Source organism: Solea senegalensis, linkage group LG9, assembly GCF_019176455.1.
Source record: "Solea senegalensis isolate Sse05_10M linkage group LG9, IFAPA_SoseM_1, whole genome shotgun sequence".
Taxonomy (NCBI): domain Eukaryota; kingdom Metazoa; phylum Chordata; class Actinopteri; order Pleuronectiformes; family Soleidae; genus Solea; species Solea senegalensis.
In genome coordinates this window covers 18,169,457-18,313,635 of record NC_058029.1, presented here as the reverse complement: position 1 = coordinate 18,313,635, position 144,179 = coordinate 18,169,457, and the positions used below count along the sequence as shown (strand labels likewise).

General features: G+C 40.6%; 1 protein-coding gene across 5 annotated transcripts; it reads left to right on the top strand.

Annotated features, from left to right (window-relative positions):
• The first annotated feature begins 34,657 nt into the window (after window positions 1–34,657).
• Window positions 34,658–127,388, top strand: epha8 (eph receptor A8). Of its 5 annotated transcripts, none has more exons than XM_044034343.1 (20): window positions 34,658–34,816; window positions 56,582–56,646; window positions 77,723–77,776; window positions 78,375–78,518; window positions 80,163–80,312; window positions 82,991–83,306; window positions 103,639–103,794; window positions 104,011–104,436; window positions 107,508–107,632; window positions 111,430–111,592; window positions 114,128–114,224; window positions 116,892–116,959; window positions 117,251–117,376; window positions 117,958–118,143; window positions 119,659–119,720; window positions 120,250–120,459; window positions 123,790–123,939; window positions 124,032–124,222; window positions 125,098–125,256; window positions 126,419–127,388. In XM_044034343.1, the coding sequence occupies exons 1-20, from the start codon at window positions 34,729–34,731 to the stop codon at window positions 126,531–126,533; spliced, it is 3,051 nt and encodes a 1,016-aa protein (XP_043890278.1). In that variant the 5' UTR covers window positions 34,658–34,728; the 3' UTR covers window positions 126,534–127,388. The 5 variants fall into 5 exon arrangements, with proteins under 5 accessions (XP_043890278.1, XP_043890275.1, XP_043890274.1 ...); XM_044034340.1 differs by having other exon boundaries at window positions 120,250–120,477; XM_044034339.1 differs by having other exon boundaries at window positions 114,128–114,260.
• The last annotated feature ends 16,791 nt before the right edge of the window (window positions 127,389–144,179 follow it).

Here is a 144,179-nt window from a genome sequence, read left to right as displayed (position 1 = left end):
GCAGTATAAATAAAGTCGTCTGTACTGTCTTTCGTGTGTCTGTGTACATCTGCACCTGGTATAGCTGGTATGAACAGTTAGCAATGTGTAATAAAGCAGAGGTGCACTAAATAATCTTTAAATACCTCTCCTAGCAGTAGTTTTATTTCACATTTGCTTCATTAGACAGAGAGAGCCAGGAAAGATGGGGATGACGTGTGTAAAAGGTCATGGACCAGATTTAAATCCACAATGGTCCAGGACGGCCAGGTCGAGGTTAAAGCAAGATAGTGTTACGAACTCTCACAAGCTTGGAGCCAAATGCACGTGGCCAGACACAGAAGGTTTTAAAAGGGCTTTATTGACACTCCTTCAACCAGCAAACAAAAGGTGAGCAGGAAAGAGCTCAGGAAAAAGCTAAACGCTACGCTAACTTGACTTGAAAAGGCTGAGAAAACAAAACAAGAACACAAGCTAAGCTAACACAACAAAAGAGCTCTGACTTGGTTCAAACTGGCACAAGCGTTGACAACACGCATAAGACGCACTGGCAACAGAGAGTGGGAGAAGGGAGTATATGTAGGGAGTGAGGGTAAGGAGCACCAGGTGAACACAATCAGGGAATCAGGCGAGACACAGAACAAGACAGACAAGGTGCTCACAGGAAGTAGAGAAACCCCTTACCAAAATAAAACAGGAAGTGACACTGAACTTAAACTAACTAACACAAAATAAAGCAGGAAGTGACACTGAACTTAAACTAACTAACACAAAATAAAGCAGGAAGTGACACTGAACTAAAACTAACTAACACAACTGACGGTGCATGACAGATAGAATGAAGCCAGGTCACCGAGCACCACCTATGCCTCCTGTGATCAGCTGCTGGTCGGCAGATAGTTCCTCTTTACACTGCTGGGTAACCTAAGCTGCTGGACTTGCAGCTTTTGAAAGTTATATTTAAGCATTGATCATTTCAGAAAATCTGGTTAATGATGCTTTTTCTCAACCCTCTTGTGCAGGACAGTGGAGTACAAACACTGTAATAAAGACAGCTCAATAACAGCTACTCTATATTCAGAGGTGATTCAATGTGCATTTAATGAGATTATAGGTTTACCATTTAATGTAATGTACAGTGTACTTACTGTAGACATTCATTCAATCCCAGCGAACATAGGGCAAAAGGCGGGGTATACCCTGGACAGATCGCCAGTCCATCACAGTGCCACAACCATTCACTCTCACACTCACGCCTACGGTCAGTTTATAGTGTCCAATTTACCTAATCCCCAAATCGGCATGTATTGGACTGTGGGAGGAAACTGGAGAACCTGGAGAAAACCCACACACACTGCAAAGGAAAGAGTCTTAACCACTACACAAACTGTGAGGTGCTCTATACACCTCACAGTCTTCTCTCTTGTTTTTCTCCTTTAACAATTAACATCACAATTCACTGGTACCACAATTTAAGTCAATAAATAAAAATATTCACTCAGATGGATTATTTGGCCAAGTTCAACATCTGGTCCATCTTAATTCTTATTCTACCGTAAATTAACAGGGAACCAATTTAGAAAGACTGGGTTAACACAATCCAAGTCCACAAAGAGGATCTATAAAAGGTGTATTTCAAATATTTGCAGAATTATAGAAGACAAAAATGAACCACATGCAGCAGAATATTCACCTAAATGAATTGTCACTCAGTGGTGCATATTACAAAAATGAAAGATGTGACATAAACTTACTTATTTAATATTGTTTCAATAAAGTTTTAAAAGTGGGATTTGAAGGAACTTAAAAAATAGAAATAGAAAATGTCCAAATATATCTTAATTAGGGTTTTTTTGTTTGTTTTTTTGATCCTGGTACACAGCTTTAAAAATAATTTTTTTATTGTTGAGCCTATGCTTTTACCTGTCTTATGTTATTAGTAATTTATTTTTTGGAATAAATTAATGTTTGTCTTTTTCCCTACCTATATCAAAATAGTGTTTGTAGTTGCACACATCTGTTCCACATCTTAAAAACAAAAGCCATTAGCCCAGTGGTTTACTTGTTTACAGCAAATGGAACGTCTGCTCTTTAATTTGTTATTTCTTTCCCAGTAAACAACTTTTTACTTTACGCTTTACTAAATGCTAATTTTGTGATTTCACTACCCAGTAAGATATATATATATAAAAAAAAAAAACTACACCAAAAACTGACACTGGTTTGGAATAACACAACTGTAATTAAGGCAAATGATAGTGTTATTTTTGTATCAATAATACTCAGGCACAGGTGACTGTGAGGTGTAAATTCAGCATAAGGCTCCATAAGTGCTTGGGCCGGTCCTGCTCGCTACAAACCTTCATGTCCAAAGATAAGCAGCCTAAAGAGGGCATCTCATAAACCCCCCCCCTGTTTAATATTAGTAATATCAGTAAAGATTCTGTATAGTAAACAACAAACAATACTACTTTGTTTCTCTGCTCCCTGCTGTTCTTACAAATGTGTGTTTGTGCCTCTCTGTGAGAAAGAGCAACGCGGGGTAAAGAATGGAGGCTGACGGAAAGAAAGCATGTAAGTCAGTGATAAAGAGTGTGTGTTTAAGGTTGTAGTGATTGCTGGCTGAGGAGATAAGTGGACGGAGTTTGCAGCCCAACAACAGCAGCCATGAGAAGAGGAGCGAGGAGAGCTAGGCTCTCGGGTAGAGACGCGTGCTGCACTTAAGAGCCAATTACCCACCATGTACACATCTTCCACTCCTCCCCCCCTTTTTCTCCACTATCTCTCCCGCTCTGCTATCCAACATGGCACTCATCTTAGTTTAATGGCCCATGGGGACTCTGACACACACACACACACACACAGACGCACAGACACAGGCATGTTTGCGTGTGCACAGTGTAACCGCGTATACAGAGAGCCGCCTCATGAAAGTTGTGTGTTTGCACTCCTTTAATCTCTCCTTTAACTATGTCTGTTCTTTTAGGCCAACTATCTCTGGCTACCTGCACACACAGCTGCACACTTGCACATAGACACATGCTCATCTTATTTTAATGCGTCTGAAGGGTAAGCACTCAGCAGCACAGCAGGGGGGCTTCCTGGCAAGTCACGGAAGCACAGACAACATACACTGCTGCTCACGCTACCACAATACACACATGGAAGCACACACAGAGAGGGAGAGAGAGAGAGAGAGAGAGGGGGAATGCAGTATATGCATACATATAAGCACATATAGAATGGCACAGAAATAACTCGAAATCCCAGTGAGGAACAGCATACGTGCAGACTGGCGTGTAATACAGAGGCTGTGCTCCATCACAGCATCACAGGAGAAAGTAAAAATCATCCAAATTCCGTGACTGGGAGGCTGAAAACACTCTTACCAGTCCACCAGCGCTAGACAGGAAACTGTGCCAGAGGCTGCCCTGATCCGACAAGGTATTTTGGTCTTTTCATTAAACTCACTGAATCACGAAACGCTTATACTTTCAGTCTGCATGGAAATTTCCACAACAATAAAATCTGACAAGAAAAAACAATGGCTACGGTCTGGATGTTTCGGTAAGCATTTCCCCAAAGTGTACGATGGTGACATTAAAACAATTATCAAAGCAAATCACAAGGGCCTCAATTAATTTAGCACATTTCTGGACTTTCAGTTGGAATCCCTGCATGTCACTTTGACATTTTTACACTCTGTCTGCCCGGTGTGACTTCATTAACAGCCAACCTTTGATAAATCCGCCTGCTGGAGTGTGCTTTCCCCGCTGGCATTTAGGCTTTTTTGATTTGATCGATAATTGCAAGTCCTCGAGAACACAAGGGGGGGTGGAAAAAACAGTTTGGTCTGTGTTGAAAGTGTAACATTCAGGCTAAAGAAGAATAGTAATTGTTTAACTGCCAAAAATGCTCAGCGGGGCGGTTTACCCCGTCAAGAATAGCATGGAAAAAAAAGGAAAAGAAGAGGAAAAGAACACACTGGAATGTGTCTTTCATTAGGGGCAACATCCACGGCAAAGATCTATAGATTTAAATAAGAATCAAATAATTTATTTCAAATATGAAATCAATGAAAGCTGAAACAAAGGCCACCATGTTATTATTTACTCGCCAAACTGCTGCTCACTGGAGACGTCAGTGCATTTGCACAAACTGCTGAAGGTCCGCTTTTGAAGGTGCAGTGACATGAAAACAAATTTCACAGGTTCTAATCCTGCGTTCTGGTATCAAAATCCTTCTCTTTAGTCGTCCTGTGAAACCAAAATATGTTTGATCTCACTTTGTAAGCCACTGGTGGCGGTGGCTGGCGGCAGGGCCTCAAATGAAGTCAAAGGTGTGTTGGCAAATACTGTGTTTATATCCACAGCAGGTTTCGAGACGGCTTGGATTAGAGGCATGAAGGGATGATAAGAGTGCTGACTGAGTGGTCTGGAGGTATTGCATGCACTGTTTGTGCATCTGAAAGTAAGGCATGCAAAGAATGTAAAATACTTTAATTTTGGGATGTAGTGGCAACAGTTTGATGGAGCAGCGTGGACACAGGAAGTGAACAGAAAGTCATTAAGAGCTGCAGGATAACATACTTTACTAAAGTTTTAATTTTATTGTGATTTTACACAAAATGTGAGTGGGCATTAATGCTTAGAAAACGTGCAAAAATGTGCACTATAGAGTGTCTTGTATCCTTTTTTTTAGCACATCCTAGGCAGTCTAGAATCTAAAATAATAATTACTATATAAAACTATATAAACACACCTGAGCAAAAAGTACTCGTAATGTTTAAAATCCGATTGAATTTTGTCTCAGTCTATTTTGTGACTTCTGCACAAACATTGAATTGAATTATAACCTTAACTCAACAACACATAAAGCCCGACCTACAAACACACACACCCAGGATGTCCATATAAGGAGTTGTGTAATATTCCCTCAGCACAGATCCGTGAGCACTCAGGGCTAAGAAAGAAGTCAGGAACAAGCTGGTAAGCATTGGTTAATGAGTAAATCCAGAATCATTTCAGAACTACTGGTTGTTTTGCATGAAAAAAAAACTAACTTCTTAATTATCTACTTACTATCTATTATTATAACTTAATTATCTACCACTGTGTCCTCCACATGAGCAGAGGGTCGCTGGTGCCAGTCCCAGCTGACATAGAGCAACAGGCGAGTCCTTCACAGGGCAAACAGACAGAGACACGCTGAGTGTCCAGTTAACCTCTGCATGTTTTTGCACACGGGGAGAACATGTAAACTCCACACAGAAAGGCCCTCGTTCGGACCCGGTCGCACACGTGGGTCCCTTTGCTGCAAGGCAACACTGCCGTGTGTGTGACCCCCTCTTCCCAAAAACAACACAAAGTAATTTGTTCTTTCTGTCTTTCAGTTCAAGCTGTGGCGACAGAGGTCAGTGCCACTAAGTTTAAAAAGTTCAACAAAAACTGAGCTTATGCAGCTCCCGTGGTTTGCCCAGATGGCCCCACCTGTCACTTCACAACCGACCATCAAAATAACTGAGGAGCAAGTGCAATAACGTCGCTTTGCTGTACATCAGCTCCATATTCATCCCCATACACTCCAGAATCTGCAGAGAATCTGAAGGTGCTCCGTCTTATATTTCGCTGTCATTTTAATATCCTTCAAGTTTTTTTAAGTGGAACAATGGTCGGTCTGATACCGGAACCAAGCCCTGATTGCGAAATGCTCTCAAACTCATCACTAAATGTTCTTTTTTCTAAAGCTGCTCTATGTTATCACGTGAGTTCATCATCTGCCTAAAACCTATAGAAGAAATAACCGTTTAATAACTTGTTAATGTTGTTGCCTCTTAGTTATATTTCCTTCAGTATTAAGCCATCCAGTTAATTGGTTTCTACATCAGTGGTTACAGGGGAATGAGGAACTGCTAGCAGCTACTGTCTCAGTGCGAAATTACAATTCATACAACTGTGCTGATTGTTTCAATGGCAGCAACGTATAGTATAGTATAGAATAGTATAGTATAGTTTGTGTTTACGTCAAACAGAGCATTTGAGAAAAACAAAAGGCAAAAATGTCATCCATCCCTAAAGGCAAAAAGGAGTCAAATCAAGTTTAGTTTTTTAAATTTATATTTTAATTAAACGTAACACTATATATATATATACATATGAATATATATATATATATATATATATATATATATATATACATATTTTTAATCTAAAATGCTGATGCTAAGGAATTTAATGAATGTCATAAGCCTATTGAAACAAAGTGATCAGGCACTTCAATTCGCACTTGGGCTAATTTGTGTTGGCTATTTTATTTTTTTAAATAAGCATCAAGGAAGAATTTTTTAGCAAGTAACAAAACTTGTGTTTTTTTTGTTTACACTAAAAGTAAAACCACTGTGCGTTGTAATAAACTGGAATTATCCTTTACATATAAACCACTTTATTATTCTCATGTTACTTGTCCTTGAAAAGAAAACACACAAAAAAAATAAAACACAAAAAACTCAAGCATGTCATGTGTCGTCGATCCAAGAGTTTCACAATTTTCCATAACGCAGTTACAATTGGAGTTGAGACTTCCTGCAGTGTTTGATGCACAGTCTCAGTGCAGGGGTTTGGATAGATTTCTCACACTGGCCAAAGGCAAGTGGGGAAGCAAGACGGCACCGTTTCAAATTGCGTTTCTAGGACAAAAACCTGTTTTTGTTCAGCCTATGGATGTGGACAGAGTCACAGCGCGGCCAGTGGGCCGAAAGTGTCATGGTCTGTAATCCCGATTTTACACTATAAACAAAACTGGCCACATTCCGTGGAAATGTGTGCCCGGCACTGGGATATCAAGCTTATCAGCTGTGGCCAAATCAAATAAGCAAATGAAATAGAAACGTCTGTCTGTCTGTCCGGCAGACAGTCTGGTTGTTTGAATCCAAGAGAAAGACGCCGTTCAAGTCCAGCAGACAGCAAGGATGCATATATGGCCCCATGTCATGCTATGTATTATGCAAAATACTGCAGTCTCCCGGAAAAAAAGAAAAAAGAAGAAGGTTGCGTGAGGTTTGTAGAGCAGAACTGAACGGAGCAGAGCAGAGCAAAGCAGGACACTGAGTCGTGCTGTTGGTGGCGGTGTGTGGCTTTGAGCTACAATAACAGATGTTTTACCAAGAACACCCAGGGTGCCTGATGGGATGCTTTAAAGGTCACTGTTATTCTGTAATAAGAGGCAGTTCCCCAGAGCTCGGCCATATTGTGCCTGTCAGCAAATACCAGACCTGGGGACGTTTAGCTGCCGCTACTTTTCACTGAACTAAAGCGAGGTAGTACATGCACATAATATATAAAACAGCTTCAAACAGCAACTGTAATTAAGCCGAACCACCATGTGGAAGGAAAATAAAACTTCTCTTTGCAAGTTCAAAGTCAGGAGTTTGTGTGACACAAGTGAGCAGAATGGACGCAAGGTAGGTGAGATTTACACTAATAACTGACGTACACACACACACACACACACAGGTGTCCAATTTAAAATGCAGTATAAATAAAATGACTGAATAAATGACTTAAACTGGTTTTATTGTTATGACATATGACAAACCTTCTTTTATTTATGTATTTCTTAAATAAGATGTGATCACATCCAGGTCTCTGCTACTTGAGGCCACGTGTTTTGGATTTTCTAGTCAGCCATTTTTATTTTTAAATTTTTTTTTCACATTCACATGAAAGAAGACTTTGTCCATGTCATAGTAAAAGTAGGACATTTACACATCAGTCAGATCTTTGACACTATTAGACTGCAGGGTTTTTTTTTCCATCTTAACTGGAAGACTCATTTTCTAACAGAAGATACAAAATTTAAAATAAGAAGATACAAAATTTACCCATTTTTGAAATGAACAAATTTGTTTTTCTATTTTTATATTTAAGCAGTTCCAAATACCATATAGATGAAAGTGTCAAAACAGTTGAAAGAATGAACGTGCCATCAGGGGTTTCGTCAAATACTCTACTCTCTACTGCTACAGAACAAAAATGGTTCAATGTAAAAGTATAACGTATACAAGTTGGCCACATTTGTTTCGAACGCCTGGAAAGAAATACCCGTCAAGTGCGTTTATTTGTTTAGTGTTGTCTACAGTATTTCTGATAAATGCACGTTCTTTTGTTATTTGTATTTTTTGTGATATGATGAAAATGCCTTTATATTTCATATCAAAGTACTTGAATGTGCTGTATTTTATTTGAACTGTAAAACTGCAATACTGTCAAATACTTTCTTGGACATTATAAGCAGACTTGTTGAGATCAGACAGGAAGTTGATTCAATGCAAGATGAGTCACTTAATGTCGCTGTAGTTTATTTTAATAACACAATTTATATATCGCTTTTTGTTTTTGTTCTTATTAGAAGCGCGGTTATTTAACCTGTGAATGTTATCTCCTAACTCACTTTCTGTTTGATGGCTGTTTTTTTACTTCAAAGTCATTCACTACCGTGCTGCAACAGCAACACAGGAGCTTGACAACCTCATACCCCACCACTTATTTATGCTACTTTGCTTTGTAAGAAATGTCACAATATTTACAGGAGACTATGTGCACACAGTTTTAGTATTTTGAAAATGCAAAAATACTGTATTTTATTTGGATACATTGTGTGGCTTTTTATTTTAAAACACATTTTGATGTATTTTTGCCCATGCAGGGCTGTCTGTTATTTGTTTTCTACTCTGACTTGGTGCGTGTATGTTTAAATAATGCTGTCTCGTAAACCCCTGGGTCTGGACATATTCCTTATGCATGACACAAAATCAAATCAAAATCAATAAAAAAGAGATTGTGATGTAACAAATACACAAGGTTTACCCTCAGCACACGTGACATTAACAACAACAACAAGCAGCATATCATCATACGTTTTAAAATGATTTAAGTCGTCATGTTCACTTCTTTGTTTCACTTCATCATTTTTTATTTTCACTATCGACGCAAAGCGCTTACTTTTTGTTTTGTTTTACTTACTTTACTTTTTTCCCGTTTACGCTGGGCAACCCACAAAAGAACAGTCTGTCTTATTTTTTATTTCATGCATAATTTATTGTTCTAATCTTAGCCTCAAAAGTCCATAGTCAGCCCTGGTACATGTTGTGTGCATTTTGCAGAGAAAACACATTCGAGCACACGGTTAAGATTAGAATTCTTTTACTTCAGTTCGATGTGTCCTTTCTTTGGACACAATGGTCCCATTTAGACTCAAACAGATCATTATGCAAGGCATGAGTGGCAGTTAGTGCGGTCCAATAGGTGCACGGTTACAGGTGTGGGTTGTCACTCAAGGTCCAACCCCCAAAACCTTTTCAATATGGTTGATTTTTTTTATTAAAAATGAAGATGGCTTTGTTTAAAATATGATATGTGGGTGATGTCGCAGTGGGTTGATACTTACAAACAAACTTTCCCTGGTGCAGAAGGTGTTTACAGCAAGGTTTGCTCTCACAACACAAAGAAAGTGATTTTGAAAGTTAATTAGGATCATCCGGAGCTGTGTTATATCAGAGTGCAGTGAACATAAGCTCTATTAAAACCTCATCTCGTTTTGACATTACAGCTTCAAATAAAACACCAGGAAAGTGTAAAATAAGGGGAATTTAAAGCACATTCAGGTCAAAAATGTCTTTAGCTGGATGGTTCTCCTGGACTTCTGTTCTATTTCTGTGAAACAAAGCATACAGAGGTCAATATGACTTTGTAACTTGTGTGCAGAGCCTTTTTTTTGGCTTATTAGAGAATAACTTGCTACGGCCTCATCTTAGCAGGTAATTACTTTTTTAAGTTATCTCTCTGTTATCCAGATTTATTCAAAGATGCTGAGATTATATTTGGCGATAATCACCGTCACGGCACAAAAAGAAGCAGCATCGCTGCATCAATCCGACCAGTTGCAGCGCAGGATCAGAGCAGACAGGAAATCGCTCTGTTTTCACAGCGTGCAACTTCTTCATGTCGATTGATGCACTGGAACCGAAACATACACGTTTGACAAATTCTCTTTGTTTTAGGAGACATCTGTGTGGTGCAGAAACACAATAAACACACACACACACACACACACTCATCACCCAAGGCACTTCTATGAGACTCAAAGAGAGATAATGCAGCTTTGGACTCAGATTCACCTCTAATAGTTTCCCGCCATGAAATGTCTGCTTTGGCAAAAAGGCAAGCTCCAAAAAAAGGAGACACAGAAACACATACACTAGCACATGCAGACACTCACACCCTCCCACATACACGGGCCTGCCAAATTCGGATTTGGCCGTGGATCTGTCTCTCTCTCTACGTCGCGCTCCGTATCAGCGTAAGGACAGCCTGGTGCTGGTGATTGCAGCCCGTTGGGCTCGGCGCCACAAAGGGGCAGATGTTAAACTCCGGTCCTCTTCGCTCTTGCATAAGTCCCGTTTTATTGGGCCAATTCCCCGCAGTGTAATGAGGACAACAAAATCTGTGCCTTGTTTGCATACTTATGTAAGATGAACTAATGAGCTGGGCTCAATCCCTGAACTAGGATGACAAACGTGTTAGGGCATGTGTATTTCAGTGGGGTCCAAATTTTTTAGTCCACTTTTCTTTTTTTTTTTGGACCCCTCTTGTTTGTGTACACGTATTTTCTCCAATAGTGCTGGAATTAGTAATGAGGTTGTCATGTTTTTTTGTCCTTTGTCAGCCCGTGTAGTCAGGACTCAGCTTCGCTTTTTGATCAAAAGCCGTGGAAATGATTCGTGGCGCAGTCAAAACATTCTCCCTTTAATCCGCTGAATACTTGCATTAGTGAGCAAAGACAGCAAGACAGCGTAGCATAAGCCACAGTGAATGCTTTCCAGGGTGACAGTATGGGGTAACCGGAGAGGGTGAGGGACGGGTCGAGGAGCCGATGAAGGAGGAGGACCGGGCATGAGGGGGAGGCTCAAGAGAAAGGCAGGGTTAAGCTGGGTGAGGCTAGGACGGAGAAACCGCATGTCAGAGAGAGGAGAGGAGAACAGTGAGGGGAGGACGAAAGGCAGCGATGGAGAGGGTGGATCAATGGGGGAGAGCAGAGAGTCGGGGCTCCTCCGTGGGGGTTTCAGTCCACCTGGTGGTTTCTTTTCTGCCTTTGTCTAAAGCTTTACGTCTGGGACCTCACTTCATTCCTTCATGACATCTTTGCCTGGAGTTGTCCATGCATCAGTGCCTTGCTCTCCCTCCAATGTCTGCTGTCTTTGTAGAGTCATGGTGAGGACTGTAGGTGCAGGTGTGTAACGTGTCTGTCTGTAACGTGTCTGTCTGTGTGTGCGTGAGATGTGTGTCGGTGTTGTATCCAAGCTGGGCTTCTAGATAAACCTCTGAGATCGACAGCGCTGAAGGCCGCCAGCTTAGATTAGGGAGCACGCATCCTCTGAGCAAACCCTGCAGAAACAACAGAAACAAGACACACACAAACCTGCCACTTTAATCCGCCACTCCCCTATCTTACCTCATATATAGCACAATCTAGATTAAGCTTCTCATTTTATTTCTGGAACCACCACATCCTATTACGCAGAACAGAGGGCTGAGGAAACTGGTGTCAGCGGAAGGATCAGATAACAAAGAGCTCCGCAAGGTTTTGTCTTTGGACCGATGCTATTTGTTTGTGTGTAGTTTTCCTTTCACGCAACAGTACGATGATGATATACTGTACGGGGCAGGTTTTCAGTTCTGCCTCAGGTGATTTGATCACAAGTGGGAAAAATTGGGCCCTGTGATCAAACAGAAAACACATAAGTAGTTGTAGCAGCAGCACCAGAGAGGTCAGTGCGATGAATAATTTAAGTATGTTGGCCCCGATAGATGTTATTATAAGTGACATGAAAATGCTTTGATCGGAAAAAGGTTCCCTGGCTCATCTTAAACTGTGGTTCCTCAGGTCGAGTTGGAAAAGACGTGATTGAAAGGAGCCTGACCAGTCGAGATGCTTTAGAACAGGGGTGTCAAACATACGGCCCGGGGGCCAGAACCGGCCCGCCAAAGGGTCCCTCCAGATACCCATGACTAAATGTGCCATTATAGATCCAGTGTGCTGTGTAAATAGTAAATTTAGGCATGATATTGTTGAAATTGCACTTATATTTCTCAAGAAATCTCATGTTTTGTAAAATTATCCTTCAGTAAATGTAAAACAAAGGAGAAAAAACAAAGGGGTTCTTGTTGTTCATAGTTTATTATGCTATTATTTTACAATTTTTACTGGTCCGGCCCCCTTGAGATCAAATTGTGCTGTATGTGGCCCCTGAACAAAAATGAGTTTGACACCCCTGCTTTAGAATATAGTTTGTGTTATGACCAGTGCTCACCAGCACATGCACTGAAAATACAACCACACGACTGGTCAATTATCAGATTCCCTTCGTCTGTATGCTGTAACAGAGTATTTATACGTGGCTGTATTTCTAATTTTACCCATTCACTGCATTATGAGTCTGTCACATGTATGCCTGCACTCTCTCGCACACATCCCCAATTTCACATTTGCAACAGAAGCTTATACCGATACACGCTCGGGCTATTTTGGTTTGCTCCAAATATGATGTCTGACATTCTCAGTCCCTCCTCCCACCCTCTATACTGTCTGTCTGCAGTTTTTCCATTTCGAAAAAAAAAAAAAAAGGAGCAGAGAAGCCCAAGATTACAGTCAGAGGAGGCCTGCTTTATCTCCCTGTTTTTTTAAAAAAAAGAATAGCAGGAGAGGGGGGCGGGGCGGGGGGGAGGCAGCTAATAATTGCAGCTGACTTGTTTTAATTGTGCCCAGAGTCCCCAGTGTTTGCAGGGGCCAACAGAGGCACTGAGGCGCTGTTGTGTTCATCAGCATGCTCTTTTCTGCTCCGCACAATAACACACACAAACACTGAGCCACAGTGACTCGCACGCTCGCTGCGTTTCTGACGGCAGCCAAGCCATCGACGATCACAACAACGGCCGCCATTATGTGCAGCCTCACCACTGCCGCCCCTGCCCCCCCGTGTGGCTCATTCACATAACGTGGGCATGCGTGTGTGTGTGTGTGTGTTCTTCGAATCTTCAGAACACACTGTCCAAAGGCACCGCTGCCAAGTGAAAGTCAGTGGCCAGCAGTTAAACACTGGCCAACCAGTGACAGCAAACCATTCAACAAAGAACTAGAGAGAGAGAAAAAAAAATCTTTAATTGAGCTCATTTGCATAATGAAGGAGAACCTGTCCGGCGCTGAATGTTAAATCTGAGCTTGTTTTTAACCGGTCGCTCCAAGTTTTTTGGACCAAGCTTGTGGCATTCAAAGGGAAACTAAGGCACCGCTACCTTTAATCAGCTCAAAAGTCAAAGACAAACTTTCCTCTTGTCTGTCTTGATGTAAATTATCTTTTGTTTGATGTACTCGCAAGAGAGTGTAAGAGGATGCAAAGAGGAAAAAGACAGAGGGTGTATATGTGTGTGTGTGTAACACGTGTGAGGGAGAGATTCATTACTTGGATAATGAGTCCATCTGGGACAGTATGAGACAGTTCACTTCCCCTGTGGTCGTCTCCAGCTCTCAGGGAGAGGACACTTTTTCCCGCTTGAAGCCAGAGGATGGTGAGCGGCACTACGGCCTCGTTAGCACGCCTGGTGGTGCTGCTGCTGCTGCTGCTGCTGCTGTTGATGCTGCTGCTGCTGCTGCTGATGCTGCTGTTGCAGAATGAGTTTACCTTTAAGAGCTTGGTGGTGTGTGTCTCTTCAGAAGTTTGTCTTCACCTTACGGGGGCTGTGTTGCTTTTGTCCTCCGGTTAAAATGCGCTGTGTTATTTCTGAGGGTGTTGTTGTCAGCAAGTGACAAAGCCTGCATTCCCTTAAAAACACTGCATTTCTAAAACCACCTTAGGACTCGACTGTGATTGTTTTGTGAGAACATGTAAACAAGTCACACCAGTAAGTTATTTTATATCAGTAGGTTTTGGTTTTAGGATCCCTTTTGTTTTTTACGTTGAGCTTTTAGTAGTTTTTCTTATTTACCCAACAGTGCATTGTACGTATAATTCAATTTCTCAGTCACTTGTGCTATAAAGTTATGTCTTTGCTCTTGAACCGAGACTTAGATGGGAGGTTGATATCATGTTTATGCCTGTCAGTTTAGATCCACTTCATGTTAGTTTCGGCACAGAAGCTGGAGGCGGGCCCAGCTCAACCACGACCCACCAAATGCTCCAACAGCTGCCTCACCAAGCCGTCCTGCTACATCCCAAAATTTTTAAATATGGAAAATAACTGAGAGGGATTTTATTTAATTTTATTTTACAATATTTACTTTTACATATTTTTTTTAAAGCAGCCAATTGCAATTTGTTTTCTGCTCCCTCAGCAATGCATAACAGCACTGTACTCATGCAGCTATTAACCTCAGCTAACATGACATGAGGTCTATTACTGGCTGCCGGCAAACCTTTAGCACATTTACAACACTGGTTAATGACCAGGTACAGGTAATAATCTAGACTAATAATCTAGAATAATCTAAAATGTTTTACCATATTTAAAAATAAATAAATAAATCAATTATTCGAATACACATCCAAGAATACTATTACTATATACTATATACTATTTTCATGTACAGTAAATGCAGTATACACAGCTCTTCCTACTTTTAAAACAACCTTAAATGAAATTTATTGTGACATGGCTTAAGTGGATTAAGCTGCTACCCTTTTAAACTTTGAACCTTTTAATGTTTTACATTTTTTATAGATTTGAATCCTCTGGTATTTATTTTATCGGTACATTTTTCTACTTAATCCTGATTTTTTTCTAAAACCTTTTTTTTATATTATTAATTTACCTCCTTTTTCTTTTTACTACTGCCTCTTTATGAGTCAAATCTTTTCATTTCTTTTTACTCCGTTTAATTTAATTTTATTTGATTTATCTAACTTATACTATGTAATGTAATTGTGTAATAATGTAAATCAAGAATGTGGTGTTTACTTCTTACAAATGTGTCCCTGTGTTGTTGTTTTTAAATGTTCCTGTGAATCACTGTTTTTGTGTATGCATTTTTGTGCTCTAGAAATAAAACTACTTTGCCATGCCCTTTAAAATGCTCACAAACCAGTACAGTGGTGAGAGACAATGCAAGCACTGGTACACAAATGGCAAAGTGCAGTTAGGCAGCTTCGCCACATCACATCATAATAACCGAATGATAAATGAAATAAATGCACAAATAAACTTAATAAATACAATAAGGTGCCTATAAAACTCTTTTTCATATACAGTATACACACTGGCTTTGTATACTGTAGCTTTGTGCGTGGCCATTACACGATACAGCTTATTTACATATTATGTTTATAAACATATGAAATCCTCATGGCAATTATATTTTAAGCATCTGTAAAAATCTGAAAGAGGATAAATAATTCACAATTATATTTCACGCTTTGTCCGATTGAGGATAGCATTTTCTCATGAAGTCGCCTTAATATTAGATTATAGTGTGAATATGAAACACACGAGAAGGATAAACGGTGAGTTAAAAAATAGTTCAAGCATCCTTCAATTATTCACTAACATATTAACTTTCAAATGAAGTTAAACACGAGCTACTTTAGGTTCAGGCAGCTCTTCTTGTTCTCCTTGCTTTGAAAAACTTTTCTCAGCCCCATGTGAGGAGCTGCACTGCTGTGCATCTAAATCACCGGAATGAACATTAAAGTTTTCTTCTTATTCTTTTTTTTTTTCATGGCAATGAGCATCAATTTTGCACCCGTGGCTGATGTGATTGACCCCAGCTGAGTTTGGCGCTCGCTTCCTGATGCGAGAATCGCAAACGTTAATCAATAGACTTTCTTCTCCTCCTCCCTCTCACTCCTCCGCTTGTTTCACCTTAAAAGCCAGCAAAGAAAAGAGCAGCCCAGGATGCAGGCATGAAAACAACTGAATGGCAAAAAGTCAAGAGCCTTTTAGACTCTGAAGCAACCTTGGTGGATGTGCCATGTTGTGTATTGGCTCCACCTTTGTCTTTTTTTCCAGCCGTGGCACCAGGTCGTCCTCCTTTCCCTCCTCTGCTTCTTTCCTCTCCTGGGCCAAAAACATCATGGTTTTTTTTTTTGTTTTGCTGCTACGAGTGTGCAAGGTCGGAGATAAGTGGAGGTATTAACTGGTGGAATGACACAGAAAGGGACCAACAGAGATGCACATGCACAACATGCCCGCATGTGCACACGGCTCCATTCAGAGCTGCAGCTACAGTACTGCACATAGGAAGCAAGTGGGGGACTCTTCCCTTGTCATTAATCACAGTGACAGGCCTTTTGTTGTCACTTAGCAGCTGTGTGCTGGGGAACATTACTCTACTGTTCTGGATTACACACACACACACGCACACACACACGTGGGACCATAATATAGAAGCAGATTTTGGCCTTGACTGAACCTACAAAGATAATTGTTATTTTTCCTGCAAATATGTGTCAGCTCTGCTGTCAGACTATCAAAGCAGCTTTATATGTAAAACAAAAAAAAATCAAAAAAAAAATCAGGTGGTTAGAGATGTAAATTAGAAGATACTGTATGTGATATGTACAGTATATAAGAAGACTGAAAGCCTGTGAAACAAAAAGAAGCAGCCCAGAGATGCCTTTCAGGCTGAAAATGTAATCATAGTGACATATAAAACAAAAATGTGGTCCAGACACTGCAACCAAAAGAGCATGGAAACAGTTCTTGCTATTTAGTTTGTAGTGCCCGGATAAACTTCTCCCATTTTCCCAAGAAAAAACAACATACAGAATATCCTTATTGCACTTTGGATCTCACCTAAGCAACCGGTAAAGACACATGAGCTGCTGATCTACTGCTGCCTTGTTGATTAGTTACGTGTGTCAGTAGTAAAAAAAGTACATACATTAAAACAAAAACATCTCAGTTATCCCTTTTGTGCTGGTAGGGGCGCATCTGATACGGACGAACTACTACTACAGATACTTGTACTTGAGCCTTTTCACCATTTACATAAATAAAAACATCACACATAGACGGACTCTAACTTGCTGTAAATATTGCTGTTCAGTAAAGGTTTTGCCTTCAGACATTTTCAAGGGATATGTCGTACGATATAATCCTCTTGATATCTTGGAACGTTGGTTCCCTCTGAGGGACAAACTGTAAGTTGATAAACTGGTTGCATTTTTCTAGTTCAGTACCCGAGACACAAAGATAATGTCAGTCCTGACTGACAGTCCACACATGGCTTCAGTTCAGACTGCAGCGCGACAGAATATGGGATGTAGTTAAGTGGCAGGATGACGACTTTTTACGAGCTCTCTTCAAAAATGTACTCTTAAGAAAAGGAAATGTCTGGACATTTTTTTTTGGATGCTTTGTGAGATTGTACCATGTCGGCAATCAGACACGTTTCAACAGCAGGACTATGTACATGAATATCACAGACATTTTCCATACATTTTACATGGGGTGTGGCAGGAAATGAAGTCCCGGAAAATGTCCAAAGTGGTAACCAGCCTTGACGTCACCCGTAAGCCTTGAGATTCGAGATTTAATCTCCGCCATGATGACCTTTTTGCAAACAGAAATTCGTACTGCTGTCCCCTCACACTGTATTTATCACATTTTATTGTCTATTCTCCTCTCAATGGGAATATAATTTATAAACTTGACATTGAAAAGGAGCTAAAACTAGTGAGTGAGACCACTCATAAAACGGTATGCTTATTAGCAAATTCAAAAAGCTCCAACTATTATTTTTGTTGTTTTTTTTTAAACGAAACAGAGCCAATCTTATGATTTTGTCGGCTCACCTCTTACAGTTATGATTCATAGAAAAACAAACTATAATGGATAACACAGTCTGGTGCGATGAGATTACGCAGTTCACACCAGCATGTGTAATATGAATGTGGGCGCCTTTCTAGCCTCATTACCATTGTGGACAAGCGTTCAACAAAAACAGCTGGTGAAAAAAGTGTGGATAATGGCCGTGTGACAAGGGCACTTATGAGTGTGCATTATCGTGGCTTGACCTTTGAAGCATTAGACAATGTGCAATTTGAAATTTCTCACCTGGCACACCAAACCATTGCTCAGAGCTCCACACACACACACACACACACACACACACACACGGAGGGTTGATTGTCGATGCAGCCTCATGCTCTGTGTAAGTGGCTGTTTGTTGCGCTGCCTGTTGAAGCCTAATGAAAGTAAAGCATGTTTTAACAAGACAATTGACCATGCCGCGGCTAATTCCGATATGGCTGACACACAAACACACCCCCGTCCTGTGTCTGCAAGACAGCAGAGGGCAACACATGTACGTCCCCACGTGAGCCGATAATAACACGGCCGTATGAAGTCAAATTCTCTGAAACGGAGAAGACAACTTCAAGGCTGCAAGAACCTGGAACACTGAGCCCTTTGGTTCAGTTAAGTTATTTAAACGTTTATTACATGATATAACAAAGATTACATAGATTTATATTCTCCCATACTTCCATGTTTATGTGGGATGATGGCTGGCAACAACTGGGAGGATGGTTTTGTGTACATTTGAATTTTATATTTTGATATTTTCATCTGTTTGTGTATTAACTGTCATTCTTGTTGTCCACTAATTGTTCTAGTCATGTCTAATTGAATACAGTTATGAAAAAAATAAAGGTTGCCTTTTATCCTGACACCCGTCTCCACTGCAGCAAGGACACAGAGTACAAATGTACAGCAGCATGGTCTGTCTCATTTAACTAAAGGAGTGACATTTAACACTGACAAGTAAATTAGCTTCAGCTGAATCTGATGATAACTTGCCATGCAGTTGGACGTCAGTTGGGCACACACACACACACACACACACACTTGGATATGCATGCCTTTTCTCTCACACATAAATGGATTTACAGTGTCTGCTGTTCTTTGTCCCTCTGCTTTTGCAGCACTCTTGGCAAACAAATGAATAGACGACATTCAGGAAAGATAAGCTCATCAACTGTATGGTGGCTGTGTGTGTGTGTGTGTGTGTGTGCGTGTGTGTGTGACCCTGGCAATGCTTCTGGGTCAACTAGTTCAGCACTGAACTTTATTTGACCTTACCTCCCATGATGCAACCCTCCTAGTAACCTTCCACAGTTTCCCAGAGTTCCTACCGTCCTTTTCATGCAACGGCACAAAGACATATTCCAACTCACTCACACACACACACACACACATTGAGTCTGCTGAGTTGCTGACACTTACTTACACACACCTCCGTCCTCGCTCTGCCAGAACTCTTTGCTGTCTTTCTTAAAGTGACAAAGATCTTGTGCTGTTTGGTGGAGGTCCTTGTTTACCTCCCAAGTTGTTGTCTTCCTCCCCTCCACTCCTAATGACTTACTTTATAAGTGTTTTACAAGTGTTACATAGATGAATATGTATTTTAAAACACAATTAGCTGGTGTATGCTGTGTTTTTCTTCCTCCTGTGAGTCCGGTTCGACGTTACACATGCGCCGTAAACAACGCAAGTGCAACACACAAGAGAGGAAAGCACCATGCAGAACACTGACAATGTCCCTGTGGTTGATCTATTGTCTCCTCAGAACCTCTGTCAAGCGCCTCGAACGGTGCACATTACAAGGTCATGTCAAAAAATGTGCCGAGTGGTGCAAACTCTGCAGCTAGACTGCCTAAATAAAGTAGTAGTAGCAGTAGACGGCACAATTAGCACATCCCTGGGTGTCAGTGGCTGCCACCAAACTGTGGAACAGCAGAACTTTTCCATGTCAGCGATGCCCAGAACCTTGGTCAGCTGCTAAAGACGATCTCTTCTCACCTGCTTTCAGTTCTGGTTGAGGAAGAAACTGTGTTTGTTAGTGTATGTGTACTGTATGTAGTCATTTTAATTTATATTTATTTATGATTTGTTTTAGGGACTGCTGTTTACATTTGCATGTGTACTGTTCGTACATCACGTTGGTCAAATGAACTTGTTCGAAATGTGCTATAGAAATAACCTTCAACTTAACTCTAGAGTTGCAACACTGCTGATAAGAGACAGCATTTATTGACCTGGATGTGAATGTGGATTGCATCATTCCCATTCATGTTGACTCTTTTTTTTTGGCCAGAAGAAAATGGACGAAGGAAATACATGTCGTGTTTGAGAGATGCGAACCCTGCAGAAAGCTGACCGTCAATACCTGAAGATGTTTTTCTGTCCTCCTTTACTCATGCACATGTGTCTGTACAGTAATAAGTCTCTTACACACACACACACACACACACCACAGAGCTACAACTTATCAGCAGCAAAATGTGTCCCATATCGATTGTTCCCCCTTAAATGAAACGAGGTGCTGGGAGGATCTTAAAAAACAGTGCAAAATGAAATGAATTGCTCGTAAAAAAAATAAACCTCTAGGGTGCGGCTAGCTTCCTCTAATTACCCAAACATAGCACATCTGTACTCACCTATATGAACTGGAGGTAGTTCTTGAAGACAGGTAGGTATAGAACTCCTTCAGAAGTGTAAATGAGGAGAGAGATGCATGTGGAGGAGGTGCTCGCAGTCAATTCCGATGCTTTTAACTTGAACGGCGTAATCTAAGCTTTACTTGCACAGTAAATTTGGCAGTATTGTAGAGTTAAACACATTCTTTTCGTGTTCCTTTCACACTGAAACATTTACCGTGGACCATTATGTTCCCCGAGTGTGATGAACATTCACATGGTAACATCGCACATGCTTTAATTAACTCCCAAATAAACAGAATGTAGTATGTCGTTTTTTTCCTCATTGCTGAGATATACTGTATTTCCTGAGAACATTCAACCAGAGTTCTGAACCCAGAGTACAATGCCAGGCAGGAGTGTTCAGTGCAGTTGCTGTGGCAGACCCCACACAAGTACAACGTGTGACCAATTAATCCTCCATCGCAACCTCAATGCTCCTTGTCACTGGAGGGATAAATGTCATGCCGTCTTTTTTTGCCCCCTCTGTGATCTGATGACGGTGGTGCAGGGAAAGTGTTCCGAGGTAACGGCGGGTATTTATCAAGCTGCTAGGAGTGAAAAGCACTTGCACAAGAGAAAGATAAAAGCGACTGTTGCGGCGACGCGCAAACGAAAACTATCCTTTAACTTGATTATTTACATGCTTGAACATTAGCAAAGACGTGACAAAGCTTTTTCAAAGTTTCAGTCTTACGTCATTTTGTTAGACAGATTTGTAGTGCTTCTCATTATCTTATCATCATTATTATTATTATTATTATTATTATTATTAATAATAATAATAATAATAATATTTTATTTAATATTAAGCTTATAGCATTTGAAGAAATTGAGAGAAATTCAGTGATTTTAAAGATAAATAATTTTATGATCCTTCGTTTTAAACAATTACTCATTGTAATCTCTGGCCCGTAAATGCACACTTTGGGCCTCTGACTGTTTCTCTCTGGTGTCGCATCAGGGTGACTGACTCTTGCAGTAATTGTTCTTGTATAAGTCTCTGTTTCTTTCAGCACAAGGACAACCTCTAAATCCTTCTCAGCGCTAGCGCTGCTGCCTGGATTACTGGATGCATTTCCATTTAAATATACATAATTTTATGCAGTGTAACCAAAACCTGCCGGCAAAGTGTATTCATTCTCTGCATGGTATGACCCTATATCTCTGTATATATACACTTTGGGTCAATTTTATTTTGTATCGAGTTAACATGTCACAACGTAATTTATGAATAATATGGGCTCAAAGCAGACTCAGAGAGAGGTAATGAAAGCACTACAGCAAAACCTTTGAATGTCATTGCAGAGACAAGGATATAGACTTGAAGGGAATTCACACATTCATTTCTTTTAGCATGGGCCAGTTTTAGAAAACAGATGGGACTTTATAGCCCCTCCTGACCCTGTGTCCAAGAGTCTTAGACGAGACTGAGTCAGATAAGTGAACTCAAAATGAGGCTTTATTGCTCTCTCAAAAACATGAACAAAAAACAGAAAAGAACAACCTATAACCAGAAAACAAAAAGTAGATCAACATGGATGGTAACTCTAAACGTGGAAACATAAACTAGATCAACTTGAGCAATGTAACGAGACAAAAAAACCACACTGACAAAGGACAAAGGGAAGTGAGTGACTTAAGAAAGGGAAAGGGAAAGGGGACCAGGTGCTGACAATCAGGGAGTGATACCAGGTGCAAACACTCAAGGTAATCAGACAAGACAAGGACAAGTTAGACGAAGTGCAGACCAACAGGAAATCCTAAAACCTCACCAAAATAAAAGAGGAAATGACAAAAAATGACTCCCAAAACAAAACATAACAAATTTGCCATTTTTATCACATTTTTCTAATATTCGATATCGTATGGTTCAAATGAATTTGTAATAGAAGTAGTAACAGTGTAATAGAAATAAAAGAATATTTAGTTATCTACTTTATACCATAATGTTTTAAAACTTGTATTGTTTTTTTCTATCAATTTTAAGATGCAAGTGAGCCATGTGTAACACTTGATCTACATAACTTGTGCACATACAGGAGAACAGAGAGAGAAAAGAAGAGAAAGAGAGTCTGACAGTGTCTCGGCGGAGCAGTCCAGTCCACTCTGAGGACGCTCCGGGTTTCCACACAAGACAAGCTTTCTTGAAGAGATAGACACAAGACAAGTGATCACTTTTGGCTGTTTGTCTTTTGGGACGTCACTCTTGTGGAGAAATATATCATGTTCACGAAAAAACATAACACAGGAGGGGAGGCGGGGGAAGAGAACAATAGAAACTATAGGTCTTCATGTTCTATGTTTAAGGTAAATTCTTGTTTTCAGGGAGACTGGTCATTAGGAAAGAGGGTGTGTGTGTTATGAGAGGACACTCGAGGCTCAGAGGCAGCCTGCTAATTAGCGCTAAACGACAACAACACTGACCCAGCAAAGCTCACGGCTCTCTCTCTCTCTATTTCTCTATCTCGCTCTCTCTCACACACAACCTCATTATCGATGTTGCTCTTGGTTAAGACCCTCTCACGGTCCCTGCTGCTCTTTGCTTGGAAAAAAACCCAGGTTCATTGTAACCTGTTCAACATTAAATTTCCTTTTATTTCAAGGGCTTGAATAATTATAGTCGGTTTATGCATTGACACCGTGCACTTATGGTCTAAAGTGTTCCCAAAATCCCGTACGTGAAACACGTATAATGTGTTTTAAGAAATTTAACACCAGTAGCTGTAGGACCAGGCCTTTATTTAGAACCTTTAAACATCAACAAATGTCTGTGAGATTCAAATCATCAAAATAGTTCACACGATGCTGATTAAGTCTATCAGCTCCAAACAACTCTCTCGCAGTGTTTCTCAGTATAGTGGGTGTTTACATCTCATGTCACCCAGCAACAACTGTGCACAGATAGTGATTCATCTTGTGTCACAAGACACAAAGCGACAACCCACAAACATTTTCAGAGGGAATTCCACTGCTCAAAACAAACAAACAAAAATAAAACTAGTCAGGATAAATGTTTCTGGCCCCGTTCACAGATGAAGGAGCATAGAAATAATGTGACATCTTTTCTGTTCATTAAGCCCAAACACAGGCAGAATAGTAATCAAAATCACCAAAGGTTACACAGCGCAGCTTTACTTTAAAGGTATCGGGACACAGGTTTTTGGAAGTGTGGTTGTATGAGAGTTGGGCAAACTCGACATTAACATGATTTCATTGGTTGTATTATAAATATTTTTAGAATACAATTTGATTGGTTGACACTTGAACTGCCTCTTGTAAAGGAACACATCTAAACTAGTGTAGTGAAGTGAATAAGCCATGTTTTAGTGGACACTTCCACAGTTTATGTATAAGCATAAAATAATGAAATGGTAATATTGTGATGTCATACAGTCTGGATGGTAGCTATGTGGCCAAGTGGAAAGGGAACTTGGATTGTAACCAGGAGGTTGCCAGTTCAAGTCCCCACCAGGTCAAAAGGGCTGGGGTACCTGAGCAAGTTACCCAACCTCCATTGCTCTCCGGGCGCTACTCAGTGTGGCAGCCCTCTGCTCCTAATTCTAGGATGGGTCAAAATGCAGAGAATAATTTCCCCAAGGGGATTAATAAAGTATCAAAAATAAGAAAATGACCCCTATGGTAAAGCAGGAAATGCCTTAAATACAACATAATACAATGCATTATTATTCACTTATTGTGCTGAGATCATAGCGAACATACTGTAGGTGTCTGTGATCATTTAAACTGCAGCAGCAGCAGCAGCAAAAGCTTGAGCTCATGCTTGTGTGTTTAGCAGGAGACAAGGACGGAGCGGGGAAAAACACCATTGAAGCAGCAGTCAGTGACATATGCGCGTAATTTAGACTGAATAATCAACGCTCATTACTCAGAGACTGTACTAATCAGGCTGTACACTTTCAGAGCAGAATACATCACGTTGTGTAAATGTACTTAAGCTGTGGGTAAAAATATGATTAGACAAGCAACTCTGACAGTTTACAGTTGGATTCTGTTCGGTCCTAGTAGCTTCAGAACAGGGTTTTCTCAATCCCAGTCCTGGGACCCGCTGCCCTGCATGTATTTGATGTTTCCCGGCTCCAACACACCTGATTGAAATGGTCACTGCAGAAGCCTGAAAACGACCCCTTTATTTCAACCAGGTGTGTTGGAAACGTATAAAACATGCAGGGCAGTGCGTCCCCAGGACCAGGTTTGAGAAACCCTGCTGTAAAGGAAACACTGGGCAGCTGCAGAGGAGTTTGAGCTGAAATTAAGGCTCACTTAATACAGCTGACCTGAATGCTCCAACACATGTGGCGGGGTAACACGGTCAGGTTGAAGTAGTCGCCCATAAAAAAGATTTGGAATCACCTTCAAAGACATGAAGACCTCACAATGACGGTCAGCATGAACATCCAGCTTGTAAAAGACCTGTTGGACGCTGAAACACCTGTTGCAACCACACAGCTAACTGTATCAAGTGAGGTCCATTAGCACAGACGACTGTTGTTTTTTTTAACCAACAGGAACCATAAAATGAGGATTTTCAGAGGGTTCCAGAAGGTACCTAGAACCTTTGGTCTCCACAAAGGTAGCACAACGATCATCTTCTGTTCCTTCTACTACTGTTTCTAAGAGTAAATTATAACTATGAGGATGATGTCATGTATTAAATGTATTATGTTGGAGAGAAAATTGCCCTTCATAACACTATTAGACATTTGGAGATTTCAGAGGTCTCCGTGCCAGGAGGTGACTCTATGCAAGCGACCTGCCTCCAACATTGGCCAGTATTTTCAGGGTTCCGGCTAGGCCTGTCCGCCTCGTGCAGCACCCTGGATGGTACTTTGGCCTGCAAGACCTTCTGCAACCGATGGCATAGCCCCACTACGTTAAAGTGCAGGTAGGACTTTGGAAGAGTCAGAATACTATAGCTGTCCATAATTCAGAGTTTTAAAAAGATTTAAAACTTCATATCTGACAGTAAACGTTTGCTTGCAATCACTTATTGGAGGATACTTTCTCTTTTATGTTCAAAGTAAATATTGAAGGTTTTTCTGGGTGCTGGGTGTGCACCCTGCTGTTTGCACGTCATTTGGTAGCTGCATCATTTTCGTGTCTCTTCTCTTCCAATCTTCCAACACCAGCGGATGCCGGCGCCAATTCTATATTCTGGACTGGCCGTAAAGCATTGAGCCAGGCTTCTGACGACACTGCCGAGAGCTGACAGCGTCGGACACACTGGGGCGTGCAGTGTCCCGGTCTTTATGTTAAAGCAATGTGTCAATTGCATTTTGATATGCTGTGTAGCCTACACTACACTTGGCTTATTACTAGGTATTGGCTGACTGCATCTCCTGTCCCTTTGTCAAATTATGCCATATGGTACACTGCTGGTGTGCTCTGCTTTGTAGGCTTTAGGTTTTCCACAGGGACGTCACCCATGTCATCTACTGTCACAAGATTCTGCCACCTTGAGCAATCACTGTAAAATCAGTAAAGTGCAGTGTTGTAGTTGTGACAAAAGAAAGTGCTGCATATATAAGATGGAGCTAATTTTGAACCCCTCAGTCCTGATGGACAGTTGTGGTTTGAGTAGTAGACAAAATATAGGATAGCCTTCAATGACAAGAGGCAATATTTTTGTCCAATTTGTTTCCAGTGCTTGGCAGTTATTTTTTTATTCTTGTTCCATAAAATTGTACACCATCAAATGATTAGTGTAAAACTACTCACCATCCATAATCTGCAATTTGAGGTCACTGTGCACAGAGTACCATCAGTTGCTGCATTTGTGACACTTTTTTCCCCCTCTCTGTTATGACTCAACCTCCATCAAAAAGCCCATGTCTGCACGGCTTCTTCTTAAGTACGGCACCTCTGACCTGAAGCTGTGTACACTTGCGTTCCCAGATAAGAGATCACTGACCTATATGTTGGAGGGGGGGAGCAAAGAAATGTGGTATGACAGCCAAAAAGATGAGGAGATTGGAAGAGATCTAAAAAAGATACTCGGTGTTATTCTGTTGCTAGAGAGGTGGACAAGAATGAGTTATCATGTTAAAGATGTCACATGCACTTATAGGTTTGCTTATGCACCCTTATGAGCAAATAAATAACACAGGCAGCCTACTTTCTATCATAAACACCAGTATTCACGTTACATCTTTGGGCACAGAAAGCATTTCTTTCTTTTTCACATAAAAACTGGTCCACTGCCTAATTAATTCCAATTACTTGACTACTTTACTATTCTTTTGATCATTGATAATTCACCATCAGTCCAACTCAACACTTCCCGTCCATGTTTCAGATGGAAAGCATAAAAGGGAAGGCTTTATGCCCTTTGAGCTGCAGTTTGGTTTTCAGCAGTGATCCATACGTCTGTGCACAAAATGTTGAGATTCATTGATAATCATTTTACAGGTCCATGGGAAAAATAGCAAAGTAGAAGTAGCAAGTGTGAATCTATCTTGGATAGAACCCTTTTGAAGACTCGGGGTAGATCTTCTTTAATGCAATTTCTGGCACTTTATGCTGTTAAGTCTCACATAAAACATATAATTGAGGCCATACTATCCTATATATATACAGCACCCCTGCGACCCTCATGTGGAGGATGAAGTGGTAGAAAATGGACGGATGGGTGTATATAGTTATAAGAGTTTTACCACATTTTGTTTACTACATTTTTAATTGGGAATTAAATAAACCATTGCAGGCAAGCAGACCACATTCTTTCTAGTGATTGAAGAGTTATGTTTAATTCAGTGTAATAAACCTGCAACAAATGTAAAATCAACTAGAAGGAGGTGATTAAAAACAGTATTTCTATTAAATTAGTTAAACTCGGTGTGGTAAGACAATAATGAAATGAATGTCATCCGGAATTGCTCAAGAACATGGAGGACATCCCTCTCTCTGTGTGAGCACTAGAAACTCCTGTATCAACCTATTGTTAAGTGTGTTAAGTGAAATTTGTCTGGCAATACTTTTATGATGACGCACAATCCTGATGTTAATTGGTGATGATAAGAGTCAAAATGATCACTTTCAGTGTCATTTTACGGCCGGGTTGGTTTAATAGTTGAAGTAATTTTACGTGAAATTAATTCACTTGCTTTGAAGTGACTCAATTACGCTGAGGTGAAATGAGCAGAGCTGAACTGATCAAAGAATTGACGTGAGACTGGTGACAGAGAGGGAGGGAGGGAGAGAGAGAGTATATGTCTGAGTGGCTCTGTCACTACAGTGCTATATTTAGCTAACACACACAACAGCCCCACAACAGTAGACACGCACTGACCCCCACCATCTGCTCTCTCTCTCTCTCGCTCTCGCACACACACACAGACACACACGCGCTCACATTTCCCCCCGTGCACAGACACACAATGTGAACTGCAGACATGGTGCACTTATTCTATCACAAGATGGTCATACCCAGACACACGAGACTTCCCACTTTGTTGCTGTGGCAAAATAACACAGAATTGTCAATACACTTTCTCATAATACCACATGCATACAGTATAAAAGCAAGTGAATATGAATGAATATACAACAACGAGGCCTCTGATGCTGTGTGTGTTGTGTGTGTGTAATAACACATAACCCTTCTAAAACACATTTCTCTCCCTCACACAGCTTCACTTATGGCAAAGGGACAAAATGACCCCGACTACGTTTGCTATTGCTTCTCTTTGCGTTCGCATTCATAGCCCATTCATATTCTGGGCCACACGCATCATTCCTATAACACCAGTGCCTCTGAGCGCTATTATCCACACACTCTCCCGGACTTTTTATTATGAATGTGGACATTTCAGCCTCTAGTAGCCAGGACTTTGCACTGCATGCTGCCTAAACTGAGATGCTATGCTCTGATGTTCCCTCTGCTTGGAAACATCAATTACCAAAGTTGCAAGCGGTGGCTGAGACAGCAGCCGGTGTCACTGGGTATACACATCTATTTTCTGATTCAATTCAATACAATAAGGGAGATCATGTTTGGCTGTAAAAATGAAGAGCAAACATTTTGTATCTGGTGAGTAGCTGCCGGCGCTACATTTTAATGGAAAATCATTCCTAGACAGATGGGTGTTTTTCTTTTCTAATATTCTGCTAGTATTTGAAAGATATAGATTTAATTTCTCTGTGTCATTTTGTTAGCCAGCTCCCTACAAAGCATTCCTTTTCTCCTATACAAATCCCTCTGGTCATGCATCTACAGTACATCCGATATTGTCAGAAATCTGTGAAATTCATTTTCCTCTTCTGCTTTTTTGTTGTTGTTCTCCTCGAGTAAGTTGCACGTAAGGGTTCAGAGAGTGTTCTATCCTCTGGTCTCGAAAGATCAGAGCATCAAAGGGTGAAGATGACAATGCAGACGTCCTCACAGAGACGTGCAGCCTATTGGACAGGCAGACTGACAGTGCAGCCTAGTGGTAAAGCAACAGAGTCTCACACATGAGCACGTACACTGACACACGTCACAGATAAGGGACAAAACAGACGCACAGAATAATAACCATGAATACGACATGTATCCCTTTGCGTCTGTGTTTATATACGTGTGCTTTGCTTTGCCTCGTCCTTTATCAGGACATTGCACATAGGCACAAGGCTCCCCCATACATGCTGTGGATGGAGCATTATAAACTCACACAGTCAGCCCTGTGTCTCTGGGCCTGAGGAAGGGGGGAGTAGAGGAAGGAGTTTGGCAGGCACAGCACTGCCTGAATTTGGCCTGGACACACTAACCCTCCATCTCCTTCACTTAGCCGACAGCTGCATGTACTGTTTCTTCACACTCAATTTTCATCGACAATATTTTGTAGGACGAGTTGACCCCTTTGATTCCAGTTGTGCGTGTGTGTGGGAGACAGATCAAGTGGTCCCGGGGGTGATGCCTCCTCCTCCTCGTCCTCCTCCGCAGCAGCAGCCCTGTTGTAGTGGCAGTCGAGTGGTGACAGTGCTGTGTTTTCACGTCCCTGGGTCTCACTGGATGTACAGTTCAGTTTGGAAGATGTCGGCAGACGTCTGAGCTCAGCTGGGACACACTCATCCTGTACACGTTTGACCGCTGTTACCATTTAATCTTACAGCAGGGGAGTAGTGAAATTTATACAGCAAAGAGTGCAGTAGTAGTAGCATGCAAAATCGTTGTTATTAATGTTGTTATTAACAATAGGTTCCGTAGTTGTAACTTCTGTAGTGCACAGTTTAAGGGACTAGGTATGTTTACAATAAGATATCACACAATATAATTAACATTTTAAGTTTCACAGTTAGCAGGGTGTAGTCAAGGTCACATTTCACGTGTCTGATTTGATTTTTATTCTAATTTGAATACATTTTCAAGGATTCAATACAGTATATATGGACTTTCATTTCAATGCACTTCATTGCACTGAAGGATCTGCCGTCCCTGTATATACAAAACTGTAGAGTTCAAACTTTAGTTTTACTGCAGCACCTTCAGTATTAATCATTATGTAAAATGTACAGCTGCCTGACTAATAAATTCATCTCAGCAGTCAATCACACCTCATCTCACACCGTCTTTATCTCATTTGGCAACTCAATAAATCAAATCTCATTAAATAACGGACAAAAGAGAAAATGATTTTGAAGTGTCCTACTTTAGTCTGTAATACATTAATAGTAAACACAAATAGATCTCGTACGTGTTGCCATAGTGACCACTTTAACTGCGTCTTGCTTTTGAACTTAAAAGTTAATTTGTTCATTTTGGAAACAGCGCCAGGGAAAACAGAGTGAGTGGCTCTGCAGACGCTGTGTAGTCAACTGTACATTATTAGTTGTACATCGGCTTAACATCAGTGAACATGAATCTCATCTCATGAATACAAATGTGACTAAACAGAGTGTTGAAGAGGTGACACATGACTAAAAACCTCATTTCCTATCAGCTTTGTACACGAATGTGTGTGTGTGTGTGTGTGTTTGTCTAATGATTTTACTTCAGCACAGCTCAGGTCAATGCAGTGGTGTGTGAAAGTTGTGTGTGTCTTGTGTTGCAGTGTGACCAGACCGAAAAACCAACTGATTAGGACAGATACTGTGATTTGGCATGTTTGTAGAGTACCCAACCATTGCATGAATCAATACATAATCATACTTCTGGAATAACAGACACGCAGTGATGTACATTCAATTGGACAGCCCATTCAAAACCCTATCCCTAACCTTAACCATAACCAGTTAATGACTAACCCTAACCTTACTTCAATTCATATCTCAATCCTATCTTTAACCGGATAATTGGGAATGAGGTTCTGTACCATTAGGACCAGGCTTTGGTCCCCATGAGGACTACTGGTCCTGTAAAGGTCAGTGCTTATGAGGTCCTAAATGGCAATCTTGTTTATGAAAGTGGACGTAGTCCTCCGCTTGCAAAACAAACAGCTGTTATGAAGCCTCGGGGTTTGCGATTTGACGGTCAAGCTGCTGTTAACGGCTGTGTGTCAGGTTGTATGTGCAGTGTTTGTGTCTGAGCAGACAGTGAGCTGGATGGATGGAGTGTGTCTCTGATAATGCTCTCCATAGAAGAAAGTTCAGTCCCCATAATCCGCTCTGCAGTCTTTATGACTTAGACAGCGATGCCTGTAGTGAGGATGCTCTCTACTAGTCCTCTGTAGGCCTGGGTGAGAGGGTGACACCTCAGCCAGGTGAAGTGCAGCTACTGCTGGCCCTTTTTCACTGTAGCAGCAGTGTTCACAGTCTAGGACTTGTGGCTGTAAGCTCTCTATACCTCAGTCCCTTTGATGATGAGAGGCTGCAGAGGAGGTTAACTTCCTGAAATCCATTATTATTTCCTTTGTCTTGTCTATGTTGAGGATGAGGTCGTTCTCCTGGCTCTAGTAACCCGACTCATCCCTGCCCTTAATGATTTCCAGGATGACGGCGTTGTCCTGGTTGGAGACATACATGTCTATAGTCATACGTGTACATGGGAGGGTTTGGGCCTGAGACAGCAACCCTGTGGTGAATATAAGCACAACAGAGAACTGCAATCCCACCCTCACCACATGTGGTCTTTCAGTCAAGAAGTCCAGTATCCAATTGGAGGTGGGGGTCAGGACAACAAGGACAACAAGGTCTCAATCAGCTTTCCTGCCTGGATGATGTTGAAGTCCACTGATCAGTCAGGGCAGTGGGAAAACTGTAGAGGGTCTGGGTTAAGGACAAGTTCAAGATGTCCACATACAGACCAGCTAGTTCAGCACAGGCCTTCAAAACTCTTCAAAAATCTTCTGCCCCCCCACATGCTTGTGTACCTTTAGGACCTGTGTGAGTGTGTTACCTGGAATGTCGTGTCTCCAGGGTTACAGGGGGATTTTGAGGGAGTGTCATTGCTGAATCTGTCAAACCTGGCAGAGAATGAGCTGAGATAGTCTGGAAGGGTGGCATCCCGGGTTTCCATGCTGGTTTTGTTTCCCCTGTATTTTCTGACTGACTGGATATGCTGCCACATACTACATGTGTTTTTATTTGAATGGATGCTCTCAAGTTCTTGGGAGTGTGCCCTCTTTGTAGCTCGTACAGGGACTTCTTGTACTCCGCTCTATCTCCTCACTTGAAAGCTTCACACCTCTTTATGCATAATGAAAACGTTGGGATGTTTTCATGATCATTGATCATGTTGGGTATTTCTTTCAGTGCAGCCTAAGCACACTCTCAATAATGCCTTAGAGTTCTCTGGGTAAATAAAGCAGCCTACAGTTTGTTAAGGTTAAATATTCGACATTTAGAGATACAGTCAGTGCACCAAGACTGCTGGACAAAGATGGCCGTTCCTTCCCAGGGGTCTTGCCACATTCCTCATTGTTTCCGTCAGCGCTAACAAACATTTTGCCTTCCAGTGGTATGGAGCAGTCCTGCATGTCCCACTAACCCTAACCCTAACCATGGGGCCCGGCCGTCAATGCATAGTAGCTCCAGGTAAGTATGACTGGACTCTAGCTGATGTCACCCGATCATAAATGGAGTTCATGAGACTCACTGTTGCCAGCTGTGAAACCTATTGCATGATACTTGCTGTGGATCACACTTGCGTCCACTCATATGTGTCGTATTTTGAACATTCAAAAGACAGAAGAAGAAGAAGAGAGGAGAAAAAGGTTATTGATGTAGGCTAATTTCCCCATAGCTCTGCATAAAACTTGAACTATTTTTGCAACCAGCAGAATCGCCCCTTGGCGGCTAAGCACTTCTTTCATCCTTCTTCATATCCTTCTCTTTTGAAACTTTTAAAATAATTTTTAACAGTAACATGTGCACACACAGTTGTCTCTTTATAGAGGTGAGGACACTTATACAGACGATGCATTCCTTAGCCCCTTATCCTTTGTTCACACCAGATGTGATTTGTTGCGTCGCTACGCGTCAATCACGTCTATCTATTGTGGAATCATTTTGTACACTTTATGACGCAGTGAGAGCACTGGCCGCAAGTTGCCGTATTTTAAACAGAAGTAACAGGCATTTCTTTTTACCGTCTGTACATTCATACGGAGCACACCCGCACTGGTGTGGCGCAAACACACAAGACGACGGTTTCTTCTGTGCAGACTTTTCCACAAGAGATAAAGTGTCAGCTCTGAGTGTCCACACACAAAAACAATATGTTTCCCCGAGTGGAGTCTTCCACTGGCAAGTATGCAAATGTCATTCGGAGAATCTCAACAGTGATTGGCCGCGATGGCTGTGATTTTGATGCTTGTCTATTACGTCGTTTGGGCCGATTGACATGAAAATCGCGTGTGCATTGACTTGGTATGTACACTTGTGACGTGTCCAGTGTGAACACACGTTATCCGAACCCTCACAACTAACTGTCCTAACTCAAACCTAACCTTAAAGGCGACATAGACCGGAAGCTCCACTTAACGCTGCGTTTGTGTGTGTGTATCTGCGTCATTACCTCGTTTATGAAACCCTAAAGCTTCAGAACAAACAGTTCAGCCACTGCTGAGAAAATAAGGTTTTATTGTTTTCCTGGGCTCTGCGAAACGGATCGGCACTTCCGTAGGTTGATGTTGTCACCAGTATACCACACCACTCCTCTCACTGTAGCGCCTCCTGGTGCGGGCACTAGACCGGACACATCTGGTTATGTACATTCAACCGCAGAAGAAGAAGAACTACTCTCGTTGTAGCTGCTGCGATGCAGAGCATCCACCGTGCCAGAGGGGGAGCTGTGTATCTGAGAGCTGGCCTATCTATTACGTCACTTCCAGGTACCTGGCCAATCACAGGACAGTGGGAAAGCGCTCGTTGGCTGGCCAATCACAAAACAGTCCACGTTCTGGGGGTGTGATTTTGGTCGGAAACAGGGCGGCTGACAAGAGCGTCAGTGAGGAGATATTTTGATCGGCTCGTTTGCAGCGATTAGGAAGTTTTTAACCATGAAAACGAGTTAATATATGTAAGTAGACCTCCATAACTAACATATATGTGCGATACAACCATTCGATGTCACCTTTAAAAGTCTTAACCCTCAAAAAACCCTTTGGAAATGAGGAACTTAAAATTAAAATGGACAAAATTTCCCGACGACCAAACACAATTTGTACATGTGTGCATATAATAGTTTTTTTTTACCAATGAATAACTTGATAAAGTGTCAATGCACTTGAGCCTTGCAGACATGCATGCATCCAATCAGTCATTTATTTGCCACTGTGTAGGTGAGTGTGTGCGCAAGAGGCGAGCCAATGAAAACAGAGCACATGACCGAAATGGTGGAGTGCAGTATCTGCTCCGGACCGACGGAGACGAACAGAAAGTGATGGAAGTTGGACCGGCAGGTGTGGCGAGAAGGTGTGGCTGTGGTGGAGCGTGTGGTGTGCAGTGCTGCGCTCCTATTGGCTGCTGGCGCTTTGACTGACGTGCTCGTCCCTCCCTCTTTCTCCTTATGCCCGCTGAAAGTGTGTGTATGAATGTGCGTGTTCGTGTGAGGGAACCGGCAGTCTGAAGTGAGCCACTGAGGCAGGCTCCAACACTCCAACCCAATGAGCTCACAGCCTTCACACACACACACACACACTCGCCTCAACCCTGGGAGACAAGAGAAAAGAGCAGGAGAGAGAAGAGACAGAGTGTGGCAGAGAGAGGGAGAGTGAGGGAGTAATAGTGGAGAGAGGGAGAGAGAGAGGCAGCGGGAGACTGGCGGGGTGTTAGAAAGAACACCATGGTTTCAGATCCGGGGCTGACCGTGATGCTGCTGTGGACTATATCTCTACAGGCTCTGGGCACGGCGGGAACCAACAGCAATGAAGGTAAGGGAGGAGAGAGAGAGAGAGAGAGAGAGAGAGAGTGAGAGCGCATTTAAATATACATAGTTAAATATCGCATCTAATCTGACAGCAGGGATTAACTTCATACATGTGGAGTTCCTGGAAAACACAGAGTGTGTGTCATATGAAATCAAAGTTTGTAGTGTGTGTCTCTGTGCTTGTGTGTGTTTGAACTTGACATTGTGTCCAGGTGTCTGTCAGGCAGTGAGAGTGAGAGTGTCTTTCTGTTTCCATCTCCCTGATCTGAGATGAACATCTTATTTGTGTGTGTATTTTTGAGCTTCTTAAACAATGTGTGTGTGTGTGTGTGTGTGCGCGCGCACAGGTGTCTATATATGTGCAGACACTTTGTTCCCATATGGTTACAGTTGGGAGTTTGTTTACTTCCCTCCTCCTGTCCTTCATCTTTCCACCACAAGATGGAAAACTGTTGTTGTCACTTGTTCGACTGATGCCACACACACACACACACACACACACACACACAATACAATGTCCCCTGGTACCTTTCAGTATATTGATGTGTGTGTGTGTGTGTGTGTGAGTAAGAGAGAGAGCAAGAGAGAGACGGGGTCCTTGACATAGGTCTAGTCTCAGGAGACGGAGTGACAGCGGAAATTCCAGCGTAAAGGGCCCTCTTCATCCCTGACAACAACATTCAGCTCAACCACTGCAGGGGGAAAAAAGGCAGCGGAGGAAGAGGAAGAGGGAAAAAATTGTGGAGAAAGAGGGAGAGAGAAAGAAAGAAAGAGAGAGAGAGAGAGAGATCAGTCCTGTGGTTCAGCTGGTATTACCTCAGCAGTGAAGAGATGAGGGCAAACATTTATCCTGTACTAAGCTGTGTCAAGTCGAGACAGGAGTGTTGGGCTGCCTCGGGTCAGAGCAGAGCGGGAAATATGGACAGACAGACAGACAGACAGACGGTCTGTCTACTTGAGCTGTACTCCTCGCTAAAGTTGTTGTCACTGAGTGTCCTCATCCGTCCCTGTCTTTTGTCTTCAGGATTTAAATTCATTTAGCTTCTCCTGGGATCGTTATGACCCTTCTGACGAACACCTGGAACAAAAAAAAGGCATCCCCACCACCTACCGCCTCCTCCCTGCTCACTAAATTTAAAAGGAATTGGTTTATAATTTGTAATCCCAGTCCTTGAATGAACTCACCTGGCAGTCTTAATCCAGGTGTAAAAGCAGATCGTTCATCATTGGTCTGCAGGTCTCACACACAAACTCCCCTCAAAACTACATCACAACGACAAAGTTGTATTTGCCATCCAAATATTATATTTGGATACTATTTTGGTCATTTAATGTGGAAAGATGACAGGAAAATGTATTAAATTAAAAGTAACTTAACTCCTGACAAACCTTTTGACTTCATTAAAATGGCTGACAATATAAAGGTGTATAGGTTATAATTGCAGCTGGAAAGGGATTTTAAAGATTTAATTTGTAAACTTCCAAAAAAAAAATGAAAGGGGTAGATTAATGAAAGTATAGAATCTCAAATAATCGCTAAGATTATAAAGTAATTTATTTCCAAGAAAACAAAAGAATAGTCTGTTGAGTCAGTTTGCAAGGTTGCATAAACTTTTACACACCACAGACGCTGCTGCTCACTATGTATTAAGACTGCGGTATAATGACACTCAAATTTCAGATGTCAGATAAAACTTCCATTTTATTATTATTATTATTGTTATTTGATTTTCCCTGCTGTAATCAAACCTGGGATTTAAGGTCCATCTCACAAACGTCTTATTTATTTGATCAACAGAACCCCATCTGTTCATTTTTCACCCAAGGTTGTTGCCAAAAATAAAATATATTTACAGACTAAAAATTCTCTTAAAACAAGTTGCAGACCTAAAACATTTATTCCGACCCCAAATAAAATATTTTTTACCCATGTTTAATTACAGTGTGGAGACGTTTGTGAGTAGAAATGTTTGCTCTCTATGTTTCTTCTTTCTGTTTCTCCTTATTATGTCACAAGCTGTGAAAAAGTCAGAATGCGACTTCAACGTTAACTTGTATTCACAGCAGTTCATCCCATAAAGACTCTCTGCCAGAGACCTGTGAATGTAAGATCATGAGCTTAACCCACACTCAAACTGTCCTTAAAAATATAAGTAAAACAACCAACGACCCTTTTATCCGAGTTTTGTGTGTAATTTAGTGTAAGAACACAGTTGATGTCTGAAAGATAACAGTTTGCGATCCACAATGATGGCTCAGAAAATTAAATTTCTCCTCCTTGCTTTGGTTTGGCAGTAGTCCGACTCGAAGGCAATTACAAATATTACATGCAAATAGACGAGATAACCTTTGGAGTGAACGAGGAGCAGCTAAATTAGATTCATGGAGGAACAGGTAACTCTTCGCACAACCTCAGGCAGGACTCACATGCGCACACTTACTATTTACATGGGACACGCGCCACTACTTAATTTTGTACATAGACTATACCGTAGTCGTAGTCAGCCATTTTGTTTTTGTGCATTGTTATTGTCTGCTGTCATGTTCATCTTAACATGGACACCATTATTTCTATCGGGGTGAATATACGGTGCATCCCAACACTCACTGACATCACTGAGATTATTTAATTCATAACTATCTGTGATTCGTAAATCCTTCTCCATAATTCAACTTCTCTTCAATCCTTGTGGTTTATTTATTTTTGTTGGAGCGCTGTGTGTGTGTGTGAGACGGAGAGATTGAGTGAGTGTGTGTGTGTGTGTGTGTGTATAAGTACGTGAAGGAGGAACAAAGAGGCAAAGGGAAAGCTCGTCTCATGATGTTGACTTCTATGAACATGTTTGTGTCTTTCTTCGTAAGGAAAGATGTGAAGCAGTGAATTTCGCTGCGAGAGACATGATAATTACTGTAGAATCAGATGAAAAAGAGAAGGAGCCGAAGTCAGTGACAGACCTGCGGGGAATGTGGAGGAGGAGGAGGAGGAAAGTAAAAGCCTCTTCAGCTCAGCTTACCCATATATTTCATATACGGGCTTGGATGTGAGCGCCCTGTATGGAAAGCTTTAAATTCTTTGGGTAAATTCGCAGACATCGTGGATTTGCTGCAGTGTTGGCTGTTCTGAGTTTTGCAGACCTTTATCTCATGATATGGAAATGATAAATAAAAAGGTGATATGTCCCATTGATCTGTGAAACCAGGTCAGGCGTGTCAGTTAATCACATTACAAATAAGACACGCAGGTTTCAAGCAAGGACAAAACTAAATTTACAAGGCTGATTTCACATAGATTTATAATTTTAAACATACTGTAGATTGACATTTATTGTAAGTTTTCATTCAACATTTCCATCGAAACGTGTGTCGAAAAATTCTGTGTCTCAAGACCAGAGCCAGTCATTTTGATTGGCTGTTTGCTCACTGAGGCCGAAGTAACAGCCAATCACCAAACAAACTTATGATTGAATCACATGAACCGCGACAATGTTAAAAGTTTGATCCCTGAGACATTACATTAGCACGAGTATTTATGGGTCAAGACTATTGTTTATCTGGAATTATCACCTGAAAATCGATTTCTTGAACGGGTTGCGACAACTTTCTCTGTCCGCAGATATGTAGACACTCATGCACACGCATGGACGGACCTGTACGCACCTGACAAAATAGCCTAAACCACCTCAGTAAGCCTTTCTCTCCCACTGGGATATAACCCAATGTCACTTTCTGCAACACAACGCAAGCTTTCTTGTCGTTAAGTCAGTCTGGAAGCTGTAAACTGAAAACACCAGCACAGCTGTGGAAGTTCTTCAGAAATGATGTTTTCAAAAAAACAATTTGAGGATCTAACAATCTCGCTGAGTTTTAAGGCAATAAAAATGGCCACGTCGAAGTTGTTGGTGTGAAATGGCAATTTGTGAATCAGGCCTTAGAAGATTCCAGATGAAGAGCAATCTTGTTGTGTTTACAGCAGCTCTAACATTTATTGTGTGTGTGTGTGTGTGTGTGTACAGAGGTGGTGGTTTCCCTGAGCAGCTCCTCCTGTCTGTGGGCACCGGCCATGATTTCCAGCGGGGACTCTCGTTGCTTCTCGTTGTTGTTAGTTCTAAGGAACATAAAACGAGCCACACACAGAGAAGGGCATGCTGCTAATGAGCTGGTCGTAGGTGGATGATTATTACCACTTACCGCTGCTGTGGGACGACCAACAGGAGAAGGAGAGAGAAAGAGAGAATGGTATCATTATTACATTATTATTACATTATTTTATCATTGAACACCTCATTTTGAGGCTGCAAAATCACTGGCAAAACAGGAAATGAAGAACAGGGCCGTACTCCTGGGAGCTGCTGCTTTGTCTTTGTGCAATAAAAGGAAAACAAATGAAACAAATTTTTGTCTGTGTAGGGGTAGAAAAGGAAAACAAGAGAGAGTGAGGCTTTTGATTTTGATCACTGCTACAGTTGGGCTTTGACATTGCTGTTTGTATTGATGTCTCCACAGTCCACAGAGTACCTGCTGCTCGTCGTCTAGTAACATCATGTGAGAGAAACGCATGAATTTGTCATAATTAATAGCTCAGAGGAGAAGGGGGAAAAAAAACATTTCAGCCACAGAATTGTTCTAAACACCACAGTTGCTGCAGTCTGTGTTGCTCAAGCACACGTGAGCAGGCAGACTGACAAGGAAAGATGTTTTCCTGCACGTGGTTTCATATTTCAGCTTTTATTGACTGAAGGAGCCGTTCTTTTTTTTCCCCCACCGCCCCGCCGCAACTGCACGGCCAAACTATAGTCTCAAGTCTCTCGCATCAAAAATAGATCACCATCTTCATCAATCAGTCTGTTGGTGTGTTTCTTTCACACGCACGCCCTCGCTTCTTTTGTTTGCTTTGCCCAATCACTTACAGCTGTCAGACCGCTGTCAATATTAGACGTACAGTGTGAGGAGACGCGGCTGCCTGTGAGGGGGTTACACTCACAGAGAGCTCGTACGTAAGGTTTCGCCCCGAGTCTGAAAAACGATCTTTCAGATACTCCGTTGTATTAATTACATTAACAGCAAATGACTGTGAAACACTGCACCTCTCACCACTCGTGTCCGTAAGTGTAAAAAGAGTGAGAAGCCTGTGTTGTGGGGACAGATAGGGCGTGAACCTTTCCTCTCCCTGTATCTGCTGTCTTTGTCCTAACATAGGTTTGGTTATGACTGCTCCCCTTTCCCTCCCCAAGGCTCTGGTCATTATTGAGACATCAGCCTTGTTAGCCAGCTGTCGACAGGAATATAGGAACTACCTGATCAATACTGCCGAGTCTGCCAGTCCTCATGAGTGAACGCATGAAGCGCACAACGGCGCTCAAAGCACGGGCCTCTCCTGAGAACTTTCTGCGCGCCCATTAGCAGGACCTGATGCTGGGTTGGCCCAACATCAGCAGCCTCTGTGATAGCAGCTGCATCGTTGGGTAATTCACGGTCCTGTGCTCTGTCAAGGTAGGCTCGAAGTTTCCTGTACTGAGAAGGCTAAGAATGAATTGAAAGAATGAGCGGCGGAGAAAAGGAGGCTGGAGGCGAAGCTCAGTGGTTCTGTAATGGGTCGGTGTTGTGGCCGTGTTGGCACATCCCTCCTGGAAAGAGATCTCAACGATGTTTCCGTTGTGGGGACTGATGAATGACGCAGATGTGGCTCTGCAGCAATGGTCTCCTCTCCTCTGTCATACACAGACAGAGGAACACAGCGTGTGTTCGAAAACAACAGAGAGGCTGTGTGATGGGAGGGATAGACGGGCAGAGAGTGAGACGGGGGAAAGACGCGTGGAGAGTGCAAGACGATCGCGGCTTGAGAACAAAGAGAGATGAAGAAAGGGAAAGAGGGGCAGGCTGCTGTCTCAGATGTGTCTCCTCAAGTTCTGTTGGTGGGTGTCTTTATCAGCACCAGCGAGAGCATCTTGCCGATAATTTGCAGCACTCAATTCCCTTCAATCCATTATAGGATTTAAATGTTCATTAAGTTTAATAGAAGCCCATTGGAGGTCTAATATGCTCTGATAAACACTGGCAAACCTGCCAACCTGTTCCAATTGCTGCGGCAACAAAGCACCGTCCAACTAATAAGGTCAAACTCAAAGTTTGTGCTCGGCTCGTGTTGTGAAGTGTGTTTTCTCAGAGTTACAGCGGCTCATGCAGCAGCAGCAGCAAACTGAGAGCATAGTGGAGATATTCATCACTAAGTCGTCTGAAATAACTGACAAAATAGGTCAAATTGTTCACATATCTTAAGAGTCCAGCGTGACTCATTCGAGATTGTTTTGCTTTGGTTGGCAGGACCGTGTTCTCTGTCCCAAATAAAAGTACTTGGTTGGGATGTGGGCAAACGAACTTTGCTGTTGTTATGCCCGGGGATGTGTGAGCGTTGCAGACTCACACAGGGAGTCTGTCTGCTGCGGAGCTTTTACTGTGACACCTCTGTGTTTCTAGGGTTTGCCTCTCAGAATGGTCTTTAACAAGTATGCCTATGTACTCCACTAACTGTGGGGAAGATATGGAGTGGTACAGCTTTTAGCAAATAGCCTGCAAATATTTGTCACCACAGATAGAGTCTTCGAGTGTGAGCTGTGTGTGGTGCGTGTTGAAAATATGCAAGTGCCCGGCTCTTAGAAGAGCACCACAACTCACATGGCAGTGACAGTGATGTGAACGATTTAACCCGGTTGTTTTAATTCAACAATGGGAGCCAAAGCCGATGTTTTTTGTGTGTTTTTGTTAATTTGCCACAATTGCGCGGTACGTGCGCTGACACGTTGAGTGTACGCACCCAACGCATCCCTTCTCCATAAAGGCCTAAACAATGCATGCATTTATTTGCTAATCTTGTGTTTCTGATGTGGCAAACATATTATACTATATATGAAACGTTAAATAGACATATGTAAAAGTGTTTCACACTAATATTTTTATATCAACCATAGCGTAATGAATACCTCAAGTGATATACATGCAAACTCATGAGGAGTGCGTTTCTTTCTTCTTCCAGACAACCCTTCATTTAGAATTACCTCTCGCTTTTATAATGATCTGGTTCACTTTAAGAGTCCGAGTTCCAATCACTGGTGTGAGAAGTGGTTGAGATGTGTGGCTCGCACTCGCAGCATGGCTGCTCTAACCTCTGACTTGAGTTTTTGCATACAGTGTGAATGTTTGAATTTTAAATGAAAAACCCATTTGCATTTCTTTTTGGATTTTTGTCATCATGATAATAAAATTAAAATTATGATATCCAGTGATGCTCTGTAATGAGCATGAGCCGTTTCCTGTGGATATCATCAGTTATTTTGTCGTTTTCCCTCAGAGTAATGCTTAGTGTATATTCCTCAGAATAACATAGAATAAAGCATTTTTAAACATCAAATGACAAGGCTAAATGTTACCTGATCTGAATCAATGTAATTAGAGAGTATAGGCACACACACAAAAAAACAGTTTTAGACTCTTATTTATATATAATACGTTAAACAAACACAGGTTATGCTCCAAGATGCAAACCTAAACATTGTCTTTGTCGGGGCATTTGAAAAGTGAATTACCCTCATGTTTTTCTACAATTCACAGTTCCGATTTGTTGCTCCATTTGTGGCGGGTAAGCCAGATTGTACACCTGAGCCTGCTTCCATCAGGAAATAATGTGTTCTATACACACTAATCTCTCCATCTATCACAGGCAGGATGTAATTAATATATGGCAGTGGGGGAATGGGCAGGTAACTCATCATATATCTGATTAAAATCCTGTTGTATAAATGTATGCAAACACAATTCATAGAGATGCACATGGGCACACTTCACATGTATGTAAATACACTCATACACACACACACACACACACACACACTCCTAATCGACTTATCTCTGTGGCAATAATATTAATGCGCTGTATATGTGAAACATTAATCTATAGAAAACGGAGGCACTTATAATTTAAGCATACACATGGGGGATGAAGGGGAGAAAGTGAATATTGCAGGGTATTGTGGGAAACGCTTTGTATACGTCTGTTTCAGTGTCTTGCATCAGCAGCCAGCCTCTGGGAAGTAACCACAGCATTTGCCATAAAGAAAATCTTTAAAAGCACCCGCTCGTTTTTTGGAGGACGGGACTGTTCTGAAGGAAACCTAAAAAGAACCTTTTCATGTCCTGACCTTCTGACCTTTACTCTGTACTAACATGAACAATCATCAGCACATGAACACACATTCAGAGCACAGGACAGCGCATGGATAGTCTAGATATTTTAGTGATATAATGTCTCAAGAAGTTAAAGTTAAAAAAAGAAATGGCTGGATTTTTTGCATTTTACAGCAGCAGTTTGCAGATTGCAGACTGTGCCAGCTGCATGTATTTTATTTAGTTTATTACTGCCTGTAAAAATGTGTTTAATTATTCCTTTATCTGTACTCTTTAAACAACACTCGCTCTGTGTTTTATGGCTAACACCAGCATGTGAGTAATCCTTAAAAACAACAACAGAAAGCTCATTTAAATGAAGTTAATTCCAAGAAGTTACCTGGACTATTTTTGCTGCTGATAAAATAATATGGCTGAAATAAATATCTTCGTGAGAGTTAAAGTCAGGAATAGGAAGAGGACGAGAATGTTAGAGATAAGACGAAGGTCTTACGGACATCTGTTCCAGTGAGGTTTTAAAGGAGGGACATTTCTGTGGCAGGCAGCTTAGCCACAAACAGAGCCAAGCAAGGAGTCCAGACACTTCTTTACTCGTCTCTCTGTTCTCTCTCATCATCTGTCTTCTGTTCATACCCGGCCCTTTCAAATGCATGAAGCCAAATGCATTCATCTACTCACACTTGAACTAGATTTGACAACAAAGCTCGTGTCTCCCAGAGAGGCTTCTCTGTCTTGGTTGAGACGACGGGAGAGATGAAAAGCTCATCGCTGCATCTTCTCACCGCACTGACATGCCATTGTGTAATAAAAAACAAACACATCACCGCTGCGGTGTGTTCGTCAAATTAAGAATTTGGGCTTTTAGTAGCTTAAACTGTGATGATTCCGTTATAGTCACCGCTAATAACACAGTGAGAGTCAGCGTGGCGTGTCGCTGTGTCAGTGCACAGACAGCTGGTGGCTGCATGGCGTCGCTCAGTCAGGTGCACAGCTTCAGGACCTCAACCGGGAACACATGCACACGTGCGCCACACACGCAAACACCTAAAAGGAGTGCATTAAAACTGTTGGAGATAAGAAAACTTAGTCATTAATCACAATCATCATCTGTTGTCCCCCGAGGACAACTGGCTGTGTGCTGCTTCTTCTAACGTTTTATGCTACGGTGGTACAGAGATCAAACCTAGGCAGCGCTATTAGAAAACTGTAGGATGTAATAGGTTCACTACATCAAGGAGCAATGTCGGCAATTAGCTCAGTTTCATGTTAAGCTAAAGCGGCACAAAATCAGTGTCTTGACAGGAAATGGGGTAATTGCTGCACAAATATAATAGTATATGTAAGGTCATGGAATTGTGTTTAGGTTCTTTTGTGCAGCCCCGTGGCCAGTGACTACACTGTAGTAACTGAACTCACTCATGCACCACACATACTTTCAGTGATCTTCTATAGAATGGAGCCATGACCATATACTGTATGGTGCAGTGCAGTATGTGGCCCACTTTATTATATATTACAGCTTTGGATCCGCATACTCCAGGGCAGAGACGGCGCCTGTTAGACCCACACTGACTGACAGTAATTATCACCATTCATCATTAACCATAAGCCAGAGATGATAAGAGCTCTTTATGTAAAATGTCAGCCCGCTGAAACGATGAAAATGATTAAAGGGCATCAGTGTGAAATAGAGACATACATGCTGCACGAGGGTTGAGACGAGCTGACGGGGCGGGCAGACGAGCAAGTGGGGCCCCCTGTGGGTGGAGAGGGAAAATAAATAAAGAATAAAAGTAATTTTATTTATTAAAGAGTAAGGCAGAGTGAGAACTGGGCTGCTACAGGAACATCACAAAGAAGAGAGAGAGAAAAAAAAATATCTCTGGGCTGCAAGTCAAGTCTGTATTGATAAAATATCGCTGTCATCTTGACTCAAATATTCTCTGTGCTCCAGCTCGCTGGCTCGCTCTCAGTTCAGCGCGGCTAACCTCTGTGTGAACTCTTCACCGTGAATCAATAGGTCGAGGCATTCGTGGTTAGTTTTTGCAGTGGCAGGCCTATGGTGAAAGCCGAGTGCTGCTCTGTTCGGCAGGCGCCGCGGAATGTCGTCAACCCAGATGTGTGATACTACCGTCTGCAGGTATCACACTGTCATCTGCTTTTAGGCTCTTCCGCCTCAGTTTTTCCATGTTTTCAACCACCCTCCTTTTTTTTTTTTTTCTCACGTCTCCTCTTTACCTGCTCTATAAATAGCTCTGCGTGCCTCTCCTCCACTACGTCTATACCCCTCCGGATGTTTTCCCTGGGGAAGGCAGGCAGGCTTGGGCAGCAGTATAGTCTGCTATTCACGCCTGTCCCCTGAGGGAAGGATGAGCTTCGCTGGCCCTGAGCATCTCCCACCCTCCATCATGCAGCAAACATGATGCCTTGTGGGGACGTACGGTACGAAGCAGGGTCCCGTGCCCCAGCTCGGGGGCACCTGCTAAAGGAAGACATAATAAGGGGTTGCGGCGCTCGAGGCACACTGTCCAGCATAAACTGAATCATCTCATCACCACTCCAGCCGACACTCTACCCACCCACTCCTTCTGACCTGATCTTTTGATTTTGGAAATGGCTACACTTGAGTGTTTTTATTTATTGAGTGTTGCGTGAAAAAAAGTGCTGCCTCTACTGCATTTTATGCTGATATTATAAGAAAAAGTTTGTGTTGTGCACAGTTTTGTGCTTCATTTCCATAAGAATTTTAGATGCTCTGGCCGTGATGTTGTGGGCCGCTGTGTCTTCGTCGTGAAAGATACTCAGGGTGCAGACATGTATTAAATGGATGACCCATCAACCGAATTGATTGAAAGTGATCACTTGTTTGCTCAGGAGATAAAGTGGGTCATCCAGTAGAAGGACAGGTAGATTGATCCCCGGTTCCTCAGCTGTATTCTGAAGTGTCCTTGAGCAAAACACTGCACCCCAAATTGCCCCAATGGCTGTGCTGACAGTGACAGATATGAAATAGGAAAAGTGCTACATATACAAGGGCACGGAGTCAAGCTGGGTTCAGAGTTTGAAAATGTAATCGAGCACAGGCTGGTTTCGGTCACACTGGCTGCTTCAGCCTGAGCATGTGTGTATAGTGCCACATATTCTTTGATATCTGATACGTGCAATAGAAACCACTGTCTTCCCCAAGTCTGTGGGTTTGTTTGTTCACAGGACCACACAAAATCTAAACTGAACTTCTTTGTACCAAACATAGTGGAGTGGTCTGGCCTGGGATGAACCATTTATGTAAATACAGTCTTGTCTTTGACATTGCAACATTATTTACATTTTTGTGAAATAACATACACCCACTTACTTAAAAATCAGGCATATTTAGATGTGTATCCATGAGTCTGCACTGTTTTTTTGTAAGAATTAGACAAACATGTGTTGGACTGTTGGTGCTCCACTTACTGGCAACTTACCTGTGGAGGTTGTTTTCTGTGCCATCTGTCTCGCTGTCATAGGTACAAATTCATCAACCAATCTTCTGAAAATCAGAGTTAGGGGCCACAAAAGAAGTAAGCTATTAAATAAGAAGTGGATGTGAGCGATGGGTTGGATATAATAATCCCCCCCACACACACACACACACATACACACACAAACTTCCTTCAGTTTCTTTACAAATAATGCACAGATAATTTATGAAATGAATCAGGAACTTGTAGATAATATTTATGTTGTCATATAGTTGTATAGTTGTTGTATTCATTCACATTTATTATATGTTATAAATATTCATATTTATACTCTTTTTGCAATCGATTCTAAGACACACGTCAGATGAGCTGGTTACTGTTGATTGCGGTCATGTTTTCTTTTACCAGTTTAAATCTTCAAAATTCTCATTCCCTGCTCTCACCGTACAAACCGAGGAGAGTTCAAAAAGGAGTAAATGAAAAGTGGAAAACAGAGTGTCTTTTTTTTTGGGAGAATCGTCCATGTCAGAGTGTCATAATAAGTCTCGCAGCAGACATCTTCTTCCATCCATCTGTGCTGCTTTCTCTGCACCAAGGACAAAATGCTTACGCCACAATGGAGGCACAGGGAGAAGAGAAGGGCCTCTGGGGAGGGAAAACTTCAGGGAGAGCTTGAAGAGAGATGAGAGCAGGAGGAAGAGAAGGAGGAGGAGAAGGGAAGAAGGTGAGTGTAGGTGTATAGGTAATGAGATGAATCTTTAGTGATTCCTGTGGGGAAAATAGGCCACTGCTGCAACAGATACGCAGAGGAATGATAAGAAAGAGAAAAGAAAAAGTTTAGAGCACGGATTAAAAGATATTACTACTCCAAAACTTGGATGGATGGATGATAGGGTCAGCAAAGCGTGTGTTGTTAATAATATTATTTTAGAGTTGCTTGCTTGCTAAAACTCATTAGTGTTCGGTGTGAATGTACCGTTGACGTGTGTGTGTGTGTGTGTGTATATGCAGATAATGCACTGAAGAAGTAAGTGCATTGGTCCTTCATTTATTTATTATTGACATATCCAGTATGCTAATAACTGATACAATTATGCTGAGTTAGACATTAATAATGTCACACAATAGTTCGTCTATTCATAGTTTCCATCCATTTTTAAAGTGTTCATATTTATATCATTTTGAGCCTGTGCATCTTCTCACACCCAGCAGGTGATGCCATTTAAAGTAGAACTATGCAGGATCAGCTTCTGATTCATTCTGATGCTTAAATTGGGTACTGCGGGGAGATTGGGGGCTGTCTTCACTCCCCCTACTGTCTGTTAATGTAAAATCAGTCTTGCAAAAATCAGGGCTGCTGAGCTGGAATAGAAATTGCTTCACGGCACTACGCACACCAGCCAGGTATCGGCTATAAGATCAAGACGGCGATGGCATTATTTATGACGTTCGTCATGGCAGAGCCGGCAGAAAAAGAAGCAGAAAAAAAAATGTCAAGGAAGCGAGGAACACACATCATAAACATCGGACTGGCATGCAAAAACGGTGCCGACCGGCATTGGACATGGCTCCACGGCTTGTGTTTGCTGGCTCCATTGAAAATAAATGCACATAGTTAGGAAAGGGGAAGGGAGGGTGGGAGCGTCAGCCGTGGCTTTTTACAACAGTGAGGATAAATCGGTAGACAGTGGGTGTTTGGGGTGGTGTCGTCAAAACTGTAAGGGGCGCTCTGTAGATAAAAAGGCAAAAAACAACCATACGTGTAAAGTTCTGCTTTAAGTCCGTTAGGGTTCAGGGCTTGAGGGAGCATTGGGATTTGGCTAATTGTTATACATCCCTGATCTCATTCACTAAAGTCCTGTTACATTTGTACCACATGGTTTCCTTTACAAACAACTTTCATGTCCCTATGGGTTCCACGTTTATTACTCTTTGATCATTAGAGCAGCAAACTATGATAAGGGCACAGGTAGTCGGTGTTCTGTTGTGCCATAGCACCCCTGCATGAAAAGTACATGGCAGATACAGTATGAACGGTGTTCTCTTTTTTTGGTCTCGGATTTGGAATAATGGAGTTCTTTTTTGCAGTAAACTGAGCAGCCATTAATTTTTCAAAAACCCTGTGTCGGTGAAAAAGACTAACAAAGTTACAAGTACACTGTGCAATCAGTTCTAACATCCTAATGACAAGTTTAAGCCAGCGATTATCTGTTTCAGCTTTAATGTAAAGTATTATTCAGTATTTATAAGCACCAAGTCAACAACATTCATATCATGTTATCTTACACACGAGTTATGGATGTTTCATTCTACCTGTTTCTGATAAACATTAAAATAATCATTGGTGGCTGTGGTAAATTAAGCTGTATTAGTTTCAAGTAATTGCTTCTACAAAAAAACATACAGGATGAAGTTTTAAATCTTTCATGACTCGTAGTAAAAATGCTGGAACATTGTGTCATGACATATGTCAGGCTGTGTGTACGCAGTTGTAGCAACACACAGAAACCACACAAAGGTTGTGTGTTGGATGTGATCCCAGTGTGGAGTTAGTCTCCAGTGTGTTGTGGTTTATTTCCAGCCTGTCCAGAGAGCTGCTCAGTTTTTTTGTTGACTAGCCTGTGAAATGAAAAAGAAAACTGTCTGCATAAACTCTGCCAGAATCAGTTCAGGGTCTGCTTTCCCGGATTTTTATTTACATGTTGTCACACATAATCCATCCTCTTACGTCGGGAGTAGCTGCAATGAAAATCAGATTTACTGTGTTCAGGGGATACAGTGGGCAGTAGAGCCATAGCATCTCATATTAGGAGATACTGGGGAAAAAAATGTGCAATCATGCACAGTATGACGAGTAGTGAAATGCATCTGCGTTTGTCTGAACACAAGTTAACAAAAGCTAACGACTTCATAAGACTTCATGTTATTTACTGATTCTATTTAAAAAATCTTCATATATTTTATTTAGAGTTTGGTTCAAGTGGGGATTGTGTAACAGTTGGGTTTTGTTGGAAAAAGTTTCTAAAAGCACCTGGAATTTCCTGTCAAAATCAGAATGTATTTTCTAATGTTACACTGATACTCGGCATATTCCAGGACGTGATGCCCTCAATATTATACAAAAATACAAATCATCCTTTTTAAACGTTGTCATGCCGCACATTCATGCCCGAGGGTGGAAGCATGATCTCGCCTTCCTCACTCGATGGTTTCGATGTGAAAATGCTTGGAGAGTCTTGCTCTACGCTCCTGCAACACCTGTCTGTGCATCTGAGTGTCTTTGTTGTCGGTAATGACACAATTAAGTTCCTCTGTGCTGTTTTTTTTTTTTAATCTCCTGTTTTCTCTCGGGTGCCAGATTAACAATTTGGGATTCAAGACAGTCATTGGACATCCTTAAATCTACTCCACCTTTTTATTTCACATGCACGCCCCCTGTGATGAAAACAATTATTTCTTCTTCATTTTGTATTGGTATGTTTTGACCTAAAATGAGTAATTTTCCTTTTGTTTGAGGAGGCATGTGGGCTTGTTGTAGAGTAATCGCAGCGTTGGGGCTAGCAAGGATCAAAGATGGCAGAGAGAGAGGGAGGATCTGGTGTTTTGGTAGGTCTTGTCTAATCCCTGTGAAGGCTTTTATCATCAACTCTGCTTGTGGCGCTGAAGAGGAGTGTTAAACGCAGCAAGAGGAGAGAGAAAAGAAGAAGAAGAAGCTTGTTAGAGACGGGAGGTGTTGATGAGATAATAACACTCCTGTCCTAGTCCCTGTCTAGCCCAAGAGCTGTGCCATTAGTGTGTGTGTGTGTGTGTGTATACATACATACCCCCCAGCCCTTAAACTCTACGGCCATGTCTTTTCGGGTGGAAATGAGGCTAAGAGCATCTTCTCTGTCATTTCTTTCTCCTTCCTCCCGCTGTATTTCTTCAAAGCGATGTTGTCGGCTGTATGGACTCTCTGCAGGTGCTGCAGACAAACTCCACTTCCTTCAAGACAGCTCATAATTCTTCTATGTTGACTTCCGACAAATACGCTCACTTGCTCACTCGCTGTTGCAGTGTGCACAGACCACTGCTCAAGAGAAACTGTGTGTGTGTGTGAGTGTGTGTTGCTGCATTTCAGAAGAATTTGGCTGATTTTGATGGGTGTCTAAGACATTGATGGCAGGCCACAGGCGTCCACACACCTGCTCACCTACTGACCTGATTGAGTTGCAGGACAAGGAAGTAATGGTGGAGGAAAGTTGACCGCTGCCTTGGGAAATATGTAGCGAGTCTCTGAGCGAGCAAAAACAAGCCCTCAAGTTGGTGGATAGCTTTTTCATTTGCCGCTCTCTGAGATGTGGAGGAGCGCTGGGTAGAGAGGGTGAGAGGAGAAATTGGTGGAGGAGGTGGTGTCGGGGACAAGGGGAGGGCTGGTATTGGTTGTTTGTGATTCTGTTATAAAAAGAATGTTGTGAAATGGGAACAAACTCAATTTCAAGCGCCGTGTCCTCAAGGAGAAGCACTTGGTCCCTTCGCCCACCTCCAGTACCAAATGAAGACTTTATAACCTCTTCACTGCTGCAGATGTTTATAGTTGGAGCTCTGTTTCTGCACCCTGTCACCTCAGAGCTACATATAATCTCTGCATTCTAATCTGGCCAACTTCATTTTTAACTCATTTTCGTGCAACCCTGACTTCTAAGAGTGTATGAATCAAGTGTGTCTTTCCATGCTCATCTGGATAGAGGAGCTAAAGTCCAAAACATTCATTAACAACCAGAGATTTTTCTAGTGATCTTGCTTAGTGCTGGTTTAACTATTACAATTTGTCTGACTCCACCACAATAGGTGGCGCTGTATCTCCCCGTAACTTAGTGCGTATTGAATCAGTGTCTTGTTGACCTGGCTCTTGTGGCTGCTGTGTTGTCCGAAGACGCCGCTCCGGTATGATTTCTGGCACCAGTACTGCAGTTTATATGTCATCTCCTCCTCCTTCCGTGTCAAAGACTGGGGAGTCCGACTCCAGTCTGACTAAGCGTATGTATCAGTAATCAGACTATGACTCACATTATCCAGGTTTGTTAGTCTGGCTAAAATCGAGCTAGTCCTAGTCGGTTTACATGACATTAAGAGAACTGAATTATTGTTCTAGTGTGACTAAAATCTGACTTTTAACATGCATGTAAACGTAAATTTACTTTCATTCAGAAAATATGTTCCTTACAATATGTAATACACTTGGAAATTATTATTTTTTAGAAATGACAAAACTTGAAATAAGACAAAATAAAAGCCTTACCTGAAAGTGAACATGGGGTGAGAGAGAACCTGGAGAAGAAGAGTGATGTGGGAGATGATGGTGGGTAAAGCGTCATTTGCTTCCTGTTCTCTGTTTTAGTCCCTGGTCCTGCCCAAATAAATCACATCTCCAGACATTCCTCTCAACCCTAATGCCTGTACACAAGTCATAATTCAGACAAGTAGAGCAAATTAGATAAATGACTCCCACCACCCTCAAAGACAGAGATTTCTCATTTGAGTGGAGATTAAATTAACACCACTGGGACTGGCTTGTGAGTCATTACATGGTTTGCTGCGGTGATAACACATCACTTTACATGTCTGCAGATTCTCCGAGGGGGATCTGTTTGTCCCTTTTTCCCCCCATCTTTTAATAATAACAGTGTAGCAGAGCGAAATTCCCTGGGTGTGTTGAAGAATTATTAAATCCATTCGTGTCAGCACACTGCTTTTGTTATGTCACTTTGCTGGGCTGATGAAGAGCACTCAGAGGAGTGTAATTGGCGGCATCCATTTGTGACCTTGGGTGTAAAAGCGCAAGGGGCCACTGCATCATCAATACGAGACGGCGGGACGTCGGCGCCCTGAGGGAGGGAGAGGCAGAGAGAAGGCTGGTTGATGGGGGAGGGATGAGAGGATGGTGGCACTGCCATCTGTCTGTGTGTTCTGACCCACTGCCCTCCTCAGTGGCCCAGTGCCCAAATTAGGAGGAGTGACACACCAGCTAATTGGAACACATGAGTGTTTGTGCATGTGTGTGTCCGTTTGTGAGGAGCAACAGTCTCCGCGCAGAGAAATTACAAAATCACTAGCCTCCACTTGGCAAGATATTTCATGGAAAAATACTCCTGTCTTATTAGCCTGAATCATGAAGTTGAGCTGCAGCAGACAAGACTACTCCATCCCCATTACAACATTTTACTGTGGCTGCTCCCTGAAAGTCCATGACTCGCATCATCCGTTGCAGACCCTGCAGTCAACTGAGATTCCTCTAGTCAGAGAAATAACTTGGCTTGTTTATTATACTATATTAACATCACCCTGAATGTCCAACAGAAACCTGTTCAAAAACCTCACTGTTTAAGATAGTGAATAAGTGATGATTTGTCATCTTTGTGGAGGGATTTATTTGAATTGAAGAGCAAAATTTTTTTATCAAATCTTAGTATACATAGTATACTTGGTATACATATATGTATGGATATATGTATATGTATATATATACATATATATATGTCTATATATATATATATATATGTATGTATAATGTAAAACTACCATGGTCTAAATATGAAAATCAGCCTTCTCCAGCCTTCCATGACCTCTAATCAAATACCCACCTCGCCATCATGTACAACCCAGTTTTATTGTTGTAACAACTGTGTGCATTTAGACTCAAATGCAGGACACGATACATCAAGGTTCAAGCAAAAAAATAATAATCAGAGGCTGGAAAGTCAAATAGGGCAGAAGTTAAAACAAAATCACTTGGCTAGAGAGCAGACTAAGAAATGATAATAATAAAAAAAAAAACAGATGGTCATGAGAGCTAAACTGGAACACTTGCAGTAAACTGGTGAGATGACCTGCCAGGGTCTGGAATCTTACTTAATTAATTAGGGCGTGTCTATCAATCACTGTGGGTGGGATAAGAGGGAGAAGCAGAAGTGAAGGTATTTGAAGTTTGACGAAAAACATCACATTGAAGTTTAATTACAAAACTGAAGAATAAAAACGTATTTGTTTATTTGATATGATTTGCAGCACTTTCCTGGCCTACCAGTTTGCCACAGACTACACAGACACTTCTTGATCCTTAAAGAAATGACAAATTGAAAATGCATGTGCTCGTGCATAGGCTGGTACGTTGAGATGGAGCATGTCACGTTAACAAGAGTCTCAGCACTGGAAGTTCATTATCATCGGACGGGCCGACATCTATCACTACTCCCTGGAATAGTTTCAATTAAGTGATCTGCAAAATCGCTGTTTTTTTGTAGAACATCATTTGTGTTAAAGCTCTGTCAGCCCACGTAGGTATTTTTCAATTACTGGAGCTAATTAGATCTCCTAGGGCAGAGCTTGGCTGAGAGTTTGTTAAAGTCACCAAACTTAAACTTGTTTGCATTCTATCTTGTGGTTTGTTTAACCTCTTCACGAAAAGTATACTTATTGTATATTTGTATCAAATTGTATATCATTACTATTTGACCTGAATTTGAAGTTATTTATTTAGTGTTGAACTAATCTAGCATTAAATATCAACTTATATTAGCAACCAGCTATTTGAAAGTGGCAGCAGTTTTAATCAGAAACAAATGTGTTTTAGACTTAAAACTATTTCAGCTGTATGATCAAGCAGATGCTTGTTAAACCGTCAGTCCAGTCTTAAGGCAATAGTATGATATGAATTGCTGCCTCATAGAGTGGTATGTTGTTCAACTTTCCTTTCCTTTCCTTTCAGAGAAAAATTAAGTTATTGGTTTTTCTGCCCAATATATGCAATAGAATTTAAGTGAAAAGTCAAAAGTGAAAATACTTTTGTAGGAATTCACCTATCAACCTCGGTGGGTGGTTCTTGTGATTTGGTTTAAATTAGAATAATCAGCATCCATGAAACTCTTCAAAAATCAACATTTACAACTTTAACTTTCTGTTTTGAGGTTTGATGTTCTCTAAGTGCCGACATTAAATCTCGTCAGCATCAATAAAATGCAAAACCCTATGTTGACGTGAAGTCGGCCAACTGAGGGAGAGGAGGCCAGGCCACACGGTTCACTTCCCGCTTTGTGAGGCGAAAACGTTGCCCGTTGGCGCTTTAACATGCAGTAGAGACGGGGGAAGGGAGCAAATGTCAGACAGAAAAGAAGAAGGATGAGAGAAGGGAAGCTAAGAAGTGTGAAACATTTTGTTAAACTCATTCTAATGTGAGGAACATCACTTGGCTGCCTGACAAGCAGCCCTGGGGCAGAGATCGCATTAAGTGTTGAATGGGAAAGATGCATGCTGTATATACACTCACAAACACCTGTTATTATGGAGGATATGGACAATGCCAGCGGGCCAGAATTAATGATTCTCTGAGTTCCTCTTTTTTTTTTTTTTACTCATCTTTTCATCCTTTCTTGTAATATGCTATCACTCATTTGCACAGGATGTGAACTGCATTTCGGATGCATATGAAGTTTGTGGGTGCATACAGATGCAAAATAGTCTCTGTGCAGAGAACACACATATGTACAAAATGAAGTGGTTCCAACTTAAAACAACACCGTGGAACCTTTTCTTGACATGCTATTACCATAGCAGACACGGAAGATGGAAGATGAAGATGCGCCTGATTCTGGCAGTTTGAGTCTCGGACTTAGGATAGTTTAGGTTTGTTGAAGTGTAGTCGCATGTGTTGACGCCTTGATAACATTGCCTCCAGCAGTGAGTTCAAATATGTTACCTCATCCTTTGAAATCATTTGTTTGGATTGACCTGAGCTACATAAACTTTTCCAAATGAGTCTATGCGAAAATTGCTGGTTTCTCAAAGCAGAGTGAGCGGTTTACAAACCTCAGTTTCCACCTGAAAAAGGCTAATGGTGAGATAAAGTGGAAGATATATTCATCAGCAGTTGTAGATTGTATAAGGCGAGCCTTTATTGGCTACAGTTAGTTTCACCTTCTGTCCCAGACATGTTTTCAGTCTGAGTAGGTGTCCAGGTCTCAGGTTTGCTCACAGAAATGTTGCCATGTGAGTATCTATAGTCCTCATACAAATACTCAATAAAAAAACTAAGTTTCATAATTCTCTCAGTGTCCCCACCCACTCACTAAACTTACATAGTGCAAGGACAGAAATGTAGCTGCAGAATGGGAAGGAAAAAGGCTCAATTTTCCCTATAACAAATCAGTGAGCCATCAACACAATTCTGAAGCTGTTAAAAATGTAAAAACAATGTTCCTTTAAGTCAACATTTGCACATATTACAGGATTTTTAATGTCTGAATCTAAATCATCCAAGATAAGAGATACAAATTGAAGAAAATAATGGACAGAACTTAATCAGTGGTCATTTAGCATGGCCAGTGTGTATATTGCTGCCAAACATCTTCTAGTAATAACAGGATTGCATTTGTGGGATGAATAAATCTGTATTGTTTATAGATTATATTGCTCTTGTCTGCCTGGTTCTATTGCTATAGCTCACATTACTGTTCCTTTTTTATCTGACTTGAAATGTATATAAATGCATATATTTCACTTCCAACATTTTTTTGAAAAAAAAAGAACAAAATGGTGCTTCCACAGAGCGGTGCTGGTGTTGCAGTCTGACATTTGTATGTGTGTCTGTCTGTGAGCAGCTTAACTCAAAAGGGAAAGATACAACTTGAGGAAATTCTCTTGGGATGTAGGTTATGGCCAAAGGGAGATATAGTTATATTTTGTTGTTGATGTGGGACATTCTGCGGCCTTGGTGGTAGGTTTGCACAGTTGAGGAAAAAAGAAACTCGATATTTTACCGTGACGTCCAGCTCGTTGCCGCCAAGTTTGTACTTAACGCTGCACATTTAACGGTAATGTGTTGTTTCCTGTTTTATTCCGAGTGCGGACTGCTGAGGTTTCAGCACGGAAGGTGACCACAGTCAAGGGGAAACCATGCACTGTGGCACCTGCCTCAGCGTCGCCCACCTCATCAGTCACACCTGTCAGACAGATGAACCCGTATGTGTGTATGTGTGTGACTCTGTCAAGTGCCAGAGCCCACAGAGAATGGTTAGGAAGGAAAGGATGTGTGGGAGTTGGACGGTAAAAAAAAGTTCCCGACTAACTTCTGCTGTTTTTCCGTATCTCCACAGTCAATCTTCTGGACACCACAACAATCTCAGGAGACTGGGGATGGCTGACGTATCCGTCACATGGGGTAAGGTTTGAAAATATGACACAAGTAAAATACCCAAACAATGACATTTAGATACCAAATCAACATCTATCCAACATCAGTTAATCCTCATTGTGAAATCCCCCTCCACAAAAGCAACACCAGCTTTTCCGGTTATTATGATTATTATTCCATGTGAAGCTATGTCAGAACGTGATGCTCTAGTTTAGGTGGAAGCCTACATGCGATTATTAAACAAGACCTAGTGGCACCGCTGTCAACGATACAGGCTAATCATATATATGTCAGTCGCAGCCAGAAACATGCAACTACACGCAATCCTCACCCAATTCCAGCATTAGCTTCGACCCCACATACTGGCAGCAAGGTGCATATCACAGAGGGGAGCTTACAGGCTTTCCAGGGGGTGGAAGATGAGAGGAGGGATGGAGGGAAGAAAGAGAGAGATGAAAGAGGGAGAGTGAGGTGACGGCGCGGGCACCGCGTCGCTACATTATCATATTGTAATGCCACCCGATGATGCCTGGGGTGATGAATTAGGACTCCAGTCGCGATCTTTATAGCGGTGAGATGCCACCGCCATCCCTGACTCCCCCAGCTGTCATTGCAGTGGTAGAAACATTTAACTCACCTCCAGCCCACACAACAGAAGGTGAGGTGATTGAACGGCCGCCAGCAGGAACAGATGGATTGTCTTTCAAGTCCCCAAGAAAAGGGGTGAAAGAATTGGATTAGAGTTTTGAGCAAAATGACTCCTCCGATTGTGAAATCAGCGTGAGAGGTGAATCTGCTCCATCCTGACAGAGCCGTGTTACAGCATCTAGATAACATACACTCAGCCTGTGGTGCCTCGTGTAATTGGTTCAATATGGCAGAAATATTCATTCGTACCTTCACCGGCTGGTGTGCTTATATATCCTATGCTACAGGATCTGAGTAAGCTGTATGTATTTTTGTCTCAAAGGGTGCAGGCAATGGTTCACATGCACATGTGTCGGCCATGGCATCTGGCGTGTACTATCTATATATTGAATTACTTGAAAGGGCTTTTTTGCAAGTTAAGTGGCAGGGTCACCTTCAGGTGGACACCTTGACCTATTTTCTCCAATGATCACTTGGCTCGGTTACTTGCTGTGTTTAGTGCTGCGTTCAAGTAAAACCTGTGAAATATAGCGTATCGCTGAACTCAGAGCTTTTCACAAAACTAAAGGTTAATAAATCATGAATACGAAGAACAGCAACCACAATGAACGACAGCACCCAAATGCAACGCTCAGACTGGCTCGATAACAACACACCAAAGGAGTGTGCCATCAGTCTTTGCTCGGTGTCCTTGTGCGTAATATTCGTTTCCCAACATCTTACTAAACAGTATACTGTGCTTAATTATTATGCTTATTTAAAAGTGCTACATTACAGAATCCAGATTATATATCGGGGCCATTGACAGTTACAGTGCGTGTTTTGACATTCATTTGTGTATAAGAGAGAGACAGATAGACAGACAGAGACAGAAGAAGCTTGGCTGGCTTGCTGGGTTTAAGTCACTGCAGTGAAGAGGCTGCTCTCCTCCAAGGTTTGATTTACTTAAAGAACTAAGTGCCACTGTAGACTGAGTATGTTCTGAGCTCGACATTGAGGCATTCACAACCATTATTCAGCAAAGCTATCAGAGCAGCAGCAGCAGCAGCAGCAACAGCCGCCGCAGGACTTATAAGCCCCTGCTTCTCCACATTTTAAGCCATATTTAAACCAAGAAACTACCAAAGTCTGATGGTTTGAACACCCATGTTTGCACTGCTTTAGACATATTCTCCAGAATATGTGGACTTAATCTTCAAATAAAACCTTTAATTAAAAAGAAACTACAAGTAATGGTGCGTACAGGGCTGTAAAACAGTGACCCATTTGGGTGCAGACAAAAAAATCTTGCGAATTAGGATTGGTGGGAAAAAAAAAATCGATATTTTGAAGTATCGCGATATTTTTTGTTTCAGATATTATATCGCTTTTGAAGCACCAAGTATAAATTCTTTTAAACCATACAATTTTTTTTTAATGCTCAAATCCTCAGTCCTTGGTTATCCAGGATCATATTTTAATAATAATTCAGTTATTATACTATCACACATTATTGTTTTATATTGCTCTAATATACTGAAGTGTTTTAAAATGTATGCAGAAACCTGCTAGTAGAGTTTTTAGTAGAGTTTTTTTGCACTTGGGAGAACAGTGTGATGAAGTTTTAGTTGTTAGTTCTGTGTGACAGAACAAATTGTTCAGTGTCTACATTTTTTATTTTGATGTTAAAAAATGTATCATTGCTGCATACAGACACATTTTTGACTGATCCACTCCGGGCAGCACGTGAACAATGAACAGTGACCTATCAATTTAAATGCCTTGTGAGTATCATATTAAGATAGACGTGACAAAACTTTTGTTTATAATGTGAGCGATATGAAATTCAGCTGAGTATAGTGTGTCAAGTCTGTCGAGTGTGTATGTGTGTGTGTGTGTGTGTGTGAGAGGAAAAACAGTGCTGACCTTGTGGGTTCTTTTGATGAATGCATATTTTGACAATTCCTAACTGTGTCACACTCTCGCTTCACACAAACCAATTCACACACACAGCACGTATCCATATAAGGTTATATTCTTTTTGCCATCCTGACAATTTACTGTGTTCAGAAAGTGCCATGCTAGCAGCATCAATTTTTCAGCTGCCCTCTACTCCGGGCAGGAGCAGCTCTTTGATGGACTTATGTCGAGCAATTGCAGCTGCTGTGGAGGGACAAGGTTTGTGCCACCGCGCAGTTACTGTAAGTCACAAACAGCCTTTATCATTTGATGCTGACATAGACGGGTGTATGTGTCGTCAGGCCGTGTTTGATTCACGTCGGGATTCAGTAATATCACGCCAAATTTAGTGGTCCACCCACTTGATGGAGTCAGGCTCTGCTACCCACATGTCACCATGAGAAAGTAAGTGAGGCAAAGGTGATAGAGAGGTTGCCCACAGGGAATACAAGTAGGATAAGTGTTACGTTGACGGATTAAAAAAAGTGCAGTTTTTTTGAATGTATACTCATTTTCAGATAGAGGGACTCGGGTCCTGAACACATTTCCACCACGGATGTGTGTCTGTGAGTCACTGGGGCTGACGTGATACACATCTTGATGCCATTGCTAGTAATCTCCATTACACATATGCACGCAGCACTCCAGACTAAGCACTGGTGCGCCTAACTTTTTTCAGCACAAAATTTAGTTGCACCCACATTTCAACGTGCACCGTTTTAAGGGTTGTCCTTTTTTTGTCATTTCCCATATACATTCACATTCATGTAGATGACTGTAAACAAGAAGAAAGTGTAGGTAAATATTTGTCTTCATTAGAAGCTCAAACATAGTGTGTATACACACACACACGCACACAGGTAAAAGCCTTACTGTTTTTCAGTGGTTATATAGTGAAAAGAGAGTGGCAAACAAACCTGCAACAAACTAAATTAAATGCAAGGCAAATGTTATTCCTAACTAACTCTTTTGAAAATATGAAACTATTATACTATATAATGACTACTACCATACTATACTACGATGTAGTACACACACACTCTCTTGCCGGGATCAGACTACACAATATTTTTCTCTTTCACGATGGTCACCATGGTCAGATAATCAGTCACAGTGCCACGGATTCTTGCCGTGTCTTGTTCGGGGGGGACTGGCAACTCAAGGATTGGTAACCCTGACCAATCATTGTTCACAACACTGCGCAAGTTCATAGGTCATCAGGGAGGGCGGGGCGAGGAGTTGTCAGTCATTACTCGCTGAGTTGCTGAAGTGCCTTCGCTATTCCTCGCCTACGTTTGAATTTTTTTCGTGCTAGACCCATGAGGAGACGTCAAAGTGGCAGAGGTTCTGTTCAGTGAAGCTCAATGAGGCGTTCTTCGGTGTCACTGTTCCACCTAACAGCAGCAGCATCCCTCTTTATCCTCGCCATGTTTATGTCTGTATATTTTATGCCGTGTTATCCTATTGGTCAAAGTCCAGCAGTACATCGTAGGAGATGTCAGACTAGGTAGGGAAATGGAAACAATTCTAACATGGTCACCAAATGATGCTTTGGACGTCAACATGGCACTTCACTTCTCAGCTCTTCTGGAGGAGACGCGCAATAGTGCTTCTTCACTGCTCGTATTTGTTTCTTTAGTAGCAGCTCAGTAAACATATCATTGTTGTTGGACTTCTAAAAAACACCTTTTTAGAGTCCTTTGTAGTGCAAAAGAAAAGTACAGAAGGGCTACTGCTTGCTTTTTCATCTTGTGTGTTATCTGTCTCCACCTATACGCACACATTTACCAATTAAACTATTTATAAAGGCAACAGACAACTTTCAAGTCGCAGCAGTTGAAAGAAATCAGTAAGGACTCGGGCACGATTGCTATTGTGTCTTAATAAAAACCTTGTTTAAAAAACACCCATGTCTCAGGAATACACATTTTCATTGTGTGCAGTCGTGGTGTTTTTCAGGGCAGGAATTCTTATTACAGCACAACTCTCACTCCGGCTGAATCATTCGTGTATAGACACTACAGTAGTTGTGTTACTTACTGATCTTGATTTCTGATTTCTGGAGCTCTCAAGGGAGCGAACGCCAGTCTGAGGTTTACTCTCGTTGTCTATCTTTCATTTAATCGCTCTCCTCCTTCATCGCTGACTTGTTTTTGTCCTTTTAGTGTGTTGTTTTTCTCAGTTCCATTTGAGATTTCTATCACAGGTCATAGAGAGAGGTGAACGCCGCTGTGTTCATTGTTTTAGTTATGAGACGGGGAACACACCTCCTTTGTACTGTAAAGCAAGTCGTGATTTCCCATCGAAGCGCTGCACAAAAGCATCTTTTCACTTACTCTGTTTCCCTCAGCCACACTTACACACACACACACACAGTGGTAGATGGCTGTTGAACAAGACTGAACTGAGCAAAAGAGATGGAAAGTATTGAGTTGTAAGGAGGGAGACGGGTGAAGCGATGAAGAGAGGTGACGAGAGAGGAGGAAAGCCTAATTTTGTAACTGCCAGATTAAAATGTTTTGGGCATTCGCTGTTCAATCAATTTTACGTGAGTTTGTGTGTGTGTGTGGGTGGGTTGGTGGGTGAGGTCTTTATTAGCAGCCTGACCTCTCCCTCTGTGTGAGGTTCGCTTAGATGACATCATGACGGATCACGTCTTCGACTCAAGGGGCTTCTTTCCATCCAATTTATTCAGGCAATGGTTAGCACCGTAGGCTGTCCCAGGAGCATCTTTCTCTGTTTTTCTCTCTCTTACTCTGTCTCCCTCAACCACACACACACACACACACACACACAATCTCTCTCCATCCCTCTCCGAGCTTGTCAGATGGGCAGGAAGACTTCATTATCCTCCAGTCCGATCTGTGTTGGCCATGACAGGTTCATCCACCGGCCACCCCAAAATCGATACAGTTGACAGTAGTGTGTGTGTGTGTGTGTGATGATTAACATGTTCTGTGGAAGCCATGATGAGCTGAGGTGTCAAAACCTCATAGTCTGTAGCCTTTACTAACTATGTCTGCAACTCCTTGTTACTTCTCATACTGTCTCACACCCTCATGCACATATACATGCCTACACTTACATTCTTTTTTTCTGCATATTGCTGTTGGCACCGTCTGACAGTGCCTTCCACTGCATGTTGTTAGAGATCATTTTTGTCTGATGGGTGAACTGGCCACAAACGAGTAGTCTATGGTAATACTCCAGTCTTGTGGATCGTCTGTCGCCTGCAGCTGTGATATTTAATGATTACTAAAGCAGGTTTTTATTCATCTGGGAGCTTTGAACTTGAATGGCGTGGTTTAAAAGCTGATTCTCTGAACTTCATGTAGACATATTACAAGTTTCTTTTGTGTGTTTTTACAGCAACTAGGTACAGCAAGTACATACTCGTATAACTCGACGGGAGGGACAGCTCTAATCGGTCTGAACCACCTCTGTCTGCCACGTCGTGGGTTTCATAAATATCCAATCATAATAAATCTCACTGGAGATGAGCCACTTGTTGCTGTTAACCTCCCGATGAGGACAGAGCAGTGGCATTTCAGTCTTTTACAACCTATAACCGGTAATAGTGGTAGTAAAAATAATAGCAGCTGACTGTTATATGGTTGACACAGTTTTCCTTCACCTATATTAAAGCCCACATAGACCGGCAGCTCCAATTAACGCTGCGTTTGTGTGTGTATCTGCGTCATTACCTCGTTTATGAAACCCTAAAGTTCCAGAACAACAGTTCAGCCACTGCTGAGGAAATAGTGTTGTATTGTTTTCCTGGGCTCTGCGAAGCGGATCGGCTCTTCCTTAATTTGATGTCGTCATCAGAAATCCTCACCACCGTAGCACCTCCTGGTGCGGGCACTAGACCGGGCACATCCGTTGCGTACATTCAACCGCAGAAGAAGAAGAACTACTCTCGTTGTAGCTGCTGAGATGCAGAGCATCCACTGTGCCAGAGGGGGAGCTGTGTATATGAGAGCTGGCCGATCTATTACGTCACTTCCAGGTACCTGGCCAATCACAGGACAGTGGGAAAGCTCTCGTTGGCTGGCCAATCACAACACAGTCCATGTTCTGGGGGTGTGATTTTGGTCTGAAACAGTGTCAGTGAGGAGATATTTTGATCGGCTCGTTTGCAGCGACTAGGAGGTTTTTAACCATGAAAACAAGTTAATATATGTAAGTAGACCTCCATAACTAACATCTATGTGCGATACAAGCATTCGATGTCGCCTTTAATTCAAGCCAGTGGGATAACAAAATTGCGAACCATTTACTTTGGAGGGGGAAAGTTGTGTGTAACCCTGTGATCACATAAAAATATAATAAAGAGCTCTTCAGCTAACTTCACCTGGGGCTAGAACATTTTCTTCAGTAAATTAGATAAAAGAAGACAGAGGTCACCTCCTCCAGCTTTCACGTGCAGCAGAGTGTAAAACCTCAGGGAGAAACCAATACCACATGGAAAAGGGAGAATGTGACATAATAATTTGACTCAATATAAAATATGCATCACTGCATATTCTAAAAAAAAAGAAAAAAAAAGAAGAAGGTAATATACTGTAGAACAGTGTCTCAAAGACAAAGTAGTAGTCAAAGTATTAAGCAATTAAATAAAGAATTATCAGTCAGGGTGTGAAGTGAGGAAAACTGGAAACTACTGAAGCAACAGTGAATAATAAAACAGCCTGTGTTTAAAAGCATGTACGAGATATTATTGAATGTGTTCGTGTTTAAGATTGAAAAGCTTGACATCTAGGAATATGAATAAGCAAATTTTTCATTTGAGTTGGAATGATGAGGACGTCCTTGGACAATTAAACGAGAACACGTGCTTTTCACAATCACAAAACTGTAAGAATTCAAATCATCAAGTCGTCAATCAAGACGTCCTGTCACACTGCTGCAGGGGAATATTGTCGCTATCGCCTTTACTTCATCAAATATTTATTAGTTTATGTTTTTGTTTTTGTTTGTATATGACAGCTGAGTGGATCTGCCACACTGTCGTTATCGTCCTGTTATTACTAAAAGGAAATAAACTCATCCAGTTGTATCAGTTCACTGAAAAGTGAAACTGATTTTTGGAACAATATGAAGTTTTAAACATTAAAAACATTATAATAGGAATATGAAATAATGTATTCTTACTCACACGTAATTTTCAAAGCCGTTTTTCTGAGTGAGGATGCCAACAATGTTGTCCTCAACGCTGTGGGTTCCTTTCTGCTGCCATCAGCAACACCATCCCCCAGCTCTGATGACACACTTTATTAAAAACACATCTTCAGCTCCTCTTTGAACTTTTGAACCTCTGTTGCTTTCTCAATGACGGCCCGCCGCGGTGTAATTGGCCGCACAAGCTCCCGTGAGACGGCGGCATGGCCGACGCAGCACAGATACTGCTGTTGATGGTGGAGCCAACGCACCTCTGCAGCTGCTCTTCAGAAGCCTCTCACTTTATAAACACGCCAGGTGGAGTTGTCCTGCAGGTGCTCCATCACCAGAGGGTCTCAATGTTGCACCTGTAAGAGCCACAATGTGTGTGTGTTTGTGTATGTGTGTGTTGAATCTGAAAGATCTTGTGTCCCCAAAGGATGCTGAGGTCTGCATAATCCAGGTTTCCTGTACAGTCCTCAGCATGTGAGAGAGTTGAGGCAGACAGGCGGACCGACAGACCAACTCAGCCTCATCTGGGTTTTGACAGACAGCCCCATTTTGCTGTCAGGCCCAGCAGTGGTAATCTGTTTGGAATTAGATGATCTGAAATGGGTATCAAGTGAAGATCCGTCTCCCTTCTCTGAGCAAACCTGTGGATTTTTCTACATGGACTGGTCTCACCAGCACTTGACTAAAAAGAATGAGCAGTGTTCCTATTGTGACAGAACAAGTTAACTACACTGTCACTCATGGAACAGCAGATGGAACATGTGTGGTGCATTTCCTTGAGACTGCAATGTTCCAGTATAAACAAAGGGATCAGTCAGAGCATACTGAGACAGTAAATAATCAAAAATATCCTTTCAGGAAATCCTTGCTACTCAAGAGCCATCTTGTTAATCCTCTGAGAAGCCATTTGGGACAAGTAAGGGCACGTTTGGGTCTGCTTTAAACGGACCAGCGTTTGTTTCTCCAGATAGTCCACTTCTTTTGGGCAGGTGGGAAAGCTCATTCGAACTCTGTTGCGGACCAAACCAGCAAACTCTGGTCCTCCTGAAAACATGGGTCTTGGTTCGCTTGCAAGTGAACCCTGGTGTGGTTCACTTACAGTGGGACATGTAAACAGACTATGAAAAGAACAGACACCAAAGTAAGAACTGAAACTAGACTGTATACATTTGCCGTTGCTCCATTGATCGATGAGCCAGGTTGTGCTCTTCCTCATGCTGTTATTTCTTCCCGGTCAGTACTTGTTTGGGGCCACCCTAAATGACCAGCTGTTGTAACTGCGTGACGTTGTCCAGACAATTTGTTCCACTTACAAAAGTGCACTGTGAACGTGAACCGAACCAAATGAAGGTGTGGAATCTTTCGGCGTTCCCTGCCCAATTGAATGAGTACCCCGGACTATCCTGGTGTGAATGCACGCTAAGACAAGGCTGCTATGAAAGGGGAGAGAGCCATAACTTGACTTCCAATGATGGCTGGCACATTACAAGCAACAAACGATAGAATCCTCAATCAGTCATGATTTGAATCTGATTAACCTGATTAAAAACGTTTAAAATTAAAATGTATTGGTCAAAAATCATTTTGAACAGTTGCTAAACTCAAATGTGTAACAACACAAGTGGTAGATAAATGTCCTGGCTCAGCTGGTTTAAAGCAGATGGTCGGCTTCTGAGAGGAGGGGGGCCAGTTATACGCCATCATTATTGGCATTAAAGATTTTTGCCTCTGAATGACCTGATTTAACACCAAGTCATTTCACAGGGTTCAGCATCAATTTGCATAACATAATAAAAAGCATTTTTTTAATGTGTCATGATCTTGGAACATAAGGTGAAAAACATCTATATATATATATATATATATATATATATATATATATAGCGAGAGAGAGAGAGAGAGAGAGAAAAAACTATTATTAATGTATTTCTACACCTGTACTTTACTTACAACTAAGTCATTACCTTAAATAAGGGGAAGAATGGTGAGCGAGGGATGAAGAGAACAACACATGGCTCTCGCCTTCAATCCTGTTAAAGCCCCAAGGCATTACCAGCAGATTAATGGACAATTAACCTGCAAAGACAAGGATCTGTATCACTTATGTGCGTTCTTCTTTTTTGTATCACTGCCTGCATATAGTCTTAACAGGGACCATTACTTATATACACCCACAAGCGAAGATGAAATTACCTGTTCTGAAAGTAGAATACCATGGTAACTGTGATGAACTTAGCTTTTCAAATGAGTTATTTTTGTCTGAAGATAAATTATTCAACTCTGTTTTGCCTGTTTTAGTGTTTTTCCACAGCTTCTGCCCCTGAATGAGCAGAAAGAAAACCCTTTGCCAATATTTCTCTCGCACTCTGGAGAGAAAGGCTTTAATAATAAACAGTGCACGGGGAGAAGAAACGCTTTTCCTCAGAACTGGAATCATACTTTAAGCTGGAGCATAAACTGCCACTGTGCAGCGAAAACAAAGTAGTGAGTTTAGTCTGAAATGAACTGGTTACATACTGTACCTGCTAATGTCAACTTCACACCCCAGTTTCCTTTTAAATACTTAGCTGGTGCAAATTTTCTGCTCATGTTGAAGCGATGCAACTGTGTTTGTTCATACATCTACATAGATATGACATCTCTACTGAGGCAGGTGGATGATTCAAATAAGTAAAATGTCACCAAATGTTTCAGGATCAGCGCTGTCGGCCTGGAGCAAAGGACGACGACTTTGGACACACACTATAGAAACACTGCCACAGTGTATATACCTTTAAATCATCCACCACATAGTATAACATTATAATTTACTCAAATGCCAGAAGACAAAAAACATATCTCTTTTATGTATGTCTTCATCTCTTTGATGTCATACACACACACACACACACACACACACACTGTCCAGTAAAAATTGCATCTCAGAATAGATGGCAATTACACATTACATCTCTCCCACTGATCCCAGACCAGTGCAATTAACACTTCTATTCCAGAAAGGTTATCGCTGTCAAAGACCACACACACACACACACATGCGCACACACAGTAGCACAGTTATTAAGTTTGTTCAGCTTGTGTGGCTGATAGTATGAGAGGTGGAAAGGTGTTGGGCAGAGCATGATATTTTTACCGATTTAATATGCAGACCTGTTACTTTCCAGCCCAGCGTTAGGCCTGGAAATGCCAGCAATGGACACACACACACACACACACACACTCACGGCCCATCACACCCCACAAACACTCTTTTGATCTTCATCACACTACTCATCTTTGATAGGATTCACTGGCTTGATCTTTTCTTCTTTTTTTTTCCTTTTGACACCCCTCCTGCTAAATAGTTATCTGTCTGCTGCTTTACTACACTTAAATGCAAGAGGGGGTTAATGGTTTATATAATCTGGTCATTATGGGCTGATGTCTGCCAGGTAATGTGTGTCATGTTAGGTTATTACAATGAAATGTGAGGATGAAAAGACACTTCAGTTTTAGTGTTCTGAAAGTCCACTTACGAGCCTTAACTGAAACCTAACTTTCATACTGTCTTCATCAGATGAAGATGACTGAAGTCCCTGTAGTCTCTCTTCTTCTCTACCATGTAACTCTGTATTGACCATACAAATGGCACCCACGTTCCGAGGCTTTTAACAAAATCGCATGATCCTCGCGAGTTGAAATACACCACTTTTTGGCATAACCCTTTAACACCTAAGCCTCACAATGTCCGTCTGGACCTTTTTTTAGCTTATTTTAACTGTAACAGGGCCAGAGAATGTCCTGTGAGTAAGTGTGTTTGCCCTATTTTTCCAAAATAACTTTCAATATCTGGCAGTTATTTACAATTTACTGCCAGCACAAATAGTGCATTAACAATTTAAAATGACAGAAAAACGCATTGCAGATAAACACATTTAAAAAACAATAAACATGTTTTTTTGAGTCTTTGTGTCAATGTGCAAAAACAGGCCAAAAAATGAAACTATGTACAGGTGTTTTTTTCCAACTTTCTTTTCTGTGGTGACAAAGATGCTGATTCGCGGTCTCCCTGCAATGGCACGAGTGAAATTACCGTAATAATTTGACTTGCAACTTCTCAGCTTTCAGAAACTGTTGTGTAATTACGTCTACTGTTGCTGCAGTAATGGTGCCTTGCTTTCCTCTGGAACTTTTCTGGATTAATCTATATGGCACGACATCAGCTTAAGCACAGTCATCCCCACAGGCATCTACTCCTACATCTTTTCAATAGAAAGTAATGAACAAATATTAATAACACCTGGAACTATAGGGACTTGAAAGTTGCCTGATGCCTGTTTAACTCATGAATGATAAATAATTTAACTCATAAACAAATACATCAGGGGGTAAAACATCTTTCATATATTCTACATTGTAAACACATCCTATAACATAACATTAAAAAAGGTGCTGCCGTTTTAGAACATCCCTTCAAGGTTTTCAGTAAATCATTTACATAAAATGATCAGGGTTTGAAGAAACATCCTTGATTTTTATATATAATGGGTTAACGGTGAACATCTGCTTCGTATGGACTGCATGGAAACGTACGCAAACAAACTCTTCCACCAGAGCCCTAATCAACAACAAACAACCAATCAACCAAACTCTCATATGAAAGAATCACTGCTGTGTTTATGAGGCACCTAAAATAGGTTTTCAGGGAATAAAGTCAGGCTGAAATTTAACAGCTCAAAGGCAGTGGTTTGTGTGGATTGGATGTCTTTTCCCAGAATGACAAGGCTGGAAGTGTTTTTATTGTTTTCTTTAATCAGAGGACACATCCTTGGCAGTAAACACTGTGGGTCATTTGTGCCCCATTGTTCTTTGCATCCTTTCAATTAGCACTGTCTTCTAAAAGTCAAATGTGTTAGGAAAACATTTTTTTTAGAGAAACATGCAATCTGTAATTTATTCAACCAACCACACTTCTTTATGTCATCAAAATCGGGATTTTTTTCAGAGCCAAACATGCATGCAGGAAGCAAATGTCAGTACACCACCTACATCATTTTGAACAGAAAATTACCATGATTTTGGATTATGACACATACCCCCATCCCTACCACCATTATAGGGTGTAGGGGGCTCTGGATAGAGGGGGTAGTCCCTTTGGATGCTCTCTGCTGCGCTCGAACTGTCCATTCACCACTGGACCTCGTCCATCCTACAAACTCTGAGGGGACAATGGCAAGGATAGTCTGTAATAAAACCTATAACCTAACAGCCTCCCTGTTTACGTCCTAGTTTGCTGGGCAGTCGAGCCTTAAACATTTCTCATTGAAGGCTTGGAGATGCCTTCAATGCGCATCGGACTCCACCTTAAACAAGCACTATGCACAGGCCTAAACATCCACACTCATGGCTATAACTGCTTTGGCTTTCACAGTCACCAAAAGCAATGCAGCCAGAGTTGAATCTTCGTCAGCGAAGAATAGCCAAGAAGAAGAAGACCACCCAGTCCTATATTTGTATTTTTGTTCCATTCCAAAAATCTTGTCTAACAGCTTTTTAGATATTCACATGCAGAGCGGAGGTTACCTCTCACCTGAATGTTTTACCTCCTTATTTAAATTTTACCTCCTGATGTAAACACATGTGACACAGATAATCTCTGGTGGTGTTCTAATGTTCTAATGTGAACAACTAACTCTTTTACAGAGTTTGCTGGACTGCCAGTGGACCGGAGCTCATGTCTGAATATAGCTGTATAGTTTGAGGCCTTTTCATTGAAGTTGTAGAACCATGAAACCGGAGCATTATTTCTAACCGACAAGGTTGACTAATCTCTGTATGCACGTCTTTTTGTTTCAGTCATTTCTCCATAGTATTATTATATTATTAAATAGTTTTACTGTACTATTTACTTTGCTTTAAAATGTCCAAGGCACACTTGCCCAGTTCAAAAATGCAAATGTATAAAATTATAGAAGACGTGGAGGAAAATAAATGATCGTCATCCACAGTCAAGTTATTTATGTTTCATCATTTTTATTTCATTTTGACAAATCCAGTCAAAATAAGCGAAAGTTTGGAGAGAGCGCAGACAGTTTAAAGAGTAATAGATACAATTTATTATTCGTGTTTACAGCAGTGATTTATTTTGGTCCATTGTTCATTATTAATGACAGTGAGAAGCTTCAGCAGAAGGAGATAAATAGACTATAAATATCAGCATTGAACCATTCATTCATTCAGAGTAACTTGTGGGTAATTTTTTCTGTCAACTTATCTTTTTATTTATTTATTTTCCTTGTAAGAAAAAAAAAAAAAGTGGTATATATTTATATAATTCTGTGTTTTTGTGATTTAGAAGCCAAACAAGCAAATCTTATTAGAAATGCTAAGTTGAGCAGGAAATAATTTCCATCAGAATCTGTGTGTTTATAACTGCAGCTGCCTTCAGTTTCCTCTGAAACAACAATGATGAATAGAGCTTTAAACAGGCGACTCCTCTTCTATTGTCCCTCATACCAGTGCCACATAATTACCTCTTTTCAACCAGTTTTCTCTCTGTATTCGTAATCAATCTTTCATTCTCTCTTTCATCTTTCTGGCATCCAGTCTCTTTCATATCATACATTATGAATAGACTGATATTGATTTCATGCTACAGGGCGTCAGACTCTTTATGAAAATGGACCCGAAGATTTAGACACCAGCTTAAGAAGCGACCGCAATTTTATTCCGCTCAACAACAGCTGCTCTGATCTTAAGGCAGCTTCAGACCACAACTTCATTGTCTAAGTGGGGGAATGCTAAGCGTGGTTTGAACAAAACAAGGGAGATTAAAGACGGAAAGGGATGTGAAGAAATCACGGAATGGGGATCAGAGTCATCGAGTGAGCTATTGGGTGTGTGACCCCTGAAGGTCAAGATCAGAAACACAATTAGCGGTAAACGAGAGAAGAAACTATGATTTTACGGCTTCTCTGTTTTGTCTTCTGTAATGATGAAAGTGATGCGATCAGTCATCGGATCAGCTCACTCATATAGAACGGTCAGTGAGATCAGAGGTACAGACGTCGCAGTTTCACATTTGGTTCACTGAGCTTGTCCTCTGCTCATCCATCGCAAATTGTTCCTACGTTTTATTCCTCCATTTACTGTTTTTTCAACACATGCCATGGGTTACATAATATATGCAACTCATGTAGTGTAACTCGTGAGTGTCTGGTAATTGTCTCTGGTTCAGTGGTGTATGCTTGACCAGGGCTCGTGCAGGTAGGCCAGTAGCAGCAGTTCCGGTAGGATTTTTTGCACTTATTTTTTTGCAGGCCGTAATGGCGTGAATAGAATTTCAACAAAAACTTTTTCAGAAAAAAAAAAAGGATTACCTTTAATACACAGTTCTTATACGGACTGGCATGTACCACCAATACAGCATATTGTGTTTTGTGTATATTTGTATTTGCACCGTGTGCACCCAATATTGTGTTTGCTCTTATCTGCCACGTTTGATTTCCTCTGATGAGGGATCTGATGAGTTGACAGGCAGGAAACAGATGTTCAATTTACTGCCAATTATCTGTCTCATTGTCACTCTCTGCCTGACACACACACACACATGCACTGCATTGTTAGATGTGACTCTCGGAGGCACTGCATTTCTGTTGTCGTCATGATGGAAAACTCTTATCACGCTCTCAGAAGATAAACGTACCACGCTGAATCTTTCTGACTTCTCTTCTTCTCCCCGTCTGTCTGCTGAGGACAGACAAAAAAATACTTCCATTATTCTCACAACTCAACAGCAACCAATCTGGTAGAATCTCATCCCCTTATATGTGCTGTACGGCTGCACAAACATCTGACAATCTGCTCACGCGACTTTTTATTTTTACTCCTATAGCGAAGATTACAAGAATATACATATATATATATATAGTTGTATACTATGTGCACATGTCTGTCACATTCACTGATCATTGGCATTTGTATTGGAATGATGTGACTGAAAGTTGATCTTTTATATTAAGAAGCTGTCAGTAAGTATCATCTTGTGCATCGTGAAAATGTAATGCCTTGAGCATGTCGTGAATAAACCTGGCATAATAGAAGGTATTTGTTGACATGAAATAGTTGTATAAACACGTCTTTCCCCAGTAACATAAATGAAGGTTCCACTCCATGGTGGTGCTGTTAAGGCAGTGTTTCTCAATCCTGCCCTGCATGTTTTAGATGTTTCCCATGCTCTAACACACCTGATTCAAATGAGCACTGCAGAAGCCTGATAACGACCCGTTCGTTTGTATCAGGTGTGTTGGAGCAGGGAAACTTTGAAAACATGCAGGGCAGTGGGTCCTGAGGACCAGGATTGAGAAACACTGCGCTAAGGGTAAGGTTACACTAAATACTTGATGCTTTAACCTGTAGAATCTGTTTTTATTTGCTGAAAAAGAGCGTTATTTTAAGTGACCAATGTGTGATTGAGAATAATTATACTGTATGGTCATTACAGTGTTTCTAACACAGCAAAGCTAATGGTGGCCTAAGACTTTTGCGCGGTACTGTATATATAGTGGGGGGTTGAGTCATGACAAGACAGGAATAATGAGGGCGCTAGAGAGGTTATACACCCCACTAATTAGATGAGGTCTTCACAAGTTCAAGGACAGTTTCAATTTAACTGATAAAGACGGGAAGATGAAGACGGGAAGGAAGGGTGAGACTTCCTACATCTTAATTATCCCAATGATTTTTGGGTAGTGGCGCCTCGAGTGGGTTGTGTGAGTGTGTGTGTGTGTGTGAATGTGTGCGAGCTGGGGCTCAGGAGAGGACTTGGAGAAGCTTCCATGGAAAGCCCAGTTGTCTTATCCAGGGCAGAGTTCAGCTGGGAGTGGCACAAAGCTTCCTGGGGTCGACACTTTCTCTTTCAATTACTCTGCCACTTGTGTAAGGATCCTCAGCTCAGCAGGATCATGGGTAACACTGGGGTTAAGCACACAGGCATACAAATTGACTCGTTCTTGTAATACTTGCAAAATAATCAGTTCTGTATATTGTTGAAGGTTGAATTTTATTGTGACCATGATTCAAAGGAGCATAAGATGAATACAAATGATTCTCAATACCCAGCAGTATTCCTCAATATAGCTCATCCGAAAGAGAGCTCCTTTACTCCTGGTATAGCAGCAGGAAGCCATATTCCCTGAATGACTCACAATGTCTGTTTACATCTGTTGAGATTATTTTTATTATTATTATTATTATTATTATTATTATTATTATCATTATTATTGTTGTTGTTGTTGTTGTCCATGAAATAATTGTCATTTTCTCTTCCTGCCACAGAAACAGCTTCATAGAAACACAAAAACTTTAGGTGGTAGTCATTTATTGGCACAGATGAAATGTGGTTTAATAACATTAGTAATAATAATAATTAATAATAATTTGAAGCATCTTTTAAGACACCCAGGATACTTTAAATAGAGCATTTAATACCGGTAATACAAATAATTAAAAGAATACAATCAATAACACAGTACAAACAATACACACGGTGGGTTGTGGTTGTCAGAGTAATGCTGTGATGGTATGTAGGGGTGGAGAAGGACTGAGAGGTATGGAAGTGCCAGGTTGTGTTTATTATGAAGTGATCATGGGAATGAAACCTGCATTTAGAATATTTTGAAGTCTGTTTAAGTCGTGTGAGGATGCACTGAAGTCCAGGTGGGATGCAACGAAAGCATGTGTTTGGGTTTCAGTAACGGAGTGGGAGAGAGAGAGGGTCAGAATCTAGCAGAATTTTTCAGATGGGAGAAAGCTGTTTTGGTAATACACATACAATGTGGGTGCTGTAACTGAGGTTTACTTTTGTGACAGAGAGATTCTGTGGAGTGTGGCATGGGGAGACAACGGTGTTGGCTCTGTATTGGTTCTGATTGAGGCAGTTGCTGGTCATCCATGTGTTGATGTTGGTTTAATAGGCTGTGAGGTTGTGTGGGGTAAGGTGTCAGAGGGCTTGAGATGGATGTAGAGCTTGTTTATTGATGTGCAGAATTGGAGATTGAGGCCATGGTTGCATATGATTCTGACCAAGTGGATGGATGTAGATGATGACCTAGAATCTAACCTTGAGGGACACCATCAAGAGGCCGGGGAGTATACTGAGGTAACCAGAGTGAGCAGCAATGAGCCGGTCATTTTTGACTATTGTAAATACAGTTTTGGTTTTGTAGTTTGCCCTGAACCCATGATTGAAACTCCCCCTAGAGTTTATTGTAGGTCAAATGATTTTGGAGCTCGTTGGTGACAATTTTTATGTGGTTTTCTATGTGGTTTTCGCTTGGGCAGGCACTTGGTGTAGTTGCTGGTGACTTTTGTCTGACTTTTGTCCAAAAGAAGTCCAAGAAATCAGGCCATAGGTGTGAGTGTGAGAGTTGTTTGTCTCTATTATGTTCCTGGCCCTATGCAATTGCCCTCAGTCAGCTACGATTGGCTCCAGCTCCCCCTGTGACCCTCTTGTGGAGGATGAAATGGTAGGAAATGGATGGATTGATTGTTAGCATGGAGTTATTCATTAATAATGCCAACACACCATAAAAGTTATGCCGACTATAACTTTTATGAGGTCAAACTACATAATAGAATATTAGCTATGGAGAAAAAGCTGTACAGTTTTACTGAAAGTGTAGGAGGCTGTGATTAATAAAAGAACTGTGATGGCTTTATTGGTCTGATTTTTATGTTCGTGTCCTCATGCAGGATGAGGTCACCATTAAGGACGTGCTTGAATCTAAAATAAATTCTCCACGTTCTAATTGCGTCCCTGTGTTAATTCGCTTGGTATCTGCTAAATAGAGTTTGTGCAAAACGATAATAGCTAGAAAGTGCTCTGCATTGTCCTCCCACGTTAAAGGGAGCAGCACTAAAAAAATTAACCTCCTTGGCAGAGGTAATAATGCTTTAATTATTGCCATATTAGAATCTTCTTCAGTAAAACACTTTTTGTTTGATGACTCATCATGCACTTGCACAAGTGTACAGTACACACAGTTATTAACTTTATGTAATTTAGATTGCCCTCTCCCATGTCATTAACCTGCATAATATGATCATCGGATTTAAACGATCAAATCCAGATTCCTCCTTCGACAATAGGAAATTGCCAGGTTTGGCTCTGGAGTCTTGCATAATTGGGCACATACCAAAATTCAAACAGGAATATTGCTCTGCTTCCCCTTCTATTAAATAAATCACGTGCTCTTTTTGTTAACCCATGATATCGCCTTTATTGTTTGTCTTTTCAATGACCTCTGCAAGTGCATTTCTTATTTCAACAGGAGTAGAGAGGGAACACAGGTGATTTTAAAATCCATTCCCCTGCACTTTAGGTTAAGATGTTGGCATAAACCTTTGACACCCTGTAATTGTGTCTCCATGTTACCATGAATAAACCAGTCGAAAGAACATCAATTTCCTCTGTGACTATGCCGTGGTGGGCTTCCTCAAATACAGGAGCACTAAAGAGGAACCTCACATCAAAATCTGCCATGTAACTTTGCAAGTGGATTTGCACTTGCAAATGAAAACCATGAATAGAGGTTGGGAAAGGGTTATTGCTGAATTGCAATGTGTGTAAAAGGAAACTGCGCTATTTTTAACACGGTCCATTATAAGTCATCTTTCTCAACACCTACATTGTAGAGATTTAGCAAACATGGACGCTAATTTATCAACTAATAGCAGCTCTGCCAGGTTATATATATATCGTCAATGTAGTAAAGTGGTCTGTATTTGTGAAACGCTTTTCTAGCCTCGTTGACCCCTCAAACCACTTGACACTAGTTTTGCCATTCTTGTTGATTGCTACATCACCTCATGAATAGGGCTGGGTATCTAACGTTAATACTTTTGCAGTATCTAATGGGTGATGAACTTTCTTTGTTTCACCTAATGTTGAAAATATTGTCGTTGTCCTTATTCGAGATCAAATTTCATTCCTAAAGACGTAATATCACCAGCATCACCGAGCCAATGAGCATGCAGCATTTCGTTGGACCAAGATCTAACAGGGCTCACAAAGGAGAAGAGGAAGACAGGACATAACATGTTTGTGTTGTGTTTTGAGACGCAGGTGCTTTATTTAATGAATGGCATGATGTCAAGACAATCTAAAGTGCACAGAATAAATATGAGAGCTGAGAGCTGCTCCCTGTTTAACTGCAAGAAGAGGACTGTGCCAGGTTTTAACAAAATGGGTATTGGAAAAAAATATTGTTCAGGAATCGTTATCAAAGTCCAGATGTTGAAAAAAAATGTATTCAATGCCCAGCTATAATGTGTTTATGAAGGCGAGGCGTGTGTTCACAGATAACCTCATGAGATTGAGATGAACACCTCTTTATGGAATTGTTGCCCCATGCGGATTTGGCTGTTTAAAATCTGTATGATGGTTACAGCTAATTATACAGTGTATGTTTCCAGCGTACAATGCTGATGTGTAAATACCTTGTTTACATGTATATCTTGTAGTAAACATAGACTGACTGATACATTATGGGGTGGGGCTGAGATTTACATACAGTATACACTGAAAAGGGAAACAAAAAGGAGGTTCATCTCCTGGGCATTTTCTAGGCATATGTAGATTAAGGTATGCAGAAGTGCAGCTTATGCCTTCACGAGACACACGGAGGAAGAGTGAAATGGTCTTGTGATTTCTCCCGGTACATGGGAGATCGTATTTAGAAATACCAACACATTTCACCTAATGTTTCTTACTCATGATGCTATTATTGGCTGCCAGCGGCATTCAGGAAACAATGTAAATCTAATCATATACATGAGGGGCATCTCATTAAAGGGGGAATGTGTCCCGTCGGAATTACATTAAGTGAATTCCAACATGCTGAAATGTAGAACACATGATTGCATGTGTTAACTGCTGCTCACCGGAACGCCGCAGTGGAACGCATCAGCATATTTTACGGCAGTTTAACTGTGTTTACGGAGACTTTTAAAATGTTTTTTTTTTTACACAAGGAAGTGTTTCCTTCAAAGTGAATAGGTAGTAGGGTTTGAAGTCACTACCAATCGTCTGGGAAAAAAAAAGAGAGTGTTTTTCTTCTCAGAGATTTGAACGTTGCATACCGTACACCTGTCACACTAATGCGACTGCCGCCCGTGTGACAGGAGTCGTCACAAGTTTCATTTGAAGTCAAAGCTAATAATCTTCCAGTGTGGTTAGGGAGACTCAGGTACAGCTAATCATGTGGGAAATATAGAGAGCAGCCGAGTTATTTGCTGTATATAAATCTGTAAAATGTGTAGACGTGTGAACATGTGACTTAACCACACTCTCGCTCTCCCTGCACAGTGGGACGCCATTAATGAGATGGACGAGTACTTCAGTCCCATTCACACATACCAGGTTTGTAATATTCTCTTTGTGGGGTAGGCTGGAAAGTTTCATTACAATTGATTATTATATCAACTTGAGTGAAATATACTGTATCGCTTGTGTCCTGAGGGACATTTTGTGTTATAGACAATATAATTAATCAGTTTCCTCTGTAATCATGTTGTTTGTGGTTGAGCTGAAATGAAAAGTAGATTAATGAGCGTCAGCGAAGTCCATTTTAATGCAGAAATGCCATAATTTAAAAGTTCCAGCGCCTCACATTTCACTTGAAATGGTGACGGTTGGTTAAACAAAAATGAGGTGGTTAGGATACTTTAAATTAAAGTTAAATGGAGATGTCTCATTATTGTCTGATATCTTAAAGGAAATAATCAGGTCAATCAGATTATTAATAGTAATAATAATAATAAAAAAATACTACTAGGTCAACTTATAAATGATCAGTGGTCGCTTAGTTTTTATTTTGCAGAATACAAATTCAAGGTGCTAAGATAGAAACCAAAATCCAAAACCTTTGAGATAAATTCACATAGCATCTTTATTTCCTCGCTGTATATTGTGTTTGTTTGATGTTGTTGCTGCTGCTGATTATGTTACTGTGAATCAGGTCTGTAATGTGATGAGTCCCAGCCAGAACAACTGGCTGAGGACCGGCTGGCTCCCTCGGGATGGAGCCAGGAGAATCTACATCGAGGTCAAGTTCACCCTGAGAGACTGCAACAGCATGCCAGGAGTACTGGGCACCTGCAAGGTGTGTGTGTGTGTGTCTGTGTGTCTGTGTGTGTGTGTGTGCATCTCTTTAAGTGAATATGAGGACATTTTATCTAGTCCTCACTTATTCAAATGTCGCTTTGAAGACTAAGACTACAGGTCAGGGTTAGAATAATATTAGGGGTAGGGTTGAGGTGAGACAAGACGGTTGGGGTAAATAAATAGATATGTATGTATGTAGATGTAGATAAATAAACAAATACTTAAACATATAGTTTTAATTTCTTACTGCTTTGGGTTGGCTGTAGGGCTGCAACTCACAATTATTTTCACAATCGATATATCTTTAGATTATTTTCTCGATTAATCGAGTTATCATGCGGTCCATAAAATGTCAGAAAATGTTAAATAAGTGTTTCTCAAATCTGGAAATGATGAGGTTCTTTCTTCGTTACATGGAGCAAAGAAAGATATTCACATTTAAAAAGCTTAATAATCATAAAAACTAGTTTAAATTACATTCGAAAAAACACTCAAAATGATTAATCAGTTACCAAAATAGTTGCCGATTATTTAAGTAATTGATGGGTTAGGGTTAATCGATGTAGTTCTTTGTGATTATGTATACTGCACATGGCCTTTAAACATAATTACTCAAGTACATTCTTTGCTTCATGGACTTTTATGACATTTGGTCAGTTTTATACACTGTGCTCATCTGCTACAGATGGCAGCTGAAAAGTCATTTAAATGACCAAACATAGACCTGACAGCAAAGCCTGAGAAAGTAATGTTGGAAAAGAAAAAAAAAAAACCCTGAAAATACCTTAAATTTTAAGATATATTTTTAGAAGTGGGAGTTAGTACAATTTTAATTTGGCAGCAGTCACAGGGGCAAAATCACGTCAGTGGCCACATCCTGCTAACAGGCACAGTTATCATTGAAACAACGGTGTAGGATATAGAATGTTTCAGTCCTTCTTTACACTTTTTGAGTGTGGGATTAAGACTAAAAGGGGATGTGGTTAAATCTAATATTTTGCTTCACATTTGGTCATATAACTTATTGTTCTGGATGGCATTTTGCCACTGAAAATCTACAGTCTCTATTATCTGTGAAGGTCACAATTCCTGCCGTTCATACTATCTTCAAGAGATGTAGGCAACTGGACTGGATGTTTCCTGATGACATTTTACTTCTTATCTAAGAGGCTTATTCAGAACTGAAGGACTTGCCTATTTCTATGTACACACTTGAGAAAAACAGTCTAAGAGCTAAAAGCCTACACATTTGTGGATATTTGTAAGATATATAATATCAGATTTGTCAAAATGTAAGTCAATATTTACTATAGAAAAAGTTATTAGTTATTGACTATTTGGTTTTCAAATAGTCCTATAAAATATGTAAGTGTTGGTATTGTTTCCACATGTTGTTGACTTTCTCTAAACAAAAGCCTTCATTTCAAACTGAGCAGAAGAACATTTGGCCTGAGCACAAATGGAGAAACATCACATCCTTTAAAATACATTTTAAACATGTCACTCCAGACTGGCTTTAATTTCCTGGAGGACCCAAATCACCCCTCAGAGGTAATTGCAATCTGATTTAGGTTTCATTTCATGAACACACACAGTACTCAAATGAGCTGTAGGTCTTTGTTTTGTCTTTTAATGTTCACAGGAAACCTTCAACATGTTCTACTACGAGTCTGACAGACCGGTGGGCTCAACCATACGGGAGAACCAGTTCATAAAGATTGACACCATTGCTGCTGACGAGAGCTTCACCGGAGTGGACCTGGGAGTACGCCGGCTTAAACTCAACACCGAGGTAAGTGCTGCAGCAAGAACACTAGAACAGTGACTCATACAACAAGTGAGCATTCATTCAGGCTCTTCGCGCCAATACCCTACTTGGCAGGACAGGACTGTAACATAGTGAACATAATGTAGTTTACTTCGACTCAGTCCAACATACACACTCGGGTTGACAGTCCCCAAGAAAAGCACCGTTTTCTGCTGCTTTCAGGAACACAGTGAATAGTCGTTTCCAGCTGAACCGTTATTTAAAAACAGAGCTGCTTTCAGTTATGGTTGGTTGCCACAGATAATGTGGCTCTTCGATGCCTGAGTTTGGTCTTTTCATTTTTCAACAATAAAGAATATCATTGAGTCATAATAGTCTACTCCAGTCTCTCCAGTCACACACACACATGCCGAGTAAAACTATTCATATCATGTTGGCTTGTCATATTAAGTGTAGTGCAGGAAATCACACCAGCTTTCCAAATTTATGTCATTATTTCCATTAAAAAAAAAAAATATATATGAAACCTGGAGCCTCTTCACACTGTTCTATGTTTCTGGCTCAAACTTATACTTGGCTAAATGTTTGTGCATAATCTTGTACTTAAGATTCTAACTGAGTCACCAGCTCTTAGATTGAACTCAGTTTTAAAAATAACAGTTTGAGTTGCTGTATTATTGGTTATGTTATTTATTGCAGCTAAAGGAGAAACACAATAAAATCTCAGTCCACCTTGAAATCAAACGGAAAGTTAATTGTGAAGATGTCCATGTCCAACAGCCTATGCGTCCTAAAGCTGTTCAGCTTTTCATGTATTTACTGTTACATGCAATACATGCAGATTTTGCATCATTCACATCATGCACTTGACTTGAAACATTTCAACTCGAGCTTAAAAATTGGGTCATAAATGGTGGATGTAGGTATTTGCATTTCAACAACTCCATTTATTATTTTTATTATTTAGCCAAATGAGCTAAAGCGGTGCCCTGTACATAACGGAAAAAAATATTGAATGAACACAGCGCATGGGGGAAAAAAAACCAACAAACTGGGACACCTTAAATGGCAAGTGCTGAGCTTGATTACACAGCATACGTTTAATTCCTGTCATTTACCTGAAATTGAGACAAAAGCTTTCCTGTAATAGTAATTAGCTGTCTAATTAGCACACCGTTTGAAAAGTCCACGCAATCCACTCTCTCTCGGTTTGTTAACAAAGCTATTAATTAGGTGATGGTAATGGCGTTTCAGCGGGCTCCTTCAAAGGCGTAAATAGATCTGTCTGTAAACAGATTACATCCTGTGACGAGCAATGAACAGCGGAGCGTACAGGAAAATCATCTCACCGAGGCAGCGTGTGTGTGTCTCTTTCCTTTTCTTCCACGGATGTTATCGTGCGAGTGAAAACACAGCGTAAACACACACTGACTCTGTAGCAGGGATGGATTTTTCATGGGACTTTGGAGCCCTAGACAAAGAACAAAACCTTTAGGGGTTTTTTAACTTTAATCTGTTGTTGAATAGCTGATCTTAGAATAGAGGGGGTTTCTTACAAATGTTGTGTTGCTGTCGATTAATGTAATCATCTTGTGGTGTTATTGATGTACTGTTCTGACCTTTCAGGGCATGTAGAGAAGAAGATGTTGTAAAGGATTAGCTGTGTTGTACATCGTGCGTTATTTCTCTTAATCTTTTGCATTATTAACAGCTCTACAAATGAACAATGGTTGTTGGTTTGTTGTCATTTGAATAATTGTGAATTCATTTTGCCATAAGCTAATTAACTCACAAACCTAGAAACAATGCTTGGTTTGTATCTAAACAGAATACAGCTACAACTAAATCATACATGACTTACCTTTGCAGTTTGTGTCACTGTCTCCAGTGTCGTCACACATTTTCAGCTGTCATTTTATGACATTCTTTGAATTTACAGGAGCTTTTCAAGTCAATTAGAGTCGGTGAGAAATGACTTAACTCTCTCCGACTCTGTTTCAGTGCCAGAGAAAAAGATGGTGTCCTCCTTATATTTTTATATGCTTCCACAACACACTTTTAAATAATGCATTTGTTCAGTTACTGGATGTTAACAAGACAGTCAACTGTGATGTGGTATTTTACACACACAAAAAAAAACCCGCAAACAAAACAAGGATATAAAAACGTAATAACATCCATGTTCCCAGGATGTTGTTTGGAAGCGTAGCAGTTGATTAATGACTGCTGCCAAGGCACAACACAGAACACCGGTCCAGAGATTGAATCAAGGCTGCGTGTAAAGTCATTGTGTTTTCTTTAGCAACCACTGTTTGAGCTTTTAGCAGAAAAAGTGATGAAACTTTCTGAACATTTGCGTGTTTATGCAATCTCAGGGAGGCTTCATAAATATGCAAAGTGTCCTGTGTATTATACAACTGAAAGTAGAGTATGCACTGCAAGTCTGTACAGAACAATAACTTCTATTTTTAGTGCGAAATTAAATGACAACAAATGGTAAAGTAAGGGTTTTTAGTGTCATAATACACGCATGCATTTTCATATAGTTATTAAAGTATGTGTGTGACTGTCATCTTGTCTTCTCTTAATTGTAAAAAAAACCCTTTTCCTTTCTTTTTATTTGCAATAATTATTTGGACATGAAGCGGGAATCAAGCAGCATAGATTATGCTTTAATTCACTAGAACCTGTGACATTCACAGGTGCGCGGCGTCGGCCCTCTCAACAAGCGAGGCTTCTACCTGGCGTTCCAGGACATCGGCGCCTGCATCGCACTAACCTCAGTGCGGGTGTACTACAAGCGCTGTGTGGGTGTGAGCCGCAACCTGGCCGTGTTCACCGACGTGGTCACGGGTGCCGACTCTTCTTCGCTGGTGGAGGTCAGGGGTCAGTGTTTGGATCACGCCGAAGAGCGAGACACACCCAAGATGTACTGCAGCGCAGAGGGCGAGTGGCTGGTACCCATCGGGAGGTGTGTGTGCTCCGCCGGATTTGAGGAGCACAGAGACTCCTGCGTGGGTGAGTTAACTTTATGTACTTTCATATCTGACCTGTTTGGTGTTGTTTAGGGACATTTGCCGCTTTTTCTTTGAGGTGAATTCATTCTTCTTCTTTTTTTCTCCCTATCTTTTGATATGACTCCGATCTGGGTTAGAGATATATACATATATCTATATCTATATAGATATATGTATACATATATCTATATCTATATATCTATATATACATATATATATATATATATATATATGTATACATATTGTATATGGGGCCATGCGGCAAGAATAATATTAGAATCAATACAGCTTTTTGCCTAAACATGTCATACAGGACATAAGAACTACATAGATGGACTGCACTTGGACCAAAATAAGGTTTTAAACTCTTCGGCTACAATGCACACCCACGCCTTTACTTCACCAACTTCTTTAATGGTTCAATCCAGAGAACCGACATCTTGTAATCCTGTTAAAATATCCATCAGCTGCAAATCAATCAAAAACAGTATTTCCCTGTTCAGCTGTAATAAAGCAGACTTCTGGGAGGAAAGGGGAATGAATGGACATATGTCACACTTCTCCATCATTGGGGTTACGGACAATTTCTCTTCTCTCTTATGTCTTCAATCAAATGCACTCAATCCACACGCTGCGTGTGGGAACTGTTAACTGATTTTTTTTTTAGGTGATCTATAAAATAATGAAAGTTCATAAAATAGATTAAATGGCAAAGGAGCAAGAAAGAAAAGGTATTCAGTAAGTATTATTATTATTATGCGAGTTTCTCACTGACAGTATAGGTGTACTGTAGGTCGCAGTCTCCACTAAAGACTCAAATTAAACCTTACCACAAAACCGCGTTTCTCCACCACAACAAAATGCTGAGAAAAAGGGTGATCCAGAGGATGGAGAGCAACACAAAGTGTTAACTCTGCAGAGAGTGGGAGGTCAGAGAGGTGAACGTCAGCCGAGCTGTGGTTCTGAGCTGCAACCTGATAAGCAGTTTTCTGTTTGCTCTCCATATTTGAACAATTTTTATTTATTAGTTTTTAATCCTATCTTATTTGTTTTTGCTCACACCTCCAACAGTCATGAAATACAGTATTTTCAAAGCAGGGCGAGTGATGGGTTTTGTATTAGTTGACATTTGCCTGCATAATAATAATAATAATAATAATAATAATAATAATAATAATAGTATTCTCAGTTTTAGTTGAGTTATTGTCTGATGCAGAAAAAAGTAGTGCATCTACATATATATATATATATATGTATATGTATATATATATATATATATATATATACATATATATATATTTTACTTCACAGGGCTTTAGAAGGCAGCAGCAAGTCAATGAGTTTGTAACTGATCGTAACAGCAGTGATAAACATGGAGAATGTGTTACACATGAGTGAAACATTCCAGTTAGCGTCCGATGAGAGAGTGAGGAGGTGAGAGAGTGACATCAGTGTGCGCAGTGTCAGTGTTGGGTGAAGGAGATAATCAGCTCTGTGCTGCAGACGCTTATCTAGGTGCAGATTCACAATATCTGCATAAAGAGAGTGGGAACCAATTCACTTAATTTAACTTCTGGCCATTTGTTGCTCAGGGAAAACTTGGACTTAGTGTAAGGTAATGTTAGTGATTGAAACTCCTGCCTTTATGACTGCAGGGATTCAGTGTTTAAAATGAAGAAGAACAGTTACGTTGATTTGAATAGTTTATTTACATTTAAAAAAAATGATTCTGTTATTTCTGTGTCTTTATGAGTTTATTCTCAAATGACACACTTTGCCCCTGAATACCAATAACTCACTTTGGCTGCTTTGTTTTGAATTAACCTCCCACATGTCTCATAGAAATGAACTACAATAACAAAAGTATGACTTGAAATAAGATACAGCGGCTACATATTGAATCACTGCAGAACAAACAGCAGCAGAGTCATTGAGTGACTTGGGCTGGGCAATCATACATGCAAATAATGTGTTTTAGGTTGCTTTTTTTTCTGTATTTAAAAGGCCAGGATTATTCATTAAGAAGGTGCTTTGAGGGTCCAAACAGAACCATTAGATACTTTAATAACTGCAAGAGAATGAACCTTTGACATGTCGTAAACAGTGCAGTACTCCAGTAATTACAGTATTTATGTTTTTTAAGATCTTTCACTTTTACTCCACGACATTTCTTGAAAACTGCATATTAGAAGGTTAGTTGGGTTCATTTGGCTGGAGACGGAGCTAGACATTTGCACTCTACATTCAGCACTGGGCACCAAAATACTCGCACAATGCGACTTTTAATGTCACGGAAAATACCCACCTGTTCCAAAGCTTCTTGCATTGGTGTAAAAACAGGACCAAGAGGGAAGCAGGACTTAAAAGAAACCATGTGTGACTCTTATCTCATTTGATGACCGTGTAAAAACATTCTGATCAGGGGGAAGAACGGTACATTTGACACATTTGTTTATTTCGCTTTTTGTTTGTTAAATCAAATCTGTCGTCCTCTCTCCCGTATAGTCGCAAAGATCACGTAAGCTGCTCATTTAATAAACAGTGTAGAAGTCGTCTCCAAGTTCACAGCATCGGCAGAAGTGTCTTCAGAAAGAAAGAAGCCTTTTGAAACAACGCGAGAATTTGGAAAAGTTCCAACCCTTCTGTCTAATCAAAGAGTCTGTTTGAAGCTCTGGCTGTGGCTCGTGTAAAAAAAAAAGATAAATAAATAAATAAGTGACTGAGTTCAAGGTCTGGTCAAAAGCTTTTTTTTTATTCTGAGGCGCAATAATTTTCTCAAGTAGGTAAATACTGAGAAAACAGCTGTGTGTGTCATCTGTCTGAGCTCGAGACTCTTCTCATGCTGATGAATAATAAAGGAGATGTTTGAAATGCAAACATTCTTGATCCTCGCTCCCTTCTTTCTTAACAACTCGGCGTTTGCTTTTGCCTCTTTTAATTTTTTTCACGGGGTTTTGAAGGGGCCGACCTCATTCGGAGACCTGCGCATATTTCAGGTTGCCATGGGTTACTGCAATTAAAACCTATTAATCACAGCGCGATGGATAATTAAACTCTAAAAGCAGTTTGTCAGCTAAATGAGGTGAACGAGACACGCAACACCAGTTTGCCTGTACCCTCTGCTCCGTCCTCCTCCTCCTTCCTCCCCTTCCTCACAACACCTTCACACACACACACACACACACACACACACACACACACACACACACACACACACACACACACACACACACACACACACACGCATACATACCCTTAACAAATGTCTATTTGTGTTTTCCCAATCTGAGGCCAGTGGCAATGAGAGCTCCTTGTCAAAATACGTGTGACAGTGGAGTGTGTGCGTGTGTCTGCGTCAGGTGGCCACTCGCACACTGTTTATAATTAGCAGCAGGCGATTAGTATGAGCACAGAAATTCAAAAGTGAGTCTCTAACGAAAAGGAAGAAGAAAGGGCAGAAGGTAAAACCACTATGAGTCGCATTTATGGAACTGTTTTTACCCACATTTTAATGCAGATTTAAATGCATCACGCTGGTGTAAGTTACACAACGTTACAAATGTGTTTATGAGGGGGGAAAAAATACATAAAAGCGTTTGAAAACAGCATACATACATACATACAACAGGAGGTGATGTTTCCACCTTGTATTTTATTAAGTGTTACACACCACTACAGTTGAAAGCAAGTCTGCAGTGACAAGGCAGGGGTAAATAAACAAACAAACAAACAAAAAAAAAAACTTGTATATCCTCCACGTCTGATGTCTCGTCTCTTCTGGCACCAAACTGGGTCGCCGTGCTAATCCGTCCCCACCAAAGTCAGCTGCAGTCACGCACACACGAGACCAGACAGGACACAGAGGGGAGGGGCCTGCACGAGATGGAGAGGAGACAAAAAAAGAAAAGAAAAAGAAAGTCAGGCATGGATGTGAATATGTGTGTGAATATGAGCGTGCTTAAGTGGTTCTCCCCTGACAAAGGTGCAGATCTTAGGCTGAGAGCATGACATGAGTGTGGGTCTGTGTGTGTGTGTGTGTGTGTGTGTGAGAGAGAGAGAGAGAGCACAGGGTTGCGTGACATGCTATCAAAAGTGTCGCGGGGAGGGAAGCGATGGAGGGTGGTTGACTGGACCCCTCGTCCACTTGAGTTTACATCAAAACACTGAGTGTGTGTGTGTGTGTGTGTGTGTGTGTGTGTGTGTGTGTGTGTCTGCAGGTGTGTAGTATGTGTGTGTGTGTGTGTGCATGCCCCCCAGTGCCACTGAAGAATAGGCTCAAGTGCTCCATACAGTGAGAGCAATCGAGGACACACTGATATGAGACACACACACTTAGGCTGGTCACATCTACTCAGCTCAGCCGACCCAGCCGTGCCTCACACACACACACACACACACACACAGACACAGAAGGATTGGTGCATAGAGTACATGTGGGTTAGTTTTCTCCTTTGCTCAGTTGCTCAGTCAATGGACCACAGCGTGGCCTCCCCCCTCTGTGAGCTGCACTGTTGCTGTGATTTATGTTTGAGTGTGCAGCAAAAAAACAAAAAAAAACAAAAACATGATCCTGCTACCAGAACAGAAATTAAAAAATAAAAATGTTCACACCCGCTTAAAATAGTGAGAATTGGTCATAGAAAATACTAAAAAAATTATCTGGTTGGAAGTTATTTAAATATATGTAATTACCGGAAATGTTGGCTCTTTGTGTTCAAACACAAAATAGTTAAGACAGTGAACAGTTCAACAGTTTTTGAAGAAGAAAGAAAAGCACAACACACCTAGCAGACACTTTGTATCTTATCTAAAGTCTGAAGTGGTTTCATTCTGCTTACTGTTACCATTGTTTACTTTTTTCTTCAAAGCAAAGCGTCCCTGGACGATTATAGCCTTCAGATTTGTTTAAATCCTTTTTCAGATAAAATCATGATCAGAGAAAAAAAAAAAAATGAGATCCAGGAAATTGCTCTGTCAGTTTGAGCTGGCAGTATAAAGAAAGGTTCATTTGTAACGTCTGAAACCCTTGCTATTTTAAAGGATTATGTCTTATTAGGTATATTTTAGTATTAAATCCAGTGGTGTGTCACATATGAATGCCACTGTACTGCCAATAGTGAAGTGTTTACATGAAGAAACAGGAGTTAAATATATATATTGTTTTACGACATTACATTAATCAGCTATGCAGTAGTTACTGCATATGTTATGTAAAATGTACAAAGTAACTATGGTGCACTTTTATACCCAGCAGTATACAATATAAAAGATCAGGTGATGATTATTATCTGTTTTTATGTGTTATTAATCAGCAACTACATGCTAAAAATGTAATTAAATATTCAATTATCAGCAGATTAATCCATAATAAACTTAATACAGTTTTAACCCTCTGTATACTAGTTCAGTGGGTTACTTGTAGTTTTGATATTTTTGATACAGCTTCAACAGTAAGACATTTATCTAACAATGTGGAATTAGTACTTTTACTTAGTTGTTCCTTTTCTGATGGAAAATGATTGGATTTACTGTAAGAGAAAAGCTGAATCATGACAGAATTTAAGTTATTTGTTTCCAAATGTTTTTGCAAAGGATATTTTCCCCAGCATTATTTGAGATGTCAATAAATATTTTAGAAATTTAGAAGACATTTCTTTTTTTTATCTATTTAGTTTTTGATTGTGTGTGTGTGTGTGTGTGTGACTGTGACATTGTGGGACTCAGAGCCTCTTTCAATCGAGGCTTACAGGGAAAAAAAAACAAGTGTCAGAAAAGTGTGAATTACAATGAGAGAAGAAGAGAAATGAAAGAATAAAAATGGAGAGGTTATGAAAAGAGAAGGTGTGACACTCATAATGTGATTATTATCTGTCCATTTGGCACAGAGGAGAAAAATCTGAGACGGACAGCAGCCGGCGACAAGAAGGATTTATTATTCCTCTTTTACACACACACACACACACACACACACACACACACACATGCATAAACACAGACATGTAAACACACAAAAACTGAGGGTTTTGTCCTTTCTGATGTTTCAGCACCTTCCTCCTCTGTCACTCCTTTTAATGTATATATATCCACATATGTAGAGGTTTCAGGGTGCAGACACACACACACACACACACACACACACACACACGGGTCATTAAAACTCCAGAGACAGAGCTGTGTGTGGCAGTTTCTGACAGGGTGGAGCAGCCTCATTGGCCCTGGGTCCCTGAGGTCCACACAGGTGAAAGTAGCTGACACTCAGCTGTGGAAACGGGGGTTAGAACACTGTGATAGTCTGCTTATAATATACAGTATGATTAATGACCATTGTGATATCATTAAACACTGGAGAGTAAATGGTGAAAAGAGGGAGTTCTTTTTTCCCTGAGAACAAAATGATTTTTAAACACCTTTTAATTACTTTGTCGCATCCGTTTGTGAATTGTAAATATGATTGATGCTGTTCTTCACTGAAAAAGCAAATTAGTCATTTGCTTATTCAATCAGCTATTTTGATACGCTTAAGTATTTGCTTTATACAAGTTATGAGTTATACAACTGTGAACTGATCAGACAAAGAGGAAAATGAAATGGAAATGACCCGGCCTGAGGGGATTACGAGTCGTAAACTGTTAACAATTTTAATGCAAATAGTTTGCCACAGTTGAGAAAATGAACATTATTTATTCACAGACTATTGTTGGTTGGACTATGCTCAGATATTTTCCTCGAGTCACCAGGAGGTGATTGGAGTGAATGGTGAGCGAACGAAGCACGCAACATACCAGACTGGAGACTGGAGTTTACAAACATCCACAGTCTCGCGTCTTTTCTTTAGGCAACAAAATCACAGCGGTGGTCTGAGTCACAAAGGCAGTGGACACGTCTGACAATGAGTATTCAGTGAAATCTGTTTGTACACAGTGGAAAACGACATTGTTGGAAAAGAACAGAATTCGCCACACTGCCGTGGTGTCGTATTTCAGCCAAAAAGTAAATCTGCTCTACTTTCTTTGAGGAGTTTATACAGCACATGACATTGGCAGATTGATTTCATTCAAAATGGAGACCTTTTACTTTTGGGATTACTGTATATAATAGAGTAACTGTAGTTTTAATGTTTTCATTCATCTCATTCTGTCAGAGGTCAAAAATCCAAATTATTGTTATTATTTATTTTACTTCATTTCATTCATCGAGAAATATAACTTAACACAAAGATTAAAACTATAACATTCAGAATGAAACAGAGCAGAAAGAAGAAAGAAACCTAGTTTTCTACACATTATGTATTATCCAATTGTGTGTCTTAGGTTTTAGTTCATTTTGACATAGATAGAAAAACTGCATCTTCAATAACCTGCTTGTTAAAACAATAATAGTGTTAGAGAGCCAGAGAAGTAAAGAAATAGTGATGAAGTTCCTAATGAAGATGCAACTAAGTGATTCGGGGAACAGATGATTTGGCGAGATCCATTATTTTTTTCGACTCTCAATTACTTGGAGTGGAACACAATGTTCATGATTGCTGTCAGAATTAACTTGTGGCAGTCTGCTGTGGAGACCGTGCACGGAGCTCAAATTGAAGCGGTCTCCAGAGAGGGGGAGACAGGGGATTGGTGAGTGATCAAATTAGTTCCATCCTCCTGGCGGTTTGTAAACAACTGCTGATCAACAACATTGTTAATGTTTGAAGGCTAATGACACAGAGGCTGCAGAAACACACCCACACTCAGAGCCTCGGGGAAGGAAAGCTGCCCAGTGTGAGCGCACACACGTTTGCACATATTCAAGCACATTCATGAAGAGGGGATGTAAACTCACACACACACACACACACTGGATCCTCTAATGCCATGTCACCAGGGATATGTCTCAACTTTATTTCAACTCTGAGAGAGGTAATCTTTTCTCTCTCTCTCGCTTTTTTTAATTTGTCTTAATTGCTCGGTGGATGCTATTTTCTGATTACTCTCATTAAGTTTAATTCTCAGGTCTGACACAGAAACATGTTAAATAGATGGTTATGGGAACAAAATCAATCCAGTCTGATTGACTATATATGCAGTAATTACAATAAATACAAACTCACGTCAAGATCGGGTCAATTTATTATCATTTTGTTTCATTTTTATTTAAATTTAGCCCACTCCTAAAACAAATGAAGCTAAGTGTTGGTTTGAGACTGACTGACAATAATTTTAAGTTCCACATTTAAAAAGATAACTGGCTCTAAGAAAAAAAAAAAAGTTGTCTGTGCTTGTGTAGAAATAAGAACCACTAGAAACTGGGTCTAGTCTTTGCGGCATTTTGGATATGGAATGACACAGTTCCCTTGTCCCATAGCTGAAGTCATTATTGCCACCATCATGCAAAGTGGCCGAGGGAATAACGCGGACCGAGTCTCATGCAGGATCAGTATGAACAAGCATAGTGTTATTTTTCATTAGAATGAAACGCTTATATAAGCCAAAAAGGGTTTCGATTCCAGTTTTACAATTATTTTCCACCTCTGTTCTGTCTCTGTGGTGGCTCAGTCCAGGCACACACGACACATGCTGGACCCAATCTGATCCAGACTCATTTATTTTGGTTTTGTCAGACCAAAGAGCAAGCCGCCAACATTCATGACAATTCTTTTTCATGGTTTTTGCTATATGTACTCACATTCTGTCTGATCAATCACCAAATGATTAACTACCACAAACAATGTTTGTGCTAATTCATACGCTCTTAAAGTATTTACCTGTCTTCTTATAAAAGGCTATACGTAAATATTAAATGTGTGGCCGGGTGACCACCATGCCCTTTGGTATTAATAGAAAGTGTGGCATGACGTGGTGGAGAGTTGCGACAACGCCACCCGCGGTAGTTTCACCCGCAGGAAATTCTAAAGTTCAAACACTTAATGCTCATCAATAAGGCACACAGGTTCAAAAATACCACAGGGGCAAGAGATGGTCTCAATTTAAAGAGATACTTTATTAACCCAAAATAAGTAATTAACAAAAGTTCTAACACATCAGTAACAATAATAATGATAATACTAATCACATAAAATAAGCACCACGCAAGAATAAAAAATCAAGGGAAAGGGCTGGAGCTTACCAGACGGCAGGGACAAATCAAAAGTGGAAGGGTCCTTTACTTAAAACACCCGTGACACTGCACTCACACATCAAAGCAAAAGGAAATCGTGAAGGGGACCACCACCAGGGACGAGACTGCCGCCTCTGGGCCACAGCACCTAACCAAAAACAAGAAACACATTAAAACATGCCAAAAGTACTACACAGGACGGGTATGAAGAAAACCAAAATAATTAAGAATAACAAAAATACAAACAAACACAAAAGGATACAAAATAATAAACTATATAAAACACATTTCAATAATTGATGCCCCTTAACAATGTCAGTCTCATCCCCATTCACTGCTGCTCAGGGCAGGACGTATCTATTAATAGATCAGTTGTCGACGTCCCGAATGCGAGTCCTGACAGCGAGTCCGGAGCATCCACAAATTAAACGGAGCCAAAACAGCAGCGCAGATCCAGGGCACAGTGGCTGAATACGGGCCAACAATTTATCACGGCCTCTATGAGAATAGCACACATAATTTAGTGCCCATAATTTAGTACCATCAGCATCTTTAAACAATGTACTTATACATACCAATCTGCAGTAACACCCTGGAGAGACAGAGGAGTATTTATTTGTGCTGCGTGCCAATCACCCAGCTACACCAAAACACATCAGAAATAATCAGCTGGGAACCGAGTGACAAAGCCGCTAAACCACAAACAATTGAGGACCTACCGAAAGAAAGCGGGCGAGCGCATCCAGGAAATGCTTCTGGTGGAGCGATGCGTTTCCCACAGCCCCAGCAGCCGATCGCGCTATAAAAACGGAGATCGCGTCACCAATGCCCGCTTTATGCACACATGAACAATGGCAGACTGGCAAAGTGCGTTACCTGAATGGCAAGGATTGTGCGCCCACAACGGCCTCGCCAGCACCCACACCGGTCACGCCGAACAGGCCACAATCACCGGAGGGAAACGGAAGAGAGAGAGGAGGGGCAGGTGTGTCTGCACCTCTATATATAAGGACGCATTCCCCCGTGCCTCAATCAGCATGCTGTTTGCATAGTGCCATATAGTGGCAAGGAAGGAGACGACCTGTCACAAAAGGATTGTTTTGTCTCTTCTAACTACTGCTGCTGCCTTGTCTTGTCGAATGTCCAGTAACCTATTACTGTGCAGTGTGGGGGGGGGAGGTGACGTTTGTGCATGTGTCCATGTTCAAGTGTGTAAGACGTCTCAGACAATGTGAGTACATCCGTGCGTTAAAGTGAGCAAGTGCCACGGATTTCTTGTGGTCACCACGCCGGGAGTTACTATTTTCTCTGTGTGTTTGTGTGTCCGGTTAGTCCAAGACTGAGGATTCTGATCGGTCAGTCAGAGGAAAGCAATAAAGGACAGGGGAGAGGTGGAAAGGAAGAGAAGAGAACAGGGATGATGAAAGGAAATATGAGAGGGAGAGGAAAGGAAGGGTAAAAAAGAGCAGAACATGGGAAGGAGAGAGGATGGGAGCAGAGGAGGAAAGCAATGGGAAATAAAACGAGAGTAGGAAAGTAAATGAGATGGGAAAGTAAAGTAGAGGAGATGTAATGATTATACACATTTTAATGTCGTTAAGCCGTCTTTGTGTGTGTGTGTGTGTGTGTAAGAGAGGGAGAGAAGGAGAGCGAGAGAGAGAGAGAGAGAGATATAACCGACTGAATCATATCTCAGTCAGACACAGCTCTTTTATGTCACTCAAACTTCCCTCCAATCTTTGTTGTGATTGGCCAAAGCCCTATCTCCACAGCAGGTTGAGAGTACCACACATCTGTACACAAAGCGACTTTGCCGACACACACACACACACACACACACGTCTGCATACCCATGCAGCTACATGACACACTCTCACACACACAAATCCTCTTATTTGCAGCCCACACGAGTGCTTAATTCACAACAGAAAACACAAGCGCGCACACACACAAAAGGCTGAGAGCCGCTGGGTAAATTATTGATTGAGTGTGTGCCACCCTTGGCCTGCAGTAGCCACCCATGTCCCAGTCCAGTGTCTATGAGCTATTAGTGCTGACGCTAAAGAGACAGGCAACATGATAGCAGATCACTGAGAAGCTGGCAGACTCCATCTGAAGGGACTGCGGGATGTCTTCAAATGATTTTCTGCCCTGACTTCTTGTTGAGTTAAACTGATGTGTGCGCAGGACGCTGTCAATTACTTCTCCCTCTATCCAGTCCTCTGCTGCAGGAAGTGGAGGTTGTATGAATGTGGATGGTAGAATGCACTTTGTGTGTGTGTGTGTGTGTGTGTGTGTGGCTCATACTACTGTTGACATTTCAAATAGGCATTTTGACTTAAGGAGACGTCGGTTGACTGCTTGTATTAATAAAACGGGGACTACAGAAATATGTCTGAAATGTTAGGTTCTCTTATGTCATCTGTCTTTTGTTTCTTATTCAAATCATTGAGTCTTTTGCAGTCTGTTAATGTAATGTCATTCAAGCAAAGTACATAAATGGTAACCTTTTCTGGTTTTGCTCGTTTCAAATTTGTTTAAACTACTGTCGGGACACAGCTTGGCTACGACAGCTGTGTTTTAATTCCACTTTTTAAGCTGACACAGCTTCCATAAATAGCTACGTAGTTTACATATGGAAAGTTTTTTCTGGGTGTACCATTCCAAACCATTCTGTGGCAAACTGAGCAGAACTGTACTGCTTGGTGGAAAGGGTTGGGTTTTCGTAATGGAGGCTGTGGATCTGGATCAATGTAGAAAGACTGAGCAGTGATGGAGAAGTGGAGGTCATGCATGAGAGACAGGAAGGCAAGAGGAGACGCCATATTTAAAATGACAGCATAGCACGATGAAAGGCTAAAGACCTCACACTATAGCTTTTGAAAACCAACAATATAAGTATAATATATATATATATATATCAGTTTGTCTGCAGTGATAAAAGTAAAAAGTAGTGTGCTTTGTTTCATTAATTCAGTCTTGAAATGATCATCTCAATTTCATTGCCAGTAAAACAGACTATGGACCCTTCCTGTAATCTTTTAATGTGATTTAAATTCAGTATATATCCATTGTTACAATGATAAGATTGTATTCCCCAAACTTGGAGGACTTCTTTAAGTGCAAACAAATACCGATGGATGGGACAGGATGATGGGATTGATGTATCAATAACATTTTCAACAAGCAATATTAAATAAAATGGTAACTTTTAGATTGCAGAGTGGCCCATGGACTGAAAACAATATCAGTTACTTTAAATAATGTGAACTGCTGCAAAAGTAAGAACACCAAGCTCATTTATCCTTTCAACCTTAACAAACAAAAGACATGCAGCGAAGAAAACTTTTTTCTTTTTCTTTTCGTAAATGGCTTCTTCAGCAGACAAAAATGGATTCTGGTAGTTTTACATGATGCCCTTTTCCATTTCTTATAGTAAATATGCATGTGGATACGTACAATGAGAATGTCGGAAAAAGATAAGATGCTTTTGTCTCATAGATCAGTTCTGGAGGAGCTTCTCGACTCTTCAGTCTCAGGAGAATTTGACCTTATATAGTCCTCTGCTCTGTCAAGTTTAACACATTTTCTCACTAACACATCCCTATTCACCCATTTATCCACATGTGCTCGGGCCTACCTGTGGGTATACACTCTCCCCAATCTATCTTACAGTTTCGGTGACGCAACTTGATTCAAACAAAGGGAACTTTTCCATCAAGAGCAAGAGAAACTGAAACTCAATGGGGTCGGGTTGGGGTCATAAATTCAATCATTTCATTCCAAATTTGAAGAAATTTGTCTTTATGAATTTCTCTTTTCAGAATATCAGAATATCCATCTTCCAGTGTAGGTAGAATGAGATTTAGCCACTTTCTTGAACACTTGTACATAATGTTGTATGAATACCACTCAAGTAACACCAGAATATGATTTACTTCCATTGAGCCACATTGTCTCCAAGCGTTCAAGTTTGTACAGCAGTGAAAACTTGTATCATATCAAACTGAAACCGTTTTGTCAAACACTGCTGTCAAGTGTTTGTTTTTATTCTGGGAATATGCATACGTCTTTTCTTGTTGGATTTCTATTATTTTTTTTTTACTGTTCCACAAGGACATATTTTATGATAATCTAACTCAAAACAAGTGTCCATATGTTGTTTTGAATGTTGAGTATGTAAACATGTCATAGACTGATATGATATGACTGGAGCAGCCCTATTTGTGGATTGTGACTCGTGCCTCGCTCATCAGCATACTTTGTCCTTTTCAAATATATAAATATTCAAAAACAGTTGATTAATTTCCCCTCCGATGCATCGCAGCAGTTGCTAATGTCAGAGGGGAAAAAGTGAAAAGTTAACCTTCCTCCTCCACCCGTCTTCCACACCCCCCCACTTCTCCCCACACCTTTCCCGTCCTGCGTTTCCAACACACCGCTGTCTGAGCTTCTCGATCCGCTGCTAATATGCCTTTCTCAATCCCCATCTTTCTTTTTTTTGAATCACCCTTTCCCCTTCCTGACCCCCCTCCTCTGCTCCTTCTCCCACTCCCTCCATCAGGCACAGTTTAATGGTGACAGCCATTCAATCGGATAATTAACATCCGTTTAACGCTCATTAACTGGGATGTATTTGTCTCTTTTGATTTGTAATTACCAGGCCTTTTTCACAGGAAAACACGACGATAATGTTTCCTTTGTGATGGCTTCATTGATGGAATTGATTTGAACCCAGCAGGGAGGCCATCAGAGACGCATGCAGAGGCAGGGTTCGTATCTGGACTGACAGATTTGTCAGGCAGACACAAATGCTGTTTACCTCAAAATCAATGCCATGAAATATGATGTATTTCTCCCCACAACTGTGTTTATCCCTGAAATACGAGAGAAAGCGCATATCGCCCAAATTAAATTGCATGCTTTGTTGCTACAGCCTGCACATAGATCTGCTCTGTGATTAATTATCAGATCATAACTAAGTGAGACTTATGTTCCTGGTGTGTCCAAATCAATTTTCGTTAGTATAATGTTAACAAAAAAAAACAAAAAAAAACATCGCTGCATGAGGTGTATGATTCAAAAGGCTTTTACTGAGCTTCTTAATTAATTGCAGGTTTGTTTGGGCATAACATGTAATAAACCAATCACAATACCATTTCCTATCCCCTCTAAGAGCCAGCTTGCACCATGGTGGATTGCTTTTTTAATGCTGGATTTGCCAACAACAACTCGCGGCAGAGGAAATGGATCTGCCTGTGAAAGTGTGAAAAGCAAAAACGTGAAAGTGCATTAGCAGATCATTAAAAGCCTGGTGTTTGAGAGCGTGGGGAGAGAGTGGCTAACACTGATTAGCAGCCACAAATTGGCCGTACAATGCAAAAAGAGCTTTGAAGTACAATGCACATTAGCTTCCTCGTTAAGGTCGCTTATTACCAGGCATTATGTCGCGTTGTTTTTTTTGCTGAGGAAGCTACTAAATAAGCGAGGTACACTTTATTTTTTAGCTAATTAATGCTAAATAGCTTTTAGTAGAGTAAATGGCTTAAAATCATACAAATGTCAGCATGGACCTGTGTATAAATGACATTTATTCTTGAACAGTACTCCTAACATAACTTTTGCAGCAAATTATCCTGCAATCAAGGTCGAACCATGAGGCTAAACAAGGGTGTCGTTTTCCTTTATTATTAACCACAATATTCCTTAAAATGTGCAAAATTATAAATGATAAAGACATTGAGTCAAGTTTTTTCTCTGAGCCTGTAAGTGTTGTGATCATATTGCTGAAAGAATCCCAGGTACTAAACAAATGCTTTTTCACATGGACAGAACAGGACAGGACTTGGACAGTGTCCCATCTCTAAAGGTGCGACAAATAAGTGGGACTGTGTAAGACTGTCGTTATCACATTGTTTTTGGCTCTCTGCAGTTTTATAACAAGGACAATGACCTTTTAACTACAGGCATAACGTTTTTTTATTTTTCATTTTCCGTATAGTCTTCATATCATATCATATATCATATCATTACAGCTATTAGAACACACTTCAGCTATAATTTCCACCAATCAGTGCAGATTAGAAGTATCTGATAACACGGTAGTGTACACTGTCAATTTACAGACAGCCCTGAATGGGATTATTTCTTTTAAAATGGGCTACTTCAAAATGACCTGAACACAATCACGTTGAACTCACCCATATATCCGTCTGTAAGGACCCTTAATCAGCCTCATCCTTCCTCCTGCCAAGGTCATCTATCTCCATGCCCCTTGCACACAACACTGAGCAAATCAACCTAACCATAAATTGGAGGGAGACCTTTGTTTAACAGGTTGCAGCGGCGTAACAATCCAGCTGTTAGTATCTGGACTAGCTTTGTAAGAGGAGGGACAGTGTGGATGGTGAGTGTCCCATTTCCACAGCTGATCTTGCCGACATGTTCATCCATCATTCCGACAGCTTCAGTGGCTCGTTAGTCGTGCCGTGTGCTCCCTTGGGAGCCGGCTAAGGAGCCTTTGGCTAACTTTGTCACTAGATGTTGGTGTGCGCTCACTTCCTTTACAAGGTCAACGCTGCACATGGTGTAGGACATCAGAAGTGGATGTGTCGCTGACGACCACATGGAACCTTTATGTTTGCTTGTGTCAACAGATCGGGTTCATAGGTCCATTCAAAAGCAGGATCTTTTGTCAATAAATATCTGCCTCTCTTCTCTATGTTATTAGCGTAATAGTGTTGATACTAACATCCAGTTGAGAGAATACACTTGCTTTGTCTTTAGTTTGACTTTCAGAGGCAGAGATATTGTGGCACACAGGGAGGGGTTCCATGGCAGAAGACAAAGCAAACTAAAACATTGCATGCTTGTATGTGTTTTGCATGCAAATAAGCATTTATACTTTAATACAATTGGTGGGACTTGTGTTCAACATTGAGATGGGCAAAAAAAAAAAAAAGACAGCAGAGTAATAATTAATGACGCCATTGTGCTCCTGTAGAATTGTTTCAGTCATACCTTCTTGATTCAGAGATATGCATCTGCCTTCTAGCAAAAGAAGAAAATAAACATTCTTTCAACAATTTTCATTGGCTTTTACTTTTAAACATTTGGGATTTTAAAGTGGATTATTGGCTTTATGGTTTTTTTTTGGATGTTCAGGATGTTTATTTGCTGCTGATCTGGGTCAATTTGTGGGCTGACTCTGTCTAATGCAATACATTTTATATTTTTATTTATATCTAGCTTTTCATCTTGTGATTGTTAGCAGTTCATACATTTCGTCAAATGTTGAATGTTTGCTATCCCGTGTAAATATGTATTAACACATTACCATACTTTACAAAGATCAAGTTTACTGTACATTACACCTGAGTGCTTAATTACAAACAACAGCATGGCCACAGTTTTCTGAACGTACAGCTTTGGATTGCTTTTAGATCAGGGACACAAATTGACACAAGGGAACCTTTTGATGTTCAATTCTAAAGCATCAACACCTACAAATAAATCCCTGTGATGAAAAAATGGCTCTCTGATATTTGTTTTTGTACTATAGCCTTGTAGTTAAGCAGAATAAAATAGACCAATAAATCACAATACAGTCTCTTCTGGACTGCCATTAATAATTAACTAATGGAGTACAGCACAGTTAGTTGATGACCACCAGAGAAAATGTATGTAATTCAGCTTGTTATGTCTTAAGTGGTGGCTGTGCATTTTCACTGCTAAAATCTACCTGCATTGCTGCTTGATATTCAAACAGACTTTAGAATGTGTTATATGTTTACATTTTTTCCACAGAAAAGTGGAACATTCATGTTTTTCCCTCCTTTTTTATCATTTGTAAATTAATTTATTGCTCATTGTTTCATTCATTCATTTAATATCACTGAACACTAAATGTGAGCTTTGTCGAGCCAAGCTGAGCTCCACTGAAGACCTCGCTTCCCTGCCCTGTCTCCCCGTTCCTCCCTCAGTCTCTCGCCCCAACCCCCTCCATGTTCCAATGTATTTATTTACCTGCTTTTACAGGGAATAAATCAAGGTCAGCACATAATGCTGCACGCAGCTATTAAGATTAATTGTAATGCAAATTCTCTTGTAGCGAGTGCTCTGCATTTGACAGGCACTGACATGCCAAGCAACACACAGGCAGTCGCACCCGAGCGCGCACACACACACACACACACACACACACACATTCTGTGTAAAGTGCGTGTACTAAAACTCACTTCACGCTGAACCTTTCATTTTATGTCCGTTGCTTTTTTGGTTCACACTCCACATTTCAAACATACAGGCCACAACATGATTATCTGGACAGCTACACATGTATTGTTCTTCAGGGTCTGTGCTTCAGCGAAATCAAATCTGAAGCATTCTTGACTTTCCGTGCAGTAACAGAGTCCCTTTTTTTTTCCCCTCTTCACTATGCAAATGGATTTTCTTGTCACCCACAAAATGTGCTCGGCAGTCTGTGACATCTAACTATGAACTAGTTTTCCTGTGTGCCCCAAGTTTGCTTTTCTGGAGTCTCACCAAATGTTTGATTTTGAACTACATATGATAAGTGTCTGATAACTTTTTGCTTCTTTGTGTTTAATTATCTCCCTCTTCACTGACGTGACTTCACTGACGTGAGATATCTGCGTCAGAAGCCATGTTACTCAACATTTGATGTATTTATTATTAGAATAGTTATTCATAGGATTTCTTTATAAGACAGCAGCCAATATGAGAGCAGACTAAGGGTATCATTATGCATGCCTATACGTTATATTGATGTCCATTGGTAAATGTGCTTTTATTGAGCAATATTTACATTATTACACCTTTTCTACCAGAAAAATATGGTCACATAACTCTCTTAAACCTATCCATGCAGGTAGTACTCGGTTGCTTTGCTTTTGCCATTAAGAGCTGATTGTCAGTTCTGGGCTGTGCAGCTAGTTTGGATGCATGAAATAGAAAATGTCCAGCTCATTTTCACTAAAAACATCACTTTTTGGCAGATCGTAATTATAGAGCATGTTCAATGTTTTATCAAAGCCACATGTTTATCTCAGTTCTCTCTCTCAATCCTGTATTCTAAATCTCATTTTCCACAAAACAGAAGTGAAGTGAAAGGTTAAAATAGCTGGCCTTGACATCGACCGCCTTCCCGGTCCCTTTGCATATTCACATGTGTTGATAAATTCATTGTCTGTGTGGTTGCTGTGGCTGCATCAGAACCTCCCACCCTCCCTTTGTGTTTGAGCTCTTATTTCCATATACCCTCTGCATGTGTGTGTGTGTGTGTGTGTGTGTGTGTGCATGTGCAAAACTCCAGGTGAATCTGTCAAAGACTTCAAAGCTCTTGCTGCCTCCCTCCTTGATGAACTAGCTGTTGCGATGTTTATCATGACCTGCTTTTCAACTTAGGGAGCTTCACAAAAAAAAAAACACATCAAAGCATGGAGGGATTAACGGGATTTAAAAAAAATGCAAGGAGAGAGAACGGTCTAGGATAAATATTGCTCCATGGGTCTGGCAGTGAAAGAGAGGAGCACTACCATCAACATTCTGTTTATCTGTAGGGTGTTTGCGTGTGTGTGTGTGTGTGTGTGTGTGTGTGAATAAATGAGCATCTCTGTCCATATGTGAGAGTATGACTATATGGTGTGTTGGACATTTTACTATGCAAACATTATTCTTATTGTAAGTCTCACAGTTATAAACCTTGAAGCTTTAATCCTTGAAAATGTAATGCAAATCAATTATAAAGTTCCCACTATCAGTGCTATACGCATAGATTAAGACATTAAGTTTTTGTACAAAGTGCATGTCACACTACAGACAGCTAGATGAAATACTTATTACAATTTAGCATTAGAGACTATTTTTCGTCTTAAATGTTTAATTAGGATATTAAGCAAGAAAGAAACCCACGACACGTCCACATTTATACTGGTACCTTAGAAGTCTTGCTTTGCACATAACCTCATAACTAAAATGTATTTATTTGCATTTGAATGCATTTTTTATTATTATTACTATTTTTTTATCTATGCAATCTACCTTTTGTCTTTCCGTTTCAATTTTATATGCCTAAGCAAACGTACTTATGCATTATGCAGGACAACTTCTCATTGCCATAGAAACCAGGCAGCGGTACCTCCGGACACTATGTACCAATAAAAACAACTGATGGTATTTCCCGTCGAAACACCAGTGAGGAATCATAACCTGTTTTGTTTTTTAGCTACGACACCATTCGGTGAGGGAATGGTGTTAACTTTTGCACATATTATGATTTAAAAAAGGGGTTAACTACAGGTTCCGACAGTGGCATAAATCATTATTACACAAGATATAAAATGTAGTAGAATAGTTAAACATTCATGAAATGTGATTCATACTGAAAGAAATCCATATTTATAGGTACAACCATGTGAACATTTTATTCATCTTTTAAATCATTTAAAAATCCACAGTACATTTAAACGCTTGTGTTGATGATTCAATTGAGTCTTTTTAGCACCTTTCAAGTCCAAACACTGAATATGGTTTTATGAACTTACCGAGGAGAGGTTGAAACACAGCATCTGTAAACCAACACAAAGAAATAAACTACCCTGTGAGGAAGAGCAAACATAAGCACGTCCGCGTCTACCGCGGTATCCGAGGTTTAACCCTGCCCCATTTACCATAGCAGAAGCCTATTAACTGCCTGGAAAGAGAATATATTTATCAGCGTGCCCTCCATTATTAATCAGTGCAGAGTTAAAAGTGAATATGTATCAGAGAAGCTGAATAAGGTTGAAACACGGTCTGGATTTTGATGGTCTCACTGGGAGTATCAACAGTGCAGAGTCTTTTCAGCCCAAATCTGAGCAGAAAGGACAGACTTTCATCTCTCCTGCTCCACAGTCTCTACGGTTACAAGGCCTGTAATTATACATAGATGGGGGGGAGTGCTATCCTAAAATGAGTGCATTGGAGGAGATGACAGTTTTGAAAAAAGTTGAAGCGGCGCTATATGCACAGCATGCTATGAAATTGTGATTCATGTCTTCCTGGCTGCACTCACTCTCTCTTTTATTATAGCTTCAGTGAATATGGACGTGCACCGACCTATTTGTGCAAGTTCCCCATTTACTCATTGTATATAATAAATAAAAAAACAGGTTTACTTATTCTCTTTCTATCTCTGTCTTCTCTCTCTCTCTCTGTCTCTCTCTCTCCGTCTGCAGCCTGTGAGGTGGGTTTCTATAAGCCGGTGGCAGGCGATGGCCTGTGTGGTAAATGTCCCCAGCACAGCCACTCAGAAACCAGAGCTGCCCTCTCCTGCCCCTGCGACTCCAATTACTACAGAGCGGCAGATGACCCAACTGCAGCTCCATGCTCCCGTAAGCACAAACACATGCTACACAAGATCACCCAATCCCACAGGCAAGAACACCGCAAAGTAGTCCAAAGACATGTATAAACAAACACACCCACAGCCACCACTGAATCATGTGCTGAACTTATCCATGCCTGAAGAATACGATCACTGTACTGGACGATAAATGAACCTGTAAATGAGCTAAAAAAAAAAAAAATTGAAATTTTCTTTTCTGCAGGCCCTCCATCTGCTCCAGTAAACGTCATTTCCTCGGTCAATGGGACATCGGTGAACTTAGAATGGGATCGCCCTTTGGATACCGGAGGTCGCAGCGACCTGCAGTACAGCATTTTGTGTCAGAAATGCTCCGGGGAAGGAGGGCCCTGCGAGGACTGCACATCCTCTCCGGGAGGCACTGGTGGAGGCAAGGCGGGTGGAGGAGTGAGTATCGGTGCAGGTGGAGGAGCGATGGTGGAGCGTTCAGGCACTGCAGCAGTTCGATTTATACCCCGCCAGTCCGGGCTGACAGAGCCCTGGGTGACAGTCCTCAACCTTGTGGCCCACACCAACTACTCCTTCCGCATCCTGGCTATGAATGCGGTGACGCACCTGAGTAATGAGCCGTCACCGTATGTCTTGGTCAACATCACAACGAACCAGGCAGGTAGGGTTCAGAACAATTACATTTCTTTCGTCTATATTACTTATTGTGTGTCCTTGTCACTTATGGATCACAACCTTTTGTTGCCATTTGCTGTGCAGTCTGCCACACTAACTCACAAACACACGGCAGAATCACACAAGTAGTGTAGAGTAGTAGAGTAGTAGAGTAGTGTGTATTGGGAGAATTGCCGCCTTTTAAAAATAAGTCATCCTTTAGTTTTCCTCTGTTTCTCCTGGATTGTTTATGGTGGCAGTAACTTCAAACATTCCCCTACCGATCAACATTGTCTCTCCTCCAGTGGGGATCCCACAGAATTTCAAGGCTTCCCAAAAATGGATAGCCCAAGTTCTGCTTTCAGTTGGACATGGCGAGGAAACTCTTCAACAAAAGTTTCCCCAGAGACAAATGTACCACTTTCATCATGAAGGAGAAAATGGCTCCACTTGAATCAACACTGTTTTTCAGCCTTTCCCGTTGATGAGAGTTGGAACAAAGGCCGACCAAAAGTGTTACTTTTTGGCTCACCTTACTCTTCATCACAGTGATCCACTGCACATGCTCCCATGTCGGCTGATTTACCTGATCGCCTTTTGTACTATCCTCCCCTTAATCATGTTCAAGACCCAAAGATATTTAAACTTCTACAAACTGAGGGGAACGATCCGCTATTTTCCAGCAGAGAACTGTGGTCTCAGACTCAGAGGTGCTGACAACAACAGAAACATGCAGTTTGCAAGTCGCTGATTGCTGCAGTATGAAATGACTTTAGGAGACAGGACGGGAAAAAAAAAATGTTGAATAGAAAAACCTGTGTTTATGCTGCTGGCAATCCAAAATGGCTCTGATTACATACTATGTACAGTACCTGTTCTCTTCTTGGATTAATCCGACCTTGAATAACTCTTTGGCCTTGTTGATGGCTAACCTGCAGCCACATCATTTTGAATGTGAATCTTTCTCTCTATTTCCTCTCTTTCTCCCTCTTTCTCACTTTCTATCTATTTGCTGTCAGATTACTGAAAGAGAAAAAAAAACAATCTTTAAAATAAATGTGCTGTCTCAAGGACATTTTGTGCTGATAATGAAAAACAATTTGTGGCATATACTGTTTATTTCTATAAGGACTCGATGGAATTACTGCCACTGTCAGCAAATAATACTCATGTCCAACTCTGACACTTCTCTGCTCCATACTGGCTAAATAGTCCCAGCCTCATCTACATTCTCATTCATGATAGTGTTCAGTCTAACTTGTGCTCAACCTTAATTTTAAACTTTTAAACTAAACTTAGCTTATTGCTGCAGCTAGTCAGTTAGTTTGATAAAGAAAAGTTTCCAGCAATTAAAAAAAAACTTGAGAGGGGTGAACACAACCAATAAATCAGTGCTTTTATAGCTTACGTTGATTCAGCAGTTATGGTGTTAGAAGAGCTAACTAATGTGGATTTTGTAGCTTGCCATCAAAGGATATAACACCCGTTGTGATTGACTCTCAGTCTGTGTTTCAAAGGGATCTTGGAGATCAAAACTTGTGAGGTCATTTGGGAGAACGACTTGCAGAAGGTCAACTGTAACCTGAGAACTTAATAGCTGTACTCAGTGCTTCTGTCGACGAACAGGTTGTCTTTTCTGCAAGAATAGATTTCAACTTCAACCATTTTCATGATCTCACAGATGCTGTCTTCTCTACAGATGATAAAAAGTTAGCTTTTTTTAAAAAAAAAAACAAGGTTTAATTACAGTATTTCAAATTCAACCACTTTTTTATAGTTCTCCCTGTTGCTTTGGGACCAATGCAGAATACATTTTATTCAGAATTTCTGATTATGATGGTTAAAAACAATGGTTATTACAGCTGAGGAGAGCTTCATTTGTAAAAGTTATTGATTTACTCAGTAGTGACTAAGTGTTTGCACGTTTAGTTTCCTTTTTTTTTTTTTTTAAATGCACTGACAATTTTGTGCCTAGTGGAAAGGAAACATGACTTGTAACCAGAGGGTTGCTGTCTTTAATACAAGGGAATGAGATATGCAATCATCATTGCTCCCTATTGATTGGGTTGATTGGACACCCTGAATTGACCCAGCCTAGGCGGGGTCACATTCAGCGTACTTCTATTGCCGGTTCAAAGCCTGGATAAAATGGGAGTGTTGGGCATCCGGCATAAAAACATCTCTACCAAATCAAATATGTGGATCACTGAAAAAGCAGGTGCTCTGCCTAGAGAGGGAGACTGAAAGAGAAAAACTAGGGGACATGCAGGCCATTTTTAAATACTGTTTTCATTTTAACAGTTTGTTTAAAGCAGAAATATAGTCCGTCATGACAGAGTCTCTCTAACAATCTCCACATGAATTCAAAACTAACTTTTTGGAAGCTCCTCTGTCCTAAGCCCCAGTATCGGATGAGTAGGCACAAATGTAGAAGCTCCATACATAACGGATGACCTGAGGTAATCTCTCTATGTCTGAAACCAGATAACCAATATTGACACATGGCATATTTTTATAGCAACCAGTCCCTAACTTAAGAGAATCGTTGTCCTATGAATTTTGAAAATCTTCTGTGGCTTACTGAAAGTTAAATATTATATGTGTCAATTATGGACAGAGAATAACATCAGAGCTTGGAATCAAGCCTCTGCATATCTTTACTGTAAGATGTGATAAGTTAGTTTTACTTTAAAAGCATATAATGTTTAGTCTTGAGCACTGTTTAACTATTTGCTGTATAATTTATCCATAAAATGCTTTCAGTTTGTTTTATTTTTATGCCCCCTCATGGCTCACCTGTAATACCCCCACAGTCCACCAGGGGGGCTGTGTTCCACACTCTATGCATTGCACTGTGTGAAAGCTCCTCTTTGAGTACTCTCTCAGATCACTTGATTTACATTCTGCTAAAAGGTTGTAAAAGAACTTATAGCCCAATAAAGCCAAAAACATGTTGGCTATAACTTAAATATGCATTTATTCATTTTAACTGCGGTAATATCTTCACCTTATTTTATCTGTTTATCTTTACCTTGGTATATGTGATCATCATACTTAACTCTCCTGTTTCCTTTGCAGCCCCCTCTGAAGTGTTAGCCATCCGCCAGGAGAACACCAGTCAGAACAGTGTGATTCTGCTGTGGCATGAGCCCGACCAGCCCAACGGAGTAATTCTGGAGTACGACATTAAGTTCTATGAGAAGGTACTCGATGAATTGCTTCGTCTCTCAAACAAAAATTGCTTTAAGCACACCAAGCACTGAAAAAACTTTTTTTTTCTGATAGGATTGTGTCAACATAGTCTGTTTACCTTCTAGAAACAGTTGACATTAAACTACTGGGGCAGCCTAAAACTGTTGTGCATCACTCTTTAAAATATAAATGAATGTCTGTTTCAGATATACAACACATAACTTATTAAATATCGTAGAAATTTAGAAAACAGACGGAGAGAAATGGTTAGTCATATAGAGACGCTGACAGTGTTTTGGTTATTACTCAGAATTTCTTACGATACAAGTTCCAAACTGAAGCTTTAAGAGGGGTCAAAGGTGGGGACATTTTCATCAGAGGTATCAAGCTGGGCCAAAATGTTGTGAATTCAGTGGAGTGGGAGTTGGATGGCCACTGGTGCTGCAGGACCGGCACATATAGTAGAGGCAAACAGCCATTCACTGTATCACGCACACGTACGGTCATCCTCATCGTTGTCATGAATCTGGGTCTTTTCACTGCAAGACACCAGCGCTAACCCCTATTCCGCCATTTGTGGCCCTCCGGATAACTTAATCCAAGAATAAGATCCTACTAGCAGCTGAGCTAATTGAAAGGAAATGGGGGTCGAGAGAGGGAGAGCAAGACAAGATGAGACAGGGTAGATTCCAACTTAGTAGAAGTGACAGAAAGTGTCTGGCAGGTGCATAACCCTTGTGATAAGCTAATTGCTGCAACCATGCATCAATGTGTGTGTGTGTGTGTGTGTGCATGTGTGCAAGATGATAGAGATCAGCTAATTGCACAGGGAGCATTGAGCAAGTGAGCAGTCTCATAGCCATACAAGCAGGCTAGTGCAGGGAGAGCTGAAGGATTAACTCGTCTCTTGCACCGGCATCTTAATCTGGCCTCGCTCGGGGAGCGAGACGCCTGTGGGGGATTTCAAGTGGACAAGTCAGCAATGTGCTTTCTTAGGGTTTTCTGTAGCACTGTGCTCCAACAATGAGTCACAGCAAGTGTCAGCCGCCACTGCAGCAGCAGCAGCACTCGGGCAGAGGTTGATAATGCAGATGAAAAAGAAAAGGCTTTTATTTCTTCACCGAGCACTCCTTCATAATTAAGCTCTTATCTTGTGCAAGGACACATGAATGATTCACTTGTTGTGCTGTCTGGATGCACCTTGTGCCTCCTATTCTAGTTAAACTTATTTTTACTTGCAAACTTTTTAAGTAACTCTCAATTAAAATATGCTGCGGCGAGCAGTGATGACGATGAACTTTACTCTGAATCAAGATGTCGAAAAAAACAAAACAGCACCTCATCACCGCAAAACGTGACCCACCTCCTTTCTTTTTTTCAGTGAAATGAACATAAATTTAACAAAGCCTAGAATGGTGAGCAGATAAAACAATAATGACAGTTTGCATTTGGACTAATGAATGCATGATAAATGAAGAAGTGATGTGAAACCAAAACACGAGACACTTTTCAAAGCACCTGTCACTTTTCCTAATGACAGAAGCAGATAAAAAAAAAATGTGCGAGGCAACCGCTGTCAATTACATATGACTGGCAAATATTTGTTTATGCTAACAATGGACTTATAGGATTTAACAGGTTTTAAGTCACTGCTTCATATTATTATTGTGTTAGTAGTTTGATTGTATAAAGTAATTAAATGAAGAATGATAATAAAAGAGGGAATGATAATAATTAGATGTTGTGTGAGTTTGCCATGTTCTTCTGGAGCTTGGCATACAGAGGATTCAGCAACAAAGAGTCTATGGGACACAACTTTTATAGTTCTTGAAAACGCTGGCAAATCCAGCAAGATCAGGGAAAACATCTCCTAGCATCACATAGCAGTGGACGTATTTAAGAACACATTGTTCACTTACATCACATCCAGCTAATCAGTCCTGTTCTTCGTAACAGTCCTTAAGCTCCCATACGTCCCCATTTTTATTCCACTATACGCCACGTAGAAAGGATGTTTCTGTAAAGAATTGACTGCATTCACTCGTACGCTCCATCGTCGGAAAGTTCCAGGCTGACATTGGTGATTGACAGCTGGAACATGCAGTCTGGAGAAAACTGTCCAATCACAGCAGCAGGTAGAACCCAACAACAATGACAGGAAATATATATATGTACATTCATATAACATTGTAATAAAGTTTAAAATGAACATAACAAAAATGATACAGCATAAAGTAGGATGAGTAATACATCTTGACTTAATAAATATATTTATAAGGCGTATGGATTATCTTTTTATTACTATTGTTATTAGTAGTAGTAGTGCCATTGTTATTATTATTATTATTATTATTATTATTGTTGTTATTATTATCATTATCATTATTATTATTATTGTTTCCCTATGAAGGTCAGTTCAATATTACCTTTGGACCCAAAAAATCAGATAAACATCTTGCTCACACTCTACAGTAGACCCACAACAAGGTTCTTGGTCAGTTCTTGGATCTAATTAAGGAACTATTCATTTCCCAGGTTATTTTGTTAATTTAATATTGCCCTGAACTAATTGTTCCCAGTGGGACTAAAAAAGTAGCTTGGATTGAACGTATCATGAAGTACTGATGAACTACCCTATGACATGTGATTAATAGTTAAATAGTTATTAACATTACTTAATCATTAAATCCTCTTTAGTTTTAAGAACTGACCATAAATAACAACTACTTTTCAAGTCATGTCTGATTTACACACTTCTGATGATGGTCATTCAGTCCAGCTGGCTCTTTCATCCACCAGTTCACAATATAGCATCCTGATTGGTGCGGTCAGCTTGTTTATTCGTATCCATATCTCTTTTTCATCGCGTCTTTTTCTTCCTTTTGAAGTTGTTGATATTATGAAGAGAAAGATTTTAAAATGTACATTTACTGCAAGAAGTGGAGGTGAACAACGCGACATTGATCCAACTCTCAACTAATCAAGAGAGCAAATACAAGAATGTTTTGATTCAACAGTTACAGATACAAGATACAACACCTACATAGAGACAGTGACTGCACATTATTTCAAGATGCGAGGTGAACGCTTCTTTGAAGTAGTAGCACCTTCGCTGCCTAGACACCGTTGACGTTTTTAAAGAGCATTTCATTTTTTTTCTTTTTAATCAGGCTTTTAGTTAGACAAGGGATCTTATTGTTTTACTATTTTTTATTGTGTTTTCCCTGTTTTTGGTTTTAAACAAACCTTTTGTTTTTACCCTGTCAATATTTTATGTATTTGACTTGTATTACCCTGTGAAAAACTTTGTGATTCCATATCTGTGAAAGGTGCTCTATTTATAAATAGACTGTACTTACTTACATACCATTTTGCCACAGAATATAATGATATCTGTGACACAATGTGCAATATAGAGAGGAATGTGTTGATTTTTCTCTTGTCCAATTCTGTTACTCCACACATTTAATAAGCGTTATGTAATAATATATACATAATAAAGTATAAATCAGGCCTTACTATTTGTGTGTCCCTTAATTTAAATCCCACTGAAAGTGTCTTATTGACTATTGGAGATAAGAACAACCAGAGGTTTTGGATATGATATCTTATAGACATGTAAAGTACACTGATGTGTATGGTACAATAATGAATTAAATAATTAAAATTGGCTCCGTTTTTTTACAGTATTACAGTATACTTTCAGTGGTCCAGACCTCTATATTTAACATGCTAATATAGAGTGGTGGAGCTTATTTTTCGTATTTCCTCAAAGCTAATCTTGAAGTATGTCTTGTTTCTCTCACAGGATAATGAAGAGCAGAGTTACTCCACTCTCAAGTCTAAAAATACCAGTGCCCGAGTGTCAGGGCTGAAGCCAGGCACCAAGTACATCTTCCAGGTCCGAGCCAGAACGTCAGCAGGCTGTGGACGATTCAGCCAGAATGTGGAGATTCAGACCGGGAAAGCAGGTGTGTGTGTGTGTGTGTGTGTGTGTATATCTGTAAAAGACAAAGAAACAAGACTCATTGTTGCTTAAATCCTGCCTGTCTTTGGCAGTTGTACACTGTTTTGCAGCATGGAGAATAAAAAAAAAGAAGTAAGGAAATAATGTGTTCTGTTAAAAGACAAAGAAAGCTTCTCAAAGCCAGACAAGACTGAACAGCATGGTGCAGGTCTAAAGGGCTTCGCACCACTGAGCTTGATAAGCGCCTCAGTTCATCCCTCTTTTGCACTGATCTGTACATTGTTAGAGGGTCAGCGGAACCGCATCCAATTTGCGCTTCAAGACTTTTCACCAGAGTCATGAGAAAAAAAACAACATGTTTTAACATGGTTTTAACCAGTGGGAATGTATTTAATTGGCAATTGAATCTACAATGCACGTGGGTTTTTATTAGCTTCAGCTCCAATCAGCGTTAGTGGGAACACATGACCCAGGTGAAAACACTAAATTCTCCTTCATCTGCTTCATTTTTCACAGCAATGCAAATTCAGGCACGATTAACCCCGACTCTCTTCCTCTTGATTATGATTTTTGTTCACGTTCGGGAAATACGACGATCGCACGCATCCCCAGCAGTCTGGTATTCCTTTGCAAACGGCACTGCAGGTTCTTGGTACTGGGTATTGTCCTCGTCTATGAACACATTTCTGAGCAGTTAATGTCTGTGTGATCGCAGAATTAGAATTGGATATTCAGGGAAAGGAAAAACATGTTTTGTTTATGTTTGTGATTTTTGTTCAGGAGGTTGTGTTGTTGTTGTTTTTTTACCAGTCAGTAGTGACTGATGTATCCATGCTGTCAGCATCCTTTTTTTTCAGCTGTGTCAGTGCGTTTGCAGTGGTTTCTGGCTCTGGCACAGCAGGATGAAGAAGGTATTTGTGGAATTTGGTAGTATATCTGCGGGAAAAAAAAGAGGCAGTGCACAAAAAACTGCAGGCATCAACACCTTCGTTTCGGGGTGAAGAAAAGCGAACATTGAAAACCTCATATTTTGCCTTATACATGAGAGCCTATTGATGCAGGAGCAGTAGTGTGTCCATAATATTATAAACAATTTCAGTCGTTAATAAAACAGTCAATGACGCCCATTTGGCATCACTTAGAATCCCAAAATAATGCAGTCCTGATTTGACCTTGTTGTTCTCCCCTGCTCCTCCACAGTCGCACAAGTTTTCTCTACTGTACTTTGTTAAGTTATGTGTTTTTATCTGTATTTTATTTCAGTGATTCTTGTAGAGGCTGCGAAACTTAAAGATGCCATCCAGTGGAATATAAGTATTTTAACATAGTGAACATTGTCCATATGTTAAAGGTTTTGTTTTTCCACACATAATACAAAGTGAAAATGAGGCAAACCCCAAAGTCGAGGTGGAAATACATAGTCATGAAGGTTGTGTATTTCCACCTCGGGTTTGCAGTGAACCAATAGAAGATTGAGGTAACATTTTATAACTTACTTAGGCCTACATTAGAAACAATTCCATCCCATTACAGGGTTGTGGTTTTCCATTTTGAAATGTGGACTTCAACAGCACCACTGTTACATAAGTACCTCTACAGCAATGTAATAAACAATTGCAGTTTAATTCCTGACTGATGACATTGTTATGCATCAACAAGCACATTCAGTTTTTCTTCAGAAAATGTCTCTTATCTTTTCATTGCCACCAAAACAACAACAACAACAACAACAACAACAACAACAACAACAACAACAACAACAACAAAAACCCAATGCAGTTCAATATTCATTATCATTGGCAACACTGCTGTCAGGAGTCGGTTCAAGAGGTCATAGCAGTATGAAATGTGCAAATCTGTACACTTAAAATAGAAAGTATGTGTGTACATGTTGTACAGTGCAAAGTAAAATAAAAGATTCAGAACGACATAATGAAAGGTCATATGGCTGTGGAGAAGGCCGCATCAGAGTGAGAGGAGAGGAGGAGCAGACAAATCAGACTGTGAAAGAATTTCAGCTTCAGATGAATTCACCTGATTGCTGTAACTCAGTGTACCCTGCAATGTACTGGGTTACAGTAATCCGTTAGCTTCAATGACAAGTACAAGATCACATTATCAGGGACATCCCCAGCACATTGACCATAGCAGGGACTGAAAACGCTGGACCTAAAAGGGATAAAAGTATTTTGTGTTGTTGCTGTTATGATTTCTATTTGTTGTACAGTACTCTTACATTTTCATGTAATTAGAACAGCCAACTTAAAGATGGGGGCTTAATTACCTCAATCACTGAGGACAGATGACAACACTGGCACGGAATGTTTCCCACTCAAGTTGGGACAGACTCACTTTTCAAAATACAAACAGGAGGTAATTAGAAAATGCTGAGCTCCTTTAATGAAGCTCCAAATTCATGTTTACATTGTTTATCCAGGGCCTCTCTACCTGCCTCATGTGTGTCTCTAAGTGTAAACTGTTTGCAGTCATTCAGCTGACACATGTTTGTGTGTGTGTGTGTGTGTGTGTGTTTTTCCAGCTCCTCTGCGCTACAACACCATGACCATCATATGGATTTGCATGGCCCTGGTGTCCGGCCTGGTCGCTTTTCTGGCCATCATCATCTGCAGGAAACGGCAAGGCTACACTTTACCACACTACCCATCGCTGCTGTGTGTGGAACACTTTTCTTACACTACTCTACTATGCCTCTCCTTGTGTAATGTTGTTGTAACCCCACCCCCACCCCCACCCCCCGTGCTTGTGCCATATGTTGTTTTTGCTGCCAGTGAAATGAGAGTAAGGTTGTTACATCCTAGCATGTTACTTTACTTCTGTGCCACTTACTGTGCTAAAATAAGTGCATGGTTTTCTATTAGTAATACAGGCGACGTGTGGAGGGGGAGTAATACCTTATCTGCGTCTCAGTGTTCTGCAAGGCTAATTTTCTAACTTGTAATGTCCACCTCATCATGGCTTTAGCGACGCTGATTCATGTTCAGTAACTTTCAAACCAAACCATTTATCTCTCCCTCCCTTTGGTGTCCTCATCTTACATCTCTGTAATGTAGAACTGTAAAGAATGGTTCATTTTGCATTTAATGAATTTACATTTCAATCTCAGTTAGGTTTTGAATAAGTTATTGCGACTACAATGTCCAGAAGACATAAGACCAATGCAAGGGGAGATAATACAGACTACTGTTTCAGTGTAAATGTTAAAATGTTTATTTTTAGGGAATTCACTGAAATGGAACTAGTAAGAAAATACCATAAATCCCTTGTGACAGAAACCATAGAGACAGTTTTACTGAGTACACAGTAGGTGAAGGATGAGGGGTAATGGATACTTCACCACACGGCTGATGAATTAGAGTCTGTGCTCTCTAAAAGAGATTTTAGTTCCCTTAAACTAAAAAAAAACTTCCCTTAAAATAGGGTCTGCTATTTGAAATGAGAAGAAAAAGGCAGATTGAAGGCTCAGACAAAGAGTCACTGGCGTTCACAAGAAACTAAAGCACAGAGCTGTTGTTTTCTTATTTAGAGAGGAAAGTGTCCAGTTTGGGCACTTTAGACCTGCGTCTTTGCTTTTTGTAGATGATGTAGTTCTGATTGCTGGATTAAATGGTGACGCAGAAGGATGTACTGCGGTGATGTGCAGTTGAGTGTGAGGTGGTGTGGGATGAGAGTTAGTCAGCACCTTCAAGTCCAAGGCAATGGTTTTTTATCTTGAAAACAGTGGATTGCTTCCTGCTGCCCCAAGTGAAGGAGTTCAATTATCTCAGGTTCAAGATGAGGGAGGAGTGTGAGATTGATAGGCAGATTGGTGCGGCAGTCAGCAGTAATGTGGACATTGCACTGGAGCAAAGCAAAGCTCTCAATTGTTCAGTCAATGTAGGTTTCAACCCCAGGAGTTTTGGGGTGTTGGTTCAGGTTTTGAGTCAGGATTTCTCCTTAGGAGACCCAGTGCCATGGAGGGAATCTCTTGGAAATGCTAGAAAGTATAGTAAGGCAGAGGTATGTTACTTACACAACACGCAGCAGAGAGCATAGACAATGACATCATTTATTCATGACTTCATTACTCACAACAACTTCTTTGTTCCACTACAAGACCTAAACACTGAAATAGACAGAACTCATGCTGTGTGTTGGAAGTTCACAGTGCTATTGTTTTTCAAGTAATCAGAACAAGCTTATGTGTGTGAAGCTACTTTTTCTGTAGTTGAACTTGTTCCACACCTTTAACAAAGGTGTCTTGCCAGAGTAGTTCGGCAACTTCCTTGATTCACTTTGTTGGATCTTTATTGGAAGGAGAAACAGTTCTGTGCTTGTGTTTCTGCTGTGTGATTGGTTTACTCACATTGCCAGCGCATCTGCATAAAGTCGAGCTGTACACAACCACCGTAGCGCCACAGGGCTTCATTCACAATGAGTAGCAGCCTGTCTCAATTCTGGCCAGTTAAGTCCTCTCCCCTTCCTCTAATGAGGTGTGTTTACTGTGACTTCTTAACATGAATATTGATTTTTATTGCTTTTACTTTGAAAACCTACTATTAAATGGTAATGGCAGTATTAAAACGCTAATGACCAAATAAACTTAATGGGTATACAATGCATAAGAAGATGTTCTTTCTTACCTTGAGCGGTAGACCACAGCTGTGTCTTAATTCAGGGACTGCCCCCATAGGACGTGTAGATCATAGAGGCTGAACTGAAATAATGGCTGGTTTATTTTTCTGTCTTGTTACTGTTGTTGCCTCGCGATGTAGCAGATCACCTTATGGCCCATAACAGTAACATAACATGTAAACACAAAACTATTACATCTCATAAGGCTCCTTCTTTTTAATGTGACCATGAATTGTTTTCCGCTGAGTGTTTCTACTTGACACTCATGTTTATCTTCACATGCTCGGTTGCTGTGTTGTCTCATGTGTTGATGTTGTTGAGGGACCTTCACAATGGAGCAGCCAAGTCAGTGTAATGCAATCAGCCTTCAAATGTGAACTCCCCCTGAATTGAGACACAGCTTCTATGTCTGTAGTGATCATTTGAGTGTTGCTGACCCTTTTAAAGATCCCCCTTTGCAGCCAGTGGAAAACCAAATAACGGACTAACAGATGTTGAAATTAATATTCCATTATGAAGAAGTATTGATTAATGAGTTATAAACGGTGGTGACAGTTTGATAGTACAAACGTCTATTGTCCTGTATTCATGCCGCTGTATGTTTATGTGTGTGCATGTGTCTGTTTGGATGACTGGCATTGTGTGTGTGTGTGTGTGTGTGGTTTGTACAGACACTGTGGCTACAGCAAAGCTTTCCAGGACTCTGACGAGGAGAAGATGCATTATCAGAATGGTCATGGTATGTTTAACCCATTCCTCAATTACTACCAGTAATAGATTAGATCTTATTAAAGTTCATCCTCAGAGCAAACAATCTTCATCACACTGAGTGATTGCGGGAGCACACAGGCCTAATGCCCTGTTCATTGTCTCCCCGCTTGTCCTCTTTCTTTCTCTGTCTGCTCTTTTTCTCCGAGCCATCGCTCTCCTTTCATCAACTTTCCCTCCACACACCAGTGGCAGGGGCCTTAGATGTGATGTTGCTCTCTTCCGCTGATATGTGACCAAATGGTAATGTTGTTTATCTTAGTGTCATTCCCTGATGCAAGGTTCTATATCGACCCACACACATACGAGGACCCCTGCCAGGCGGTGCACGAGTTTGCCCGAGAAATTGAAGCTTCCAGGATCAAAATAGAGAAAATCATTGGTTCAGGTAAAACCACACGCACCCTGCGCGCACACACACAGACACACACAGTAAAAGAGAGAAAATAAGAATTATCGGCTGAGCTAACTTAAAATCATTGGCTGGTGTCAAGGCTGTGATGTGCAGCAGAGAGGAGGATGGCAGAGTGGAATCAGAGCGTTGTGTGGTGCTGTCACTCAAAGCTCCTCCAACTGGCAGGGAATACTAACACTGTGTCAGGCCCACAATGCACTGTTGCTACAGACATAATGACAAGAATGAAGTACAAAGCTGAGGGAAGCAAATAACAGCAAGCACAATTACATTTCTTCCAAGCTTAAGATAAGCGTTAATGGGAAATAATGGATGGCTGATTAGCTGACTTCCGAGTTTGCACATGTAGTGGACACACAGCCTTGAAGTGGATTTGTTTCCTCTTATCTAACCAAGTAAAATATCTGAACTCATATTCTCATCGCAGCTGTGTCTTTAGAGGGGGGCGCAGGTGCAGCAAAGCAAACAATATGTTTTGTACTGGACAATATGTACAAAATGTTTAAAGATGAATGTACAGTAATTTGCTGAATTGGCCTGCTGTTTGTGTTCAGGAGAATTTGGGGAGGTGTGTTATGGCCGAATGAGGCTCCCAGGGAAAAGAGACATTCCAGTGGCCCTGAAGACTCTGAAGGCGGGATACACGGAGAAGCAGAAAAGGGACTTCCTGGCTGAGGCATCCATCATGGCTCAGTTTGATCACCCCAACGTCATCCGCCTGGAAGGAGTGGTAACCCAGAGTATGTCACCTCTATGTGAATGTCTTTGTGAATAGAATCAAATAGAATAGAGCTTTTATTCCGAGTGTAGACGTGTCGTGCTACAGACGGCTTTTTTTCCCCCAATATTGCCCTTTTTATCAAGCACTTACAACACCAATCTTCCCACTTTTTAATCTTTTCCCCTTCCCTTTCATTTTAGTTACAGTTCAACGTCAATGCCATCTTGGCAGAATAAAGATTATTGAGCTCTGTAATGGCAGTCACATGCTGAGGGAACTTTCCATTATGGAGAGGTTTTACAGTGATCTGAAAGCAGCGGGTATCGGTTTCATCATGAGCCAGTTTGCACTGTGTCAAGCTACAGTTCCATGTAGATGATCCATGTTTATTATTATTATTATTATTATTTATTATTATTTTAACAGTTTCTGGTGTCAGTTTAACCAGAAACAATTTTATATGTTATATCTCAACTACTGCAACCTTCATTCTCTTTTTAAAAAGTCTGACTAATGTAATGTCTGTTTGACTGTATGACCGTAGGGGTGGATGTGTCTGGTGTGCGACCACCATGAAGCCATGCTGGAAGGACTTAAAACTCAAATGTATTTATGGATCATACTAGGATTTAGTATTTAGAGTTTGTTGCAGTGTGATGAGCCAGGCACTTATCTCTTTAGTGTATTTACCTTTGTCAATGAGGTTATGGCATTTGTTGTCTGTTTGCGAGCAGCATAACTAAAAAAAAATAAGGACAGGTTTTGATGACTTTTCCTGGGGATGTACCAGCAGTCATTACATTTGGTTGTGATATGGATCACCATATTGACAATGTGGGAAACTGAGTAGTGGTGGTGGTTTTGTCCTCTATGAGTGCATCTTTCAATCATTGCACCTAGAATGCTGTATAATTTAAAAAAAATAGCAGTGAAGACACAGATGGCTGCATCACTCCTGCTGCTATACATGGGGTTCATACGTAGCTTCTGGTTTTTTTAATGTCTGCTCACATATAAATGCCAGCACTCTGTGGTTTGAAGCATTGCATCTGCCACTTCTGCAAATATTTCACCATAAATGAATGGATACATAGAACTGAATTGCCAGGGCGCTTTTACTTTGACAGAAAGAATCATATAAAGATTAAAAATGTGGTGAGAGATAATTATGAACGTCTATTTTGCTGACATGCTGCTTACATGTCTTAGTTGAGCTTATAAATAAACCCTGTCAACAGGAATATTTGTAATAAACTTCACAACAATCCACCTTTACTAGGTGTCAAGCTATTAGAGGAGCAATGACATATCATCTCCATTTGTCTAATACTTTTTTAATCTAATTTCTTCTAGGTAATTGTCCCCAAGACAGGCCTACGGATTAACAAGGGAATTGATTTATTTGTAGATCAATAACTAAACAGAACGTTCTTCTTTTACACATAAGTGAGGGACGCACAGAGTAGATTGGTGTCAATTGCACATGTACATGATTAAATGTTTATTGCAATGCCTGTTGCTGTTTATTATTCAGGCAAACCAGTGATGATCATCACCGAGTACATGGAGAATGGCTCGCTGGACTCCTTCCTAAGGGTTAGTACCGATACATTCACCTGAACAGTAGGTTCTGGTCTCCTCAGCAGTCTTTGGTTCAGATGGTCCGTATGGACATTAAAGTGTGTCTTTAATTTATGTGAGAATGTAAAAATCTCCAGACCAATCTGTCCATATACGGGCCATTGACACGCATCGGTTCCTGTGTAATAAAGGATTGTTACATGGAGAGAATTATCAGCCACCGGTGGTTGAGTGCGTAACGTGACAGTTTCCTAAAATTAACTATACCGTAGTTTGATGTGACATAATGTCACACAGCCAAAGTACCTGCTTATATGAAAATATTACAGATTATAACTTAAAAGTGAGTCCCTGTCATGTTTTATTCTCTTATCTTTTCTCTATTGACTATCTCAATTAAAATCTTATCTATTGTCATTCTCTTCATCTCTTTTGCAGCAATACTGTCACTTTTTCTTTTTTTTTGATTTGCTGCTGAAAATCTCTCCCACCGCCTCCCCATGTCTGAATTTTCTTTGTCTTTTCTTTCCGCCCTTCCCTTTAGAGACACGATGGCCAGTTTACCATCATCCAGCTGGTTGGGTTGCTGCGTGGCATCGCAGCAGGTATGACCTACCTGTCTGACCTGGGCTACATCCACAGAGACCTTGCTGCCCGCAACATTCTGGTCAACAGCAACCTGGTGTGTAAAGTTTCGGACTTCGGCCTTTCCCGAGTGCTGGAGGACGACCCCGATGCTGCATACACCACCAGTGTGAGTTTTCACATTGAGGCAAGCATTGATGCAGTGACACACACACATCCATGCACACTTCTTTAAGAGCTATGGCCACTTTTAGTGGGTAGAAATGACTTGCAATAAAAAATATAAGTCAAGTCAACTTTATTTCGAGAGCACATTTCAAAAACAACCAAGGTTGACCGGAGTGCTTTACAGATTTAAAGGCACAGCAACATAAAACATACTGTAATAAAATAGTAAAATGGTAAAAAATACATCCGGGTTGACTACTCTTTTCCTGAAGTGAAGGCCAAGGAGAAGAGGTTGGTCTTTAAAAGCGATTTAAAACGTCCAATGGTGGAGGCAGATTTAATTTCCATGGGTAACTCGTTCCAAAGTTTAAAAGGCAGCTACAGAAAAGGCCTGATCGCCCCAGGTTTTTAGTCATGATTTTGGCACCTCTAAAAGCAGCCTCTTAAAAGACCTCAGAGCTTGGGATGGAGCGTGAAGAAGAAGAAGTTCAGAGAGGTAAGATGGTGCCAAACCATTAAGAGCTTTAAAAAAACAACAATTACATTTTAAAATCAATCCGATCACGGACAGGAAGCCAGTGGAGAGAGCACAACACAAAGCATAAAATCACGTAGGAGGTATATACAGAAGACCTATATAGTATAAGCTGTTTTTCCACTTCAAAGGCTGCCTCCTTCAAAGCATGTAGTCTCTGTGACTGATGAAGGCAGGTCACCTTCATTGTTTATAGACCACGGATGCTGAAGTGAAATGAGACAGTTTGGGCTACTGGCAATTTCCTGAAAAGCTGCCTCTGTACACAGTGCAAATCAATAACAGTATATAATGTAACACATGAATATTTTTAATTTCTACATAATGTATCACGGCATCTGTACCATTCACTGTTTCACACCTGGTAGTTAAAAATGTGTCCATCTGACATTGTTGTCCACCATTACATCTTAAACTCCAAACATCCATCTCTGCATACACTGAATCCTTAGATCATTGGGGCTGTTGGAGATATAAAGCCCCTGACTTAGATTGTAAGTCGATTCTACTTGAGGTTCAGTTCCTCCTTCACAACATTCATGATCCTTCTCTGTGGTTTTTCATGGGTGCCTCTTTGCGTTTTCAATCATACTCCAACCTGTGTGCAGTTGTCTCGCTTTTATTAATGCAATGATGGTGTTGCCATCACGTCTGTTCCGCAGCGTGTGAATGTTTCCAGGTGACACAAAACGTAAACACTGCTACTCTGAGAAAGACAGAGAGAGTTGTGTCGAGCTGATAGGCTTAATCAGCATTGTTTGAACTCATCGGACAATAGTCTAGCACTTTATCCTCCATTTGGCCTCTGACGCAGGGTGAAGGGCGGGGTAAAACCTGGACAGGTCGCCAGTCCATCACAACATGGAGACGAACAACCATTCACATCGCTTTATGTTTTTGGACTGTGGAAGGGAACTGGAGTACCTGGAGAACGCCCATGCACACACAGAGAGAACATGTAAACTGTGAACTTGAGTCTATTTGCTGCAAGGCATCAGACTTGTATATTTATTTATGTTTAGCGCTAACACGCTACAGCTTTAAATGCATTTTATATTAACATTATTTAAGCAGCCAGTTCTGAGGAGAGTTAGTAAAGAAAAGGAAGAACCCAAACTTAAAAGAATACACAAATACAATTGTACAACAGTGATATACATGCTCTGTACAGTGTGAGCAGTGTAAAATCCTCTGTGTAAGTGCTGAGTGTTAAAGAGGAGGCTGATATAAAAGCTGCAGCTTGATGGAGACAGATATATTAGGCCTTAACTAAAACAGGCAGATGCTGCCGCCTCCAGTGTGATGCTATCAGTCCACAGTACACTGATGGAAAGTGGCATTTGACAAATTTGTTTGTTACACTCTGTTAAAGCACAGCAATCAGATTAGAGAACCCCGCCACAAAGTGCAGCATCGCTCAGTGACAATGTGAAGGGGATCAGAGCTGTAGATTGGGATATCACAGACGCCGCGGTGTCGTTACAGTACATCTCAAATGAATGGTTAATAACAGCTGAAGACTCACAAGACTCACATGGCTGCCTGCACATTTGAATAAACCAAATAATGCTGCTTATTGCGTGGGATCAGAGTGGCAGCAAAGTCACTTTGAAGAATCTACCAGCTGTTACAAACAATGTTAAACAATTAAGGCTAGTGAATTCCAGTGGCCTGTGTTTGCTGGATTTATCGTTGCGCGGGACAGAGCAGGTACGCATTGTAAGTGTAACCTTCAGATGTTTAAAATTACCCACAGGGAGTGTGTGTTTGTTTTGGAAGTGATGTATCCATTTGTCAACCTAATTAAGTGTCAGTTTTATGTCAAAATAGTCTAAGTGGTTCACATACTTGCTAACATTTGCAAGTCTATTCTTGTCCCGACTGCTTGTCCACACTGGCTTCCTTCAGTCTTTAATGCAGCATTTAACTTTCTGCTTTGGTGGACATGTACACAGCAGTGCAGAGTAACTAAGTACATCAGGTAAAGTACAGTACCTTTGTACAAATTGTGTATTAAATTCTGAAGTCAATAAATGCTACATAGCGTATATGTTAAAAACATATGAATAACTGGTGCAACAATACAGCAACAACAATACAGTTCTTTATTCAAATTAGAGCAATTGTGGGACTGGCTCCACTCCACCCCCTCTGTATATACAGATAATGGATGGATGGACATTCGTACAGTGACACTGCTCAACAGAATATAAAGCAGTTTAAATACTATTTACATAATAAAACAATAATTACATAATTTACCTAATGACACAATATTGCGGGCCACACGTTGAGGTAGTGGTTAGCACTCTCGCCTTACAGCGAGAAGACCTGGGTTCGAGCCCCGGTTGGAACAAGGGCCTTTCTGCATGGAGTTTGCATGTTCTCCTCGTGTGTGCGTGGGTTCTCTCCGGGTTCTCCGGCTTCCTCCCACAGTCCAAAAACATGCAATGTGGGGATTAGGTGAATTGGACACTCTAAATTGACCGTAGGAGTGAGTGTGAGAGTGAATGGTTGTTTGTCTCTATCTGTGTGTGGCCCTGCGATGGACTGGCGAACTGTCCAGGGTGTACCCCGCCTATCGCCCGATGTAGCTGAGATTGGCACAGCACCCCCTGTGACCCTCCGGTGGAGGATAAAGCGGTTAGATGATGACTGACTGACTTTCAGTCTTCACAGTTCGACTGTGACATAACAAAAGGGAAAAATACGGAATATAGTGAGGAAAAAGTGTCACCTCACTGTGTAGCAGGATGTCTAATGCATGCTGGTTGAACTTCTTTATGTTCCTTGAAGGGTGGGAAGATCCCAATCCGCTGGACGGCCCCAGAAGCCATTACCTACAGGAAGTTCTCCTCTTCCAGTGACGTATGGAGCTACGGTGTGGTCATGTGGGAGGTGATGTCCTACGGGGAGCGACCGTACTGGAACCTCACCAACAGAGACGTGAGCACTGTTTGTCGTCCGTAGCCAAACTCCAGTTTGCTTTGCTGGTCGGCCACACATCCATGTCTCTTTCATGTTTCTGCACCATGCAGGTGATCAAATCTGTGGAGGAGGGCTATAGGCTGCCTGCACCTATGGGCTGCCCTGGTGCTCTACACACACTCATGCTGGATTGCTGGCAGAAGGATCGCAACGAGAGGCCGCGCTTTTGCCAGATAGTCACTGTTCTCGACAAGCTAATCCGCAACCCAGAAAACCTGAAGTCCATGGAAACGCTCTGCAGGTGGGTGGGCTCGCTGAATGGATCCATATTTGCAGTGACGCTACATGGGTGCGTGGTGTTGCACGCTGAGGAGTCTTTTGATTTGATTGAGCCAGACAGTTCGCCAGCATTTAGTCAAATATTGGTTCATGTGATTAGTGGATTAAGCTGCAAATCAAAGCAAGACTCTGCCTATGAGGGGCTGAGAAGATGGACCTGGACAATTATCTAAAACTATCCCAGTGTAGGAGACGAAGCAAATCTAGTCTCATCCCACTGCTATGAAATGTGAGCACCGTGGGATACAGTTGCTGAATAAAGTTTCCCTCAAACTTTTGTGGCAGAAGAAGCCAAGTCGGCGTGTTTATTTTCCAATCAGCTCATCTCTCATACAGTAGATGTCTGGTGTATTAAGTAAAAGCCTTGGTGTAGTATTGACTTTCATCTGTGGTGAATGTAGGAGCAGGACGACTCTAGGACTGAGGTTGGACTAGTGTAAATTGCTCAGGTCAGAGCCCTGGTCGTATGGAGTCAGTGGTGCGTAGCGATGTGCTTCTGTGAGGTGAGGGAGACCTGGAGTAAGAGGGAGAGGCCATGGAGAAGGAGCAGTGTTAAGGATTTCTCCCTTTATTAATCTACTCAAAGCAGCCATCCTACAACCTCAGCCGCCACCTTTTTTCCATCATTTTAACTGCTATTGATTTTCTGCCTCCCTTACTAGTGCATTTCAAAGCCGCCTTTCCCTCAGTTACTCTCCATCTTGCTCACATTTTAACTCTTTTCTTGTTCTCGGACTGCCTCCAACTTTTCTCCTTGTCTTCTCGTTCATCTTCTTCCTTCTCTCTATCTATCTTTCTATCGTCATCTCTCCCTCTCTGCCTCTCTCTTTGCCGCAGTTTAAAGAGTCCTCCGCTGATGGAGAGAGCCATCCCTGACTTCAGTAGCTGTAACTCAGTAGACGAGTGGCTGGACACCATTAAGATGAGCCGCTACAAGGATCACTTTGCTGCAGGGGGTTACCACACTCTGGGACACGTCATAAGCATGAACCAAGGGTGAGGACCGACTGTGATAGAGAGCGATAACAGCTCGGAGGTGACAGTGAGCTGTTAACGGTGCAGAGGTTAACTACTGGGCTCTATAGCGTCTTAACAAGCCCCCCCTAAGGGCTTTAACAGTTTGACTGACAAACATGAGTGAATCCTGGTTTTGCCATGCTTGTAAACCGCCTTTTCCTCCAGATCCAATAAAAAAAAATTCAGCGAATGCAGATTGTTTCTAGTTTAATGATCTGATCAGTGTCAAAGTAGCCCATGAGGGACGAGTTGGATTTTGTCTCTGGTGTTGAGATTTAAGGAGCTCAGGAACCAAAATACACACACACACACACACACAGGACAAGGCTTTTAGGAACAGAAACACCGGGGTTCAGGAGCATCGATAAACTCTAGGGAAGACAACAGAAGCCTGATTAACGGGGACAAAACACTTCAGGGTGGTGCTTTACATCACAAAAGCAGAAAAAATTAGACAAAGACAGGTAGAACCTCTGGCAGAGACACAGGGTACGAGATACCACAACAAAACAGGGAATAATAAGAGTCCAAATGAATGGCCAAATAACTCAGAGGGGAAGATCGTAACACCTGGAGCAACTAGAGGGCTTTTAATTTGAAATATCTACAGAAGTAGGTTTTGTTGCCCCACAGCCTCCTCTCTCTCTCTCTCCTCTTATTTCCTGTCTGTTTCTGCATAGTTATTTGGATCAGTAGTAAATGAAGTGTTTGGAGTACGAACACAACACTAACGTAATACATCATCAGTGGATGTCAGCTGAATAAACACTGTTGCGTTCTGCAATTTTTTTGCATTCACACATGTATTCACACAGTTGTGTCCCAGAAGACCCCCCAAATGTGAACATGTCTGAAACTGATCTGTGAATAACTGACTTTCACACGAGCACACAGTTTTTTGCATGAGAGATAAAAGACACATCAGTGAAGTTAAAAGACTGTGTTTCCATCATTATAGAATTAATGCTGCACATTAAAGCGTCACATAAGTTAATTTGGTCAAATATGCTTTGAAAGTATATTATATTTTTTTACAGTCAATGCGAATTATTTGTTTAACTCCAATGCTTGATGTTAAGTCTTAAGGTTTTTATTTAAGGGTAAAACCACACACTGAGACTTTTCTGCGTTTGCTGTGCAGGGACATCCAGAGGCTCGGTGTGACGCTGATGGGCCACCAGAAGAAGATCATGACCAGCGTCCAGCTGATGAGGGTGCAGGTCCTCAACAAGAGCGTGCCGTCTGTGCACGTATAACTCCGACCTCTGAGGTGTTCTTCCTCAAATCTAGAAAGCCAGGCTTCTATTTAAGTCTAGCAGGACTCCATGGGAAACAAAATGATTGGATAAAAGGGAAAAGAAGATGTTCGGGAACTTTACAAGACTATTTATCCTCAAGAGATTAAGGAACGCAACAAGAAAAGGATTAAAGTATGGAGCAAGTAAACATGACTTCTTAAGGACATGGGTGACATTTTTTTTTCCCCTTATCTGATTACATTTTCTGAATTTAAATGTCTTGTTTATAAAAGGAAAGACTGCCTTAATTATCACAGGTTATTTTAAAATGTTTGCCTACAAGATAATTTATCAATCGTGAATTTATGAGAGTAATATGATTTTCGGAAACTGGGCAACTGCGAGAGAATATGATGGTGTGACGTACAGGGTGATAGGATGGGTGTACTGACAACACTTTGCCACCTCTCCTGTCGTGACAGCTTGAGGAGAGGGAGACTCAGAATTAAGCTCGAGTCAAACATCAAAAGAAAAAAAAGGAGAAAAGAGAGATAGGGCTCACCCGGTTAACCCGACCGTTTCTGCTGTGGAGAAGACCTATATCACCACAGGCTATTAATACCATCAACAGGCACATTTCTCCAAGGTCCAGCCTTGATGAATGACCCCAGGAGAGCCCTGGAACCCTCTGCCCCGTCTGCGGCTGCACGGCGCTCAACTGCTGTACCAGGAAAAAATGTATATAATTCAGTTACAGTGCACTTTATTCTACAATCTCTCTTTGTTGTGGCGGCTTTGCAGTTGTGTCACAAACTAGAACGAAAATTAGATGTTGGAAAAAAAAAAACATCATATCAAACAAATTCCTACAAATTGGGGAAAAAAAAGAGGAAAAAGAGATGAATGAAATTCAGTTGTGTTGTAAGTAACTCGGTCCATACCAATGTCCTTCACTGTAACAGTGACCTAAAAGGAAAATGTATTTGAATTAGATGTGTTTAGATATGCATACGAAAATCATTTGGGCCGTTTCAAACATTATCATAAAAAATGTATCTGGTGCATTTGTACACTTGTGTTCGGGGTGATTATTACACACTCTTATTTTAAATGTATTCCAGATTTGCTCTAATTTATAATACATTTCATAAGGTATATTTCAAATGCATTTCAATTGACACTCCAACTCAGTTCCAACTTTGAGTGTTGAAAATGTCACTCATTAGCACTAATGGTTTCAATGAAGAATATGAGGTGAGCTGTTAAACCCTTTTTTTAAAAATGATTTTGTTCTTACATATCAGATATATTGTAATAGACAAAATGAATATATTGTCTAATATATAAGAATATTATGTTATCACAGCCTGTCAGGCTTAATTAGCTTCAGAAAAAGAAATTCATTTTGCAATGAATTCTGAAATTAATATCAAATACTGTATACAATTGTCATTTCTGAATCTCAAGTTTTGTTATCATAGTTTAGTCATCAGCAACTAGCTTTTACTAACTGAGATATTGATTTGGCAGTTGATTATAAAATAAAATGGTAAGAAGGCTAAAGCACAGGATGGCGCTGCGATGGAAATGCAGCCCATGAACAGTGATGAGGGAGCTGACGCAGAGGAGAAGAAGAACCAGGTTCTTTGGCCAACCTGCCAAAGCAAGAAGTTCGTTCTCCAGGGCAAACTGACCAAACTAGCTGTACAAATTGGTTATGTCCGCCATCACTGTTATTATCCTGCTGGTGCTGTCTGTCGTGGACACCTTCTGGATCCGGAATCTGCCCTGGGACATTCCCTAGGACTGCACCCCCATTTACATTAGTTACAGGTTTTTGAAAAAAATATAAAAATATTGATAAAGATTTGAAAATGTTTTTTTTGACATAAACTAGAATCTATTGACAGTGATTGTTAAAGTCTTCCACCAAGTGAACAGTGTTGGCTAAAGCCTCTAATAACTCAATAAGCCCTTTATATCACAATTTAGCCTAAAGCAGCCCACAACTGCCACTCCTGGAGAAGTATGAAGAATATTTTACCCCCAAATGTTAATCCTTAAATTCCCTTAAACATTAATCCCAATATTAATATGATGTGCATTGTTTTAGCCCTCTACCAAAATAGACATAATTAAGGCAGTGGCCCCAAGGTAGTGTTTCATCATCTGCATAATATTTTTTGCTGGGAGGGGTTTGTTACACCTGAAAGCTCTGTTACTCTCTGAGCAATCATGAACAAAATCCTCCACAAGCTTATTATTATTATTATTATTATTATTATTTGGAAGTTTTTTTCTTGCTATCCAGAGTTCATATTTGAACACATTTTTTACTGTGAATGCTGGAAATACAGTGCACATAAGCTACACAGACTGTAAAATAAAGTGTAACTTCTGATTAAATGTGACACTGTTTGCCTCATTGTTGATGAAGAAGGTCAAGATGAACATGTAAGTTGAATGTTAATATCTAAAGGCTCACTGAAATACATACTCAGCCCTGATTTCTACCCCACTCCTGTGCCATCGAGAGAATGTCTTCTCGGTAGGTTTTGCTCTAGATGGTTGATGTCAGTTTTTATTAGAGAGGAACCTCATATTTCTTATGTATTATAGTGACATTTCACGACTGCTTTCATTTTTTTTTCCTTAGGGTGATTTTGAAGACACTGGACTTGAACTGGAAAAATATTTTATAAAGTTAGGATATGCTTTTGCTAGATGTATTGATTTATAATATATACAGCAAGTTCAGTCACTGGGAGGAAGAAGAAGAAAAAAAACAAAACTACACCAAACGGATTTATTCACTCTTCATTGTTTATTCATGTTTATTTATTTTCCGAATAATACAACTCTGAGAGGGTTTTATTACAGTTGATGCATCATCCTTGTTGCTATGATAAATCATAAATGTGCAAACTGTCCATAAATACACAATAAAGGAACGTTTGTGTGTGACTGCAACAGTGATTTTCAGCCCATTTATTATACAACAGAGTGAAAATCCTGCCCTTCAGCTCCACCAGCTTTCACTTGTTAACGAATACTTCCCCCAAACCACATGGGAGCTGTAGCTGCTGAATGCAAACAAAATGATCATTGTGTTATGATTGTTTCATAGCTGTACTAATGAATATTATGTTAATGATGGAACGTAAAAGATGGCACTAATTGTTGCAAATCTACAACTTATGAAGCATGTTAGCTCTTTGTTTTGGTTTTCTTGTCCAAAAACTGCCCAGAGCAACCCTTTAGGCAACAAGCTGCACAACGCAACTGACATTATGTTTTCTCAGGAAATGGTAAGACCACTTCCTGTGTATTAGGATGGACAATAATGTGACAAAAAAAACAAACGTGAAATGAAAATACCTTGATGCATAAACTGCACAGTGATCCTCCGACTCTGAAAGTCATATGATGTGACCTTGGCATTAGAGGATGGGACATGGATCGAACTAAAAATCCAAATGAGATGCCAATTAACTTTTTCCAAAAGATGGCTTCACAGTCACAGTTACAAAACAAGAACATTTCTCTACCTGTAGGTACACGTTTGGAAAATGTTCCCTCGTTAATGCAATATTGTGCTGGGAATAACTAAATAAATGTACCATTTGACTACCAGAAAGGCTACAAAGTGAGTAAAATCACAAGCAGGAGCACAATTTGTACACCAAGGCTACAGACAAACACATTTCAAAATGTAAAAAAAGAAAATGTTCCTTAGAAATGTTATTTGCATTAGCGCTGCACAGTTTATGTGGATGATTGCATTCTTCTACCAAATACATTAACTTTTTATTCATGTAAATAAATGGTTAAAATGCGATTATTGAGTGGAAAATGATTGGTCATTTTCTTTAAACTGTACCTTTTCAGTATTGTAAAGGGTTACTCAATCAAAGGTACATATTTTTCTTTCAAAAACCCCAGCGACAAGCATTTGTTCCCCTGTATGTACACATGTATTTTTGAGTGTGCATCAAAAATACATGTGTACATCACTAATGATTTTTTTATTTGTTATTTGATGCTATAAAAACAGCTGAGCTGTCATGTTTGACTAAGAGTGACTCACAATCGGTCAGGTTTGACTTAAATCTCACGGCTCTACTCTACGACAGCATGGACTCTGGCTCCAAATGAGGTCACAAGAAACACAGTCACTGGTGATCGGTGGAGTCTAAAACTGAGAGAACGTGAAGGTAATTGAGTAAGTGGGGGACTTGTGATGGTCTGTTTTTTTGGTTGCATTTTTGGGCCACTGTTTTTCTTTGTTTGGTTTCTCCTGCAGATCTGGAGAATGGCAGAGGCGGAGCTGACCTACTTTATCTGGAGTGCAATGAGGCTCACCTGGCTGCAATCCACACACCTGACTCCTATCAACTCCTCACCCTACCTACAGTATATAAACCAGCCACTCCAGTGCAAAAGCCCTTTAGTTTTTCTTAAAAGAAAACTTGAGAGTCTCTCACCTTTTGGGTCAACACAGTCCTCAAGGCCGTGTGAGAACTTAATACAGTTAAAAAGCTAAACAAGAAGACTCATTTTTTTGCTTTTGTAACAAGCACTTTTTATATTGAGAATTGAATCCAGCACAAAAATGATTCCTCTTAAAGTAAACAAGACTAAACAGAAACTCTATTCATTTATTGATTCCCTGATGCATTCAGTTTCCCAGTGTGTGTTTTCCTGAAATCCACAAGCGTGTGCTTCTGCACACATGGGCCTTCAAAAGGCTTTGGTGGGAGATTCACTGGAGGAGTGGTGCATCATGAGCCTCGTGCTTCACACGGTCCAAAGGTCTTTTGTAATGAATATTTTTCACGTGTGCAGCACGGGCAGAGCAGCAGGAATATTCGTCAAAGACACATCTCTGACAAAGCAAACCATCGCTACTCTCTCTGGTTTTGGCCATATACACGAAGCATTTTTATATTCACCCCGAGGTGTGTGATCAGGAGTCCATCGGAACTTTGTGGTGCCATTATGCTCACTCTGCAACATGGGTTGAAAACAATTGACTTTGACATCCCTAAATTCTCATTGCAGAGTTTTTGAGTAAATTGCTTTGTGCGTGTGTGCGTGTGTCTGCGTGAATGAGGCCTGACCTGGCTCTGAAACATCATTTCAGGCTCAGCCTGAATAGGGAATGAGCCTGATGATTCTATGTCTGAGTAATTGTCCTTTCCTTCACCTTAGGAAGGCTGTTAGGAGATAATCCTCTCCTTGGTGAAACAAGACCTAACACAACATCATTAATCTCATTACCAAGGCCGTGTTGCTTTGTTGCCATCAAGTCCCACGCCCAATTATCAGCTGCAGCCTTGTCCCCAAGACGACACAAAGCCCCCCATCACTAATGACAATCTACACTGTCCCCTGACTGACTTCTCTGAGAACTGTGGCCATAGCTATTAGTATCTGTGGTCAGGAACACTCTGGTACGTCCGTATCCTTGTGCCGCCGGTATATTCTGTGGTCGACTGTGAAATGAGCATAAAGCCAGCAATAATGCACGGATTTGTCGTCTCTTATCGCCTCACAACGGGCCCAAACCAGACAATACCAACAGATTCAAACACTTTCTATATGGATTTAAACACTCAAGTATTTAATGTCATGCTGGCAATAATATAAACTCATTAACACGACTTCAGATCAGTGTAAATCTCCCAAGTCTTTGTGAACAACCTTGGGATAACATGTGTACAAACTAAGGTGTTGTAAGTCCGCCTTTTGATCTAATAGGTTGCTAGGGAAGGTCCTGTCAGATCACTTAACTGTTACTGCCTTGGTCCCTTTCTTTGAATTATTATATTTACAGTGTTGTGTCTCTCAGCACCACTATTTTAAATTGCATTATTTGTCAGAATTGGGAATAAAATAAGCGAGCAAATTAATCACCAGCTGGATTTTATTGTGCCGACCTGCTGCCGTTGAAAACTAAATATGATTAATAAGTCACTCAAGAAAAACAATGCTCTGTGTTCAATAGCAAACTGTTGTATAAGCCTAAGGCTCTTGGTTCAGCATGAGGCCACTCTGCCTTTACAAAGTAAAGAGCAATAACATGGAGGCAAAGAAATTAATGATCTCTGGGAATGTTTAAAGAGGGACAGAGGTTTTATTTCTACCAGATAAAATACCAGCCGTCATTGTATTTATATGGTTTTAAGTATACTGATTTCTGCCGAGTTGAAATAAACAAGGAAACAATGTCAATTGATGCATTCTTCAAATAAACTTAACAGCCATTTGTGTGCTAATTACATTCCAAATCAAAGAGAGAAGTCTGACTGAAGGACTGACTTTTTCCCTTTCAACATGTATTACAAGATAATACCACACGTGACAACAGTCTGATCCCATCCTTTTTATTTGACATGACAAAATGATACCCTGGGCTATCACAGAGGTTTTTTTTTATTAAGAGTTGTTATGCATATTAACCCCCTCATATATGACTGTAAAGCTTCAGATATAATAATTATAGATCTGAAGGATAACAGTAGGTACCGTTTCGGCCCCTGCCATTTGTGCCGGGGCCCTAATAAAGGCTAAATAACAGAAGCGGTGATTGTCAGAGCACACAGCAAATCAGAAAATATCGTCCATGCACGCATCTTTCTGCACAAACTATTATCTTGTGCATATATTCGTAACTTAATGACGCTGCTCTGTAAATATGCCATATATAATTCAGGAGGTACACACTAACTGACAAATGAAATCAATTTTAAAGGAAACACAGACGCAAAAGGTCATGCCTCAACATTTAGTGCTGAGTCTTAAAGATTGTGTTTCAGTGTCACACGGTGCAGATGTGGTCAGGTCATGTTGTTAGTTCAACACAGGGGAAGATAGACCAGGAGGAAAGAATCTGTTGAATCTTGTTGTTCGCAGCTTTCCTTCACCGTGCTCTTTAAGTGTCACCAACATGAGTGTTTACCTAATAACATATTTATGCAGAAGAATGAATAATAATCACTGTGTAAATGTTTGCCACATGGTAACAGATAACACCAGTCCAATTATTTGTGTGGTTGCTCAGAATGAATTGCATGAAGTCATTTTATTAATATGAAGATTTCAATCAGACTCCACTTTTGGATGGTATTTCTCACACCCAATAATCATTTTGCCGGCAGCACTGGGCTAAAATAGAGTTCAATAATAAGTCATTGAGTAGAATTCTGTAGTTTTGTGGCACAGACGTGAAATCAGCAGGTACATGCAGACAGAGGTGACATTCACCCTGTTATGAGTGGATGTATCATCAGAATAATTACTTGAAGGTATACATCCTATATTGTGCCACTTTAAAGCAATTTTCTCTTTGTGTACCTGAGCATCTATGACAGTTTAATTGGTCCATATCACATATCTATCTTTCATTTACCCTGCAATATATACTTTGCTTTAATAGTATCGGCCTGAAATTAAGCTTTGATGTCCACCACTGAATGTAGATAATCAATAAAACAGAAGAAACAGAATCCTTAAGACAGAGTTTAAACTCTTGACAGTCCCACAGATACTAGCCCCAATTTCCCAATCAGTTGAGGAAAAAGACGACGGCCTGCTGAGTTTGTTTGGGTTGCGTTCGTGTCATGGAGCAGTAACAAGAAGATATGAAGATGTGTACTCATCAAAAGATCTTTCAGACGCGAGCTTCAGAAGGGTAGTTTTGGCCCTGTGATATTGATAAAGCAGAGGCTTACGTTTAATCAATAATTAAAAGCTACTCTCTTGAAACTTTTTAATTAACAATGGATCAAACGAGAGCAGCGCGGCGAGGTCGTGACTAACACTGGTGCCTTACAGCAAAAGAGCGCTCTGTCTGAGTTTTTCGCGGACTCTGGCTTCCTCTCGCTGTCTAAAGACACGCAGACTGGGAAACTCTAAGGCCCGTAACACACTGTATGGAGAGGTGCGGTGCTTTACAGCTGTGGCGTGTGTCTCTTTTCATTTCAGCACACATGAGCTAAGAGACTGTTCACACCGGCTACGCGTCTCCCATGTGTGACCCCTGCGGCTCTTTTTGGTCATAGGCTCTTTTCTATTTCTCACATGAGCTGCGCTCGGCTCACTGCAGGAACATCCACCGAAAATTGTCTTTCTTCAGTTTCAGAGCATGTCCTGTTCCTCTTTCAAAATAAAAGCACTGAAGCGTTTTCCCTGATTCATTCCATGATTCCATTCAAAGTTATATTATGTGCAGCACCGAGTACAGAGGATCATTTAGAAAGTACGGGTATATTTAATGATTTTCAAAGGCAAATTCCATAGGTAAAAGATACCAGAGGCTGCACAGCAGCTCTGTGGTTGGTGAGCCGGAGACATGCACCCGGTGTGAGAGATAGACATGCTTGAGATGCGGTAGATCAGCACTGCTGCCCTTACGCCTTGTGAAGCATCTGTGTGAACCCCGACCTAAGGTGCAATCCCATTCCCCCTCTTGTCCTTTCACTTAGCTCACCTCCCTTTTGCACATTAACTTGCAGGCTTAGGGTGTCCCGATTCAGGTGGAGGTCGAGGGGTAGGGTGGAGTGTGAAGGTTAACTAGTCCTTCAAACTTTTCAGGAGCACACTTTAAACTGAGGACTATGAGATTTTTCCCAGATGAACCCGTTTCTTGTAACATCAAGTGCTCTCAGGTGCTTTTCTGACATGTCAGGCCGACATAATCACGTATCAGGTCCCTGAAGGGGTGTCTCATTTTCTCAGAGCTCAATTTTGACCACTACTCTTGTAACACAGTTCCAAAGGCAAGGGGTAGAAATGAGAAATGGGATTGGGCCTAACAAAAATGATTGTTTGTCTTTGTATGTTGTCCTTGTGTCAGACTGGTGACCTGTCCAGAGAGTACACTGCCTCTTGTCCAATTTCAGCTGAGACTGGCTCCAGCTTTTCCTGTGACCCTCAAAAGATAAGCTTTATAATGGGTGGATGGTTCAAATGACTGTGTAATGCGATGTGACATGCTCATGATGAACGTAAATAGAATTATCACCCAATTCTGCAGTTCCTCTATGGACCATAATAGTTGATTTTAATGTATTTCTTTGGTTCTGAGGCCTGAGAACAGGAATATAGACCAGTTTTTAGTTAAACTCATCTTAAGAGGGAAGAAATAGTAAAACATATAGCAGTTAAAATGTGATAAATGGTGCATTACACACTCATTCACCTATCCATCCATTTCTGCTCACATGGCAGCAGACTAATCACTATCCCCAACAGTAAATGCCTCCAAGTCTTTCTGGGGACTCCTGAGGTGTTGTCAGGTCAGCTTGAGTTTATATTCTGATCCTTCCAGCTTGTTTGAGGTCTCCTCCCAGTCTGCCTGAAATAACTCCACTGGGAGACATCTGGCTGACATCTTGATCAGCTGCTGAGCTGCCTCACCTGGAGCAGCCACTCATCTCATCTCATCCACCCCGCAAATTAAAGTCACTTCTACAACTGTATCTGCAGTTAATCTGTCATTTAATCTTACAGTTACAACCACTATAGTTCAGCAGGGCTTTCCTGCATGGTCAGCTCTTTGGTATAATACTGTATTGTGTGTGTGTTTATATATATATATGTATATGTGTATATATATATATATATATTTATATATATATATATATATATATATATATATATATATATATATATATATATATATATATATATATATATATATACATATATATATATATATATATATATATATATATATATATATATATATATATATATATATATATATATATATATATATATATATATATATATACATATATATATATATGTATGCACAGTCAATCTTACAACTTGGACCAAATTAATAAACAAGTCCAATCCAAATTTTTTAAAACAAACCAACAACTTTATTTAGGTCAGATATAATCTGTAATGTAACTTTTCAGTTATGTAACTTAAATGAAGAAGCTTCCTCCATATTCTCCCACTAATAAAGGTCTAAAATCGAGTTTCTTACTGTTGTGGACAGAGTCCAGATCATGGGATTCCTTGTTAATCAGGAGATTAGTGCAGCTGAGAACAATCAGTGTGATTGGGAGGTGAGGTTATATAGGCAGGTGGTAGTTTCCCTGCTCAGTTGCTTTGTTTGTCCGCCTTCAGTTGACAGTTCACTTCAGTTGTCTTTTTAATTGTTTTATTCTCAGTCGAATGTGTGTTTTATGTGTTTCTTTCATTTTGTTTCTCCCGCCCAATGACTGCCACTTCACTTTTGGCGTTGGCTCCACTTCTTTTCAGTCTTTTTGTTACAATCGGTGGAAGGATTTATTCCCACAAGTGGCGTTCGCCGATCATGAAACAGGGGAAGCTAATTTCAGGTGCAGTTATTTTTACATAAGTTCTGCACCCTCCCTCACAGTAGACAATGGCTGAGAGAGTCCTCTTCAATGTTCCTCACAAAATGCCAAAAATATGTTGCCTACATCAGGTTTAAGTGCTGGTTTTACTCCAAATCATGAAACAAAAACAATAAACACCAGAGTCTTAAGATGTAGGCTGTCAAACCCTGATAACATTTTGTTAAAATTAAACACCACAAGCAGGAAAACATATGTCAAAAGCATATTAACCTCTATCTGTTCAATGTACATGTTCCATGACATCAAAGGGATGTGATAACGAAGCGGAAATCCCAAACATAATTCATAATGAATCATTCAGAGGATAATGAACGACACACGGCTGCTGCGTATACTGAGCAAATGAAATTACACAACAAATGGTGAGGAGAGAAATATGATTACAGGACTTTGGGAGCTCTGATGTGTTTTGGTCGTCACAGAGGCGCGCAGATAAAGGAGCAGGGATTGCTCCTGTCACACTTCATAATGCACTTGCTGGCTGGTCAAAAGCTGAGCTCGTTCAAAATAGAACTCCATTCATGTGGCTTTGCTGTATGATCTTTCCAGCGTCCGTATTTCAATGACCCAGTTCCCATGCAGTCAAATGAAGACGTTAAGGTTATTTTTTGTTTGTTTGTGTGTTTTGGAGCAAAATCAATATCGGGGGGACGAGACAAAAATCAAATCAAATTTAGACAGCACTGTTTTATAACCCTGTCTGTCTATCTGTCCTCTTCCCTACAGCCAGGACAGCTCATCACTTCATTACACCACCGGCTGTTTCTGCACAATAACAAGAATGCGATTAACATATATGGAAATACTGTGAAAACAAGTGCCTACCCCATCCCTCATGCCCGCTGTATGCACCCGAGTCTGTGTGTGTGTATGTGAATGCCTGAGTGTGTGTTTCTTGCACGCATGCCCGCTGCATGCACTCAGATTCTGTGTTCAGAGGGAATTGCTTGCTTTGATGTTCTCCAATGCAGGCAACTGCTGATACCCCTATTAGTTTCCACAGAGCTGATGCAAGCTATGTTATAGTGCTAGTCCCCAAAAAGTGGTTCATTTCGATTGCTAAGTGGAGCAAGATAGAAATGAGCCACAATTCAATTGCAGCCTGAGGATGTCAGCACAAAGAGACAAAAACCACACACTTTATTTAGGAAGATAAGGCTCTGGAATTAACATGCCGATAATAATGATGATAAACTCGTCTTCCTGCGACACAGCCAAAGGGGCAGCGCTCAATCTGGGATGGGGGGGGTTGGAAGAGGCAAACATGGTTAGAAGTGAGGAGACGGGAGCGGAAACTTCCAGAGAAAGGATCAAACCAACAAATAGGGAGAGACCAGGGGTACTGAAAAGAAGTGAGAGGAAAACAGATGGGAGCTTGGTATGGGGACACGCTTATGACAAGAAGATGGAGCAGGACTTTGAGGAGAATGTAGTGGTTCACATGGTCAGCAAAAATAACCAACAAACCTCTTATAGTGATGAGAAACAAAGGAGAGTGCTGCGTCGGGTGTCACAGTATCAGTAATAATCAAGTGGCCATCGAGGATAGAAATGTCTGTCTTTTCAATCTTCAGGAAGAGTCAGACAGCTTTTATCTGGACACACAGCAGAGATTTGCTTCCCGAAAATTCCGCAAAACCTTATCTGACAATAAAATGAAGTTCTTAAAATAAACTTTTACTTCCACTCACTGGAGCAAGCTGTTATCATCCTCTGCCCCCTCATGGTCTGTCAAGTGCACAACAAGCACATGCACACCATTTGGGTTTTATTTCCTTGTAGGTGGGTTGAGATGATTAACATTAAATGCACCAGACAATTACTCATTTAGTTTCCATTCTCGAGCTGTGTCTTTATGAATTTTGGGGGATTTTCTGAGCTGTCCTACTTTTTTGGATATTCTCCTGCTCAGTGTGAAACTTGCTATCAGGAGAACAACATCCCACAAAAGTTAATCTAGTTAATACTGGATCTTGTTATGGCAGCTGTAGGGGGTACTCGTGTTCCTTTTAAGTCTTATTTTTTTAATTATATTAGGTTTGGGCACATTAAAGGCATGTGCTTCATAATATGGGTCTTGAGAAATACTGCTGATCATGTGACTTCCCTGACACAATAGTCTTCCCCAGGGTATGGAAGTATTTGGCTTTGTCAGTGGAATATCCATGTTTGTAGCAAACCAAACCATGTTGTCCTCCACTGTTTAAAAATGTCATTAAAATGTCATTCAAGACAATGAGTTAAATTACAACCTTAAACAATAAGTGCAGTGAATATTTCCTCCCTCTGCTGTGATAATCCCGTCGGAATAGGGCTCAAGAGGGACGGACGCCCCAAAATGGCTGTCTGAATGGGGCTGATGTGTTTTATGTGATGTGCTGATGTGTCTTAATGTTCTCTACAAAATAAAAACAGTAAAATGAGCCCTCAGACACTGCACCATTTTGAACTTGAAATGTCATTTCATAATCACGTCATTATCGTCATATGATTAAAAAAAATAAGACAAATCCGAAGATTGTGTCTTTATTGAATACAAATGTTACCACTACAGCGTTTTCTGACTTCATAGTTATACCATGATGATGTAACTCAAGTGATGCAAGCTTCAGGTTGTGTCTAACTGTCCTATATTATTTCCCAAGATGACTAGGATGTTTTTTTAGTTTTTTAGTGACCTTGACTTTTTTTTTTTTTTGCTGTCCAGTAACTTACAATAGGCTCAAATAAATAGGAATAAAACACTGTCAAACATGAAGGTGTCTGCGTTCTGTTTCACTTTTATGGCGGCTCTAACAGCAAGCGCCTGTTCACAAGCTGGAGTCATCAGCAGGGTCAATAATCTGAGAAGTACAGAAAAAAACAAGGCCATTAAAAAATGAGCAATACAATTTCAAAATCAATGCACAGCCTTAAAAGAAGACGGTGTCGAGAGGCAAGCACAGCGCTGATGTGTTCATACCTCTTTGTCCAGGTAATACACTGAGCAGCAGCGATTTGTTCCAACAGGAGATGGTGGAGAGATACTGTGTGTAAGCCGAGAAGAGATAAAGCCTGCAACACTTTTGTAAATCAGCAACTGATAGAAAGTATGTTAAGATCCATGAAATATTTAAAACGGAAGCTTTTCCGAGGAGGCTAATACTGAAGTAGTTTCCATACGACAGCCCTGATTGATGTGCGTTTTCATATACAGTTGAGCATCACTTTTCAGCAACACTAAATGAAATCTGTGATCTTATGTGACCAGACTCTTAGTAACTGTGTTCTTTCTTTCTCGAAGTGAGAGGCTTTGCCTTCAGTGCTGAGAACGAGACGATGTAAAATGTACCTTATTTATGCTCTTTGTTGCTGTTTCCACTGTACAAAGTTTGTGAAACTGGTTTTGCTAAATAGTGTTGAGTCGGTTACATTGTGTGCACTCTGTGATCTTCACCAACGTTAGAAACTGAAGGAGTAAACACTACAGCTCATACAGTCCATACTGTCACCGTAGCACAATAACCCCAGCATGTAACTACATTTTTAACGAGATGCTTGTCAGCCTTTACATAGCTTACAGTGCAGCTTTAGGGGCCACACATGAATCCATCATGGGTCCTGTTTAACCACTTAGTTTATACAGAAACAGGCATTTGGCTTTAACCCTTTCTTTGCTTTTGTATTGGATGAATCTTTTTTAAAACCCATTTCCAAAAATGTTCTTTAAATTATCTTTGAATGGCAATTTATTTATTTTTTTATTGTTATTTATATTTATATAAGTGTCATTTTTATTTTACATTCAGTTTGTTCTGCTTTTATTATGGCTCCTTCTGATTACTGTTTGGCATTTGCTGTGAATAAATAAAAGCATAATAAATAAATAAACTGAAAAAATGTATCAATAAATTCAAGATTCTAAATTCATACTTAAGTAACTGTGCAACATTATTACCATTAATTAAATCATTTGTACTCTGTGTCTACTCAACTTTATAAAATAAACAACAGCATGGACACGATGGAAAATACAGTAAATTAAGTTATAAAAGAATAAACACATTATCACTAAAATACAATATAGATATATATTGGTAAATAATTTGAGAGAAAAATAAAGTGTAAAATAAAATAAATACTGCAAAGTTCACAAATGCTCTTCAAGAGGGCTACAAGTAATTATTATTTTATTATTGGTTTATTTTATTATCATATATATATATACATATACATATCAATATGTATATATATATCAATTAATTCATTGTTTGGTCCATGAAATGACAGTAAATGTTAAACAAATGATCTCTGTTCCCTTGACTTAAAAAAAACACAATCAAATAAATACAATAAAGAAACCTGGAAATAATTGCAATTAAGAAGCTGAAAATCAGAGACCTTGTTTTAATTTGTTTTATTAATAATCATAATAATGAATATTAATCTTCTTTACAGCCCGGACACAAACTAGCCAACAAGTTTACAAGATCTTACTAATGTTGTTCAACATCTGGTCTGCAGTGTTGTTGCTTCTGTTCTGCCTCCTGCTCATCCTCTCTTTCCTCGACACACGGTAAAATCCCCATATCAAGGCAGAGGCAGGAGTCGACCTCCCAGTCACCCCACTTTTGCCTCACCATTTTTTTTTTCCCACATTGCCTCATAGATGATGCCACATGTGTTTTGTTAAGCTGCAGCAGACAACTTTGGACTTGGAAGAAATAATCAACGGTTCGAAGCGGCCAGTGGAAAATGAAATGGATAAACTTTGAACTTGCAACTCAGCAAGGTTCATTTTTCAGACATAAGCCTAGAGTTCCTTTCCTGCAATAAAATAGACATCCACAAGTTAAACTTCATGGAGTAATCCAACAAGACAACATCCTTAGTGTGATGAGAAGTCTGCTACAACTGGAACAAAAACAAGAGATAGAAAATAAAACACAGAAGGTGACTTTCAAAGTTTTTTTCAATGAATGAACAGCAAAAATATCCAGCGCTGGTCGGTGGCGTCAAAGTGCAGTAAAGGAAGTCTTTTAATGCCCAGAGAGCTGCACTGAAGTAACCTTCCTTTTGCATTTTGGTGAAAGGTTACCACAAATTGCTTTGGGGATTGTAGAAAGCCAGTGTTTGTCAAACTTTTTTATATCAACTACCACCTTAGAAAAGTATAACACCATTATCGCCAACGTTGGTGTAAATAAGTCGAGCAAAGGATTGACAGGAGGCAGGTTTATTCTCAAAAAGATAGATTTGCTCTTCCTCACACACACTGGTAGAGTTAGATTAAGAAATTGATTTAAGAAATTAGATTAAGATGGAGCGAGAGAGAAAAGGTGACTCTAATTATTATTATTTGATTTATTATAATTTTTTTGTTATTTGTTTCATTTTCTAAACACACTCTGATCACATACCCTGGTATATACAGTACAGTAGAACAGTACATCTTCTTATCCTCCCAAGTACCACCAGAGGAAGCTTGCAGACTGGTGGTGCACGTACCACAGTTTGAGAACCATGGACTGCCCGTGCTCACAGTCAGTTTTAACGCAGCAGAGATTGAAAAAGCTGGATGTGCAGGAGCAGATAACAGCAGTCCAAAGTGCTAGAGGGCAAAATCATCATTATGTGTGTGTGTGGATTAAAAGCTACTTGTTTATTTATGATATGCACAGATGATGTCTGCTCAGTGACAGGTGTGTGGATTGTTTGGTTTTCAAAAAAAGATCCGTGTTGTGTTTGTGATGATACACTTTTTTACATAGCAAAAAGCATCAAAGACGACGTAAATTAAATTTTAGTCTTGAACTGAGGCTCAAAGGCTAGTGGTGTTAAACCGGTTCTCTCTGCTAAGAACCTTTTTAAAATAGAGCAACACACACACACACACACTCTGCCCCCAGATTCAACTTTCCAGGGCTTAATGGGAAACCTGATTTTCGAGCAGTGCCAACGGCATTTTGTCGCCTTGACTAAACTAACTCTCTCCAGTGAGGAAAGAATGGAGCAGTTCAGGAAAGGAAGGAGACAAGTACAAATGCAAAAAAAAAATAAAAACTACTCAGCAAAAAATATGCAATGCTAATTATATACAATTCTAAGAATTTCTGCGACAGAATTCCATCGAATGGCATGGCTTTTTGTTTAGCGCAGGAGCAGAGGAAAACAAGCAGGTGTGTCGTCACACAACAGCAAAAGCTTTTTTTTATTTATATTAAAACGTATTAGAAAGTTGGACCAGCGGAATGTAAATGCAGCTGTTTGATCAAAAAATGAAGGGTCATTTTCATTTGAAAAAATTGCTCTAATTGCAAACAAAATCATGGGAAACGTTTCAATGTACTATAGGTTCAGTTTTGGTGAAGTCCTCTTGTCTTTACCGCTATTTAATTTCATTTAGTTTCCTAATATTTGACTTATTATGGTTTAAATTTGCCCTTTGAATGTAATTGTCACTGTGAGATTAAACCCAGAATGAATGTATTTGATATGCCAGACAGTCCACAAATACAACAGGAGAAGGAGAAGTAACTTGTCTTATTGTTTAAGGTTTATTTCTTTGTCAGCTGATCTTCTTTATTATTTCACTTCCTGCTCTCATGTGTTTCCTCCTCCTTTGATCATCCTCACCTGGAATCTGCTGCGAGTCCAAGCGCTTTCCTTTGTTCTGTGCCAGTTTGCCTTTTATAGGTTGTTGACCTTGAACGTTGTGTGTTAAGACAGTGGTGTTTTGAAATGTGCGCCACCTGCTGTGATTTAACTTGCCTCTGTGAATTTGGCGTCGGAATCTAGCGGTGCGGTTACATACTAATTCCTTCATTGTCTCTCACGGGGAGAACATGCAGACTCCATGCAGAAAGGTCGAGAACCTGGATCTTTTTGCTGTAAGGCAACAGCGTTAGCCACTATTTTCACCATGAAGCCAGATTACATTACACATCCACTGATCTGCTGTCAGCTAAACCAAAACCACACCTTAGGACTTTCTCACAGACTTATACGTTATTAAATAGATATATACAATCTAACTGAGTCCCAGACTCAGACTATGTCCATTGTGGGTGAACTTCAGGGAGCAAATCCAAAAAGCCTTCCCTGGAACCAGTGTTTGGTTTGGGCTAAACATGGCAATGCAATATGATGGACTCCATGCAGGAGATGTAGAGTGCTCATACTAAAGCAGCAATAACAAAATGATTCTTCTATTTTTCAAGTAAAAGCAGGACATGACGGGAAAGGAGTTAGTGTTTCATGTAGTTTATGGAGACAGATAGACGCT

Excerpts from the sequence above, each read along its gene's own strand:
- epha8 (XM_044034338.1), top strand. The coding sequence starts at position 34,729 with ATGGTTTCAGATCCGGGGCTGACCGTGATGCTGCTGTGGACTATATCT. Across the intron at positions 78,519-80,162 it reads GAGTACTGGGCACCTGCAAG|GAAACCTTCAACATGTTCTA; the intron begins GTGTGTGTGTGT and ends TAATGTTCACAG. Across the intron at positions 114,261-116,891 it reads CCACACTACCCATCGCTGCT|ACACTGTGGCTACAGCAAAG; the intron begins GTGTGTGGAACA and ends TGGTTTGTACAG.